The 122,683-nt window shown below is 39.4% G+C and overlaps 9 protein-coding genes across 12 annotated transcripts; 4 read left to right on the plus strand and 5 right to left on the minus strand.

Moving 5' to 3' along the window:
- Positions 1-3,543: 3,543 nt before the first annotated feature.
- phf1 (PHD finger protein 1) lies at positions 3,544-21,660 on the minus strand. Its single transcript, XM_053327405.1, has 16 exons — positions 21,540-21,660; positions 20,804-20,882; positions 20,529-20,610; positions 19,727-19,813; positions 18,566-18,660; positions 17,883-18,031; positions 16,723-16,818; positions 13,744-13,812; positions 13,244-13,367; positions 12,559-12,626; positions 11,849-11,980; positions 10,023-10,101; positions 8,426-8,541; positions 5,981-6,067; positions 3,947-4,239; positions 3,544-3,835 (listed from the first exon to the last, which is right to left on the minus strand). Exons 2-16 carry the CDS (start codon positions 20,879-20,881, stop codon positions 3,705-3,707), a joined length of 1,686 nt encoding a protein of 561 aa, XP_053183380.1. The 5' UTR covers position 20,882; positions 21,540-21,660; the 3' UTR covers positions 3,544-3,704.
- Positions 21,661-26,650: 4,990 nt separating this feature from the next.
- rgl2 (ral guanine nucleotide dissociation stimulator-like 2) lies at positions 26,651-60,800 on the plus strand. 2 transcript variants are annotated; one of them, XM_053327389.1, is made up of 20 exons: positions 26,651-26,824; positions 29,199-29,365; positions 38,065-38,112; positions 38,507-38,590; positions 38,705-38,871; positions 40,403-40,459; positions 41,944-42,140; positions 42,656-42,777; positions 43,641-43,856; positions 44,920-45,023; positions 46,007-46,091; positions 53,077-53,136; positions 54,164-54,250; positions 54,366-54,398; positions 55,431-55,552; positions 55,675-55,761; positions 56,072-56,165; positions 56,347-56,574; positions 56,801-56,915; positions 57,710-60,800. In XM_053327389.1, the coding sequence occupies exons 2-20, from the start codon at positions 29,207-29,209 to the stop codon at positions 57,889-57,891; spliced, it is 2,247 nt and encodes a 748-aa protein (XP_053183364.1). In that variant the 5' UTR covers positions 26,651-26,824; positions 29,199-29,206; the 3' UTR covers positions 57,892-60,800. The 2 variants fall into 2 exon arrangements, with proteins under 2 accessions (XP_053183364.1, XP_053183365.1); XM_053327390.1 differs by lacking the exons at positions 26,651-26,824; positions 29,199-29,365 and adding an exon at positions 35,534-35,778.
- pbx2 (pre-B-cell leukemia homeobox 2) lies at positions 56,045-92,010 on the plus strand. Of its 3 annotated transcripts, XM_053327410.1 has the most exons (9): positions 56,045-56,049; positions 81,136-81,362; positions 82,022-82,095; positions 83,000-83,244; positions 85,383-85,573; positions 85,878-86,013; positions 87,550-87,691; positions 90,527-90,621; positions 91,416-92,010. In XM_053327410.1, the coding sequence occupies exons 2-9, from the start codon at positions 81,187-81,189 to the stop codon at positions 91,494-91,496; spliced, it is 1,140 nt and encodes a 379-aa protein (XP_053183385.1). In that variant the 5' UTR covers positions 56,045-56,049; positions 81,136-81,186; the 3' UTR covers positions 91,497-92,010. The 3 variants fall into 3 exon arrangements, with proteins under 3 accessions (XP_053183385.1, XP_053183386.1, XP_053183384.1); XM_053327411.1 differs by lacking the exon at positions 56,045-56,049 and having other exon boundaries at positions 80,992-81,362; positions 87,550-87,598; XM_053327409.1 differs by lacking the exon at positions 56,045-56,049 and having other exon boundaries at positions 80,996-81,362.
- dnase2 (deoxyribonuclease II, lysosomal) lies at positions 60,829-70,801 on the minus strand. Its single transcript, XM_053327414.1, has 7 exons — positions 70,688-70,801; positions 69,458-69,555; positions 67,982-68,153; positions 65,941-66,043; positions 65,564-65,728; positions 62,109-62,327; positions 60,829-61,460 (listed from the first exon to the last, which is right to left on the minus strand). The coding sequence occupies exons 2-7, from the start codon at positions 69,553-69,555 to the stop codon at positions 61,078-61,080; spliced, it is 1,140 nt and encodes a 379-aa protein (XP_053183389.1). The 5' UTR covers positions 70,688-70,801; the 3' UTR covers positions 60,829-61,077.
- LOC128366664 (G-protein-signaling modulator 1) lies at positions 75,999-79,013 on the minus strand. The gene is made up of 5 exons (XM_053327415.1): positions 78,771-79,013; positions 77,853-78,308; positions 77,379-77,544; positions 76,904-77,142; positions 75,999-76,696 (listed from the first exon to the last, which is right to left on the minus strand). Exons 2-5 carry the CDS (start codon positions 78,261-78,263, stop codon positions 76,556-76,558), a joined length of 957 nt encoding a protein of 318 aa, XP_053183390.1. The 5' UTR covers positions 78,264-78,308; positions 78,771-79,013; the 3' UTR covers positions 75,999-76,555.
- A 3,674-nt stretch (positions 92,011-95,684) lies between the features above and the next one.
- LOC128366163 (transcription factor HES-7.1-A-like) lies at positions 95,685-97,685 on the plus strand. Its single transcript, XM_053326843.1, has 5 exons — positions 95,685-95,800; positions 96,146-96,241; positions 96,549-97,064; positions 97,353-97,484; positions 97,602-97,685. Exons 1-5 carry the CDS (start codon positions 95,756-95,758, stop codon positions 97,683-97,685), a joined length of 873 nt encoding a protein of 290 aa, XP_053182818.1. The 5' UTR covers positions 95,685-95,755.
- Positions 97,686-101,433: 3,748 nt separating this feature from the next.
- On the minus strand, positions 101,434-109,486 carry LOC128366647 (DNA helicase B-like). The gene is made up of 12 exons (XM_053327383.1): positions 109,232-109,486; positions 107,842-108,195; positions 107,073-107,329; positions 106,051-106,923; positions 105,723-105,900; positions 104,971-105,112; positions 104,722-104,861; positions 104,022-104,106; positions 103,695-103,754; positions 103,291-103,522; positions 102,521-102,670; positions 101,434-101,940 (listed from the first exon to the last, which is right to left on the minus strand). Exons 1-12 carry the CDS (start codon positions 109,473-109,475, stop codon positions 101,440-101,442), a joined length of 3,216 nt encoding a protein of 1,071 aa, XP_053183358.1. The 5' UTR covers positions 109,476-109,486; the 3' UTR covers positions 101,434-101,439.
- Positions 109,487-114,228: 4,742 nt separating this feature from the next.
- On the plus strand, positions 114,229-115,099 carry LOC128366164 (enhancer of split mgamma protein-like). The gene is made up of 3 exons (XM_053326844.1): positions 114,229-114,273; positions 114,402-114,488; positions 114,590-115,099. The coding sequence occupies exons 1-3, from the start codon at positions 114,229-114,231 to the stop codon at positions 115,097-115,099; spliced, it is 642 nt and encodes a 213-aa protein (XP_053182819.1).
- Positions 115,100-117,590: 2,491 nt separating this feature from the next.
- Positions 117,591-118,463, minus strand: LOC128366165 (enhancer of split mgamma protein-like). The gene is made up of 3 exons (XM_053326845.1): positions 118,419-118,463; positions 118,202-118,288; positions 117,591-118,100 (listed from the first exon to the last, which is right to left on the minus strand). Exons 1-3 carry the CDS (start codon positions 118,461-118,463, stop codon positions 117,591-117,593), a joined length of 642 nt encoding a protein of 213 aa, XP_053182820.1.
- Positions 118,464-122,683: the final 4,220 nt, after the last annotated feature.

Below are 122,683 nucleotides of genomic sequence, written 5' to 3' on the forward strand. Positions count from 1 at the left end.
AAGGATGAATTGTTTTCTTCTTTTTTTTTTAATGACCCACAAGGCAAGCTAAACCTACAAATATTTCCTCTATTCCTGATTGAGTTAGTAGTCACAATGTTGGTTGCACTTCCCAAAATGTGCAGCACTTAACAAAGCATCACTTACATTTGACAGGCTGCCTATTTCTATGAGTCATTTCAGAAAGTTTAGTTGGTTTTGGAGAGGCCAATAGTTTTTTTTATAGGACACTAGATACATATTTGACATGTTAACTGAGCAGTGTCCAGTCTAATTAAAGGGCATATCAGATAAATCACTTAATGTGTTTCAAGAAATAAATTCACTATCATATTTTACATTAGAAAAAAACAGACAAACAGATGGAATCGAAATCTAAATTACCAGTACCAATTTATATAAAAATACACATTATATGAGGTGAAACTTTTTTATTATTCATGTTACATATTAGGTGTGTCAACGCAGAGTATACATGTACAAACGTAATTTCTCCAAAAATACATCAAACTGAACTTGGACTTGACTACTAATCAAAAAAAGAGAAAAAAAAGAAAGACTACCTATCCCAAAATAAATGTGCTCTTTAATGTTAATGTCTTTTATTTCCTCCTAATTTGTTTTTGAACTAATCTGGTTGAGTTCCACCTAAAGTACAACCTATAACAAGCACTTGACGGGTATAGACATACCATAGAAAACACACGAATACATTCATCACCATTGCCTAGAAAGGTTCAACACACCCCTTCCTAATAAACTACAGTCAAAGTCACTGAGGAGGATGAACATTGCAATGCAACATCATTTCACTGGCCTGAAGTGTACGCATAGGTGCAGGAGATAATTCAACAGAGAGGTCGGTACTTAAATAAAATCTGAGAGTTTTGCATTGGTTTGACTATAACAGTATAAACGCTGCATGTCTTCTGCTATTCAACTAAACCTGTAAATGCAGTCTTTCTTCAAAAGATAAATGTATACGTTGTGTATGTTCTATTGAACAGATTGCTGAAATAAACCTCTGTATAAAATATAAACTCTGAAACTTGCACCACAGTTTTCTAGATTTATGTAACCTGTTTGCACAAAGATGTCTCTAAAAGATAAAATCCAACTTGCCGCTATAAACACACGTGAGAATAAGAAGGGAGACAATCAGTCAGGCCTTGAACTTAGAAATTTATACTTAACACAATGTTGTACCTTTTTTAAAATTATAGACTGTTAAACCCTGGAAGATACCGTGAGTCTCAGTCAGGAGTCGGGTGTATCAGTGTCTTCTTTACCTGTACTGTAACTTTGAACGCAGGGGGTTGAACTCCACTGCGACTTGAAAACTTAACGACAGCAGTGCAGTGGCTGTGGCCATGTCTGAGCCTGTCTTTGTGACATTAAAACACAAAAAAATATATATCAAAGAAAGTCCTCGCAAAATAATGTCCATTCTCATGACTTCAAACATACATTTCAGTAGCATATATGTGTATTTTTTGTTGTTTGATTGGAATGTACAGTTACATCGCAAATCCTGTTCTGGTTTAAAAACTCCATTCAACATTATAACTGGTCCGTGTTTATTACCCATGTAGTTGTATCCGTCAATATGGTCTCGTTCAGCTGTCGTCTGATTGATCGGCTCAGGTCAGCAGACCAATCGGCAGGTACATAACCCAAATAGGCACTATGCAACCACGTCAAAAAAATAAAGTAATTCGTCCATAGTAATATATTGTGAATATATAATTCTATCGATAAAACAAAAGCCCTCTCGTGGCTCCTATTTCTAATACATACAGTAGTCTAAATGTAAATTATGTATGACAAAATCTAACATAACGATTAAGTAACCCCCGTAATAACATGTTACAATCTCTTATTTAACATACTGTGATGAGAAGAAAACATGTAAACCTCCAGAGGATTTGTTGTTTACGGAGCCCAAGTCAGACAAACTGGCGTCTGAGCAGATGAAAGGAGAAGAAACTGTGTGTAATCCCTCAACTAGTGCTGTCAAAAATCCCTTCAGCAAGGCATTAAACTACCCTCCGCTCCAACGCGCCCCATAATACTAGACTGGCTGTACTGCTCCGTCTCTTCCCGGCCAATTAAAAGGTTACCGCTTTTTCATTTGCAGCCAGTAGCCGCCATCCTGTTGCTATCATACCACTCGCTGATGACAGATCATTCATCACTGCTCATTTCCCCCCTGAACTCCGTGTGAACATTAACCATCAGTTGATGAATGAGCAATTTAAAAAGTGAAGGGGGTGTTTAGCTTGCTAATCCCTTCAATATCAATGCAAAAATAATGGGTCATACCCTAACCCCTTACCATTATAAAAAGAGGACTTCAGTTTTTCTTTATCTCTCTCTTTTTTTTTTTTTTTTTAGAGCTGCAATGATTAGTCGATTCATCAATTAGTCGATCAACAGAAATATAACTAAGAAGTTTGATAACGGAATAATCATTATAGTCATTTTTAAAGCAAAGTAGTAAACTGAATATCTGTATTTTTGTAATGTTGATCAGGCAAAATAAGACAACTGAGGACAAATCTATAGCAGACATTTTTCACTTTCACTTAGACCAAATGATTAATTGAGAAAATAATCAGCAGATGAGTCAGTAATGAAAATAATTATACTCTTTTTTCCTCTGAAGACATTTTGACATGTCATGGCTATTTTGATGTCTAGGTTACATATAATAATAGTTTCAAAAGCTTTAAAATGACTATATTTATGACGCAGGTTCTAACACATCAATGTATAGTCATTGAATTGCTGGAAAAGCATCTGAGAGACCAAATGAATGCTTACTGTTTAGGTTGTTAGAGTACTTCTATGTTACTAATTGTATAATGTGTTATTAAAATGTGGCTTCTCCTAGCACTTGTGCAGAAATTTAAATTTTAAAAGGTTGTGCAAGATTTTTTTCTACATTTTTAACCAGTATGCCAATCTAATAAAAAATAGCAGCATCAACTGGTGGAAGTTTCCTGGTTTATTTGTGGCAAAATAAAACTAAAATAACATACTAAGTTAAAAAAAAAAAATAAGTAGCTGCATATTTAAGAGTTAACTTAAAACACTGTTAATTAAAAGCTTTAAGTGAGTTGCATCTCTGTGTGAGATCGAAGATGTCACTTCTTCATCACTGCAGCAACGCAAGAAGCTGAGCCAGCAGAGGCCAGCAAAGACAAGATTGTTCAACTGCTTTTAAAGAAATTTAAAATGAATACCTCTTACCTTTATTGGCACTATTTTAACACTGGAAAAAGCAGTTATCCTTCTTTCTTTTCTTATTTTGTTTTGTAACTTACTGTTCCTTCACAATATTTAGGTTCAATTAAAGACATATTCTACTAAATGTGGCTCAAACATTGGCAAATTAGCAGGAGGTTTAAATATTTTCCCTCATCACTGTAAAACATGATAAATGCAAAGGCATATTCCAAAGTTAACAGTACAAATATCAGAGAAACACTAGCAAAGAGGGACATTTAGTAACGAGTAGTGAGGTTATAATCATGTAGAATAGAGGTGATACTATGAGAGCAACCTGGATTTGCAACATGTAGGGATTTTTTTTTTCCTCTTTTTGTTTTGTTTGTACTTTAAACACTGCCACATATTACATACACAGTATTCTTGTGGCAACTGCAAAAACAGTCATTGCGTCTCGTTAACTTTCTCTTGTCTCAGTACAAACTCACGTTCTCCCACTCCACAAGGTACTGCACCTTCCCGTCTGGCGTGACGCGTCTCGCCAAGATTCTCACCGCTTCCCCTCCTCCCCAGCTCCTGGCCACTGTCCCGTCTCCCCCTCCGACTCCCATACTCCCTCCTCCTCCTCCTCCTCCACCACCACCACCACCACCTCCTCCTCCTCCTCCCCCTCCTCCTCCACCTCCTCCTCCTCCTCCTCCTCCTCCTCCCCCACCTCCACCTCCACCTCCTCCTCCTCCTCCTCCTCCACCTATGCCACCCCCTCCGCCCATGCCGACCTGGTAAGGTAGGAGGGGCTCCAGCTGCTTCTGCCCCGGCTGGTGTTGGTTTTGATGGTTGTGGTGGTTTTGATGGTTGTGGTGGTTTTGGTGGTTATGGTGGTTTTGGTGGTTGTGGTTGTGTTGGTGGCTGTGGTGATGCTGGTGGAGGTGGTGGTGGTGATGGCTGCCGTTGGCGTTTAGAGGGTACTGGAAGCAGGGTGGTGGTACCCTGCAGGTGTCCTCCACACTAGAAAAACAAAAGGAGTCAAGAAGAAGAACTGATTCATTTAGGGGTATTTCACAGTCCCATTAAAATAGGTTTTCTTTATGAAGAAGGATACTGCAATGCATCATTTATACTAGATTGTTTTAATAGGTTTGCTCCAAATGTGCATTATTTATAAGTAAGAGCTAGCTTTGAATATCCTCAAAGAAAATACAGCACACTTATTTGCTTTCTTGCCAAGAGTTTGATGAGAAAATGGATAATACTTTCATGAAGCTAGAGCTAGCAGTCCACTTAGCTTGACATGAACACTTTTTACTCTTAAACTAATGAGATATAATATGTTTATTAGCAAAATTCTGAGGTGCTGATAGGTGGATATATCTAACTTTGGTCAGAGCTAGGCTACCTGTTTCCTCCTGCTCCCAATCTTTATGCTAAGCTAGGTTAACAGCCTGTTAGCTCTGGCTTCATATTTAGCGTACAGACATGATGAGGTATTTATCTTCTCATCTGAGTCTCATCAAGAAAGCAAATAGGTATATGTCGTCTTTACACTTTTGTCATTACCATCAACATTAGTAAAAGTGTTGCTTGGTAACTCAAAATTAAACTGCTTAAATAGATTCACAAGACAATTCAAACACAAACTTCATCGACAAAGAGGAAAAGTGATGTAAAGTTGAAATTAATCAACGGGGGTATGTCTGAAATAAATTAAACTTTATGTGGCTTCACAAATGCTGCTAGTTGGCATACGACCCAATACGTTAGTGGTAGTGACTGAAACGGTTTTAAAAGATTTAGTAATCACAAATCTTCGGCTTAATGCTAAACTCCGTTTGATGCAACGCCAAAAAGAACCATTTTTACAATCAAGGTTACTTCAGCTAATGAGGAAGAAAACATAAAAACTGTAGTAACATGCAGATTTGCAGTCTAACTGTCTGCCTTATGCTGCGGAAATGTCCTTGTTCTCTGAATGATGAAAAGTGTCCTCAAGAACATAGACTGGAAGGCAGACTGGGAGCAACTGAAGGGTCACTCAGTGCTGTTTAGATGCGGTGATAAGCATTTGCAGAGAATCTGATACTTTAGGACATAAATCTGTCGGTAACTTGTTCCTTTGATTGCAAGATGGTGAAAAAAACAGAAGGAGCAGTGAAATATTGCGGCTGAACAGAGCAGCCTACACATGTGACTAAAGATGGGCAAAATGGACAAAATGTACTATCACTATACATGCACTCTGTTAAATCATGATATAAAGATCTTATCACAATTGATGTGATTTTGTGGAAATTTAAGAGAGAAATCACAACTCAAATAACCAGATATGAAAGAGTTTGGTTACCTTTAAGTCCAAATTTCTATCACTTCATCATTTCTATCATTTTGGGGCAGTGGTGGCCTAAAGGTTAGAGAAGCGAGCTTGTAACTGGCAGGATAAATCTGGGTGGGATGAGTGAAGTAGCAGTAATTGCCCCTCCCTCTTTACCACAACTGAGCTGCCCTTGAGCAATGCCCTTAACGCCACATACTCCAGTGGAGCTGCTCAGTAGTCAGCTGTGGTTGTACTGGGAAGCTTTCAGGTGTGAATGTGTAACTTTGTGAGTGTGATCAGGGCGTTCCTGAAAAACATACCGCATTGCTCTCAGTGAAAATACCCCTGAATACATTTTACGATCTTTATCTTCATACTGTGAAGAGACTATATGCATGTCCAGCAGGAGTTACCACAAGGATGACAGATGAGCAAAACCTGTTGTAGTGATGGAGACTCCTGGAGAGCGCAGTGTTTCCGTTGTAAGTGGTGTGATAGAGGGCATACATCCGCTTAGGGGGAGAGCTGTGGACAGGACACACAGAGGTTAAAGACGTTAAAGGCAGAGTTGCTTACTTTGCAGCTTAAATGTAAAATACAGTAATATTTTTATCCAGCTGAGTTTAAAAATAGTAGAAAAGACTAAGATCTGAATTTAAAACATACTTGCCCACTTTTCCCTTGTGGTATGCATCCATGAAGATAGTTTAGTTTGAGTTTAGTTTATAGAGGACATTTGTGATTTTGAAACTATTATAATGTTGGATGGTAAACATGATAAAAATTAGAAAACCTGAGGTCAACATTGTCAAAAGGTGCTCTGAAAAAGACATTAACAATGTTACATCTAGCACAGAGGTGTCAAACTCATTTTCATTCAAGGGCCACATACAGACCAATTTGATCTCATGTGGGCCGGATCATTAAAAAGATGGAGGGAAAGAAGGAAGGAAGGAAGGAAATAAGAAGGGATGGAAGGAAAGACAAATGGAAGGAAAGAAGGAAGGAAGAAAGGGAGGAAGGACAGATGGAAGGAAGGACAGAAGGAAGAAAGGGAGGAAGGACAGATGGATGGAAGGACAGAAGGAAGAAAGGGAGGAAGGACAGATGGAAGGAAGAAAGGGAGGAAGGACAGATGGATGGAAGAAAGGGAGGAAGGACAGATGGATGGAAGGACAGAAGGAAGAAAGGGAGGAAGGACAGATGGAAGGAAGAAAGGGAGGAAGGACAGATGGAAAGAAAGAAGGAAGGAAGGAAGGAAGGAAGGGAGGAACAAAGAAAGGATAAAAGGAAGGTAGGAAGGACAGTTGGAAGGAAGAAAGGGAGGAAGTACAGATGGAAAGAAAGAAGGAAGGAAGGAAGGAAGGGAGGAACAAAGAAAGGATAAAAGGAAGGTAGAAACGACAGATGGAAGGAAGGAAAAGAACACAGGAAAGTGGGCCGGATTGCACCCCTTGGCGGGCCGGTTCTGGCCCACGGGCCGCATGTTTCACACCCCTGATCTAGCACCATCTCGTGATAACATCAGATCGCGCATGCCTACAAACAGCCGTCCATCCCATTGTCTTTGTTGCTAATGTTGTTGCTAAGGTTGTTCACATTTCATATTTGCATATTTCAGCTCTGATTCAGACCCCTTGTTAGATCCACTTTGAGCTTTGAGATATGTTTCGCTCTGACGTTGGCTGTCATCCTCCTCATACAACAGAGCCAAAAATAATTTTGTTTGTTTTGGTCACAAGACCGAAAAATGACATTTGAAAAAATCCCTGCTGTCAGTGGGTTTTTCATGGCAAATATTTTCAACCAAAGAAATAATCCCACCTGCATTGTACTGGAGTGGCGGAGTCTCAGAGGCAGATAGCTCAAAAACCTTTAAACAAATCTATCTGAATCATGTTACTTCATAACGTGGGAAGTATGGGATGCTGAAGGTTGCTGAGAGATTTTTGTCTGTCACATCACACCCTATCTCTTCAGTTCCCCATCAATTATATATATATATATATATATATATATTTTCCACTATTATTATCACAAGCATATCAAGCCCTTTAAATGGCTTCTATAATATTTAGTTTTGTACCATCAGATGTTGTTTGTGATTCTCAGAAAGGCATTTGAGTCAGTGACAAATAAAGGGTTGGCCAGATGAGCAACTCAAAAATATCTATATATATATATACATTTTATATTTGTGTCGGTTGTATTCGGTCAATTGAAATGGCATTTGCGCCAAAAGACTGAATGCTCCTGAAAATGTCAAATGGTGTAACCACAAAAGAATGATCAATATTAAATATTTTATCCACCTACAGTGTATTTAAGTGGACTATTTCATTTTAAAAATAAAATGGTTCCTGATTGACATGATTTCCCAGATGAAATTTAATATTTAGAACAATTTTATGCCATTACCTTTATTTAATATAAAGAAGCTATAATGTAGGATCATGCCAAACTAGTTAGTATGGTGTTTTATTGAGAATTTAGCATTTTTAAGCAAGTTTAATTATTTGGTACAAAGTTTTTATGGGTACACCATTCACCAATCCTCTAATATATTCTCTTAAATGGATTAAAAGCAGAAATTTTATGCTGAGTCCACCAAAAAAAAAAGAACGTTACTAGTTCATACATTTATTTTCTCATTTTAACCCCTTTAAATTTGACTAAAATCATATGGACACAAAAAATCCATTAAACATTTCGTTAAACAGCTAACACACACAGTATTCTTACAGTTAGTTGTTCATGATCAACACGTGTACACCTGTACCACATGTTACTGTATGTGTAAAATGTAATACAGGTGAGCTGATGCTTCATCTCTTCTTATACCCATCAGTCACAACAGACACAAAATGGTACCATACCACTTACCTCAAGTTAAGCTCCTCCTCTGACTTCCTGGAGGTGTAAAGGCTGGCCCCTCCCATGTAGCCATGGCAACATGGCAGTAACTCAATGGGGTTGGCAGACACTGGGGGTGGACAAGCCTGGGCACAGGAGACTCACACAGATCAGCTTGTGTCTGGATGCCAACATCATCACAGGAGTCAATCAAGCACTGATAGCTCCGTGCTCAGTCATGCATAAAGTTAATTTTGCATATGGAACGTTCAGTTTTGAGATAAATATGTCTAGACAGAGGTTTGCATACTGAAATTCAGAGTGAAGACATTTTAAAGCACAGTTGATGCATATTTTGTAATATATATCTTGCATTCTTAGGGTTTTGATTTAATGTGCCTGCATTACTGGAGGGCAGATATGTCAATAAATCCACACTAATAGCGTAAATGGATGTGAGTCACATCTTTCTAAGGCTCATCTGACACAGTAGTTGTATGTCCTGCTTGAACATATTACCTCACCAGCACATCTCATGGAGTTGGCTGGTTAGTGAGGCAGTTCTCCGGACACATCGACTCATGACCCATAACACGTAAAAACATCAGAGCATCATCAGAGTCATTTATCACCAGAAATGTCATCCGGGGAGACGCATTTGAAGGTTTTTGCATTTCTCACTGCTGGACTGTGACATATGGAGCAACTCGCTTGGCCCATTATCATTCTCTTCTCTAGCATTACTATTAGGATGGGAGATTATTATTCAGTGGCCTCAGTCAACGTCTGTGCCTTTAAATGGATGTGCTCTGTCAATGCTGCACTGACAAGATGCCAGCGCCACCTGGCCAAACTGTAATCGACTGCAAAGTGCACTTGGAAACCATCCCAGGCTACACATATCAGCATTCCTTCCCATCTCACTTTCCCCACTACAACAAACCTGCGCCTCCAAGACGGACGGAGATTAGCATCAATCAGAGGGGCACAATGGGCCTGGATTTGCCAGAGTGAAACAAGTGCTCCGTGGATCGCATTGTTCCAGGATTACTGTATGTGCACATACACGAATCAGAGTGTTGTGTAGGAGGACACAGTACAATGAGCATCCACGGTTAAGAATGCCGTGTATAAATAGTAACTGCCACATGTGATGTTGGCTGTTTCAGTGTGATCCGCTGGGAATTGGGTTTGATGATCATGATAAATGCGGCGCTGAACTGCAGATGTTGATGAAATACTTGAGCGGGTTTTTGTGCAGCCAAGTTTGTATTTTGAATTATACATTTTTAACCGAGCCAAACACACGACAGCTCATCTCTCACACGCTACCTTTACGCTAACCGTGCACTTTAAAGCATCAGCAGGCATTTAACACACACAGGAAAAAAAAGAATACCGAGGCACTGAGCTGCACTGGGTGTTAAAAGACACACAGACTGATCTAGACTGCGAAATGAACCTTCATCACAGTGTTTGATTGACAGGTTATTTGGATCACATAGAGCTGTTTACCTGCCTGCCTAAGAAAAAAAAAAAGAAGAAGAAAAAAAATAATCAGAGAGGTTTTGTGGCCCAGACCCCCCCCCCCTCCCCCTCCTCATGAGCTGAAGACAGAGGTACTGACCTGTGTCTCAATGATACGACGCTTTGATTTACGTGGCTCTGGCCCCCCCACTCTCCTCTGGCAGGGTAGTGACAGCGGGCTGAAGAGTGCAAAAACACACATAAATTAATATACAAAAACCAAACATGCACATACAGTCTTATAGTGCAATGCTTAGTTCATTCATGTGTCTGCATGAAAGCCCACTGAGAGGTGTAAAATACAAGAAAATAAGAGCAGAGAGATGATATATCCTGAATGATGATGAGGATTTATATCCTTATACCTTCTTCATACTTTCTTCTCCCCTACATTTCTCTTATTCTCTATCTTCTTCTTCTGCTTGCTTGTCTCCTGATTTGTTTATAAAAACAATACTTGAGGTCTAAAACTTCAAAAGTGGCCCCTGGAGGCTCAAATGTCCATTACAATCCACAATTTGAAAATGCTGAATGGACTGTCCATTATGCTATAATTAGAGCAGCGCGAGTAGTAGGAATTTAAATGTATATTTTTTCCTGAGGGCAACACTAAAGAAAGGACCACGGACTCATTAAAATCAGAGGGATTCATCCTCTTAGTAGCATGAATGTGTTCAGCAAATTGCACGGAAATCTTCTTACTTAATTACAAGATCTTCTTTGTGTAAAGTTTTGGACTGAGGGCGGTTAAGAGAAGTTAGCTCCGTAATAGCAGCACTAAAGTAAATCTTATGTAAGAATTCAGCCACTCGTTTTGGAAAATCGAATTGTGCCTCCTCAAGGTTGACATTACTGTAATTTTCACCTGACATGGCCTCTGTATAATAGTTTGGGGGTGTCCATAATCAGCAGGAATCATCATTTGAGGGGTCATAAAATCTATCCCAAATTCCATGGCAAAACAGCCTGAAGTTGTAAAGACCAAAATGTTAGATCAACAAACTGACCAGTGGACAATTAATCTCCATATTTATATGACAGAGGAATATTGCTGTTGTCTAAGCAGTGTGATTTTATTTTTATGTATTTTCCTTTTCTTTATTGTACTGAGGTTTCTTTATTGTGTCGTAAACCTCTTTTTCTGTCTCTGTTTAGAAAAGTGCTGTAAAAAATAGCATTTTATCATCATTTCTCTCAAATATAGCTATTTTATCCAAAAAATGCCCACTGCTACAGTACATGAAATTAGACATTTGTTGTTTAAAAAAAAGAAAAATCAACCACTAATCTAATAAAAGAGATTTTCTTTAGAAGGATAAATCAATGCTGTACTTCGTCTGAACATTGGTTCATTTGATAAGTAGAAAAATTACTTCACTCTGGTTTAACCAATCATCTCACATTTTTGTCAGGGAGATGGACGGAGCCTAAAGTGATGCCAGCCAATAAGATCAGTGCCTCTTGATGGATGCTGGAAACCTGCAGCGTGCAGTTATTTAGGTGAGCAGACAGGACTGGAGGATTAATTACTGTAAGTATGAATGAACTGTCACCACATAAGCAAAATGATTTTCCTATTTGAAAAAAAAAAGAATTCCTCTTTCCATTTCTCTGCACTTCTGAAGATTATTCCATACTTCCATACAGCTGAGGTAAAAGAAGCACCAGCTATGAAATGCATGCATGCTAGAGGACGCATTAATACACATGTGCTCAGACACACTTACAGATGTACAAGTGTAAGCACACAGAGGGTTTTATAGCCTCCTCTTTCAGGAGATTATTAAGACACTGATACAATTGCTGGCATATGAAAATTGTGGGCTTAAGTTAATTGTTCATGCGTAATGACTATATGCCCTGTGGGAGCCCCAACCCTCTTATTGAGATAAGAACTGAAAAGAGACACGCTGTCCTTACTCTGACCTTCTCCGGTGCGTGATGTTGGTAGGTGGGTCCGTGATGAGGGGCGAAGAATCGGACGTCAGCGGTGGAGGGGCTCGGACCTGAAGCCCAAAAAGACACTTCTTCTTCTTGATCTCTTTTCCAGAGACAAACCTGAGAGACATCAAAGACACAGTTTGTACAGCAGACGTAGTGAGCCTGGTCTAGTGTTGGTTCTTAAAAATTATCATTCATTACTCCTCTTTGATGCTAATAAAGAATTTAAAGTTATGTAACAAAATGTATGTATTCTCCTGATGACAAAGTAGACTCAGGGAGGTTTCAAAAGGTAGTGACTGTGTAATTAGGTACACATAATTAGAGGAGACTTTGTCTGGCGAAATTTGCAGTTTTGTGACTGCAAGGTTTTTTGTTGTTTTTTTGTGTGAAATCCACTAAAAGCAATTATACTGCTAGGCTGGTTATTGTGATTAAATACCAACAACTTGCATCCTTTGCTAACAAGACAAAAGCTGCACCAGAAAGAGTAAATTCCAAATACTTTAATTGGTTGTTACATTTTGCTGCCATTTTATTCAAAGTCACACATTTCACCTCGCTCATTTCAGTCTGTGTGTCCAACCTTACAAACTACAGAGCACTAAGAGGACCCCTCTATTCATGGAGTGCTACTCATCAATCCAGACATGAGTGCTTGGTGTTTATTCTTCTCATCATATGCGATGACTTACCTGTCCTTGTGGGAGTTCAGAGCGTTGAGGAGATTGTGACAGCGGTCTTGCCTTGGCGTGTCAGAGAGCTGGAGGACAGACAAGAATGAAAAATCAAATCTATGTTTACACAGCGGACAGCCATCAGACAGAAAACCCTTAATGCTTACAATAATTTTCTTTTATAGTCTCTGACAGCAATAATCTGGATATCAGAAAAAAATTACTTCTTGTAGCTACATGGCTGAAAAATCCGCTGTCATGTTGTGACAGGACAAACAATACATTTAAAATGATCTTTTCAAAACAGCTTAAAGGAGAACCCAAAACCTCAGATACATGTACAGGAAGCACATAAAATGCCCTGTGGTGTCTCTCCCAGTCACCTCTACTTTTATCTTGTGTTTATTCTCTGTGGAGACGCTTCACACTTGAAACCAGATGGTGTAACAACTTTGAACCTCAGCGCTTTAGTTTGAAGGTTTGTCAAGAACTTCATTCATATTAAGAAATGTATCATAAGCTATTCTTTAACTCAGTGGCGTTCCCCTTTAAGCATACACAGAGGTTATACTTTTTTTTTTTTAAATATACTTTAAATTTTTTACTTTAATGATGGTTAATAGGCTTTAAGTCTCAAATGCAAAAAGGCTGGCAGCATTTCACATCATTTCATCATGGTGCTTAAACAGGGAAATATCAATACCGCGCCTAGGAGCAACGAGTCCCAATTCTCATTGGTGAAAGACAGGATTTCATGGTCAAAATCAAAGTATTTCCTCTTGCAGCACAGGGAGAGATGGTAGAGCACTAAATGAGCCAAATCCACCCTGCATTTCAAATCGAAAAAATAGTCAAAATTAGATAATTAGAAACTAGTAAATATACATTAAAGACAAAAACAACAAAACAACAAAAACTAAATGGAAGAAATCTAAAAAATATGTTTCATAATATTTTCAATATCTTTGAGCATAGTTTAATACACCACTTTTTTATCACATGCAGGAGGAGTTATTGTGTTGTTGTGTGAAGTAAAAGTGTATAAAACTAGATGTGACATGTATTGAAAATGATTTATCTTTTTACCATTTGACTGAAGAAGAAAAATATCAATTGTGTTGTTTTCTTTCTTTGGCTAAAGTGTCAAAAGTGTCATATTTGTCTCTATAAACATGTCAGTAAAGGCGTCACTGTTAACATTACCAGGTCATGGGTAGTCTTTGGATGGTCTCTGGTCCTTTTGAACATACAGAGCACTGGAATTGATAAAACCTGAAACAGACACGTGGAAAACACAGAGAATCAGACAGGTATCATGTGTCTCTGAGAAATATCATTTATTTTATCCCAAACAGGCATCATGTTTAATTTTGTCCCCTATTGTCCCCTCACTTTTCAACTGTGTGAAAACTGCTGTAGTCCAAAACAAGTATATTCACCACTTTGCAGACTTATACTGCAATTTCTATTTTAAGGTAAGAAACTTCTTTCCTTGCAGTCTATATAAATATCTCTTTTCTGGATATTTTATCATTTAATACATTACAATAAATCAACGCACAGGTGTGTCTGTCCCACTTTAATAACATTCGGTTGTGGGTGACCCTGAAACTCGGCTCGCACCACACCAACGTAGTGTGCATCTGCGCTTCTATATGCAGGTGTTCGCTGAAGGTCATCGGGAAAAGATGAAGTACAGACACCGTATGACGGCAGCACATGCTTACTATTCCAACTGTGAACTCGGTCTTCACTCTTCCTCCATCACCTGCTCAGCAGATGTTGTACCAATCCGGCCTCCCTCTCCTCCAACTGTCAATCTAAATCTAATCCCTCCTCTTCCTCCCCCCACCCCCGCCCCCCCGCCTCCTCACTCCTCAGACAGGTTCGGCAATAACACGGTGTCAGGGCGAGTGTAAAACCCAGCCAGCTAACGCAGATGGTTAATGACAATAATAACTTAATGGATGGATACATTTTATTACATGCATGAGATGCAGCCTATCAAACTGCACTGTGATCAACAGCTTGCATATCCACCCTGCATCATACCTGAACTACCACTAGTAAGATTAAATGTCTGCTCTGCTGTCTGTCACTGTCCCTTTTGCTGTGAACATGTGAGGAGTTCAGGTCCCTGTAACATGAGTTAATGACTACATTAACTGGCTAATAATTTAGTCTGGAGTTAATTAATGCAGCTCTCTTGACAAGTGAAGCTGTCATGTAGACGTCTTCATCTGATTATCTTAATCAGACTGAGGTCTGCTGCTCAACTGATTAGTTGATTCATCCATTAGTCAATCAGCAGAAAATTAATGAACAATAACTTTGAAAATTGATCGATCATTTGTGATTTATCGAGTAGAAATGGTAATTCGCTGGTTCCAATTCGCTTCTCAAAAGAGAGGTTCTCAAATTTGTATCATTGGAAATTGAAGATCTTTGGGAATTGGGACTGCTTGGAGATTTGAAAATGTTATCTCAGGCTTTGAAAAACGAACTATTTCAAAACATTTTTATAGACTCAGCGATTAAATTCAAATGAATTATAAATAATAATAATGCTGTAGTTCTACTAAGGTTGTAATCATAGTAAATATAGCTGTACATATACAGGTACAGGTAGGTTTCTGATCAGTCTGACCTCTACAAACTAAATAAACAACATGTGGTGAGCAGTAGACCAATACGTAAAAAGATCAGTGTAAACAAGATTAAAAGAAAAAATTCAATTTCTTACATGAAAAAAACAATCCAAATATTAGATCCTGACTACCAAGATATCACCAAGATATTATAAGCTGTTTTTGGCTTATCACAAATATATTTGTATCTGCTGAAATGTTTGTAGACCTACAGACTAGAGCTGCTCTGGATGGTGATGTCTGACTGCTGTGAAATGTTATAGAGACCTTCAAGTTACCCAGAGGATGAACCTTCATGACTTCTGTGTTCATCCGAGACATCATGAGGTTGAACTTTGTGGGGGGGTTTTAACATTAGGGGAATGTTGACTCTCTTAAAGATGATGGTCTAGACATGTTCAATGTGAAAAGTGTCTTGAGATAACTTTTGTTGGGATTTGGCTCTATATATAAATTAAACTGAATGGAATATAAATGAATTTAAGGTGAAACGTCTCTACTATCAACTATTAGATAACTTGCCATGAAATTTGCTCCAGGCATCTGTATTCTCCTCATGATCCATTAAGTCTTCCTTTTAGTCTTAAGTATTTGACAAATCATTTGGAAGATGAAATATGATATTAGTAATAGTATAAATATAATAAATGTAAGCACTAATAAGCAAATGTGGGCTCACTAGAATAAGTTGGTGAACATTGTAAATATTATATCTGCTTAACATCAGCATGTTAGCATTGTCCCTTTGTCCTTTAGATTATTTTATGATGTTAGCATTTAGCTAATACAGCCTTTAATAGACACTATCAGGGCTGTAGACTCTTGTTCTAAGTTCAAAATATTTTCAATGCATTAAAGCTGCAGTTGGTAAGTCTTATAAAAGTAACTTTTTGTCATATTTGCTAAGACTGTCACTATGTACAGACAGCATTACATGAAACTAGTAATCTGTAAAAAAAACAGGCTCATTTAGCCCCGCCTACTGCTCCTACTGAACCAATCAGAGCCAGGATTGTGTCTGCTGGAGTGTCTGACAGCTGTCAATCACTGCTCACGCACACAGGCCCCTCCCCCTTCCTCCTCAGCTCGGTCAAGCTCATATCTCCGAGAGCGGCTTCAGGAGCGTAGAGAAAGTAATGGCGCATCAACAACCACTGCGTGCACATCAGCCTCCTCTGGGGGAGGGACTTTGGAGGCAGAGCAGGAGTGCAGTGGAGAGGGAGGGGGAGGGGAGGGATCTGAAAGTTGTACTTCTTCAAATTTGATGTTAAGTCCTCTCTCTCCTCAAAGTTACCAACTGCAGCTTTAAAGTTTCACTCCAATCAGTTTCAACCAATCCATTATTAGCAGGATTTACTCTCAAATATCTATATATCATAAAAAATCCCATATCAGTCTGTAGAGACCTATAAACATACTCAAAATGCATGCTTGCTGTGTCAAATTCCAACCAATTAAATTCCTTTATAATAATGACTGTAATAATAAAATGATGATAAAGACTCTATGGTTGTCATAGTGCCGTGTAACATACCTGTCCCCGTACAGTAATGGCTTGGTTAGACACTGCGTGCAGGCCTCGTGGAACCACTGGCCACAACTTCCACACTGTAACATCTTCAGGTTCCATCTGCAGTCCGACAACAAGAGAACACCCAGACACTTTTAACACATGAATGCATGAAGACAAGTTTGTATTTATGCATAATTGAGAGAAAGGCTGAAGGGCTGAAGAGCGCAGCTGACTGTTCACATCTCATGAAATGTGTCTTCAGGTGTAAACTCCTACCAGGTGTTACTTCTCATAAAGATACAGCAGTTGGGAGTTTGTTTTATACTGTTTATGGTTCTCAAGTTTGTCACATCAACAAAAGAAAAAAAATAAATTAAAAGAAAAAAAAGACAGAAAATGCATTAAAAAGATAGCTTGTACTTCTTTTCTGACTGACAACTTACCTGAACTGGAGCACTGAACACTTTTAAAAGCAGGCGAAAAAACATTTTTACATCTAAATTCTTTGTGTGTGTGTGTGTGTGTGTGTGTGTGTGTGTGTGTGTGTGTGTGTGTGTGTGTGTGTGTGTGTGTGTGTGTGTGTGTGTGTGTGTGTGCGTGTGTGTGTGTGTGTTTATATATATTAGACTTTTTGGATTCCTGCGTGACAGCACTAAAACCTGTTGATGCATTTTTATCTTCAGCACTTTCACTTTTATGGTTTTGTTGTGACTATATTGTCTTTCTATGTAAAGCACATTGTAACCTTCGTATGAAATCTGCTATTTAAATAAAGTTTGGTTTGATTTGACAATATCTGACTTGATATAGAAAACATCACTCGTAAATCATTCAGAAAACGTGTGTGTGTGTGTGGGGCGGGGTTAATTGTATGTTTTAATGTTTCCATGTTTTTAGTATAATTGGGTTTTATTTTTATTTCTCAAATTGCATGATTCATTGTTTCCAATTCTTACTGTTAAATGTTTGTTTTATGTAAATCACATTGAGTTGCCATGGTGTATGAAATGTGCTATATAAATAAAACTGCCTTGCCTTGACATCCGTCTGATATGCTGCATGCAATTTACAAATAATCCACAAGGTGATGTGACTGAGATGAGATCTAGCTTTGAGAGACGATCAGAGCATTCATGTACAGTACATTCAAACTTTAAACTGGCCTCTGCAGTGTCACTCACTCTCCAGGTCCGGCACAGTAGCAGTAACACTGTTGCTGATTGGTCAGGTGCTGCGGGTCCCAGTCTAAAGAAGACAGCTGATAGGGGAGCCGGAGTTTCATAAACTGCATGAGCCGGGCAAAACGTCCTCGTTTGAGTGCCCCGCCTCTCTGAAAACACAATTTTTAGGACAGAACTGATTGGTCTGTGACCCTTCCAATCACTGTCATGTCAGAGCAGCAGGGGAGACGGATCACATTTGGTGGGGGGAGAAAGCAATTCGTCTCATTTTATTGTAGGTCAGCTGTGAGAGATAGTGTCCAAGGCAGCGGAAGTCTGGACAATGAGATACGGACATTGACTGATTGACAATTAACCGGGTGCTTTCTCATCTCATATCTACAGAACTGGAGCACATGTGATTGATTGACTTTAAATGTACTTCTTTCAACTTCAGTGTAGTTTCTCAGCTTCATAACTATTGATTGTTCATGATTTCTTGGACACAATGTAGAACATCTAATACTGAAGTCAATACTGAGCAAATTAGTGTGCTTTTGCCTCAAATAAACCTATTACCCGCCATACACAACAGTGTAGTGGCAGCGAAGCCTGATAAATTTGACTGGATTTCTCCCATATTACACCCTGAATGTTTTTTTTTTTTCCCCCAGAGTATGAGACGGAGAGATTAGCAGTCTGACCTTGGTTGCGACTGCAAAGACACATTGCCGACATATCCACGAATCGCTGTCAGCTTCCGGTTCGATGGTTGGCGTGTGGCACTCTGGATGATAACCTGTAATGGGAGGAGGAGGCAGAGCGTTTAATTCGTGTGTGCAAGACAGACAGTCAGAGTGACAATAATGGCAGTGCAGCTCCATATTTAGTGCTCTGCTGGTTTGTTTCAGCAGCATGCAAAACATTTTACTATACTATTTTCATCGAGGGAGCAGGGAGTATATTTGTCTGCTTTTTCCCCCCAAAAAACAAGCTGTCAGAAACCTGTTCGCCTGACAGAGCTGTGAAGACATGACGGCAAAATTTGTTGCCATTTCCTGCTTGTGTGCATCCTGCCACTCCGTGTGTTTCTAAGACTTTTTCCCCCCACTTCCACATCATAACTCAAGCTTACTTATAAAGTCCCCCTCTACCCAAAAAAACATATTTTACTTATTGTTACTTCACTTAGCTGTCACTTTGCAGAATGAATGAATGTGTAGAAAACATGAACCTTCACGCATGATTTTGTAACACTGTAATTAATTTGGCAGCAAACAAAAGGTCCAAAATTCAAATTACATAAGTGTGATGTGGACACTTAAAGCTATGCACATACACTGAGAATGAACTTTTCAGTGAAGTAGGAGGCATTGTGCGTCTAACAGTTCAACTTTTTAAAACTAAGCATATCTACATATTCATAGATTATGGATTTTTCAATAAGGGAGAAGGAGAAATTGACTTTACAAATTTTTTAAAAGGATAACTTAACTTTTTCGTGGAGAAGAAAAACTTATCAGACACAAATTATTATTCCAAGCAGAGTATTTTTTTATGTCTTGAAACATGTCTGGAGGGGGTCGTAAAATTAGAAACAAGCCAGTAAAGACACCCACTAGCATTTAAATCAGTGAATAATGTTCCAAGTGTATGGATAGCTCATTTATTTCCATTGTGGTCAGGATGGAAGTGCAACAACTCATATCTATCATTTATGACGTGGTTCTGTGTTGGGTTTTTTTTTTTTTTTTCTTGAAAGAGCAACACTGTTATTTAGCATACTGTGTCAAATCTTCAAGGTCAGTGCAAGTACTGGTGGAGAACTACTGCTTGACAGCGGATGATGAGGCATGCTTCCTTACCGTGGCGACATTTAAGACAATTTATGAGGGGTTCTTTAAGAGGCGGAGCGTCACAAATACAGCAAAGTTCTTCCACTCCAGCAGCGACTGAGGCAAACAGAAAAAGACACAGAGAGAAAAGGCAAGGCGAGGGGAGGGGAGGAAGAGAGCGAAAGTAAATGTCAGCGAGGAAGAAAGAGAGAGAGAGAGAGCAGTCAACGGCATTAATTTATGTATATTGATTCACATCCTTGCCACCTCATTGATTTCAGTGTCTCCTGCACCCTTTCAGATTTCACTTCATTTGACTGGCGGATACTCAGCCTGGTCCTAACATGCTACCAACTTCCCCTTCGGTTGATGTTAGGTGGAGTGGGGGCGCCATTTCCCTGAGGAGTCATTAGTCTAATAAATTCATAAATAGGCTCTAATATACCAATTACATCTCAACGTGCCCCCATCAGAATACTCAGACCACTCAGCATCATAACCTTGAACGTGACTGTAATTTCTTTTTGGTAATTTTCTCGGATGACAAACGAGCGATGTCGGCGAGAGAAAAGACACAAAATTAAAAAAAAAAAAAGTTTAAAGCTCACAATGTGAAAGAATCAGAGAAGTATTCTTTTAGGTCCTCGAGTAAAAGTTTAAGAGTGGAATCAAAATACCTACAGAGTGAGTTAAGCTGAGCATCAGTGCATTCACAAAATCAAACTAAGAGAATTTTTCCAACCCAAGAAATACAAAGTACTACCAATAGGAAGCTATTTACTCTTCTAGCTAAGCACAGAGAGAGAGAGAGCGAGAGAGGAGTTCTTCTTACATGAGTGAATGTCCTTTCTTAGGACCCAGAACTCTGAGTTGTCCTCAAATCTCACCAGACAACACTGCTTGACTCCATCTACCTGAGAGGGAGATAGCAGGTGAGTGGAGAGTGATTGACAAAACTAAATGGAAGTCTTTTCAAATCCAGGTGAGCACACTTACTGTCTGATACACACACACACACAGACACACACAAAACTATCTTTCTGACACACACACACACACACAAGCACACACTCTTTCCCTCCTGCACAAACACCCACACGCACTTACTCTTTTCACATTGCCGAGGTACAGTAGTCCATCACTCCATCGAGCCAACACATCATCTCCCTCACTTACTCCCCCCATCCTGAGGAGAGAGACAGAGAGGGAGAGGAGGAGAGAGAGGGAGCAGGGGCTCATGTGAAATGGAAATCCGATTTATTCGCTGAATACTTTGCTGCCATTGCTGACAGAGGGGGTTTACGACCCCGGCGTTTCGGCTGGCTCTCAGACAGGCGGGCTTCGGTGCAAAGGGGTTAAATTCAAACCCACCCCCCCCACCCCTTTTTTTTTTTTTAGAGGGGAGAGCATAGACACAGCCTGTATCCACCACCAGTGAAAGATGAGAGTGAGTACATAACCAGAGAGAGCAAGACAAATGATTACTGCACGCATGAAACACACACACATACATACACACACACACACACACAAAACACTGCATGATGACTGCTGCAATACAGTTTGATTGAATGAGCAAAGATCACTGTGCAGCTACTTGAAGCGTCTGCCATGCACTTTGCCGTGGTCTCTCCCCCCCTCTTCCAACATCTTAAAAACTTGAATAGATGTATGAAATGACTATGCAGACATTATCTCTTGCACGTTGAGCATTTGTTCCAGTGCATGCACTCAAGTCAAGACAGACGCAGAGGATACATGTCACTGTATGTAGCCTTTGTGAGTCAAAAAAAGCAAATCAGGCAAATTGTACAGTAAGCAAGCTGACCGGTGAAGGGTATACCTGTGAAGTCGAACTCCTTTCCGTCGGGGTCACAGTGATTCCTGGGCAGGCTGGACATGAAATGCCCTCATCTGCTGTGGAGCTCCGCTGTCCAATTACTGCCCGCTCGGATGCGCAGCCTGCGTGTTTGCAAAAAGTGGATGATGTGCATGTATGTCCCCCTGTCTGTGCCAAGCGCCTTGTGTGTGTGTGTGTGTATGTATGTGTGTGTGTATGTGTGTGTGTCAGTCAAGCCGTCAGCGAGGAGGCGACTGTCCGTCCGTCTCTCAGCCTAGTTTGTCCGTCCTCCTCCGCGATTCCGTTTCGTCATGTTACTGTCGCTTTTGCTCTCTTCTCCTCCTCCCCCCCTCCTCTCCACCACCACCTATTGATGCTATTGAGGCGGGTTTGTCAGAGCAGCAACGGAATCAAGCCGCCAGAGACGCCATCATCCCTGCCTCTCTCCACCGACCGACTTGTTGTGACGCAGACATAAAACACCGAGATAGAGTGGGAGGGAGATACTGATAGAGGGGGGATCCAGAGGTGCCAGAGGTGGGGTTGGAGGGGGGGAGTCCACGGCGAAAGCACCTTCCTCCCTTTGAGGGACTGACCCTAAATCGTTGTGACAAGGGGGGGATTTTGATGTCTGGGAGCAGAAAGGGAGGGATGGCGGGGCGTTAAAAGCCAGCAGAAGCAACACGCGCAGCTACAGGGGCCAATTAAGTAGCCAATTAGCGAGTTTAGTAGCCTCATTAATTGGTTTAACACACGAGACACCAGTCAAGTTTATGAAAAAAAGTTTTCAAACTGAGATGGTCCAGCAAGCAGCTCCAAACTTGTATGTTATCAATACTGATTGAACCAAACTGAACTGAATTTAGGGGAATCCTTATTGAAAGAGATATTTTTAAGGTTAATTTGTCTTAAATTTCTTGTAAAGAATAAAATAAGAATGTAACAGTATGTATTTAATGTAATAAGAATAAAACATAGCTTTAAAATGACACCATGCAAAGATTAAAGCAGACTTTCAGATCACTATTGTGCCTCATTTGACTTTTTTTTCTTTTAACATATTCTTAAATTTCAACATCTCCACCACGATTTTTTTTTTTTTTTTAAACAAGCCTACTAGAAGCCAACATCAAAGTGGACAAACTCTTGTCACACCTGCAGGACAGATGTGAAATCCACCGTCATCTCCTCTCACTAGACATCCAGTCTTTAATGTGAAATAGAAAATATTGTTCACAAAAAACAATTATGACTAAACACAAGTTTATGAAAGCCTCTACAGCCTTAACAAATAAGCATCGAATCATAATCCAAAAATGTACACAGCTGAAGTTATATGAAGTTAAAGAAATATGTTAATTAGCTGCTTTAGAACCAAGACAACCATCAAGCACAGCTGCTTTAACAAGCTCAAGTTGCAGAGTTATAAATGACTGTATAACAGAGTCTAATTAAACATAATTAAACTACTCACAGTTTGGAAGAATATTGCTTCTTGCTCTTTCACCACAGTCTCGTGTCCCCAAACGAGGTCAAGTTTCGTTTGTTTGTTTGTTTTTTCCTGTTTGTGCCTCTTCTTGTTTATTTATGTCTTACACATGATTCACACCAGCCAAGCATGTGTTAACACCGCCGTGCGGTTCAAAATGGCCCCTGGCACATTGAGAAGTGGTGGAGTGCCAAATGTCTGTTGTGACCACTAGGTGGCGAGCAAATACAAGGACTCCAATCAGCCTGAAGGACGCTCAGGCTCATGAGAAGACTGAAGTTGAACAGATATGATATGACCTGATATGACATGATATGCTGATAGTAGTTCAAATGAGGTCAGGACTCATCATCAGAGGTCACAAGATGATTAACAAGATAAGAGAGAAGAAGAAAAGACTTTTTTTTACTACACAACATTTCTTTCCTTTCTTGTTTTGAAATGAGGTTGAATGATTCCTCCTCAGGCCTCCAAAAACTACTCAAATGAAGCAGGGAGCATCACACTTTATTACTCACTGCTGTGATGAGGGCTCACATGCAGGCATTGTTTTTAAAGGATGATATAATGTGAGAAAAAGTCTGATATGATACAATTTGATATGAATCTTGAAATCTCGATGTAACATGTAATTTGAGTTTGTACATTTACAAAATTTTTACATAGTGTGTTAGTAAGAATCTGCTGTTTTAATTGTATAATAATTATATTTGAATTGGAGTAATTTGCAGATAGTTCAAGTTTAATTTTATGGGACATTTTACAGAAAGGGTGGTGCAATTTAGTGTGTGTGTGTGTGGGGGGGGTATTGTTGGTTTAGTTGGTGAGTGAGTAACTGCTAAGTAACTTAATTTTTTAGGATATTTATTTAAAAGACTAGTAGTTTGTAGTACAGGGAATACACTCATGGAAAAGGAAAAGGTCAATTAAAGACGTAAGACGCTAATTTATTAAGACTTCTTAAATATCATGAATCCAAATATAACCACAGTTCACTTTCCAACTAAACCAATGTTACACTTGTTTCCCCATTCTTATTATAATTTTCACCACTCTCTCTTTTCTGCAAAAATATAAATATCATAGAAGATGTTTTGTGGAAAATTAAATGACTCATATAACAAAGCCCTACCAAAAAAATCTATTTTCAGCGTCACAATTTCAAAGTCTGGTACACATAATGCACCTAGTTATTATAATGACATGACAGCTTTATTAATAAGACTGGTTACAGACTCTCTCATTCATCCCTGCAGCAGCAGCTGAGGCAGGCAACATCAACATGTATAATGTCAATCAGTCTTTAGTGTGGCAGCTCCTCATTAATAAGAACATCAGCCAATCAATCAAAGACTGGAGTCAAGCACAGCACAGTTAAGATCTGTGTCATGTGGTGTCATGAGACTGAGCTCCCAAACAGCTTTCTCAAAGTATTTTGAGACAAGATTTAAATACAGATAGGTGACAATTAAAGGAAAAAAAACCTCAAGAACAGCTGAAGCGCTCCTTAGCATAAATTCTCAGAGACTGTGAAACTTCACAGGATAAATTAAACATTATTCCAACAGATATTCCTTCATTTAGTGTTTTGATGATGGTTTTGGAAGAGGGTTTAGTCATATAGCAAATCACAAACTTGCTCAAAAAATGGATGAAACTGCCCTCAAGACAGACAGACATGAAATAGATGTTGTTTGCACAGAATAACGCAGAGAGTAAAAATTACAGTATGAAAAAATGACATTATAGTTGATAACATATGATTGGTAGAGCATCAAGGAATGTCCAGGTGCCACCATACAGAGATAGAACCAGAGCCACATTACCTCCTCTCAACATGCTGATCTGAGAGAGAGAGAGAGAGAGAGAGAGAGAGAGAGAGAGAGAGAAGAGAGAAAGAGAGAGAAAGAGAGAGAAAGAGAGAAAGAGAGAAAGAGAGAAAGAGAGAGAGAGAGAGAGAGAGAGAGAGAGAGAGAGAGAGAGAGAGAGAGAGAGAGAGAGAGACGAGAAATTCAGGCTGTATCTCTTGGAAGATGAAGATCCAGATCCGACAGCCAAGGGAAGGAGAGAAAACAAACAAACAGAGGGTGAGAGAGATCCAATGGTTATCATAACATTTTCAAGGGAGTCAGTTTAACACATCACTCATCCAAATCATCCATGGGTGCTCAACTGGGTTTGAAATCTGATGACTGTGAAAACCAGAACATGTGATTCACATCAATTTTATCCCCATAAAACCACTCTGTGACTCCTTGTGCCTTGTACTGATCATCAATACATACGCCTGTGGTTGTGCCTGGGTGTGGTGATGCACTGTTAGACTTGTCTAGAGAGTTTTCTACAGAGTGGCGAACATTTTGCAAACTGATTGTGAAAGTGACATTTATGAGGCAGGTGATTACACTGAAATACAGAAAGATTAGATGAGATTAGATAGGATAAGATATACTTTATTTCCCTGATGGGATATTTGTCTTGGGCTCAAGTGTTGCAGATGCATACAACGGTATAAACACCTAATCTCCACATGTACATGACAACAACAGAGTAGTTAGATCCTTTACTTAAGTAAAAGTACTGAGTCCACAATGTAAAAATACTGCAAAAGTAAAAGTATTATCATATAAATGTACTAAAAGTATTAACAAAGTCCCACTTAATTGAAATACTGTATTATCATAGTATTTAATCATTGAAGCTAAACGTGCAGCTAGTTTAAACAATACCTTTTTTACAGCTCAGTAGTTTAGTGCAGTGGTTCCAAATCTACAGATAAACATGGGGAGTTGTGAAGTATCAATGTTGTAGAAAAGGAAAAATCATTCAAGGCAGACTTTCTTGTAAAGGTTAACAACCAAAAAATAATAATAGTGGACTGGAGTAAAATGTTAAGAGGCCTATCTCAAGATTATACTCAAGTACAGTTAACACTGAAATACCCCTTTAATATCAGAACTGGTTCCATAAGAGTAAAAATTAGGATTAGGCCTTGAGTTTAGGACTGAATTAATACCGTTATGATTATGTTATGGGTTATGTTAGATGTGTGATGTTTTTTAGGTTAAATATAAAGTTTAGGATCAGTATTGTAGTTTTGGAGCGCTAAATAAGAAACTGTAGCTATGGAGATTATACATTATGTTGTTTAAAGAGCTTTTGGGCTGAGAACTATGGTTACAGTTAGGATTAGGCTAATTGAGGTGAACATGTTATAGGTTTAGGTTTAGGGTCCGTCACTGGCATGAGAAAAGCGCGTGTGTTTGCATGCGTGCGCGCGAGCCGACTGTGCGTAAATGCGTGCGTGCGCAGTGTGTAGCCTCCTTTCAGTCCATAAAGTCACATTTCCCCAGAGGAGCGGTGTATTGTAACCGGTCTGCTGTACAGTATCCTCACACTGTGCACCTCCCAGAGAGACGGAGCCGTTGCCAATGCGCTGAGTGCACAACATACAGGAACTGCGACGTCAGTGTGTGAGAGAGAGCGAGAGAGAGAGAGAGGGAGGAGGAGGTGGAGGAGAGGGAGCGAGTTTGCAGCCAAAGTGCGCTATCAGCTGCTGAAGGCTGGACAGACTAGCAGTGTGGGGACCCAGATAGCGGAGAGACAGAGGGTGGGGAGGGGGACGAGGCGGAGGACGGAGACTCCCTCGTCGTTGTCATCGGTGACGGTACAGATGGGTGCGACTCCCCTCAGCTGAGCCGGCCACCGATCCAGCAGCACCAGCGGTCATCCAATGCTGCCTGAATCCAGCTGACCACAGTTGGATAGCTCACATCCTGCTAATGACACTTGGCTATCAGTAAGTTGAATTGCAGCTTCCTTCGTTTCTGTTCCTCTATTTGCTTCATATTATCGTCTTTTTGGTAAATAATCGAGGGCCTTCGTGTCATTGAGTGACTCACAGTAGGAAGCAAATGTCATCATCTGTCACTCGTGTGTGTTTTAATAGGAGTGTCAACGCACAAACTTTTTTTTTTACAGCCTTCAGACTGTCAGGGTTTATTCTCACCATCCTGCCTACGTTGTGACAGAAGCTATCATTAGGGCAGCACATACTGTAGCACCACCCTATGGCTGCATGTATTGAGCAGAAAAGGAGCATTGTGTGCTGTGACTTAACTGTAACCTAGTTACAGCTGTGTGTGTGTGTGTGTGTGTGTGTGTGTGTGTGTGTGTACACCTCAGTTATGAGCTGTTTGCTTTGGTCAGAGCCAGTGAATAGCAGCCATTCACAGCTCAGCATGACCGTTACTGTTTCTGCCTTGTTTCCTCTGCCTGTTTAAACCTCCTGCAGGTTGCAAACTAGCTTTCTTAAGCAGGAATGAAATGAGCAAAATTACAAACATGCAAGGATGATACATGTTTATGTGACTTAAGTGTTGCAGATGCTACAGAGCTGCAGGAGTCCAAGACAAAAGCACAATGGAAAGTTGGGAGTGCCTGCACATTCTTACATATCACACTTGAGGCTTTTTAACTCGTGCTCTTATCCAGAGCCGTGAGAGCAGAAAGGGGCACTGGTGCCTTGTTTAAAAGGTCATTTTCACCTGAATGGAGCGGTTATTGGGCCATGTTGGAGATTCAAGATGTGGATTTTCAGTTACAGCAGCCTCCTGACTGTCATCCTGCACATTTTTATAGAGACTACAATTCACAAACATAATATTTATCAACATGGCATGCACTACCTACACAGCTGAGTGCTCAAACTGTGGTTTTATTATAGTGCTTCCAGCTAGCATCACTGTGTGGTGTGAGTTAAGTATCAACCGCTCCATCTCTCTCCCTCCTACACCTCTCTTCCTGAAGCAGTGTTTACTAGATTTCTATCTTCACGGCAATCCAAATAGCAGAGACAGGAAAGGGAAATGAAAGCCATGCAAATCCTGACCTGCTGTGGGGAAAAATTCACGTGTTAAACAAATTCAATGCAAAATGGCCTCGATGCCGACACTAACTTATTCCAATATGTGCCTTGTGTTTAAAATGTCTCCAATTTGACTTTAAAGTGTGCTGCAATGTTTTCACAGTGATTACAAAAGCCAGACTTTGCCTGATATCCTGTCCAATAACGATCTTTAGCCATTTTAGAGCATTCAGTTACCTAGTTACAATTTGACAATACATTGATTTGCATGTGTTTTTGTGCTAATTCAACTGTTGTGTCATCACCAAAAAAGTTGAATCTATCCTTCTTTTGCTCTCCAATGTGAATTTTGTTTAGTTGTATAGCAGCTATCGACAAAAAGGAAATGCTTTGAAACACACAGAAAAAACATTAAGATATAAAGTAGACACAAGAAGAGCAGCAACAATTAATCAATTAATCAATTAGTCGTTCAACTGGAATTTAATTGCCAACAATTTTGATATTCGATGAATCATTTTGAGTTATTAAAAGAATCCTAAAATTCTCCTCTCTGGTTTAAATGTGAAAATGTTTGCTTTCTTAAGTCCTTCATGATAGATAACTGAATATTTTTGGGTTGTGGACTGTTGGACAGGACTAAACAAGACATTTCAGGTTGCATCTATTGGACTTTGGGACACAGTGATTGACATTTTCCTCGCCGACTATTTGATTAATGAAGGAAATAGTCGATGGATGAATTGATAATGAAAGCAATTGGTAGTTGCAGGTCTATACACATTTAGGACACATAAAAAGACAAACTGAAACACTAAAGTATGCAAAAATAATAATAATAAATAGAATAGAAATTACAGAGCAAGGCAAAAAAAAAGAAAAGTAGACTTGCAAAATTAAGCCACAATTTAAAGGAACTGAGAAGACTGAGTAGTCTTGGCACATGAAGACTAAATACAACTTCACCATGTTTAGTTTTGACTTCACGGACTGTAAGCAGTAACAGTAGATCAGAAGTTACAGGAAGCCAGTTTAAAGATCTGAGAACAGGAGAGTGGTCAACTCTGTCTGTCTTTAATGAGGACTCCAGCAGCAAACTTTTACTAACAAGCTTTCCTACAGTGACTTATTAAAAGGAGAATAATAGAATAAACTACAAACATGTTAGGTTGTTTTATCACAAGCACTACTGAACATGTTCCTGCTTACTTAATCTCCTCAAACGCTCAAGATGCATGAACAGCTGACCAAGAGACCATGAAACAGAAACATCTCTTTTTTTTGTGTTCCCTCCTGTCCATGGCAGCTGGCATCATGCTCCCCCGTAACATGCGAACAGGTGGATATGACCTGCCGGGGGTGGAGTCAAGCAACGTGCCTCTTATTGGCTATCGGCCCTTGTCACCTGACGGTGGCACCCCGAGTCACCAATCAGGGAGGAGGAGCAGCAGCGGGGATGTGGAAACTTCACAGGTGAGTGTTTCACTTCTTCCTCAATGAAACACATCCATCATTTTGTCACTTAAGAGTGTTTGTGTGTGTGTGTGGGTCACAACTTTGGTGTGTTTGAGAGCGAGACTCTTTCCCACAGCGTTGTACTGTGAGGTTCTAGCTGGTGTTGTTTGAGTATTGACGGTCTCCCACTACCTACTCTATTAGTTTTTCCTTCTGTTCACATAATAAAGTGATCTGACGGAGCAGAGAGAGGATTACAAACTTTTCATTTGTCATGGTTCCCCTTGGCCAACACAGCTAACAGCATTTACAGCAGTCCTCCGTTCAACTACCCGTTTCTTGAATAAACAGCAGATGCGGTTGGTCGGTTTCAAGACAACCTTCAGGGAATAAAGTCAGTGTGATTCAGACGGAAAGAGAGAGAGATGTAGCATATGCACAGTTTGTGTTTGATGCTTTTCCGCCACGGCAAACTAAATGCTTTTTTCTCTCCCTGTAAACTGGGCAATAACGTAGTTTCATAAAAACTGTTAATCTAGAGAAGTATTTTAAACCTTTTACATCATCTAATGCAATAGACCTTTACATAATTTACTTTTAAAGCCAATGCACCTGCTCTATTCTGCATAAGAGGTTGTTTTTTTTTCATTGGGTAACAGCTTTAACGCATGCAGTTTGTCCTTGTTGTGACTCAGTGTCTGTACTTACATGAACTAAATAGGAGGAAGTTTAAAAGGTTCATGACATAGGTGAATTTCCCACGATCTCTCACCTCTGTTAATGTTTAATGGCTTGATAGTGAGGTACATTGAGCCTTATCAGACCTTTCACACACTGAGTTTTTGTTTTGAGGCCTTTTTTACTGCACAGTATCATCCTAACTCACAGCTACAGTGAGATCTTTATTTTGGTCGCTTGCATGTGTGCCCTGAAAAACATCTGACTTCAATAACAGCCACAAATGGTAACAGTATTTTCTCTGAGTCATGATGATCTACTGACCTAACTATCTTGACCCAACCACACATGACCTGCACGTGGCTCGTTAGTTTAGACTTCGCAACAGACCTCGAGAAAATCCTCACGGCTAAAAAAAGAAGTTGCATAGAGTCTCTTTCCGAACGAGCAGACTTCCTCTCCTCTCATATCACACAGAGGCTGTAGGACCTCGCAGTAAATAATGTATGTGGCGGTCTGGCCGGTCGATACAGCGTACACCTGCTCTCTCCGTAAACAGTATCCAGTGTCTCAGTATCTCCAAGGACAGTCTGTCAAGTGGAATCCGATATGGCCACTTGCTCATTCTTTAATGAGGGAAAACTTAGATGTGTGAGTCAGGATCGGTGAAGTGACAACCCTCAAATGAGGAATGAGGCTCCGGTGAAGGAAACAAAGTGTGTTTTCATGTTTGGTTTCATTGATTGACATTTAAACATGGTTAATAAATAGATAGTGATTGTGTATCCTGCATTTCTAAATCTATTTTCTTCTTCGGCTCATTTTTTTTTTCTATTCAAAGAGGATGATAGGTTAAATGTAATTGACTGTTTCAAATGCAGCTATAAAAGATTTGATGTCACCCATTCAGAATAGAAGATTTTCTCACCATAAGTACTTTCATCATGTTAAAAAGTATAACGAGGCTATTAACTATTTTCATTATTAATCTCCGTGTTGGTGTTCGCCTTCCTATGATGATAATATAACTTTATCTCCTCATTATCATTATTTTGTTTACATTCTTAGTTTTGTGGACAAAATGTGAAAAATGCTGGTCATCATTTTGTAGAGCTCATGGTGACGTCTTTAAATGTCCTGTTTCATCTGATCAACAGATTCAAACTCAGAGATATTCAGGTTACTGTTAATCATGTGTAACACAGGAAAGCTGCAAATGCTGACATGCTGAAGCTTCAACCAGCTACAGTTTGCTATTTTTGCTTAAAAAATGACCAGCCATATTTATTGGATTAACATAATAGTTGCATGTTAATCATCTATTGATCTATTAATATTAATTGATTCATTCATCAACAGAAAATGAATCATTGCACATCTAAATATAACCTGATGTGTTCCATTTGAAGTACAGTGTGTTGTATGTTAGGAAAGGCACTTTACTTTACTTACTTTATCACAATGCCCCTATACACATTATAAAAAGGCCCATAAAGAAATGATTTTTGCAGTTTCGTGTGTAATATGTAAGATTGTGCTGCACAGAGCTCTGAACTTAACCCAATTTAATTCCAATCAGACGAATGGGAAAACCGACTGCGAGTCAGATCTTATCGCCCGACGTCGGTGGGCAACACCACCGAAGCTCTTGTGTCTGAATTGGAGCAAATCCCTGCAGTCAGGCTCCAAAATGTCATTGAATGCTTTCCCAGAAGAGCGGAGGCTATTACAGCAGCAGATTCATGCCCGAGTCTTGCAATAAAATGTTCAACAATCACACTTTTTACATACTGCTCACCATTGTATATACCCACAAATATACTTTTAACTGACAGGAACAGGTTGAAGATTTTCATTAGTATCAATGAAGGTAAAAGTGGAAAATCAATTACATCAATAAAATGTGAGGAGGAAGATTAAAAGCTATTTTTGCATACCGGAAAAATCAACTATTCCTCATAACTTGCAGGATATCTCACAGACTGATGGTATCTTACTAGCTGAGTAATCGTGTCCAACAGAGAATTTCTTCCTTTAAGGGGAATAGAACAGTTTTGACCTGAATGCCACAGAGTTTTACTTGAAAGAGAGCAGATAACGGGCACCAAGGGATACACAGATGAAAGCGTGAGAAGAGGAGCAGAGAGAAAGATAGGAAGGAAAGGGTCTGGATTGTGGACCACTAAAAAAAACAAAAAAAAACCAACAATGGTTATCTTTAAATAAAGCTTTAGAAGATGTATTTATGACCCCCTGTTTGGTGGAAAGACTGGTGTATTTGTTCAAAGGCATTGGCTTTTGGCACAGCGGAAGCACAACTACATGAAGGTATTTAAGGAAAAAGGTTGGAACTGGTTGTTGTTTGAGACCAGGGGGTAAAAATGGAGAGTCGGCTTCCTGCCCTGCTTCTCCGGTGCCGTCCAATAGCTGACGTAGTTGTGCACAAGGAGAGGTTGACGCAGCCTCGACTTGTGATGGAAGGAGAAGGGAAGAAAAATAGCTTCACAACACGACAGCACGTCCTGCTTCCTGTGTTTGTCTCCACTTATTATGTACTTCCTGCATGCAGCTGGGGGTGGGGGAACGTTTGGCCTTTAAGAGAAGATCCCATCTCACAAGAAACATAAACACAGTGTCAAATCTAGCAGCAACAACGGATCATATGGGGAAAAACAGTCAATACTAGTTTTGATAATCCTTTCTTTTTTTTTAAAAAAAATCACATGAGATTCAAGAATAACAGCTGCAGTGATTTTTTATTAGCCAGAAGCAACTCACACCACCCACCGCTGTGGCCTATAATCATGATCCTTATCCGCTGGCCTTTGAGGCAGCTGAACTCCAAATTATAGACATCTATTACACTTTGAAAAGTTACTCCACAGTAAAGGCTGAAGGTTTCAGAAAAGGCTTCAGATGGCAAACTCAATTGATGCTCCACTGAATATACTTTTATATCAAGTATTTCAATATAGTAGCTCTGTCAGGACTAAGGAAAAAGAGTAAAGGGCAAGTTTCCTTTGTGCCTGTGATGAAGGCTCGCAGCATCACCACGCAAAAGTGCTAAAAAAGAGCTTTACAACACCCTTTAATAAGTAAGCAGTAAGATTGCCTCAGGGGGTGAATTATATTATCTCTTATATAGATAAGCTATATTTAAATTCTCATTTAAAATTATTTTATCTTAGTGAAGGCCTGTTTGCTCCATACTGTTGTTAATCATTCTGTAACCCATGTTCACTCTGTTAGTCTGAGTCAAAATTAATCTTAATTTTTATTCTGCTATTATCTGTTTTCTTATTGCATATGACCCATGTTATCTAATTCCAACTACAGAGTAAAGTTAAACCTTTCAATTGCTTCAAATGTGATGCAAAGAAGCTTATTTGGGACATATATAAAAAACATATTTGAGAATAACTGACCTACTTTGGTCATTTTTACTCCCATCAATGTCAACCATGTCTGAGTAAATTCTGTTGTCTCAATATCTAGTCTTTTACATTGTAAACTACAATTTAAAGGTTAAGGTATAAGACTCAAAATAAACAAAGCTTTAACAAATTGTTTCTTTCAGGGTCTAGTGATGTCAGACTTGCAGATATTTTAAGTCTAAGTAAATACAATTAACTGTGTGTATAATCTGGCTTTGTGAGGTGAGTAATGCTCATAAACAGACATAACTGCTCCAGTCTCTAAAGTAGTGTTTAGTAGAATTTTTTTTTTTATTCCATATACATTCTGCACAGTTGTTTTATTTCCTCTTTCTCAGATTGTCCCTGCATGTCCACAATTGGCTGTCCATTTCGTGGCTTTTGTTGCTAAAGTTATTCCACGGATTGTTTATGTCACATATTCCAGTACCATATTTGGGCGTGAACATGCACAGATGTATTGTTTCCATTTCAAGTAAAGAACAAGTAAAAAAAAAGTAAAACTACTACCGCTACTTGTTTGTGTAGCCTCGGAAGTCGGCTCAGGGGCAACTTCTGGGAGCTAGCTTATCAGAATAGAGTGGGTTCAAAATCCTCCTTTTGTCCTCCTGGGTCAAAATTGACCTAGTCTGGTTTGACTTTTTATAAAAGGTATAAATTGTCACTACATTCCAACTTATTACCAAAGGTTTTACACATATGTTTGGAAATTATGATCAATAGGTCTCATTTAAATGAAACTATACATCATTTTTGAGTTAACACTTGTTGTCCTCCAGGGTCAAAATTGACCTAAGGAGGCTGGAGATTAAACGGCCTGTTTCAGACAGAGGCTGAACTGAGGGGGCTGCACAAATGGCTGGTATAAGAGAATAAAATAAAGAGCAGAAGTGCATGAAGCATAAGATAAATAACTAAAATGATACAAAAGATATTCCAGTGGAGCCCCAAAATATAAATAAAGACCTGGAAATGTGCAAGAAAAATACCTACAATGTAAAATCTTTATAAATTCTGTAACTTAACATATTGTTTAATTGTATCTACATGCACTGTACATACTGTATTGGTACACTGATGCTACAGAAAATGATGTTATAAATAGGGAGCAATTACTCTGTACATAACCTAAAGTGTTAAACTCCTACTGGACATGGATATATAAATAGGCAGCCGTTTGCTAATATGTTAGTCTTAACTATTTAGGATGATATGATAAATGTTACATCATTCAGCTGCCTCCAAGTGGACAAAAAAATAATTAATTTAGCTTTAATCACTGACCTTACAGTCTAGGCTGCATGTTACCTGACATGCTAATGAGGTAACTGCCATCCGTGCACACACACACACACACACACACACATACACATACACATACACATACACATACACATACACACTTGCACAGCTGTGTAAGTCTCCACCTAGTTAGCATGGCTTCACTCTGCGATGTCATTAGCCCCTTAAATAAACACAGCTTGCTTCCTGGTTTAGTGGCTGCTGAACATTTATTACCTCTCATTACAAGACTACAGGCCTCTTACCACTCACACAGCAGGTCGGGCATCTCAATAAAAATATGAAGGTTGTCCTCTACCTCTACAGATAATTGAATGTTGGCCTTCTTAGTTAATTGTTGTTTTGCCTGGTGTTGTATTAAACAGGATACTCAGTTGAACTGGTTTATCTGCATGGGAAGGTCATCTACAAAGGGAAAAAGAGCAGGAGAGCAGAGAGGAGAAACTGAAAGAGAGGGGGTATTGTTCTGGAAATAGCTTCAGGGCTTTGTCTCCCAATGTGTGTGTGTGTGTACGTGCATGTGTGTGTTTTAGCGTTCAGGCAAGTGTGTTTTTATGTGACTTATCCATGTGGTTATATGTGTGTGTGTGTGTGTGTGTGTGTGTAAAACGTGACTCAATGAAACAAGTGTTTTCCTAACAACATAACCCTATCTGTGTTTGAGGTGTGTGTTTGAGGTGTGTGTGTGTGTGTGTATGTGTGTATGTGTGTGTGTGCATAATGGGTGTTCCCGGGTGATGCAGGCTCACAGGGGCCGGACTAAGCTGTTGCTTCAGGTGTGTCTTTGTGAGATACAAGCACAAGACTCTGAGAGGCAAACGGTAAAGACATAAAACATACAGATCTAGGGCAAACCGACAGCGATAACAGACGCCGACAATTACGGAGAGAGAAAGACGACAAAGGGAACGACAGATGAGAGCAAATGGAGGAAATGATAATGATATTTGTACCTTCATCCTGAAAATTTCCAGGAAGCTAAAGGATTGCTACCTGCCCGGACTTGCTGAGGGAAAGGTAACCCGTGTGACCATTTTTTTCTCTCTTTTTTTGTGTGTGTGTACATTGGTTGAATTCATGGGAAAGATAGAATCGCAGGCAGATTTGCGTAAAAGCAAGCAGAGATAGCAGGTAGAATAACTGGTTTGTTACAGAGACACTACCTTTAAGTGCAGAAGGATCTTTTTTGGAAGAAGCAACTGCCCAGAGGCCTGCTTGACCTTTGATCAAGTCAAGGTAATCTGAAATAGGCTAACAGAGGCTAAAACTTTTCTTACAACTACTAATACTGTAGGTTGGTGCTGGGAGAATAGCAGACCACAGGAAGCTGCTTTATTTCAACTCTGCCGTCCGTATGAATGCATTTCTTAGCTCATACTGTGACTTTGAATTTGCATTACAGAAAGCTCAAAAGTCAACACATGCAAAATGAAAGGAAGATTGTTAGTCTTTCTCTCTGAGAAGCTGATGAACAGTTAAAATGCTTTGGTAGAATTTTTCAGTGTGTTTGTTTTGAGTGCGTTTCCAAGGTGTTGCTCAAATCTGTCTTGCCTGACTCACGCCGAGTATGCAATCTCTAAGATGGTCTGGAGATTTCCGTAGACATGCAGGATGACTTCACTCTGTTTTGCTCATACATTTTTGATGGTGGAAAGTCACCATGTCAGGAGAAGTGTAAAGTGATATCGACCGGTGTATTAGTTAAATGCATGATCTGTGATATAGCTGTAAACAACAAAAGGACGGTCCTTCCCACCCTCAGAAACTCACAACACAAGGTTGGTCTCGCTGTCAATCTCAAATTGATTAACTTGTACTTTTTGTATTAAAAAGTAACACTAGACAGCAGCTTAATCTAAATGATTAATGCCATTTCATGCTGTTAAAAAGGTCAGTAGAACTTTCCTTTGTTTTGCTAAAGTTAAGTTTAGTTGAGAAAGAAAAAACTGCTGATTTTCTATCTATAGCTGTAACTCTTACAGGTATGAACATGAATATACCTCAAATTTAGACTGTAAAAGGGCCCAGTCATGGACACACCCTGCCTTAAGGATGTTATGATACAGAAGTTTTGTCATCTGGCTCCAAAATTTCTGGCCGCTTCAGCAGTATGTGAACACTGTGGAGTGCTACTGTATGTCTCACACTTGAGTCATCTGCTGTCTGTAACATAACGTCGGTTTGTGGCATCCTCCTGTCCATGAACCGTGTGTGCCAATATGTGGTTGGTAATAAAAGTGCTGCCAAGACATTGATTGGACAGGACTGGACTACCGGATAGGCTGTAGCATTTATGAGTGTGTATGAGTGTAACTGGCAGGTGCTTAGTTGTGCATAAAATTAAATTTAAGGATAATCTAAAATCAATCAATCTAAGATGATTTTCTTATTGCTGCTTCATTTAAACCTTTTAAAACTCTTTAAAATTAATATTATGCTTGAGACTGTTTCACATTAATAATATCAGTGAATTAACTGACAATTAATCAGCAACTGTTTTGATTATTGAATAATAATTTCAGTTATTATTTAATTAAAAGAAAGAGGGACAAATATTTGCTGGTTTCAGTGGATTTCTGTCATACATAACTAATCATTATCTATGGGTCTGAGACTGTTGGTTGAGCTGGGAAAAAAAGATATGAACATGTCATATGGGACAGAGAAACCATTGAGTCAAGTTTCTGTTTTATTCCCATTAATGCTGCAAGCAATGGTTATTTTGATTATCGATTAATCTGCCAATTATTTTTCTTGATTATTTGTCTATGAAATGTCAGAAAGTAGTGAAAAATACCCATTATCATTTCTTATAGCTCGTGTTGACACCTTCAAATGTCTTCTTTTATTTGATCTACAGCCTAAAATCAAAAAATATTCAAGTTTACTATCGTTTATGACAGAAAAGCTTCAAATCTTCACATTTGAGAGGCTGCAACTGGCACACTTTTAACGTTTTGGCTTAAATAAAACAGTTATTCAATTATCTAAATAGTTGCTGATGACTCTTCTGTTGGTCGACTAATAGTTGCAGCTCTAATCCTTGTGAAATACTTGACCTATGTTGTTACACTCTGCTTAATGTTACCAAACGATTCATTTGAGGAAACAAGGTGAAAAAAAGGAAATCATTCTTCAGCTGAATCATATATTCAGCCTGGTGACTAGTGTGTCTTCATTTAAAGGCATCACAGACCAAGAACAGTGATGACCTCTGTCTCAGCCACTTTACTCTTGACTCACTTGGTATCATACTTTTTTCTAACAGCTGTGTGTCTCTCTCTCTCTCTCTCTCTCCGTCAGGTTGAGCCCTCACCGATGAAGACCACCTGGTACTGTCCTCTGGATCTGGTAAGGCCGACTGTGTTGCTGTGGTCCTGTGAGCTGTAAAATAGGGAAACTGTGTCAGGGACTTTCCCCGAGGCTAAAAATGGATTGTTAGAGCTCCATGTAGCATGTGAAAAATTAGTTCAAAGCAGCCTGATTTTATGCTTTTTTTACACATGCACGGATATTATGTGTGGAACAGATGATATCTCAATCACTACATTACTGAGACTGTCTATTAAAAGTTTTTTTAGTTCAGTAAAAGAAGGTTAGATTCAGCAATCAGTAAAAAAAAAAAAAGACCCTTACAAAGGAAGTCTGTATCAATCATGCTTCACTCAGTTATCTTTTAAAAAAGCCAAAGTTTATGTGGATTTTTAGTCATACATTGAAGTGTCTTAATCTGTCTGCTCTCTAGTCCACTGTGGTGGAGGAAGAGGAGGATGGAGTGATCTACACGGTGGTGGTCAAGCAACATAATGTCGCCCCCAACAGTCCACTGGTAAGACGTACATGTGTGATCTTACAGACTGCCCAAGACATGACTGGAAGGATAACATGAGTAACCTGAACTTCCTGTCTCTTTTTCCCCTTTGCCCTCTTTTCCTTCCTCCAGTCATCGGTTTCTCGTTCACAGTGTGTGAAAGCAGGAACAGAAGAGAAGCTGGTGCTCCACCTCCTCCACTCTTTCTCTATGGGAGACTCTTCTTTCATCACTATATTCCTCTCCACCTATCGATCCTTCACCTCCACAGGAAGAGTGCTGGACATCCTCACTGACAGGTAGGAAAGAGTTTCGCCTCAGATCAGAACTATTACGTTTGGAGTGTGTTGTCTGGTGAGAGAATCCAGTTTCCACTGAGGTTTTTTAAAAAGACAAAAAAAAAAAAAAAAACCCAGTAAATAAAAAAGAAAGTAGCTGCTATGATAACAGATCCAGGTGCATTGATGCGCAGCAGCAGCTGTCTGTATTCTGTCTGGTCGGGTTTGAGCAGTTTGAAGCTGTGAAATTGCAGACTGATTCAGGCTAGTGGGAATTTGAGAGGAAGAAATTAAGTTAACTGAGTATTTTAGACTGTTACTCAGCTCAGGCTAAATTGGAGCCATGCTAGTGGCTCTATGAGGCTGAACTTACTGGAGGCACAGCGGTGCTTTGAGCTAAATGCTATCATGCTCACAATATTTAGAAGCGTCTTTGCATGCTAATATGTGCTGGTTAGCACTAAACATGCACAGACTACGCTTCGTTTTGACTGAACATATTAAAATGTTGATCTGTTGATGGTACTAGACGATGATTCAGCCCAGTCCTTACAACCCATCTTGAGGGGAACATAAATGTCTGTTCTAAATTTTGTGCCAATCCATCTAATTGGTGTGTTTTTCACAGGATGAGTTTAAATTGTTCAGCTGTCAAAACATTTCAATCAAAACCATAACTGTTAAACCGTAGAGTGTGAGATAAAAAGTCACCAAAGTCATTAGGAATCATCCACTGGAGACCCAAATATATGTACAAGATGTCATGCCAGTCCATCCAACAGCTGTTGTGATAGTTCAGTCTGGACTTCAGTGGTGGACTAACTGACTGACCAGTATTACCAACCCAAGAGCCACATTGGCAGCATGGCTGATAAAAAGAACTTGTGACAGGGCAGTAGGACCCATGTTTTTACGGCTGCATCATTTCATCAAAAGTTCTGTGAGTTTTAACAACATCTGGTTGGCTCTGATGTAATAATTTGCACAAATCTCTTTATGGTCATAGGCAGGCGCATATAAGCTTGAAAATGTGATAAAAGGATGCCAAAGGATGTCACATACCTCTCTGACCTGGAAGTGTCTGCAAAATACTTCCAGAAACCAAATTACAAAACTGGGTCATCAATTTACTGTCGACCTCATTTCCATTTTCATAAAGATAAACAGACGAGGCACTTAAACTGCAACTTTGACAACATGATTAAGCAAATAACTCTTGGTTCTGTCCTTATTAAGTAATTAAAGTGTTTATGTGAATTTACATGAAACATCTGTTAGGAAAGTTTTCAAAAGATACAACACAATGTAGAGTCAGTTTACTGAGCTTAACTTCCCACACTATGCTCAGTGAACCTGTGAGCATTACGACAACTCCTTCACTGAAAAGCAAGCAATGAAAAAACAAGTCATAAATATATGCATCACAGAGCATGAGCATTATTTATGACACAGCAAATGCACATATTTGATGCTGACTGACTCTTTGGAGCTGCTGTTTCTGGGTTTTGTTTTGTTTTTTCTGCTCTACTAACTTCATCTTTCTTGTTCACAGATTGGAAAACCCGCCAGGAGACAGCGAGAGGAGCCAGACGAGACAATCTTTCAACAAGTGAGTTTTTTGAAAATGCTTCCCAGCATCTTTGTTTTCCTTTGTGAAACTTTTAGTGCGACATGAGGTCTGTGTGCACTTTAAATACAAGCGAGCAGCTGTGTGCCGATGCAAAACCACCTCAACAAGCTTTTGTTTTTTTTGACTATGTGCTGAGATACAGATGATAACTAATGGAAATATATTAAATTGTCCTTCTACTGTGCAGATTTTTAACAAAGATTATGAGAAAGAGCAGTCCTTTGACAAACTGTAAGCACAATTTTGGCATGTTATCACCTTTTTACGCTTCCAGCGGACACAGAGCAACATTAACTTGGAGTCTTGTTTCTGGTGAATGTTAGTCCAATATTTACTTTCCTTTTAAATTCTTGTTTTGGTCTCCAACAACCCCTGAAGGAAATTCTGTATGTGACTCTTTAGCAGCCAAATGCTCCACTTTGTCTATCTGCTGCTGGCACTGGGCAGTTTGCATACAGTTGGTTTATCAGAGCTTTCTCGTGGCTGCAGCTGCTTGTTGCTGCTGGAAACGAGGTTGATGAGTGCACTGAGACTGCAGCAAAGCATTAAAGCTGCTAAAACCAAAACAATGAAGGGAACTGTAGAGTCACGTAACACAGTAATTATCTCTGGGTTTGTCACTGCAACTGACTCCTGTCACATTACACAATATGTTGATGAATGCAGCTTTATAGATGTAAAGGTCAGCATCTTGATTTGGTTATTCGTAAATGTAGTTTACTGGCCATTTCAGATAAAGCTGCTTCAAGATGGCCAAAAGATGAAATTGTACTGAACTTACTGTAGAGATTGCTTACTCAGACACTCAGGAGATTAGCATCTTTAAATCAATCAGGCCGTACAGAAAGTAAGGCATTTAAGCCCTCAGTTTTGTCTTACAGATAAATTGCAGTGTTGTGAGGAGAAGGAACAGCCAATCAAATGGTTCCACCGATACCAATATTTCATGCTATGCCATCTTTAAAGGGGGGGCCTTGGTGCTATTTGCCCAGGCTTTACGTGCTGGTGTGAAAACCTTCTTCAGTACTTTTTGTAAACAGGCGATAATTCAACCTCTGTTTAAGTAATACAAACTTGATCCTTTGCTTCCACTAAATTATAGAGCCATCTCTAAGCTGCTCTTCTTGTCTAAACCCCATGAGAAGGTGATTTCTTGGCAACTTTTTAAATGTGCTGGGTAAAAAAAAAAAAAAAATCAATGTATTCAATCAATTCCAATCTGTGACTGCTTGTTTATCTGCTTCCGACATGCGGCACCAGCGCAGCTCTAACCAGGGTTTAAACCAGAAACACAAGTGGGTGCCATCACTCGTCCACTCATTGGCTCCCAGTAATATTTGAAAATGTTTCTTTTGACTTTCAAGACATAAAACAATGACCTGATTTACTCCAACAACAATGTAACTCTTTACATCTGGAGGTCAAAGCTGAAAAAAAAAACTATCTTCCCTCTGTCCCTGCAGAGCAGTGTGTACGGTGTTCAGCACATGGCTTTCGGAGTACCCCGAAGACTTCAAAAGTTTAGGGGAGCCCTCACGCCTGCTGCGACTGGCTCCCCTCCTCCCCCAGGATTCCTCCTCTGCAGCAGACCTCCGCGCTCGCCTCCTCAGGATAGCCGAGGAGCTGAGCGAGAAAGCCTTGCTCCCCGACAACCACAAAGGTCTGTATTTTAACAGGGATTTAAATGACACAGTTAAGACCTCCCTAGATTAGATTTTCATGTTGAAATATACCCGACTTATCGGTGTAAATCGCAAACTGGGACTGCAAGAGAGAAAAATACAACCTTTTTTGGGTGTGTTACCAAACTCAGGAACCGAATTATTCTTGACACTTGAGATACTGTGATCACATGTTTTTCCCATAATCTCGAGGTTACAAGTGAAATATGTTATTTTCTTGTGAGATGTATCCTGTTTGCTTGGGTTTTCCTGAGATAACTAAACCGTTATCGTGAGAAAATGACTGTTATCTCGGCATAAGAAGACAGTAAACTTGTGATTATAAAATAACAAGATTAAAAGACATAATTGCAGCCACAGAAGCGTTTGACTTCTTTACTCCACAACAAAACAACTTCATTACCTCACAGGATCAGAGTCACAGCACTGAGAGATACTGATTCCAAAAATTTCATAGAAATTACATTCACTGATCCACAGTTTTATTCAACAGCTTCAACCGTTAGAGATCAGACGGGTATCAGCAGCCCTCCTGACGCCTCCAAGTTTGAAGCCACCAGCATCCTGGGATTCCCCGCAGCGATCATCGCTGAGCAGCTCACCAGGATAGAGACAGTGAGTTCACTTTCTAAAGCTATGACACGACTTTTAAAGGTGACAAGACGCAAAATGATGTTGTGTCTGCATGTTACAAGTCTGCTTTCTTTAGACTTAATCTGCTCTTTTGCTCTGTCTAGTTTTATGTTTTAATGATTTTAGTTGTGATTGATTTGGTAACAGCGAGTGTGGTTTAATGCTATAAACACACACAGCAGGTACTTTGTTGGAAATGTAACATAAGATGATGTATCTGCTTACAGAGCAGCAGCCAGACAAATCTGCATTGTTTTAATAATAATGAAGCCAAAAGTGTTGCACAAGAGGATTTCCACACAGCCGTGTTTAGTAATGTTAGTTTCATTGCAGGTTGTTGGTCTAACTTTAGTAAATGCTCTACATTGTTCCATCACGCTCTTGCAAACATGTGAAAGTGATCCACTAACAAAAATGTCTACCTCTCCCAAGAAAACCTACTGTACAGACTGATAATGACTGAATGACTGCTGCAGGTAAAAGAAATACAGCACTTGATTTCAGGGTTATAACTTAACTAACCTGCATCTATGTTACTTCATTATGACACAGTGTGACAGAGCACATGATCCACCTATGTTTACATCTAACCAGTTTTATGCTGTTCAAACAAGCAACAGCTGCTTTGTTTAGAGTACACTGGAGTAAATTGGTACTTACAGTAACATGAGCCACCATGGCTGCAAAAACAAACAGAGAGGTACCACCCACAGAAAGCTCAAACACTGTCAGCAGGAAATTCAAGCAGGAAGACCTCACAGAACAAGGTCACATCGTTTGATTAGTCATTTCTTTTAAAAAGGAAATTGGCTCTTTTTCATTATTTTATATCCCGCCTCTCTCAGGAGCTGTTTGTCCGTCTGGTCCCGTACCACTGCCTCGGCTCGTTGTGGTCTCAGAGAGATAAGAAAGGGAGGGAGGGCGTTTGTTGGTCGGTCCGGGCCACCGTACGGCAGTTCAACAAGTTGGCCAACGCGGTCCTAGCGTCTTGCCTTTGGCCTACAAAGCTGCGCAGCCAGCAGAGAGCTCGACTGCTGGAGAAATGGATCAGTGTGGCAGAGGTCAGTATGCAAAAAAAAAAAAAATAATCTAATATCACTGTTACAAAAACTGCAAAATCCGACACCATGAACACATGACTTACAGGCTAGAAATGAGAAATAGAGTTCAGTCTGAAATAAGTACGCCAGTCGGGTGTTGCAGGTCCCAAAAGCCTCAACTATGCATTTTCCTACAATAAAACCCCCAGTAATCCTCCAACCATAATCCTATTCTCTGCTGTGACTGTGCACATAACATCACAGCCTGCTCCATGTCTGATATGGCCGTTCAAGTCATTTTGGCTTTAATCAATAGCTGAAACCAACAACAACAAAAAAAGACATTGTCTTGATTTGTGGTTCTTTTCTGACTTGAGCAGCAGTAGCAAATACCAAATGAGCGCTTGGTGATCGACCATGTTAGGCAGAAGAGGAGAGATTGTTCAGAAATTAGCATATTTTTATACAAGAACTTCCATTTCCTGTGCACCTTTAGGAAAAATGAATTGGAGATTGACTTTGTATGAACAGTACATGCCAGTAATGTGCTGAGTCAACAAAAAAATGGGATGTAAGAGCTCGAGGCAAACAGTGAAGGTTTGGATCTGCTTAAAAGTATTATGCAGTATTATTCAAGAGCAAAGATTAACTGAGGTTTGTAACAGTGTTGTGGTTATTGTGCACAAAAATCAGCTTTTTTTTTAAATATTGAAGAACTTGCAGCAAGTACACACACACGAACACTCATAAACATATCTTGTAGTAGTTTTAGTCCTATCCCTTCTCTCCAGTAGGAAGTAACACGCTCACACACACTCACACACACACTAACATCCTCTTTGGCACAGTGAGGTACAGTATTACTGGTGTGCTGCCAAAGTGCCGTCCCAAGCTCACCCCCTGGGTTCTTCTGGGACAAACCTCTTAGCACTATACATTATTCAGCACCTCAAACTGACACTGTTACTTAATACCAGCCAGACCCACAAACCCACAGGTGTTCTCAGTTACAGTGGGAGTGTGTGTGTGTGTGTGTTTTGTGCATGAGAATGAGCGTATTCATCTGTGTGTGTGCTTTCAACAGGAGTGCAGAGCCAGGAAGAACTTCTCCTCGCTGTACGCCGTTGTGTCTGCGCTGCAGAGTAACCCTATCCATCGACTGAGGAGGACCTGGCAGGAGACTGACAGGTCTGTGGCCTGACATCTCTCAGCTTTTAGAGGCACAGTAGAGGTTTTTTGGCACAAGTTCGCCTACTTCCAAGATGAACAGTCAGCTTTTAAACAGAGAATTAAGAATATTTAGCATCATAAACAAAGAAAATTATTTGCACTGTTGAGTGAAATTATAAGTTTGCTGTCCTCTCTGATGCCTTAAAAACTTCAAAAGTAAAAAAAAAAAAAAAAAGAAATGGTAGAACATAAGTATCAGATGAGCAGCAGTAGTGCAAACTAGAGCCAGACCAATATATCGGTTGCTGATATTACCAGTCGATAATGGCCTATGAGAGACATATGGGTATTAATTTTCTTTTTATAGTTATTTGTAATTATTAAATTCCATATAATACGGTAATAATACAATAAATATAGTTATACTGTAAAATATCATGACTCCATTAACCACATTGCAAACAATGATGATTTTTTTAATTCCCCAATATCGGTCCCAAAAATCCAGTATCGGTCAGGTCCTAGTGCAAACTGTAATGGCTCATGTTCTATTAACCTTTACCATGACTTAGTTGTTCATTATTCATTATTCATTATTCATGTGTTTTTATTTGTTTATTTAACAGGGACAATTAATTATATGTTTAATTGTGTATTCAAGAAATCTATCTGAAAGAGAGCTAACCCTATGTTAAGTGTTTTATTACCTGTAAATGTGATATGTTTAAGAGGGGGGGGGGGGGGGGGGGGGGACAGTTTCTTCACAGCCTTAAAGTACTTTACAGGAAACTGCTGTTAGCCTGATGACATTTTATCTATTTACAACTGCAGCAGATGCAGAAGTAACAAAATGTTTCCTTAAAATAACCAACACTGTTAACTTAACTCAGTGCACCACCTCACTCTTTTAGTCATATTCATTATTCTTTACTCAACTGTCCAAATGATATTGAAATATGAATAAGCATTTAAGACAATTAACTCATTTGGTTACTTGACAGGGACGCGATTAAGAGATACGAGGAGCTGTCAGAGATATTCTCAGAGAAGGACAACTACTCACAGAGCAGAGAACTACTGAAAGAGGTGAGTTTAATGTCCAGATGAAGGACAGAAGTGAGTGGAAGTGTAATACATGGATTACTGCACGTTTCCAAAACTGACTGAGTTAAAAAGATTACATCATTTACATTAAACCATGACAACAGAGCAGGTTCAGTGAGACAGTTGGCATGCAGGGGCTGGTTTCTGCTTGTGTCATGACACAGCATGTTGCACTTCTGTTTTTGAAAGCTAAGAGTGAAAGCCTCAAGCCTCAGTGACTTTTTTTTTTTAACCCCAACCCCCAACACCTCATCCTCTCACCACTTGTGTGTTGCTTAATTAAGAAAAATGAAAAGTGCTTGGCCAGAGGGTGGAGGTGCAGTTTCTTCGGCTGGAAAGCTGCTACTGTGAGATCTCATTTGCAGGGTTGTTGTGTTAGAGTGTGGATTTGGTCTGGAGTAGATTTCGACAACTCCTATCTAACGTCTAGGACTTGTTTCGGGTCTATTTTTAGATCTGTGTTACTCTTGGTTGCTGTTGGATACTTACACAGCTTATTGCCTTGCTAAAAAAAAAAATCTTTGAAGAGACTCTCTTTTCTTCCCCATCACTACTAACTGTTTGAGTTCATATCTGAATGTAGAGTATGCAACTGTATGCAGTGGATGGAAACAGACACTGTTAATTGTCTGTATCCTATGCAGGTCTTAGCTTTGGGCTCAACAAATTCTGTTCAGTCTTGACTCTGTATCAGATCAGTTTTGGACCAGACTCTGAAAATTAAAGTTTACTGTATGTACTCTATGTAACATCAAATACACCCCCTGCCTCTAATATCCTATGGTGTGTTCACGTCATGAGGCTGAAGCAGGATATTACTGAACAGGACTACAGCCATGCTAACACGCTTTTGAGGCTGAACACCAACATGCTCATAATTACAATGCTGAAGTGCTGATGCTTAAAGGGTATAATGTACACTATGTTCACCATTCAAGTTTAGCATGGTAAACATTAGCATTTTAGCATTGTAATTATGAGCACGTTGGTGTTAGCATTCAGCTCAAAGCACCTTGCATGCTGACATTTGCTACCTAGTGCTAAACACAAAAGTAGGATACTACAGAGGTTGACTGGAATGTGATTGGGGGGTCAAAGTTCCTAAAATTGAAGTGGAAATGTCTAAAAATGGTAACTGAAATTCAAAACCAAGGGCTTCAAGTCTGCTCTGAATCTCTACTTCCTCTTTGTGATGACATCAAAAAGTTTCCATTTTGAGTAAATAATGGAAAAAAAAATACTAGTGTTTGTTTAGGTAGCCTCCAGAACTGGCAGCTTACAGAAGATAACCAACAACAACAGAGCAGGCTCATGAGGAGGGGGGCCTTAAAGAGAGACAGAGGTTAAACTAAGGGGCTGCATTAAAAGGACCAGTATTAGATAAGTAAGGAAAAAAAAAAAAGATATTGCAGAAGACTGTGCAAGATATATCCAATTTAAAGAGACCGAAAAAGTGATTACAGTTCATCCTAAAGGGAACATTTTATGCAAATTAAAGCGTCTATTCACATGTTGGATATCAAATGAAGTAGTCAATTGGTATCAGTATCACTTCAAGGGTACGTGGTATCATATTTTTTTTAAACAATACGCAGCCCTAACTTCAAACTACAACTGTCAACCTGCTGGTGGCATCATAGAAAATATGAATGGATCACTACAGTCAGTAGGATTCATCCTCTGGGGATCATGAATGTCTGAACAAAATCTCACTTGAATCCATTTAACCTTCCTGTCGTCCTCCCGGGTCAAATTGACCTGTCTGTTTTGACTGTTCCTTTCTTCCTTCCTTCCATATGTTCTTCCTCTCTCCTTATCCCTTTCTTCCTTCCTTCTGTCCTTCCTCCCTCCTACCTTCCTCTTTCTTCTTCTCTCCTTCTTTCCTTCCTTCCTTACTTCTTTCCTCCGTCGTTCCTTCCTTCCTTCCTTCCTCCCTCTCTCTCTCCCTCCCTCCCTCCTACCTTCCTTCCTTCCTTCCTCCATCCTTCCTTCCTTCCTTATTTCCTTTCCTCCCTTCCGTCCGTCCTCCATCCCCCTTTCTTCCTTCTGTCCTTCCTTCCTTTCTCCCTCCCTGCCTTCTTTCCTTTACTCCCTTCCTCCCTTCCTTCCTTCCTTGACTCGAACATAACAGGAGGGTTAATAGTTGTCAAAATGTATCAATCTTGAATAAAAGTGGTGGACTGAAGAATTTACAAACCCACATAACCATTCCTTGGTGGCATGGCAAACAACAAACATGAAGCCTCAACATAAGCACAGGAAGTGTATTTTCAGCCTGAAACTGTAGCTATGGAAAAAACATCATCAACAACAAAAAAAACATGTTATATTTCTGCATGTTGACTGACATCTCACATCCTAGTGACTTAACAGCCCAGAATTTGAACAGCAGCATGAGACATTCATTAATGTGTCTATCAAATTAAATTCCTATCTGCGCGGGCCTTATCTTCAGCTGCAAACAGCATTCTGGACTGAGCACGCTTTAAAAAAGACCAGAAACCAGTCTAATCTAGTTGAGGAGAACTGCCCTTATTCTGTCAACACTTTCACTTCAGTGTTCGACACCCATCTGAAGACATTATATTTAGTTTGCACTGTCAGAGTTGGGGGGTGGGGGGGGGGTGGGGGGTGGCAGGATTAGCTGTGTTTTGATTCACTATAATGGTGCAGTGCAGGCATCAATACCTTTGCATTAGCTGCGATTTTACCCATGATACCCCCCAGAGGAATTCAACCAAACATTCGCTTTCATTTTGAGTAGCTTCACTCTGAGCTTTGATGCCAGAAAAACACCATCGCCTTCTGTTGGCCTTTGATTTTTTTTTTTTCCAGCAGTTACTTGCTTCCCTTCATCTCTCAGGTTGTCTAAAAATGACTACGACTAGCTGACAGGTTGTAAGATGAGTGATTCAGACAAATAAAATACTTAATAAAAGTTAGAGAAAATAAATGATTCACACTATTGTCATTAGAGCATTTGACAATGTCATAACACTTAATTATATGTCTGTCATTACTGACAGACAACTGACTGGCTAATTGTCTGGAAGTCAAATTATTAACAACAGGCGTAAAAAATAATGTTCATATCAATAATTCAATGTAGGCATGGGCTGGTATGAGATTCTGGCGGTATGATAACCTTAAGAAAAAGTATCACGGTTTCACGGTATGGTGGTATTGTGATTACAGCTCTAAAATGTTCCTAAAAAGGAAGAAAAATAAAGACAGACATGTTAATTTAACCTGAATCTGTAATGACAGTGTGAGGGGTCGTGATACTCTACGCTGCAGCTGCACCACCTGAGGGATTTCTGACCAGCACTTCCTGTCTTTGACCAGCACTTCCTGTCTTTGACCAGACTAAAAACAGCTCATACCTCAGGAACGGTATGACAGAAAATTTGGTGGTTTCGGTTATCGTGGCTTTTTCAAATCACGGTATACCTTGAACACGGTTATCGTCCCATGCCTAATTCAATGATACATTTATTGTGCAAATGCGTAAATGTGTTTCTCTTTTGACTTTAAACTTCTCTCAAAAAGTTATGACCTTATTCCATTTAAATGACCAATTCTGATTCAATGATCTTCAAGCCAAAAATAAAAACATCTATCAGACAACGATCATCATCAAAAAGAATTTTAAAACTTCTATTTTAAAATTCCCTGGCACGGTGGTCTCTGCCCCAGCGTGCACACCTTCAAACAAAATGCAAGCAATGCCATGGTGAGCAGCCAAAAAATAAAGTCCATTAAGATCCTGACCAGCTTTTTTCCACAAAAATTAAACCACAACTCTAAAAGAGCGATGAGCACCACTACTGTGATTTCACATTTCAGCAGCAACATGTCTGCAGCCTGAGTAGAGGCAAGTCTATCATCAAATGCTTGGGACAGACTGTAAACTGTATGAAAGGTGCTGCTGCTGCTGCTGCTGGTCTTTTGGACAAAGTGAAGCAGGTTGTCTCGTTTTTTTTCCACAGAAGTTTTTAAAGAGAAGCAAAAATCCTGCTTTAATGTATAAAACTAGTCACTTAATGTGCTTTCTTTATTTTTTTTCCCCATAGGACGTGAACATTTTAAAGCTCAATCTATCAAAATGTGGATCTTAATAGGGAACAGGAGGTCTAATTTTAGTTTTTTTAAATAATAGATTGTCTTTCATTTAAATGTCTGATTGAGCTCAGAAATAAAAATGTCAAAAGATATTTTAGTTGCTTTTTGTGATTTGATATGAATGGAAGTGATTGTCTTTTATCAGCACATGGCATGGCCTGAATTGAATCAACATAGTATCATGACAGACTTTGTGATATCGTCAAACATCGAATCGATAAAATACCTTATCGTGAAGAAACTTGTGATTTACAGCCTACTAACTAAAGCCTATACAAAAACATAGTCACTGCAAATCATCCCACACCTCCATTACTTGTCATGCTAAGTTCAATTAGAGCTTCAAACTAGATAGCAATTTAAACGGGAGCGTAGGCCTACCTATGTTCCCCGGGTCATATGTTCTCCAATCGCGGCTAACTCGGCGGCTAACTCATCTGCTAACTCGGCTGCTACTCAGCGACTAACTCGGCGGCTAACTGGGCTAACTGGCTAACTGTAGACGGGATCATCCCTAGGTCCCCCTGTCACATACAAAGCGGGGAACATAGGACCCGGGGAACATAGGGATGATCCCATTTCAGTGTTTCCCACAGGACAGGCATCTATTTGTGGTGGTGTGGTCCTCATCTCATTTTTGATTCTCCCCAAATGAGAAAATGATCGCTCCCCCCCACAGTTTGTCACCGGCAACGTAAGGAACATCCTCAAAGCCACATAAACATTAGGGAAGACTAACTGCAGGCCAAACTTCAACATGGTTTTCAGCATATTTGAGGGTGACTTGTCTGTTTCAGCCAACATGAAGGATCGGAACTGCAGACACTTAAAACACGCTGTTCCGCCTACGGGACGGACCGGAAGTTGGGAGGTAGTGACAAGTTCTTCTGAATGTTTTAAACACCAACCCTTAAACATATATATTCATACCGTACATTGTTAGAAAGCTTAGATTCTCCTGATTCATTCAAGACCACTCATGAATTATATGGTTGCTCACAGCTGTAATAGTATTAGCGGTTAGCTCGGCTAACCACTCGGCTAAAGTAAGCTAACAGCTATAATGCTACATACCTTCAAAGTCTTCTCTTTATCCACGACGATCATCTTATGACTCAGGACTTTCTGTACAGCTCGCCAAGTATCCATTCTTGTGAAATATGAAATCCGTTTCCATAAAACCGAAATATTTTCCTCAATATGTCCATGTATTTAGTCCAACACGTAAGGAAACAGACACGGAACAAACCATATACGGTCCCTTTCACGTCACTTCCTGACCTACACGTGCATCTGTGGGACACGTGACTGTTTTGTTTACGTCCGTGAACTCCTCCTGTTTCATACCATAGACTCATACACACCACACACCAGCAGATAGCCTCCAGCAAAGACATATGTCTATCTTCTTCTTCTTCTTCTGGCCGACCAGGTGAATTAAGTGCGTCTTCTTTGGTTTTATTGCCGCCACCTACTGCCCCGGAATTGTTACGACAAGCTACATTCACAGACAGAGTCCCATTATTATGCTTTTATGAGCGAGGTCGAGCGAGCCAAAAGCCGAAAAATCTATTCGTGGCGGGACGCCACGAAAGAATGAATGTGTGGGAAACACTGCATTTAAACATACTCATAACATTAGCTGCTACTGCTAGTGACGTATGCAAATATAACTAGCGCGTTACTGGAGATTTTACACACTATATCGTGATTATGCGATATAATAAACACACACACACAGATATTTACCTTCTGCAGGTTGCAATATGTCCATTTCCAGTTGGTAAAACTCTGTATCAATCAAAGTAATGAGCATATATCACCAGATACGACTTTCATTCAGCTCCACCGTTTGTAGCCTGGCTCACCTGTGGCTCCACTTTACCGGTGGGTTCTATGTCCCGCCCCTCGACGTCTCCTATTGGCTGAAACGTTAGTAACAACCAATCAAATGAAAGGAACGTCAAGATTGACAGCTTCATATCCTGTGGGCTAGACACAATGACAAAGATGTGTTTATCTGCTGTTGTTGCTGTTTTTAACTCACTATGAATTATATTAAATATTGTTTCAATTGCCTACTTTTTAATCATTTAAGGTTATTTATTAATCTAATTATTTACATGTTTATTTGTCTAAACTGAAGTATTTTAGACTGGGCTATACAATGAAAAATACAAAGTATAACAATAATAGATATAATTATTAATATGAATATAAATTGTGGCTCAAGAGGTAGAGCACTCGTCCTCCACTTGGAAAATTTGATGGTTTGATTCCTGCCTCCTCCAGTCCACGTGTTGGTGTGTCCTTGGGTACTTAATCCCAAATTGCTCGACGGTTGCTGTGCCAACGGTGTATGAATGTGTATGAATGGTTAGTGTCCTCCTGATGAGCAGGTTGGCACCCTGTGTGGTAGTCCTTGTCATCAGCGTATGAATGTTTGCAAATGGGTGAATGAGACATGTAGTGTAAAAGCGCTTTAAATGGTCACAACGACTATAGAAGTGTAGTCTATTTACCATTTAATAATAATAATTATGCATTTTATTTATAGGCACCTTTCAAAGCACTCAAGGACACCTTACGAGACACACATAAAACAACAACAGTACATCAAACATAAAATAGTTAATATTAGAATGAGGTCCATTGTTTAGCTGATTTTCATCATCAGAGAGAGTTTGCATCTTAAAAGCTGAGGTTTGAAATCTAAATTTGGCGGTCACAAACTCCATTTACTGATGAGGATCATGTGATCTGACTGAAGAAGTAGCAGTAGGGAGAATGTTTTCTCAAATGATGTTTCCAAGGTCAAGAATGAACGTTTGCTTTTGTCTTGCAGGAGGGGACGTCAAAGTTTGCCAACCTTGATAACAGGCTCAACCACAGACACCTTAATAGGGTAAGTCACTGGGTCACTGGGTTGAACTTTCAGTAAACATTTGGGTTTGAAAAGTGAACAACAAACAGCCTGTTGTTGTACAGGTCAGCACTTGGGTATAAGATGTGGAAATTGTGAGACTATATCTGTTGAAAGGCTCTGACATGCTGAGTCTGAGTTCACATCTTTAATCTTTGTAAATGATTGCGATTGGAGCACCAAATCATTTGGGATTATGTCACCGGGACATCTCGGATGGCGTTAGACTACTTGTCAGTCACAGAAGAGTAATTCAAAATGACCTCGGTATTCGTCTCTGGGGCAAAACCAGAGTCATCAAGCAGATCAAAAAGACTAACTTTCACCAATTTAACAGCCCACGTCTGGTGTGTGAATACCAATTATTTTAGCCTGAGGGGTTGTACACCCCCACAGGCCTTTATGGGAGACCTTGGGAAATTTAGGAATGATGTAAGATCCTGCAAAAGTGTCATTAGTATTGTAAAAGTTAGGGGACAAAGAAGACAATTATTGCATCCAGGTGTATTTTTAGGGCTTATAGAGAAGCTGACATGACATTAATCTTGTTTTACTGTGTTTGTTTGTTCAATATAAGTTTAGTATGTCACAAACATGTGAGTAGAATCAAGGTTTTAGGTTAAAAGCAGCCAGTTACAGTTGATAAAAAGTTGTATGGCTTTTCTGAGAGCTTAATAATGGCTTTCACTAAAAAAAAGCACTTGAAAATCATGTTTTCATACAAGAAACTACATCCAAACATTGATACTGATGTCACTCCTGCTAAGCGGGTGGTGTTCAGTGGTTTGATGGAGGGTTGTACGCGGGATCGACCAGCATGCGGCAGCGAAGTGGAACAGAGAGCTGTCGTCTCTGTGTGTGTGTGATGTGCTGAATCCTGAGCCATCGTTTGAAAAGTAGCTGCAGGCGGCTTCTCTGAAATCCCTCGCTGTGTGGGCTCTTTTACAATGTGAATAGAAATCTCTCGGGGACTGATGAAACACGCTTTCTTTTGTTTTTTTTTACACAGTCCAACGCCCAGGGCACCGTGCCCTACCTCGGCATCTTCCTCACAGACCTCACTATGCTGGACACGGCGGTCAAAGACAAGCTGGATGTGAGTGTGTCTCATCTCTATCAAGGGGGAAAATCCAGTCACAAACCCCTGGAAGTTGCTCAGTATTTAACAATTATCAAACTGACATTTCACTTCCTGTCACTCCCTTTTGCAGAACGGCTACATCAACTTTGACAAAAGGAGAAGGGTGAGTGTTGCAATACATACATACAGTTTGAGAGATCAAAGGTTGAAAATAGAGCACGTTTTCATCTATTTAACACTTAAAGAATGGGTTCACAATTTTCAAAGTCTGTCTTAAAAACAATAGTCAAGTGCCCTAGTTGTAATCATTCTTCTTGTTTTTACTGTCTATTAAGAGAAACTTTCCAAATGTGCTCTCAATGCAGTGATGGGGGAAACAATCCATATTCCTTATTTTGTGCAAAAATGTGTTCAAAGGTTTATCTGATGCTGATATGAGGCTTCAGCCGTCTGAGCTAGTGAAATAAAGTGGATATCTTCCACATCTACAGTCTTTTTCGTTAAAAAATATATAACTTTTTGTGTCGACGGGCAGTGTTTTCCTGTTCATCTGCAGTGGAGGGATTGTCACAAAGAGAGAATTTGGCACTCAAAAGACAAAAGACTTTTTGCACAAAAGGAGGACTGTGGATTCACATCACTTACATTGTAAATGCATTGTGAAGGAATCTCTTAATCTCTTAATGATTACGGCAAGAAAAACCTGTCTTAATGCTTAATAGGACACGTGACTATTGTTTTATGACTGATTCGAAAAACTCGTGAACTTATCCTTTAATAGAAGAAGCTCCAGAAGAAGACGCTTCTCCATTTAGCTGATGCTCTGATATTCAGTGAACTGAGTTTGACTTCTGCAGCTCAAAAATAACACACGAGTACTAAGGTGTGTGCATGAGTACAATAAGAACTATAGCACCCTGACAAAATTCCTGTGACCTTGGGAAGATCTTGTTAGAGAGAAGCAGAACTGAACAAAGTAAGAAGGGAGATAGGATGGATGGTTTAAGATAAGAGCATATTAGAGTGAGCAGAGGTAACATAATATCTGAGGGAGGAAATGATTAAGTGGAGTGGCACTGTGAGGTGCTTCTAACAGAGATGAGGGGAAAAAAACTGCCATAGTAATACTTGATCAGCCAACACGGGTGCCTTCTCTGTTATGAAACAGTGTGGTGATACAGCTCTTTGTTAACAGGAATTTGAGGTTTTAGCTCAAATCCGGCTCCTGCAGTCTTCCTGCAAAAACTGTGTTTTCACCTCTGACGAGGCCTTCGAACAGTGGTATCACAGTGTACCTTCGCTAACAGAGGAGGAAAGGTAAATATTTAAAAGTTTTGGTTCAGTTATTGACTTAAAAAGCAATGTGTTGAATGGATTCATTCTTGATTTTCTGCTCTTGAAAGATTAAAGATGTTAAATTCCTATGATGTCTATTTCAGTTACAGACTGTCCAATGAAATAGAAGCACCTAATGAACCGAGCCCCCGTGTCCTAACCCCGACAGTCATCGTTACACAGTGCCCAGAGTAAGTATTACTGAGCTCTCAAACATGCACTTACTGTATGAGCTTTCCGAAGTCTAGAAAAGTACTTAAGAAAGTCTGCATTGAAAGAAACGGGAGTGAGACTAATGACAATCTAATGAATATATTTGGATTTTGGACTGACGGTTGCATAAATCAAGCAATTGGAAGACACTACTTGGGGCATTTTGTCACTATTTTGAACTACATTGGTACACTAAACAATTAATCCAACAACATCCCCTTAAATGTGATGAATCCACAACTTTCAGCCCTAAAGTGAAGATGTTTGTATATTTTCGTGTGTTAACAGCCTGAATACCTCTCGGACCAGCCTGGCTGGTGACAGTGACAGCCTCTTTGACTTCCCTTCTCCTGTCAATAACCTGCTCTCAAAACTCACAAAGGTAACTTTTACAAATTCATTTGGACCAGCTTTGTAGTATTAGCTTGTTCCACACGTACTGTATGCAGAAGTGACTCTTCTTTGCTGTAGTCTAAATCCATTAAATATTTTAGGAAAATATCCACATCCTTTGTTCTTGGTTCTTGGATCACTGTCATAATTACTGTTATTTTTAATTGCAGCATATGAGATCTCCGTCTGTGTCCTGTTTGGATGTTGACACATCTCCTCCACCCAATGACTCTCCTACCCCTGCCACTTTGACTCCATCCACTCCCACAAAATCACACCGCCGATCGGCCTCCTGTGGCAACAACCCAGCCGGTAATACCAAGGGTTCGGGGCCCGACATGCGAATCATCAGGATAAGGATGGACATTCAAGATGGAAACCTGTACCGAAGCATACTGGTACTAGCCTCAGCTATATTATTCTAATTTATAGCTGCGAGATTGTAGAGAATGTTATGTTCCAAATGATCCTCGGCATGCTGCACTTATAGTCTTTCTTCTTATCTGCACGGATCCTATAATGATAGTCATCAGGATGAGATCCTCGGGATGCAATGGGCCCAGGATATCATTAGTGCAAATCAAGCTGTCCTTGTGTCATTGTTATTCTTCTCTCTCCTCTCAGGTTACGAGCAATGATAAGACCCCCACTGTGATCAGCTCTGCCTTAGAAAAGCACAATCAGGACCCCAAACAGGCGTCCAGATATGAGCTGATCCAACTTCTGCCTGAAGGAAAAGGTAAAGATGTTCTCACAATTGGAGAAAAAGAGCATTTTTTAGAGAATAACCCGCTAACTAAAAGAACTGTACTGGAAATGTATTTTTGGACCAGTTTATTGTTTAGTGGTGTATTTATCTCAACTAAATGAGATCTCGAGATTTTAATTTGCAGCTATTTAAATCTAAGATTGTGCTGTTGTTGTTTTTTACACTCATCATTTTTGCACTTTTTGACTTAAAGCAGACATATAGTGAAAGAATCATCACCTTTGCCAAGAGAGTAATTTTAGTCAAGCTTGTTTGTTTTATTCACCTCTATTGGTAATTATATTGTCGATATCTGTAGCATGGAGGGGGGGCTACAACTGAATTTAATTGTACAATCCTTCATTGTATTATGGCAATTAAAATGAACCTTGTTAGCAGAATATCTGGAATGCTTCTTTACAGATTTCATTGAAATGTGGTCCAAAGTAAAGTCAGCATTAAAGGAGTATGTGCTTATTTTGTGTTGCAGATGCAGGGATTTTTATTATGTCTTAATAATGTTAGGTGAGGCTTTTCTGTCACTAGAGACAGTAGAGAAATGACAGGAAACAGAGGGAGAAAGAGCAGGAACGACACACAAAAAGGTCTGAACACAAATCAGGAATTGTTTGAAGGAATTCATTGTTGGTGCTTTAACTTCTAGGCCACCAGAGTGCTCCATGTATTGTCAGCTTTAGAGTACTGATGGTATCAATGCAGCAGCTTTTGTGAAGCACTATTCAATTCTCGTGTGTTTATTTGTCTGTCTTCTCCTCTTAACACAGAACTGGTCATCCCTGCTACAGGAAATGTCTTCTACGCCATGACATCATCCAGTGTTGACTTCCTGTTGAGAAGGAAAGGTGGGAACACTCCTCTTGGCTCACAGCCAATCAACACAGAGACAAGTGCCACTTTCCCTCGCATCAAGGCCAAGGGGAGGAGACTGGTCAGGACTCTATTTTGACAATGAGATTTTCCTCAGCGCAGCTTTGTCCAGAGTGATGGATTTCTCTCGTAGTCTTGACATTATGGCAGGGCGAGCTCTCACAAACAGTAAATGTGGCCTTCTCTGTGCACAACAAAAATCTACATATGCCTTTCTCCCATTCTCCTACCAAGCCTGTTTTACCAAAACACCAAGACCAAGTCTCTCTTTAATGCACAACTGCACACAACAGAGTTTGTGAAACAATCCAGACCTCCTGCTGCCCTGCAGTGTGCACCAGAGCCGCCTGCTGCTTAACAACAGTATAAGTTTTCCTGTTTTTCCAAACAATATGCATTACTACTTCCACCTGGAGGAAGAGCAGAGGAAGCCTTTAAGTGAGTGCTTTTGGTGCTGGCTCTTGGGTCCCAGTCAGGTAGCACTTGATGCATTTTTTTTTCATTCCAACTCAATGAATAAGATCTGTTATAATCACTAACAGCCACAAGGAAATCCAATGTTGTTCTATGTCTCAGTCGTGAGTAATGTTTCCAAACGTAAAAAGATGATAATTGGACAGAATGTGCTTCTGTGATCAGCAGAGATCTCATATACGGATTTAGGGCTGTGTTTTTGGGGGAGAAGCTAAATTACATCTAAATATATAAAGCCTGTAAGATCTGGGTCTTTTAAAAGGCACACATCTAGAGGACACAAAGATACAAGTGCATAATTGTAGCAAAACACTGGAACCTTTTTGTATATATTTATATATTTTGTACATCTGTATGATGTCAAGATTGTGTTTACACTGGCAAGGAGTTCTAGGTCCATGTGTCCGAATTGTCAAGTAACTAATTCATTAAGGAAAAATGCATCAAACACCTGAAAGATTTTCACAACAGGCTAGCACCTGTCTACAGTGGGAATGATTATTTCAGCTATGACTCAAGCAGATTCTCATTTCAGCATAAACTTAAAGTTGCATAAACCCAAGTTTTTATATTGCATTTGATTTAGTGACTCTTCATAATGTGAAAGGGGTAACTTGGCGAAACCTTTGAGAATGATCAACTCTGCAGCTCTACTGAGCTCATTGTTATGATTTTACCGTCCAAAAAACTACTTTTGTTTCTTCTCACAGTTGTTAACCCCCCAACAGCAGTTATTTCTTTTCTGCAAAAAAGCTCTGATAAACCTGCTGTATACTTTCCCCAACAGTAACCAGCAGACACAGGTATTGAGCAGCTGGTGAGAAAGCCAGATGTTTCCCTTACAAGTTGCTAGAGACCAAACTTGAACTTAAAGGAGAGTGATATGTACTTATTTTATCAGATGGACAGAATTTGAACTCTAGATAAATACTTCCCCTTCCTGTCCACCTACAAGCCAAAACAAAGGCGTTAAAATGTGATCTAACTCTTTGGGGATTTCTTCTGCCCCCTAGTGGCTGAAAACGGATTGTTGCAGCTTTAAAAGCAACTAAGAGCACTCTTAAGGCTTGTGGCTTTGCATGGTTTTATCATTAGTACTAAAACAGGAAGGAAAATCCCCTGAAAGATACCACCATATTGGTTTTTAAGGTTTTCCAAGTCTTAATTTTCCAACAGAGCATAAGCTAAACTTAATGTATGCAGATTTTCCAGCAGCTCAGCAGGATACATCTTCACTGCTGTTCACATACAGTGCAATGCCTCAGTTCCAACTTCATGTTTTGAATTAACATGTAACTTTAAAACACACAACCTCTTTGAAATAAGTCACAACTTTGACAAAGTCTCGTGACCTCTGGTTGTACTGTAGCTGCTCGTCGCTGGTGAGGCCTCTTTTATTGGCTGAGGCATGAGCAGGACAGCACCAGGGAGAGGATTCTGGGTAATAATGGATGACGTGTGCTAGCGTTATGCTATGCTACTGATTGTTTTAGTGCCTTTCTCTACAGGGTGCTCACCTTTTTTCCATGTTTGCATTAGAATGTATACATTATACAAGCACAGATGGGTGTCTGCTTGGAGGAAATGCAGTCGCCCACAGTGCTGTGTAGTCTCACATCAAAGCTATTTATGCACTACATACAGGATGTCCTATTTTTGTGGTAATAAATTTACTTTTATATGAATTCCAATGCTTTTGACTGATGTGCTGTAACACATTCCACGTTCAATACAGACAGATATTGTCCATGCTGCTGAGTATCCTCTGAAAATAATTCTGCCTCTACAGTACATGTCAAATACTGACGACAAACCAACACACAAAACAAGAGGAACATACGTCAATACAGTTTATTAAGATTCAAGACAGCCAGCATCTTTATCTTTTCAAGCAAAATCATGGTATGAAATTTAAGAATACGAATGAATGTATGTATGTTTGTGGAAATGTGATACCCTAACATCTGAAGCACATAACAAATCATTCTGGACTTATCAGAAAAGCACATTTGAGACGCAAACACCAAGTATTAAAAGCATTCCTCATACCTGAATGTTGTCAGCGTCTGTAATTTAATATTTTCAGTGAAGTGTGTTTGTGTGTGTGTGTGTGTGTGTGTGTGCTGATCGTTACATAGTGCAATTATTCCCATTTTGTTTGTACATTTTAAATCACACAAAACCCATTTTCATACATTTTTCCCCTCATGCGCTCCCTCAGACCAGCTTAAACATAAAAGTTACTAAAGCAGCACTCGCCAGTTTGCACCAGTATCTCTTCAGTTTCCATTAAAACAGTACCCAGTCCCTTTGAAGACACTTGAAATAGGCTTTTTTTCATAAAGTAGGCTCTTGTGTCTCTAAAATTATCACCATATTTCCAGTAAACTCTACTACTTCCTGTCAGATTTGACTACTTGTCTTCATTTAACTTTGTTCAGCATGCAATAAATTTAGAGGAGGATGTAACACCTCTTGATAACAGCTTATAATCATTCTGTTTCTCACTCTAAAATGGTATGAGGGTGGGGGTATTTAGCCCGGTTCGAATCCCGCACCGAGCGGGCCTATCCTGCGAGTCATTGCCCCCCTCTCTGCCTCCCATTCCCTGTCTCTCTCTAAAGGCAAAAAGCCCCAAAAAATATACTATAAAAAAATAAAAAATAAAATGGGTTAGGTTTCAGCAGACATTCACAGAAATATATACAGTGTACCAAATATGTTAAAACATTAACCATAAGTATGACATCATCATCAACACATTATGGCTTTTCCTCAATCCCAGCTGACCTTATAGCACGTCGTCACATGTGCCGGTTTCTCCTCCGCACGCCTCACACTCCAGGGCCGCCGTCCGGTAAGCCTTCCACACCACTGGATCCCGCAGACACACCGTGCCACCGCCTCGCTTCTCCTCCGCCTTGTTCCGGTTAATGTCTCCCACACACACCCAGCCCCCTCCTACCCCCGACCCAGCCGCCTTGGTGCTGACCGCCCACTTGGAGTGGTCCTGGGAGGTCTTGAAGGTGAACGTCTGCCCCGGGGAAACAGTCTTGATATCCAGGACCTTCCAGCCCAGCGAGCAGTCAGAGGGGAGGATGCCGGATGAGCGAACCCAGAACTGGACCAGGAGGTTTGACTGGAGGGTGGGTGCTACCCAAGAGTGGTACAGGTCTGATGAAGCAAGAGAGCGAGGAGGGATGAGATCATGTTTATGTTCTTTTCTTGTCTGTAAAACTCTCAATGTGCTTTTAACCTTCCTGTCGTCCTCCCGGGTCAAATTGACCCAGTCTGTTTTGACTTCCTTCCTTCCTTCCTTCCCTCCTTCCTCCCTCCCTTCCATCTGTCCTTCCTCCCTCCTTCTCTCTTTCTTTCTTTCCTTCCTCTCTCTTTCCTCCCTCCCTTCCTTCCTTCCTTCCTTCCTTCCATCTGTCCTTCCTCCCTCCTTCTCTCTTTCTTTCTTTCTTTCCTCTCTCTTTCCTCCCTTCCTTCTTTCCTTCCTTCTTCCTTTGTTCCACCCTTCCTTCCTCCCTCCCTTCCATCTGTCCTTCCTCCCTCCTTCTCTCTTTCTTTCCTTCCCCTCTCTGTCCTCCCTTCCTTCTTTCCTTCCTTCTCCCTTCCTTCCTTGACTCGAGGACAACAGGAGGGTTAAATAACTTCACATAAAAAAGATACTAAAAGTGATATTTGTATGGCACCTTTCAACAACTCAAAGGCAATTTAAACTGCTTTATATAAAACATAACAAGCAGTAAAAGAGAAACACACGGTGAACTGCTGCCTTAAAAAAAAAAAATACATGAAATTGCTCCAAAGCTGTACCATTATCAAACGAGGCTCCTTTGGCAAAGCTGATGAAGTTGGTGCCATCCTTTGAGGTCAGGGTCACGCTCCGATTGGACACAGGTTTGATATGTGGAAAAACGTTAGCGGACAGGTATTTCTTCTTACAAACGGCAGCCAGCTCCGGCACAACGGAGGCCAAGGACTCAGGAACGTCGCAATCGTACACATCAGGCTGATTGATCTGCAGCTGTTCTCCTGTGGAGCAAAACAGATTAGATTTAAGGCAAACGCTGCTAACGGCAATCCAGAATCAGTATCACTTCATTCATTAACCCTCCTGTTGTCCTCAGGTCAAGGAAGAACTTAAGGAGGAAGGAAGGAAGGATGGAAGGATGGAAGGAAAGGAGTAAGGATGAAAAGAGGAAGGAATTTAGGAGAGAAGGAAGGGAGGAAGTAGAGGAGGATGGAAGAAAGGAAGGAAAGAAGGAAGGAAGGAAGGAAGGAAAGGAGGAAGGAAGGAAGGAAGGGAGCAAGGAAAGGAGGAAGGAAGGAAGGAAGGAAGGAAGGGAGCAAGGAAAGGAGGAAGGAAGGAAGGAAGGAAGGAAGGAAGGAGGGAGAGAAGGAGGAAGGATGGAAAAGGAGGAAGGAAGGAAGGAAGGAAGGAAAGATGGAAAAGGAGGAAGGAAGGAAGGATGGAAGGAGGAGGGAGCAAAGAAAGAGGGGAGGAAGGGAATAAGGAAGGAACAATTAAAGAAAGAGGGAGGAAGGAAGGAAAGGAAGGAAGGAAGGAAGGAAGGAAGGAACAGTCAAAAGAGACGGGGTCAGTTTGAGAAAATGGACAAGAATCAACTAAATGTACGTCTGGATGTCGGTTAAATAATGTTCAGTGTGATTTGAGGGATTTTGTTATGGGTAGTTTTCCTTTTTTTTTTCTTTCAACCTCTCCTTACATATTTCTACTTCAGTCAGTCATTTTCCTGCATTTCTCAAAAGTCTCTCCTCTTGAGTAGATAAGTGAGGGGGAAACCTGCTCTCTGCCCTCTTGGTACAAAATTGCAGCTGCAGAAAAAAAGTCCTGGCTCTTTGATTCTGAGGCTGACACCAAAGCCAATGTTTGTGTTTGTGTTTTAGATGATCTCCTGCAAACTAAAACCTGTGGTGGATATTAATGTTTTCTACATTCAGTCAATTAAAAAGGAAAAAAAGACAAGCTGCAAAATGTTATTAGAAATATTGATAAATAGTATAAATCATTCCTTTAATGGCCAGTATCATTCAAAAAAGAAACCAATGGAAAATTTGTTGCTGGTTAAAAAAAACTAGATTATTTTTATTATATATTAATATGTCAATTAGTCAATTGTTGAATCTATAAAATGCCACTAAATAGTGGAAAATTTAACCAACATTTAAAACTTAAACATTTCCATTTTAAATGATATAAAACAGAAAGAAGCATTTTTAACATTCATGAAGCTGAAACTAGTTAATAATTGTCATTTAGCCAGAAAGCAATTATTCAATGAGCCTCCACGACTTTATGTGCAGACACTAATAGTTCCTAGAGCAGGGGCGTCAAACTCATTTTCAATCAAGGGCCACATACGACCCAATATGATCTCATGTGGGCCAGATCATTAAAAAGATGGAAGGAAGGAACAAAAAGAAGACAGGAAGGAAAGATGGAAGGAAGGAAGGACAGAATGAAGGAAGAAAGGGAGGAAGGAAAGATGGAAGGAAGGAAGGAAGGAAGGGACGAAGCAAGGAGGGAGGGAAGAAAAGAGGGAAGGAGGAAGGACAGATGGAGGAAGAAAGGGAGGAAGGACAGATGGAAGGAAGGATAGATGGAAGAAAAAGAGGAAGGACAGATGGAAGTAAGGACAGAAGGAATAAAGGGAGGAAGGAACAAAGAAAGGATAAAAGGAAGGTAGGAAGGACAGATGGAAGGAAGGAAGGAATGAATGAAGAAAGGATAAAAGGAAGGTAGGAAGGACAGATGGAAGGAAGGAAAAGAACACAGGAAGGAAAGTGGGCCAGATTGCACCCCTCGGCGGGCCGGTTCTGGCCCACGGGCCGCATGTTTGACACCCCTGTCCTAGAGGGTGATTTTAGTGATCTACCAGCAGGTTGACATGTTTTGGGTTTAAATTCATGTTCCCTGCAGGATTCATTGGAATCACTCTGGTGACTTTTTATCTAGCAGCATCATTAAGTTAACATTTTTATTTGTCCAATACTTGGGTTCATGAGTAAACACAACCAAAACTTTTAATCAATTATCAAAATAGTGATGTGTAAGTTTATGTAGATGAATCCACTTTCTCTTTCAGCACTAAATTACACTTGTGTTTCATACCAATCAGTAATCAGGCTACTTACAACATTATATTAGTCTGAACATAATGGATAGAAAGTATTTATGAAATAATGAAATAAAATTATTAGTGAATCTCAGTTTCTCCTCATTAATATGCAGATTTATGCTGCGGGGAGCTCCACAATGAAACGTGATCAGAAGTAATAAGATCACCTTCGGCTGTTTATGCACGGTGTATTCACGTCACCCCGAACACTGTCACACTCTCAACATCCCACAGAAACTGACGGAGCAAAATGCTTGCCGCAGTGTGAGGGCCAATATCTCTATGGTTACACACCTCAGTCTAATTACATTACCCCAGGCACTACCATAGCAACAGTGCCAACTGCTGGGTCTGCCAGGGAACCGCAGACGCAGCTCGAAGACATGGTGATGACACCTGTTTACTCTGATTATCTTAAATCAGGATTGTTGTTGTTGCGGAGTCAATACCTGACCGGATTATTAAGTACTGAGTGATGACAAGATGATAATGACTGAAGAGTTCCCTTTTTAAAAAAATGAGACTGCCCTTATATCAGATCATTTAACCACTACACAAACCACACAACCTCTTCAAAGTAAAATGATGAATATGTAGCATATCAGAAGAATTGTAGTATTCATATCAGGATGGAAAAGCCTCAGAAAGAGCATCTACAACCTCAAGAGACTAAAATTCACTCACTCAGCTTCCCTTTTTAAACTCTGCAGCTCTTTCAGTAAGGGTGAGCCACCAATCAAATGACAGGGAAACTCTTAAATTACAACCTTCATTATACCGGCTGCAGATTACACAATTTGTCTGATATGGCATATTAAACCTTAATAAAGACGCCTAATATATCATCAAACCCATATATGTTATTTGTAATATTATAATAGCAGCATTTAAGATAACTATAATGAATTACCTTTTCCTACTACTAATATAGATAACATAGAGTTTGCTAATTTAGTCATAATGATATAACAGCAGACAGACAGGAGGGTAAGACAATCATCAATAGTCTTGTATTAAGTGTAATCTAATACCATAATCCATTTAAACATGCTCATAAAGCATGAACTGCAGTTTGATAACAACTCTGCTTGAGCTATACGGCCATATGGCATATGACTCCAGTCTCACCAATAGTCCTGAAGCGGTCGAGCGGGTACGTGACGCAGATGAAGTTTTGCCCGTTGGTCAAACCGGTGCTGGGGTAATAATACCCTCCTGCTTGCTGCACAGGGGGGAAGTTAGGAGTGCTGTGGACCAACCAGAAGCCTTGATTTTTATCCACTATCACGACACCTGAGGAGAAGAAGTGGAAATACGAAATGAAACTTTTTTATTTTGACATATAACATGAGGTTGATGAGGTGATGTATAAGCACTCTTCAGTCTGTTCATATACTATTTTTAGACGTATGAAGCATTTGCACTTAATTTGAATAATAAATCAAATCTCTGGCAGCCTTGCAGGAGCTTTGGGAGCATCAGAGCTCCACTGCCCTGACGTTCACCTTTTGTGTGCCCCCCTCTGCTCCCACTGTTGTCCTCCCATCTGTCACCAACGTCCTTGGGTGGCGGCTGGTCATTGTAAAGGATATAGGCTATCTCTGTGTTCTGTAAAAAAAAAAAAAAAAAAGGGTTGGAGATCATGTAGATGTAGGAAAAAAACACCTTTTAGACCAGGGGTGTCAAACAAATTTTCATTCAAGGGCCACATACAGCCCAATTTGATCTCACGTGGGCCAGATCATTAAAAAGATGGAGGGAAAGAAGGGAGGAAGGAAGGGAAGTTAGGAAATAAGAAGGGAAGGAAGGAAAGACAGGCAAAAGGAAGGAGGAAGAAAGGTAGGAAGGACAGACAGACAGACAGTCGGAAGGAAGGAAGAAAAGAAGGAAGGACAGACAGAAGGAAGGGAGGGAGGGAGGAAGGAAGAAAGGGAGGAAGGACAGATGTAAGGAAGGACTGAAGCAAGGAAGGAAGGAACGAAGAAAGGAAAAAAGGAAGGAAGGAAGGACAGAAGGAAGGAAGGAACAAAGAAAGGAAAAAAGGAAGGTAGGGAGGAAGGACAGATGGAAGGAAGGACAGAAGGAAGAAAGGAAGGAATGAATGAATGAAGAAAGGAAAAAAGGAAGGTAGGAAGGACAGATGAAAGGAAGGAAAAGAATACAGGATGGCAAGTGGGCCGGATCGCACCCCTCGGCGGGCCGTATCTGGCCCACGGGCCGCATGTTTGACACCCCTGACTTAGACACTACTACTCAAAAGAAAAACATAGAGTTATATAATCATACATGTTGAAACTACACGCAGCTGCTGGGAGAGTAACTAACTGGATTTAAACATTTCAGTTCTCATTCTCACTTTCCTATTCTGATCTATTAATGTCAAGTTGTTATAACAGAAATGCTTCTTCTTCCTTTTTTTTTTGTTTTTTTTTTTAGCACATATTAATAAGTGGATCTATAAAATGAGAAATGTTATGAGTGCAACAAAAAGATGAAAGGACATTTAAAAAAATGTCTGCTTTAGAGATATTATTTATTTATTTCTACTTTGAGGAAATATGTAATAAAGTTGCATTTTCATGCTTATATTGGATATTGGAGGAAAAATGTATGGAAAGAAATCTGATATTAATACAACACAATACCTTCCTGGAAGATGTGCAACCACTAAAGCTAATAAGGATCCAAATAATTATTAAAATGAGTGAAGAGAAATGTATATTATTACCAAAAATACATCCTTTCATTAAATCAGTAAAGGGATATTTACATTTTAGTGACACTCTGGCAGTGTTGTAGAGGAACTAGTTACATGTAACGGGGTTGATGATGATTGCAAAGGAGGTTTAAGATTTAGCTCAGGGAGGGTTTTTTCCTAATTTTTAAATATTTAACATGTTACTGAATACATATGTTGATGTTTTTAATTCTTTGAAATCAATATTTTTTTTTATATTTTGTGAATAAATCATAATATGGGCTTATTTGGAGCACACATGGGCTTTAATTGTGTCACAGTACTAATTAAACTTTTGACTTTTTCCATAAAATGTACTCAAACTAATGAATATATTTTCAAATGAGAGATAATTCTTGCTTTATAAGAAATGATTTCCCTTATAAATCATGTCAGTATCCATGACAACCACCTGAACACTTCCCCTAACAGCTGGAAACATTCATTAGAAAATTAGAAAAGTAATCATAAAGTAATAAGTTACATTACTTTGATTAAGTCATTGAAACAGTTACATTACTTATTACATTTTAAATAGGATAACTAGTAATCTATAACCTAACATGTTACTTTGGTATAACCATTTTACATTATCTTGCACATATTTAATACATGAATAAAAAGGGAACTGAATACTATGTGATATTTTTAGAAAGTGACTCTCAATTATATTTAGAAAAACACTCCCTGGGAGAGTCCATCTGATCTCCAATTCTCAGAAAAACTAAATCGAACATCAGATTTTTTTTTTCTCAGTATTTGTTCCTCTTTCGCTACATGCAAAAAGACACCTGACTGAAGCAGCTGACCTTTCGTTGTGAGTACAGTTGTCCGACCGTCCTGCCCAGGGCTCCCGTGGTGTCATTCACCGTCACCTTCCCATCAGTCCATCCTTCACTCCCTTTCTCCAGCAGTAAATACAGCTCACCCTTCTGAGGAGATTTACTGTGATGTTCTTTGGGCAGCTTGTAGATATAAAACCTGACTCAGAGAAAGATAAGAGTGAAACTGTGAGTTCAACCGGCAGGGAGACAACTTGATAAAACAACTCAAGAAGCAGAGATATTAGAGGAGAAGATATTATAGCTGACGGTAGGCGATGCTTCACTGTCAGCTTCAACAGAAGATGACACCAGACAGAGAGAGTTTCAGCTTTTGACCAATGAAGTATAATGACCTATGACCTAGTTGCTAAAAGAGATTCTGTGTGCTTATCTGTAATTTTCTCTCAAAGCTCCCTCTTAAAATTTCCCATTTGGACCAATATTTGTTACAAAAGATGCTTGGATGGGAGCTGTTAACCTTGAAGAGATAACTGCTAGTGACGTATGTTTAACCAGCCTGGAGAATAAAAGTATTGTTTCTCCTCCAGTCTAGGAAGCTTCCCTTACACTGACTGTTGATGTGCTGTCTGTGTAAGACAGGGGTGTCAAACTCATTTTCATTCAAGGGACACATACAGCCCAATTTGATCTCATGTGGGCCGGATTATTAAAAAGATGGCAGGAAGGAAAGAAGGAAAAAAGAAAGAAAGAATGGGAGGAAGGACAGATGGAAGGAAGGAAGAAAGTGAGGAAGGAAGGAAAACAAGACAGGAAGGAAAGATGGAAGGAACGAAGGAAGGAAAAAAGAAAGAAAGAACGGGAGAAAGGACAGAAGGAAGGAAGGAAGGAAAGAAGGACAGACGGAAGGGAGGAGGGAAGGCAGGAAGGAAGGAAAACAAGACAGAAAGGAAAGATGGAAGGAAGGACAGATGGAAGGAAGGAAGGCAGGAAGGAAGGAAAACAAGACAGGAAAGAAAGATGGAAGGAACGAAGGAAGGAAAAAAGAAAGAAAGAACGGGAAGAAGGACAGGTGGAAGGAAGGAAGGGAGGGAGGAAGGAAGGAAGGAAGGAAAACAAGACAGGAAGGAAAGATGGAAGGAACGAAGGAAGGAAAAAAGAAAGAAAGAACGGGAGGAAGGACAGAAGGAAGGAAGGAAGGAAGGGAGGAAGGAAGGAAGGAAAACAGACAGGAAGGAAAGTGGGCCAGATTGGATACCTCAGCGGGCCGGTTCTGGCCCACGGGCCGCATGTTTGACACCCCTGCTGTAAGATTTGTGTACTGCTGAATGAAAGAGCCGCTGACTTCTAAAGACCTCATTGAATGGTGGTGACTATTATTCCAATATAGTTCACATTTTTATTTCCTACAGCTTTCTAGGACTTATAAACAGATTAATAATGATTCATAAAGTGTATTTTCATATGCTTGTTTTTCCCCCAGGACTGTCTTTAGTGAATTACCAATCAACAGCATCTCCTCTGTCGTTGTAGCAACTGATTGGTGAGGTGTCGCCCCCTAGTGGCGCACAGAAGATCAGCAGGGAAAGAAACAGAAGCATCTAAAAACACAAAAAACACACATTTATATTATTCTCACAGGTAATATATACTGTAAATATATGTGGAAAACATTGACGAGGCTTTTCAGGACGTTGGTAATTTATTGTAAAACCTGCATGTGGAAACTGAGGTAAATACAAATATAAAAGTAACACACTAACTAAGTTCAATTTAGGACATTTTTAATTCCACAGAGAATGCAATTTATTTATCTATTTCACTGCCAAAGTAGACCTATGAAAGATAGGCTAGACAAAACACGTCAGCTGCTTACGGAGTGCAATGTGAAATGAAAATATCAATTTATTTTAAATTCATTTCACATTTTTGTCATTAGATTTTCATTTTAAGGTCAAATCTCTGGAATAACAGAACTGGGAATAAACTCATATTTAAAACAATCATTTTCTAACCAATATAAATACACAACAAAAATAAGAACAATACCTTTTGTGAATAAAAAAAGACTTTTAAATAAAACTTCGACCACTGGTTGATAATACTCACCTCTAGGCTACAGCACTTTAACACTTGAGTATTTTAACATTGCAGATAAAGGAATTTTACAAATGATATTTCTCTACACAAAATAATTCAGTCAGTTGTCTCTAATGTTATATAAAATGTGTAAAAAGACTGATAAGAAACGACATTATAGTTGCAAAGGTTATTTTTTACTTTAAATCTGAGACTGAGGAGCAAACATGGCACGTGACATGCGTCTTTTTAACCTGACTTGACTCTCTGGACAAACAACCGCACAAGAGTTCCTATGTGTGTGTGTGTGTGTGTGTGTGTGTGTGTGTGTGTGTGTGTGTGTGTGTGTGTGTGTGTAAGGCACAAAAGACAAATAAAGTTCTTGAATCTTGAATCTTGAAAAATGAATGAACGTAAACATACATACAGTAGATAAAAGCTCCGGTCAAAACTTAAAGGCTTAACTTTTGTAGGTTCAAAACAGCAAATCCCATCTGATTAAATTAACACTAATCTGTAGCCTACTCCAAGTGTCAATAGTAAGCAATTATGGTAAATCGTAACTAAGACTTAGCTTTCTGCTTCACATCAATAGGAAAGTAAAAAAAAACACTCAAAGAACGACTTAAGTTTCCTTTAAGCTTTCATACCCACCTTAGTCTGGGCGTGTTTCTCCTCATTGAAGCGCTCAGAATACTTTCATCTGGTTCTTAAACATGAGAAAGATCACAATCATATAAGTTTCACATCCTCCTGCATCCTTGTTTTCAGTTTTGAGCTCACACACAGCTGTGGGATGAGACAGTGACGTCACCACGCTTTACAAGGGGGGAAAATAGGATGATTGTAATAATAAAAAATAAAATAAAAAGAAGAAAAGGCAAGATACATATATGTTGAGTTGTTGTATAAAAAGTAGGAAACAAATACCTAAGAGAAATATGGTTAATCACTGTTTATAAAAGCAGTGTAACTTCTTGTCGTCCTCTCCTTGTGTTTACAGTCCTTGCTTTAAGTCACGTGTCTGTTGACGTCACCCAATGGGCGTGGCTGCATTATTAAAAAAAAGTCATGACTGAATAAAGTTTAGACCAGGGGTGTCAAACATGTGGCCCGTGGGCCAGAACCGGCCCACCGAGGGGTGCGATCCGGCCTACTTTCCTTCCTGTGTTCTTTTCCTTCCTTCCGTCTGTCCTTCCTACCTTCCTTTTATCTTTTCTTTGTCCCTTCCTTCCTTCCTTCATTCCTTCCATCTGTCCTTCCTACCTTCCTTTTATCCTTTCTTTGTTCCTTCCTCCCTTTGTTCCTTCTGTCCTTCCTTCTATCTGTCCTTCCTTCCATCTGTCCTTCCTCCCTTCCTCCCTTCCTCCCTTCCTTCTTTCCTTCCATCTGTCCTTCCTACCTTCCTTTTATCCTTTCTTTGTTCCTTCCTCCCTTTATTCCTTCTGTCCTTCCTTCCATCTGTCCTTCCTCCCTTCCTTCTTTCCTTCCATCTGTCCTTCCTACTTTTCTTCCTTCTGCCCTTCCTCCCTTCCTCCCTTCCTTGCTTCTTTCTTTCTTCTTCCTTCTTCATTGCTTCCATCTGTCTTTCCTTCCTTCCCTTCTTATTTCCTTCCCTTCTTATTTCCTTCCTTCCTTCTTTCCCTCCATCTTTTCAATGATCCGGCCCACATGAGATCATATTTGGTCTGTATGTGGCCCTTAAATGAAAATGAGTTTGACACCTCTGGTTGAGAATATCCTAAATAGAGATATAATAATTGAGTGAAATAATAAATATATGAATAATAAATAAATAAAACTATAAACACTGGCTGCGGATTGATTGATGTATAGGCCTATTATGTTTTTTTATTAAACATTTAGATGCCTTCATATAAATGCATTTTTCATTTTAAGGATCTTTGAACAGCTATAGGTCAGTGACAAATAAGGGTTGGCATGATGAGTAATTCATAAATATCTTTAAAAAAATGTTTTAAGAGTAGCATCAGGTTTGTTTAAATTAAATGTTGTGTTTTTGTTGGTTTTATGTCAATTGAAATGACATTTGCACCTTGTTTTAAACCAAAAGTAAGATTGAATGCTCCTGAAAATAATTGATATGGTCCCTGATTGACATGATTCCCCAGATTAAGTTTAATATTTAGAACAATTGCATTCCATAACTTTTATTTAATATAAAAAAGTTATAATCTAAGATCATGTCAAACTAGTTGATATGGTGATTTTTGAGAATTTATTGTTTTTGAGCAAGTTTAATTATTTGGTTCAAAGTTGTTAGGTTTACACCACTTAGACATGTTTGCCATACTCTTCTAGTATATTCTCTCATGATGGATTAAAAGTAGAAAAACAGGAACATCATTGACCCATATATTATTAATGCCACAGTCTCCACACTGATAACATTTGACCCCCTGTCAGTATAGTGTTGGCAGGGTGGAAACATGTCTTTACAGCCTGACATTCCTGGAGTAATTGGAGTTGTGAAAGAGATGTCATCTTTTTAAATTATGACATAGGGTATAGGGTAACTTTAGAGGGTAAAGGGTAACTTTATTGACTTTAGAAATTAAAAACTGACATAACAACAGTATTTCCAAGTCAAAATTAAATAAAAATTAAACAAAAATTGAATTAAATAAACAATAAAACCATCTCAAAATGCTATATACAATAAATAAACTAAACATTAGTGTGGGTTGGAGGTACTGGGAGCTGTGGTGATGTACAGTCTGATGGCTGATGGTATGAAAGAGCCCCCCCCCCCCAAGCGCTTTGAAGCACATGACTGGATGAGTCTGTGGCTGAACGTGCTCCTGAACTTCCTCAGCCCTACATAGAGAGGATAAGAGGGATTGTCCATGATAGCTTCCAGCTTTCCTCTCATCCTCCTCTCAGTCTCTGCCTCCACACTGTCCACCTCCATCCATCCACTACAGAGCCGGCTTTCATCACCAGCTTATTCAGTTTATTTGCACCACAGCTCTTGATGCCCCCTCCCCAGCACACTGATACATGAGTTTTAGAGAGCTCCACACCATCAGCGTGGTCATTTTCTTTACTGAGAAACCTTGTTTATAATTTAAAAAAAAACATGTTATGAAAAATAAACTGCAAAAAAAACCAGATGTATAAAATATGATACCAAATAAAACTCATATATGCAAAGTGTTATTTAATTAACCCTCCTGTTGTCCTCGAGTCAAGGATGGAAGGGAGGGAGGATGGAAGGGAGGAAGGGAGGAAGGAAAGGAGGAAGGAAAAAGGGAGAGAGGGAGGGAGGAAAGAAGGAAGGAGGGAGGGAGGAAGGGAGGGAGTGAGGGAGGGAGAAAGGAAGGAAGGAAAGAAGGAAGGAAAAAGGGAGAGAGGGAGGGAGGAAAGAAGGAAGGAGGGGGGAGAAAGGAAAAGAGGAAGGAAGGAAAGAAGGAAGGGGGAAGGAAAGAAGGAGGGAGGGAGGAAGGAAGGAAGGAAGGAAGGAAAGAAGGACAGAAGGAAGGAAGGAAGGAAGGGGGGAAGGAAAGGAAGAAAGAAGGAACAGTCAAAACAGACGGGGTCAATTTGACCTGGGAGGACGACAGGAAGGTTCATTCTTTGATTACTTGTCAGATGGTCCAATAAACTCTCCGTTTTCTGGCACGTACTTAAAGATTCAGGCTTTACAGAATTAACGTTGGCAAATCCAAAGTCCTATATATAGATATATATATATAGATATATATATATAGATATATATATATAGATATATATATATATATATATATATATATATATATATATATAGATATATCAGTGTGGTTGAAATCTCTGCGGTGGGATGCCGTGTCTGCAGGTCTCCTACTGTAGGGGTGAATGATGTCACAGTCGCGTGCTGTCAGTATGGCGCTCTCTTGCATGATATTGATCTGTTGATTATATGGATTTATATATATCTGGTTCTAAAACATCTAAATGAGAGATATCTTTTTTAGAAGTCCATATTGATATTATGATGGTTATATGGCCCGATGCTTTGTTATTGTGCTCTGGGGGTCCCATCCATATCTTTTTTTACATATAGCCTATGTATATACATTATTTATAAATATTTGTCTATTTTTTCCAACAAATGAGTAGGCCTAAACGAAATATTTTTGTTTGTTACGTATAGGTTATTTGATTTCATAGTATTTATTAAACCTTTATTTAACCAGGCAAATCATATAATCATAATTTTGTATTATTTACTTATTTATTTATTTAGATCTATATGTACACCTGTAAAATATTAAGTGGGAGTGGAACACCATGTGACTGTCAGGTGACTTGGGCCTTTGTGGATTTAAGATGACGACTACTTAGTTGACGTTTAGTCTAAAGAAAAGTGTCGAGCTCAAAATGTCACTTGTGGTATCCTATTTAATTCACTAGCTGCAGTGTGCGGACTTTTGTGACACCACACCAGAATAATTTCACAAGACACCATGTGAAATAAATTTAAAAAAAACATAAAAAAGTGAAGTTGATCTTCCCAATATTTGGTTTTTGACAGAATCAACCTGTAATCTGACTGATATACCAGCAAACTGGTTCAGTGTAGCTTATACACCCCCAACCCTGAATACTAATGTGTGCATCTTAAAAGTGGCATCTTAGCTAGATAGCAGGCTCGCTGCTGTTTCTTCCTGTTTGAGAGTAGTTCTCACTTCTTGTCTTTTTCTGGGTGAGGTGTCTTTTTTTGTTATGTTCTTGTCAGTTCCTCTTCTGACGATTTAAGCAGAAAGAAAGACATTGGTCGTCATGTCATGTGGCAAAATATTTGTAGACCATGTTAACTTTTTGATAGGCTCCTTTAAACAAAATTAATCATTCAGCTAAAGTTGATAACCTTTACCCGCAGTGTTTTCTGGGGGGGTTGAGGATTAGTTGTTCTGCTACTTGACTTGACAATACGAGTTCTCCTTTTAAAGTGTGGCTCAACAAGCAGTGTTGGTCAAAGTGTTGCTATCATATATCACAAAATTCTGCCTTGTTTGAGGAAGTGACACTGTGTCCTCACGTCACCTCTAACCTTTTCTTTCATAGACAGACCAGCACTTCCTCACACAGCTGTCCTCTGAGCTGAGTGGACTAAACACATACCAAAGAAGGTCACATGTTTCCTGAAGGGCCCCCTGTGGCTCGAGACACTACGTGGCCCCGCATTTTACATGTGTACAGTATGAGAGAGTAGTTGGATTATGGGTTTTAATGACCAATGTCCAGGCTCTTTTTTTTTTTTACTGTAAAATGTGTTATTGACATTAAACAGCTGCTGCCATGTAAGTCCTCTTATTCATGTTTATTTTCATATAACTACAGACATTAAATACTTTTACAATAGACCGTTAAAGACCGTTTTCATATGGAGAAGTGAGTAGTTATATAACTTAAACTCTTATCCTAACAGGTTATATGTTACCAATACTATCAATTTTAAGTATGTTGCTGAATACTTATTTCCTGTTTGCTTTGTGACCTTCAATAAATAAATGACTAAGTTATGTAAACTCAAATTCAGGAACTGTAAGATAACGCTCACACAGTGCAGTAATTCTATCAAACATTAACACCTTTATCTTTGCCTCTTTTGTTCCCTAAATGGGACATCATAAGCTTGTCTCTTTCCGTGTGAATGTTTTGATTTATTTGCAACCAAACGCTTTTAAAAGATCGACTTCTATCAGAGCTTCGTGGGAATGTGACTTTCAGTAGCATAGGAGTGATGATTAATGATAAAAAATAACAGAGCAGGTTTCACATACCCTTGTTAACGTCACCGCCAAAATGCTTACGCACTGCTGTGTGTTTGATATGTAAATATAGAATAAAAAGGAAAAAATAGACACTCTGATGATACCCTCATTAGAGTGTGTGTTAAATCCCCCTTTTTCACCTGACAAAGTGAAGCGTGAAAAGTTAAATAAATAGATGAATTAAAAAAAAGGCTCAGATGCACACTGTGTTTATTTTCTGGAGGAGAGTTATCCATATACAGTAAAGCACTGTGTGGCTTTGGAGCTATTACTTCCTCACCACCACCCCCAGTCTGTTTAATGTCTACTGTACAAATAAGGGAAAACAACAGAGATAAGAACACTGCCTCCTTCACATCAAGAACAGGAACACATACAAAAACCATTCAACCACTCATCGCAGACATTCAGAGAAATGCAAAACTTGGTAAGATAAGAAAGCGTATCTACCGATCCTATTAGGACAGAAAAGTGGCTAACTAGCAGTAAACTTCACAATCTTATAAAGAAGACCCATTAAGTCACATTTAAGCTCTGTTGCCCAAACATTAGCGTTTTTTGCTACGATATCAACAGCTTTATCAATTCAAAACACTATCAAGAGGGATATCAGCTCCCTGTATTTTAAAAAAACCAAGCATCATAAGGGTTGACAAAACAATCAACTCTCTTTTAAAAGGAAATCAGATGAAAGCTACAATACTAGAATGGCTCCCACAGCAGTTCCAATGTTTTTCTATCCATCTCAGGTTTGCAGCAAGCACGGTAGTTCAGTTCTCTGCTCGTCCATGCGCCCCCCCTGGACCCTCAGCAGCAAGGAGAAGAAGTCCTCATCGTCCATGGGCCCAGGAGCCCTGCTACGCTGGTCCTCCAATCTGCCTTGGGCCTGCGGGTGAGAAGAAGATGGGAAAGTGAAAGCCTGAAATGATGTGCATAATGAAGTACACAGCATTGAGGTTTCACAACATGTTTTCTGGCATGACTGTGCGCTTGTAAGAAACATTTTTCTAGGAAACAAACTGTCACTATGGTGTGAACCCACCACATCATTGCCTTATGTCTTAATAAAACATTTTAAGTTCAGGTGGCTTACTTGTGTCGTGAGAATCATATTGTAAAGATCTTCTTTGGGTGCGGGAACTGGTGCAGATTTTTCAGGCTTTTTGACGAAAGAGAGTTGCTTTATGCTTCCTCTGAAACTCTTGGCTTTTGGCTTTGGTGGTGGAGACCTTTCGAGCTGCGCCCTCTGGTCATCCAGCCGACGGGCTTGAGCAGTGGCCACAAACTCAAAAAACTCCTCTTTCTGAAGTGAAGTCATGGAGGAAAAGATGACTGTGGAGAAATAAAAGAAGAGCTTTGATGGTCATATGGCCAGAACTTCAAGTGGTCTGTGGTCGAGGAAAGCGGTGAAAACTTACTTTAGTCACAAAGAACAATACTTTAATTTTGTGTTGTTCCAGCTTGAGTTTCACCATGAGTCAGCATCACAACGTGGAAACAAATGCAACATTTGCATCACTTTTTATAACACTTGTGACGTGAAGTATAGCCTCTCAAAGTGCTCTCACCTCTGTTGGCTGGCTTGGTGGCGTTGGGCTCAGAGTGGCACCTTCTTCTACCCATCCCATTCTCCAGCCTGAAGGAGCAGCGCTGGTCATTGAGCCGTCTCCCCTCCTGGAGGGTGCAAAGCAGCTCGAACAATGCATCTGGGAAGTCAGGGGTTAACCGATGAGCCTGAGAAAACGTGAGTAGGTGGCAGAAAAAGAATGAGGGAGAGACAAGAGGTTTCTCTGTAAGTGGCACAAACTCTTTGTTGGCATAGCAAAAGAATTCATTCAACTCCTCCATACTCCCACATGCTCCGTGACAAAATGTTAACCTGTGAATTTTTCCACCACGAAATTGTTTTTTCATGTATAGTGACATGGCGGCTGCTTCATAAAGTCAAAAACACTTCAAATAAACACTTTGTTCAATGCATGAGCTGCTAACTGAGTTACTAGAGCTGATCTAGGGAACAAGTGAAATAACATTCCACAAACCTTTTTTGTATCTTCTGGTTTGAGCTCAGAGGAATTTAATGTTTTTACATCCACATGTGCGACCGTTTTATCCTTTGTGCCACTGCATGTCGCAGGTATTTCATCAGTCTTCATCACCTTGTGTGTCTGATCTTCACGCTTGCTCCCATCTCTGTTGTGTCCATCTTTCACATTCTCACTTTCCTCTGGTTTGCTCTCTACATTCAAAAAAACGTCTTCCTCCGTTGTGTTGGTCTGTTGCTCTTCTGAACACATTTCACTCTCTACTTTTGTTTCATTCTTTTCCCCTCCAGAGTGTTCCTCTCTCTCTTTGAGAGCCGACTCCCCGCTGCTGCTCTGTACAGTGACAGCCTCAGAAATGTCTCCGTCTTCAGTGATGACGAGAGGTTCCAGCAGCCCTCCTTCAGCCATTTCAACTTTGATCTCTGTGCGGTCCACTAATCTTCCTTTCAACTCCTAACAACAAGATATACAGAAATGGTCAAAGTTAGGTCAAAGATCTTAGGTCAAGACTTCAAGGTCCCCATTGTTCCTTCTCCTTCTGAAAATGACCAATCAATGCTGTGGTAACTTAAAATAAACATATAGATGATTACAGAGCAGCTGTGTTTTCTTGCTCTTACAGACAAATGTATGCGAAACCAGTTTGGCAGGTTCTAGCATGCGGGCTACAGATGTTAAAGATGAAAATCAGACTGTAAGTCATATATTCCTGTCAACTTCATGACAACAAAGTGGTGAGTAAACATGATTGGAGAAACCGTCACCTTTTTGTTGCTGACAGAGGATTTATTTCTCATATTTTGCCAGAAGTTTCACTGTAATCTTTGCTGACAGGCATATAAGCTTGTTATTTTTCCCCCGAAAGTTTCCTTGTGTACCATACAGTTAATGTAAATGTAGTCATTTCAATCTTACCTTGATGTTTGGAACTTTCCCTCTTTAAACCATCATCTCTTCAAGTCGAAGTAACCGGACTGAGCTCAGCATTTTCAGCTTAACACTTGTCTTGTCAATATCTTTATGAAGAAACAAAAAAAAAAGCTGTTAAGAAGAGTTTCACATGCTGACGTGACAAGCTCTCGCCCTCTCTGCTCTGCCTTGATACCTTTTCTCTCTCGTCTTCCCTCTTCCTGTTCCTCTTACCACACAGCCCACCCCTATTTACTTGGCCCACATCTGACAAGTCATACCATGATGAAATATTAGTGTCTAAAGCAGGACACCCAGCATGTATTTGGTTAGCCTCAGTATGGTCCCAAACAAAAGTATTATGATTTGGAGATAAACTTTAAATCTGTCACAGCAGCGGTATGCAGCTGCTGCTTTAACTGCTGCACATTTGATTATGTCAGACTCAACTGCAACATGTTGAAACAGGCGCGCAGTTCTTCTGACACTGCTGTGGTTTTGGCACACATCCTGTTGACTTGCTGCTAAAAAGAGAAGTAGACTCAGACGAGTCAGAGAGAAGCTGTCTGTGCAAGATGATCAATATTTGCATATGAGAAATTAAAAAATACCTTTTTCATAAAATTTCAATGTCTGTGCTTTAAATCGAGAGACTACGACTGTGACAGAGTGAGATAGTCCATGTGGATATCTGTGTATGTGCTTTGGGAACATACTTAACACAAACATACTTTACTCACCCCTAAACAAACTCAAGCACTCTCTTCCTCTCCTACACAATGTCATCCCACACAACCCTAACTGGTATTTATCACACATCATTTATGTATAATACACTATTAAATTGTATATATAATTAATTAATCTCCCTCTTATCTAGTTCTTCTGTCTGTTTTCCTTTTAAATAATTGTAAATATTCTATTATAATGCTCTAATTGTAACTAGAGGTAGAGAAGAAGAACAATTTCACAAGCAATAAAAAGGTCTTGAATCTGGAGGATGACAACAGAGCTCCATTTTATTACTTAGTTAGATCACATTCAGTCTTATTGTCTCTTTCTCTCTTCCTCTCTCTCTCTCTCTCTCTCTCTCTGTCTTTCTTTCATAGCTATCTCTTCTCTCTCTTTTGTAAATATTCTACTATATACTCTTGTGTAATGGTACTTCAGAAGGTCAAAGAAGGGAAAATGTTCACAAGCAATAAAAAGTGCGTGTGTGAGTGGGTTTGTGGGGGGTGGGGGGTGAGGGGTGGTGTGGGGGTTGGGTAATTTTATAGCTATAGAGTGTCTCTGTTTATTAAAGGATGCCAAAGTCTCTCTCTCTCTCTCTCTCTCTCTCTCTCTCTCTCTCATCTTTCTCTTCTTTATGTTTTTCGTTTAAATAATGGTAAATATTCTATTATATATACTCTATCTGCTGCGTATGTGACAATAAAAGGTCTTGAAACTTGAGGATGCCACCATAGCTCCATTTTATCAATTAGTTAGATCACATTCAGTCTTAATCTCTCTTTCTCTCTCTCTCTCTTTTCTTTCTCTCGCTTCCATCTAGCCTATCTCTTCTCTCTGTTTTTCTTTTAATTGTAAATATTATATTATATACTCCTGTATGGTGTCATTTCAGGATGTGCGGGAAGCCAATATTTCACAACCACAAAAGGTGCGTAGGTGTGCGTGTGTGGAGGAGGGGTTGGGTAATTTTATAGTTTTTCTGAATATGTAGTAGCCTAATTCTACGTGTCTCTGTTTTATTAAAGAATATCAAAAGTCTCTCTCTCCTTCTCTCTTATCTCTTCCCTCTGTTTTTCTTTTATATAATTGTAAATATTTTATTTTACTCATATACTGTGTGGTGTCTCTTCAGGAAGACAGAGTTAAGCCAACATTTCACAAGCAATAAAAGGTCTTAAATCTTGAGGATGGCAACAGAGCTCCATTTTATTACTTGGTTAGATCACAGTCAGCCTCTCTCTCTCTCTCTCTCTCTCTCTCTCTCTCTCTCTCTCTCACACACACACACACACACACACACACACACACACACACACACACACACACACACTACTTCTGCTTTCTGAAATGCTGGCAGTGCAGATGTTTTGCTTGTTATGGTAACATTTAACCTAGCGGTGCCACTCCTCTTGTTGCCATAGAAAAAGAAGAAAATAAGCAGACTTGGGGCTATCCATCACACGCAATGCAATGTGTTAACACATCAACATGGCCTGTACCTTTTCCTGTCAATCGCTAGGGGACTCATGCTTTGTGCAATGCCTCAGCTCTTACCCTAGCTGTGTTGTGTTGTGTGTGTCTGTGAGCACAGTCGGGCAGCAGTCGTCGCCACTGTGCGTCGCTGAAGATGTTGCAGCAGCAGCAGCAGCCTCTGACGGGCAATGGGCCCTCCAATGGCCGGGGACTCGGCATGAGTGGCCACCCCGGGATGCATGCACTCACCTCGGCTCACCAACCCTCCCAGCACCGGTCCGACGGAGGAGACTCGGGCCCGGAAAACGGACACGAAACGCGCAGAGACATCGGTGACATACTGCAGCAAATCATGACCATCACCGACCAAAGTTTGGACGAGGCACAAGCAAAGTTAGTGAGATTTTTTTTCTCTTTTTCATTTTTAAAGTGTTTGACGCTTTTGTTATGTGTGGTTGTTTTGCAGCTTTTTGTCGACTCCTGACCCTCGGTGGCAAAGTTTCCTTCAACTTCATCCTATTGTTTAGATTGTTTAGCTATGAGATAACTAATTAGCTTATGATAGCTACAGGAAACAAAGTTGCATTTGCACAAACTTGCACACATATTCCCAAGTTTACATTTTTGTTTGGTTAATGCTTTTTTTTCTTTCCTTGCTTCCCATCTTACAAACATGTGTATCTTATGCAGCGGTCGCCTAAAGCCATTGTTAGCTGGCTAAGGCTAACTAGCTCATGCTACAATAGGCAGCTAACAGCTAATGTTTAGATTAAACACTTTATTTAAGGCTGGACATGTTTATACAAATGCTAAACAAACTAAAATACAACCACACTTTTATGTTTATGGCAGTAAAGACAGTTCATCAGTCAACACTTAACTTGGCTACCTCCTTAGCTCAGAGCTAGCTTCATGCTAAAGTCACTTCATTTGTGTTGTTGTTGTTGTTTTGGTTCATTTGCATGTAGCTGTTGTTAGCTGTCTCTCTGCTCACAGTCTTACAGCTTTTTGTTATTCTAGCTACAAATAACAAATCTCTTTTTCATTCACAGGAAACATGCACTGAACTGTCACCGGATGAAACCTGCATTGTTCAGCGTTTTGTGCGAAATCAAGGAAAAGACTGGTAACGTTATTTAATTTATATCATCATGCATTTAGTTTGAAACTCCTGCTGCAGATGTCTGATGCGCAGTGAGCTCGTAATTTATTACAGAGTTATTAGATTGTTAATCTAATAATTATACACCACATGAACTGTTTATACTGTTGAACGTGTCCATTTTTATTCATATATATATTTATGATACTAGATTTTTGGGACCAATGCCCATATATATACAGAATATTTTTCAAATGTGGTTACCAAACCTCTGTGACAAAAATATGTAATGGAAGCTCTGATATATTTACAGATTATGAATAAACTTGTGAACTGAAATACTTAACTTCATTAGGAATTTAATGTGTATGTGTTAAACTTGAATTAGGAAAAAGCATACAAGGATACATACCTGCCTATAATATCAGCACATATCAGACGGCATAAATGTAGATACTGATATATTTGTGAGAGGCGGTTGGGCTCTAACTTATGTGTGCATATATATATATATATAACTGCTTGGTGCAGCCCATTTCTACCTGCATAAATCAAATAAGTGGTTCTTGTATTGTTAAAAGGAACATTTACATTAGTTTTCACTCCAATTTTTTAATATGGATAATAAGTATCGAGCAGAGCAGTCATGAACGGGACGACATGCCATTCAGTTGACTTCTCCTCGTCCAAAAACAGTTCATCGCTGCTTCTATTGACTGACTAATAAGTGTTTGAACAACGTGAACAAAAGAACTCCATGAGTCACATCAAAACAGGAAACACGCTTTAATTCATCAGTTAAACAGGCTTTAATATAAGTGAATAAATAGATGTAATAGTCACAGGATGTGCCGTGACACATTTACATTTTTTTGGTTGATATTTCACCCACAAAACTAATCGACACTGACATTAATCTTGTTGACAGGCCTGTCAATGAGGAACGCCCAAGAAGAAGAGCCTCAGGATCCTCAGCTGGTGCGACTGGACAACATGTTGCTGGCGGAGGGTGTGGCAGGGCCTGAGAAAGGCGGCGGAGCTGCTGCTGCCGTTTCTGCAGCCACCAGTTCAGGAGGGATGTCACCTGACAGCTCGCTCGAGCACTCCGACTACAAAAGCAAGTTGAGCCAGATTCGCAGTATCTACCACACTGAGCTGGAGAAGTATGAGCAGGTACCGTGTCGCAACAGGAGACGAGCGCTGACATTGCCTGTACACGCTTGTCTGTACTAATGCTGCTCGCCAGAAGCGTAATCCATTGGCATGTTAGGTCTAGAGTTCAGTCACATAACTTAACACTTCTCTTCTTATGCTGCTGATCCAAACACACACCTGGCTTAGGCTTCACATTTCTGTATGAGAGGAGATTATCAAAGCAACACATAATGTAGGGATTCAAGTTAATATTATTTTTATTATCGATTAATCCGCCTGTGATTGAAGATTTTGTTTAAAAAAAAAGTGAATAATAATTCCTCAAAGGCCACTGTAATAAGTTCAGTTTCTTTCTTTTGTCTATTTACCTTATTTATCCCAGAGGGCAATTAAGTTCCACTACCTACCAGACCGTTTATACAAAGCAAAAAACAACATACAATAAAAACATATTGGGTAGTGCCAGAGAAACACATAAGGACGGTGTACATACTGAGTCACATTAGGGTCAGGCAAGTAAAACTGACATTCGTAGCATAAATGAATAAATAAAAACATTATAAGGCACATTGCACAACTCCAACTTGAATGAATGACCACACCACCGCCTTGTTAAATAAAAAAAGACAATAACACAAAAAAAAACACAATACATAATACACACATATGACAAAGAAAAACAGCAAATCCTCACAATGTATGGCCTTAAAAGTCAGCTAATTGTTGTTCTAACATATTCCAGCTTAACTAATGCTCTAATGTAGGGTTGTCAAACTCATTTTCATTCAAGGGCCACATACAGCCAAATTTGATCTCATGTGGGCCGGATCATTAAAAAGATGGAAGGGAGGAAGGAAACAAGGATGGAAAGAAGGGAAAAGTGATAGGAAGGAAAGACAAAAGGAAGGAAGGAAAATGGATTAAGAAGGAAAGGAAGGAGGGAAGGAAAGACAAAAGGAAGGAAGGCAAGGAAGGAAAGAAAAGGGATTAGGAAGGAAAGGAAGAAAGGAAAAGAAGCCAAGGAAGGAAGGAAAGGAAGATGAAGGAAAGATGGAAGGAAAGGAAGATGAAGGAAAGATGGAAGGACGGAGGGAAGGAAACAAAGAAGGGAGGAAGGAAAGAAGGACAGATGACAGGATGGTAGGAAGGAAAAGAAGACAGAAAGGAAAGTGGGCCGGATTGGAAGCCTTGGCGGGCCGGTTCTGGCCCACGGGCCGCATGTTTGACACCCCTGCTCTAATGTGTGCTGTTATTTAAAACGCCATTCAGAGCTGCTTTAAAACGCAGTGTTGTTGTGATACTCATCTTATTAACAAGTACAATGTATTTTTTTTTCTGCAACACAAACTAAAACCATTTCCAAATTGGTAGTGTAGCCTGTCAACTCAAAAAAAGATATGTTGGATTTACTTAAAAATGTTGTTTCAAGTGGTTCCACATAACTTTGTTAAGTATTAATAAACCAGTTTTTTTTTACAATTGACTCAATAGATTGACTTAAGTGACTTCAACTTATGTGATATAGTTAAGTTCAGCCAATAAACTAGATATAAATGAAAGCAATACAGGGTTATTGAGTAAGAGTAACTTGATGTGGTTAAGTTAGTCTTAATTAAGTTTAGTTTGTCCAATTAAAATGATGTTAAATAGAACATTTCTGATACTAGTACACTAATTGCTTTATGAAGTAATAGCAGTAAAATATGTTTACTTACCTCTATTTCAACGATAGTATCTGAAATGTTAACATCTACTTAACAAAGTTATGTGGAACCACTTGAAACAACATTTTTAAGTAAATCCAACATATCTTTTTTTGAGTTTACACATAAATGACATTAAGCAGCCCTGCTCCGGTAAAGTTGTAAAGAGGTCAGTTGCTTTATAGATCATTTAAATGAAGAGTTTATCAGTAGATTATTACTTACAACTGCAGTGATTTTAACAGCCAGTTTTCACCATATGTCTTAATGTGATTCTATGTAACTATTAACTAGAACTATTTCTTCTCAATATGAATAAAAAAATATATATGTTTAATGAAATTCACAACAGGTCTTAATAAATCCCACCAGTCCAACACGAAATAATGAATGAAATAACCTTTAATGTCCATCCTCTTATCCCCCTCCCCCCCTCCCCGCCCTCCTAACCAGGCGTGCACTGAGTTCACCACCCATGTGATGAATCTACTGAGGGAGCAGTCTCGCACACGGCCCGTGACCCCGCGGGAGATCGAGCGCATGGTGACCATCATCCACCGCAAGTTCAGCTCGATCCAGACTCAGCTGAAGCAGAGCACTTGTGAAGCAGTCATGATCCTGAGGTCCCGCTTCCTTGATGCCAGGTGGGCGCGTGATGTTGGATTTTTTAAAAATATTTTGGGGTGTTTTAAAGGTGTGGTTAGCTTTGATTCTCCAAAGTTATAATGGGTTTTTAAAGGTCACAGCTAAAAAAAATGGAGCCATGATACCTTTCCTTATTTAACAGAATCTGTTTATGTTTCAACCATAAGTCAGCAGTGAAAGTAAGGGGGCATATTCTCCTAAAACAGTAGCCATTAAAAACTCTATATGTGTGTGTATAGAAAGGACATGGGACCCCTGTCCACATATAGAGTATAGACTCATCACCTGTTTGTGTCTCGTCAGGCGCAAGAGACGTAACTTCAGCAAGCAGGCCACTGAGGTCCTGAATGAGTATTTCTACTCCCACCTGTCCAACCCTTACCCCAGCGAAGAAGCCAAAGAGGAACTCGCCAAAAATTGTGGAATCACTGTCTCTCAGGTAAATCACTGGTTTATATGTACAGATAAGCACCGATGGAGTAGTTATGGGTGTTAAAGTAGCTTATTTTTATTTTAGGGCTGTCAAACGATTAATTTTTTTCATCGCGATTAATCGCAGAATTTCCATAGTTAATCACAATTAATCACGTTTTGAATTGCATGTTTAAAATCCTGTTATTTTACATTTCAAGGCAGTTTTAAGCCCATAATGTAAAGCATTTCTTACCAGAGTGTCTTAACTGGGAATCAATCACGGCTCTGCTGCGACTCCCACACTCCAAAATGGTCCTTTGGTGGAGCTGAGGCTCGCTTGGCTGCACCTGGGTGTTTAGCGTGGAGGTGCTAACTCAAACTCCACGTACTCCGGTGGTAGTTAAACTCCGTTTGACCCAGGTTGCATTTTACTTTTGACTTGTCAACTGAACCGTCTGGAAGTGTTTTAAAGTTAAACAAGCCGTTCAAAAGTCCAGTAGCTCTCTTACTTTCCATCAGCGCGGTAGGTTTACTGCAGGAGGCCACTTCAAAGCATAGCGCTACAGCTAGAGGAGCCGTCTACGGGGGAGTAGAAGGGACAAAAAGGCTTGCAACATTAAAATGCAATTTAAAAAAAAAAAAAAAAAAAAAAAGCGTTATGGATTGCATTAATCTGATCGCGATTAACGCGTTAACACTGACAGCCCTAGTTTATTTGTTTTCTTTTTGTGTTCTTCCAAGAATGATATTCAAGTGTTTTTCATGTTGCCTGAATCAGTTTTTGTGTCAAGGACAAATAAACTGGCACATTGTTGTACTTAGACAAACTTTAAAGGGGGGATATCAGGTTTTCTATCATTTATATACTGTTAAGATCTTAGTTGTCCATGTTAAATATGCTCCAAACTCCCAAACTTGAGGTGAATATGTGTTTAAAACACACAAAAAAAGAAGCTCCCTGCAAGTCAAAAGCCAGGGCTTCACAACGTTCGCACTTCAACAACACATCTGCAAATTTACCTCAACTTCCCGTTCAAACTGACACCTGAATGTTTATGCTCACCCACAAATAGCTGTTACTTGGCAGGCGTTGTTGCTAAGCTTGTTGCCAAGGATGTTCGACAGACTTTTAATGTTGTCCACTTACATATTTCAGATCGAATTTCCACTCAAACGTATGCTAATGTGTTTGAGAAGAGCACATTTACAGTAAAGATGACACACAGAAAACAGATGCTTTCTAATACTTTATGTTTGTGTTGTCTCTTGAGGTGGGGCAGCTCATGAGGAGAAGAGCGTTAATAAGACAGGAACTAAAACAGTCTGTTTCAGAACTGTAAATCATGCAAAGATATTCCAGTAGAGCCCGAGAATATACATTTAAACCCTGAAATGTGCATACTATGTCTTCTTTTAGACATACTATGTGTAATTTTTCAATCGTGTGGTGCATAAACATTGATGTGCATTCAGATTTCCAGGTCAGGTTTAAACAATTACTCTCTAAAATCTCCCTTTATTTCTTCTTTTTTTCTTCTTCTTCTTCTTTTTTTTGTGGCAGGTGTCCAACTGGTTTGGCAACAAGAGAATCCGCTACAAGAAAAACATTGGCAAGTTCCAAGAGGAGGCCAATCTTTATGCCATGAAGACAGCCTTGGGGGGCAGACAGGGCAACGATTCCCCGCACACTCCCAACTCGACAGGTACCAGATGGGAGTAAAAGTTACAATTTGTAACTACTCCCCTGTCGCCTCCTAATAATAATAATAATTACTTTGACCATTTATTTTGCCACACTTTCTGATCATCTTAATTTCCCCCGTCTAATTTATGCCAACCTTCATCACTTTGCAGCCGCCAGCGTGCTCTGACTGGTTTTCTTACTGCACTCTCTGTTGTAGCTTCTAGGGTGTTTTCAGTTTGAACATTGTGTCCTCGTATGAGACACTCAGGCAGCTGTTACTGTTAACAAGGAGCAACCAACAAAGCACCACACACCTGTGCTACGCAGATCTTTAAAACAAACAAAACTCATCCTTGCTGAAGCTAGCAGACTGCTGAATCACACTTCAGAGGAAAACTCTTCAGTGGAGCAGACATGTTCTTTAAAAAAGTGATAGTGTTGTTTTAACCATCCAGTTTATTAGCAGCTGCTTTACAATAATGTTTGTGCAGCTTGATAGTTTGGATAGTTTGATGCATTTCCACTTTGTGTTTTTTGGTCCACAATTAAAGGAAGGCTTTTGACAATTTGTGAGGATATTCGGAGAGAGGGGACAGAAGTGTAGGAAAGAATTGCAGGATGTAGTGTTGCCAAAAAATAAGGAGAAAGTAAAGAAGATGCAAGATTGAAAGAAAATGTCTAGGGAATAAAAGACAAGAACAGAAGCAGCCCAGCTGTCAAATGATGGATAGACACGAGCAAATTCAAAGCAGGAAAACCGGTAAAGAACATACACCTGTGTCAGTTCACAAATTATCCAAATGTGTATATAAATGTACACTAAAGGGCAATTATTGGTTTAATGGCACATTTATAAAATAAAAGTCAGAGAAAAATAGGAAATAAAAAATAAAACACATGTGCAGGTGTGTTAGAAACCCACTATGGGATTATCTTAAAACCTCACCTATAAGAGATAAAACACAATAATTTGCAAAGTAAAATATCAAAAAATTAAGATTACATACAAACATTGCTATAAAAGGACATTACATAACAACTCTTAACTATTTTCTAAGTTGTTGACCTCAGTAACTGTACCTTAACTAAACAAGTGAGACGCAAGCCCCCCCACTCCAAAAAAATTTAATATACAATATAAATATTTAAATCCTCAGCAGACTATTTTCCCTTTCCTGACAAAATGAAAGTGTGCAGTGTGGAGTTAAGTATTGTTCATGGTGAGGAAAATGATGTTAACGCATACCTAGGAAGCCACAAAGAAACACATCAACTCATCAAGGAGAGTTTTTCCTTGTAAGTGTCACCAGGTGCTTTTTCATGAGGGGGGATTTTTGGTATCAAGTAAATTAAAGAGTACAGTCTAGACATGCTTGGTATGAAAAGCACCCAGACATAACTTCAGCTGTGATATGGAGCTTTATAAAGATTAAACTGACTTAACCGGCTCAACCATCCGTTTTGATTACAGCAGGGCAGTCAGTGTGGTACCTGTGGTACAGAGGTAACTGTCTTTGATATAGTCACTACTGGCATTGAGAAAGAAGGCAATTAGCAGTTAAAATAGTCAAGTTCGAGTTTGTTAACTGCACAATTTTTGCTTTTTTTGCATCTCATTTCACTACATTTTAATTCAATTCAATTCAAAACACTTTATTTGTCCCCGAGGGGCAATTTAAAAGGCATGAGGAGCAGCATCATTAAAAAAAAAAGATTAGGTTTAGGTTATTCTCCACTCTTAACACACCTGATGCTAATAATTAACTTGTTATCAAGCCCTTGACAAGCTTCAGCTGCTTGATAAAGATCTAATAATTAGAATCAGAGTGGTGGAGATACATAAAACATACAGGGCAGTTACAGTAGCTCTCCAGGAGCAGGGTTGGTGACCACTGCTCTAGAGAATAAGATAAATTGTAATGCGATTGCTTGAAGTGTATTAGGGCTATGACTAATGTTCATTTTCATTATCTGTCAGATAATAGAGCGAAGTGCCTATTATAATGGTCCAGACCCCCCAAATGACGTCTCCACATATCTTGTTTGGTACAACTAATTCAGATATCAGCCTACAAGAGTTTTGGGCCAATTCACTCCCAATAATAAAAGGAGAAATCTGATCTGGGACTGATGTTTGACTCAGAATATCTGGTAATATTAAGGGTTTACAGTTTCAATCTTAAACCTCCAGAATTGTCCTCAGACTCCTTGTGGGCCACCCCGATGATTTCAAAAATGTTTGATATTAAGGAATAAAGGAATCTGGATGATTACGTCACTTCTTTCAGAGTAGGACCACAAATAGCCAATGAGAGAGACAAGGGTTAGGGTTAGATGGAAGTGAATCAGAGGTTGATTGGGTTGGACAGCTGAGATGGAGGAAGGGCTCGTCAATATGTAGCAAGAACACAATAACGTGTCTTCCAAGATATCACAACCATGAAGCCACGTCGCATGTTGTATCACCAATAGATGTATTACCCAAAGCCTTATTTAAGACAGCGTATATTAGTGACACCTACTGGTACAAAATTCAGCCAAATTAAAAATGATCATGTTACTCCACGGATTCTTACATCTCAGTTTGTCTGCTGTTGGCTTCATATTTCTCGTAGATAGATAAATAGATAGATAGGTGGGTAGATAGATAGATAGATAGATAGATAGATAGATAGATAGATAGATAGATAGATGGGTAGATAGATAGATAGATAGATAGATAGATAGATAGATAGATAGATGGGTAGATAGATGGGTAGATAGATAGATTATGGTTCAGGTTTCTTGGTCCAAAAGCACTTAAAAAACACTGTTAATGTCATTGAGATTGCTCTTCTGGTTTGTTTGTCTTTAGGGTCTGGGTCCTTCTCTCTGTCCGGGTCAGCTGATCTGTTCCTTGGGGTTCCACCCGTGAATGGCGAGCAGTCCGCTTACCAAATGGGAGTGCAGGTAATTAATACCACTCATGAAGTAGTTAGACACACATTTAAAGGATAAGAATAATAATATTACATTTTTAAGTGCTTTTGGGAAAGTCCAACATCCAACATGTTAATCTAAAACCAACCACACTTTTCTTCTCTGTAACTAGCTCTGAGATATAACCAAATCAGACATGTTGCTTATTGTGATGATTTAAAAGCAGATTAAAGTCAGTTACCACACATGAACTGAGATGCACATCCTGCTGTTGCATATATGCTGCAACTAATGATTATTTTCATGATTTTAGGGTCTACGAAATGGTGAAAAATGACAATTTACAAAGCCCCAGATGCAACCTGAAATATTATGTTTTGTCAGTCAACAGTCCACAACCCAAAGATATTCATTTCACTGCCACAGAAGACTTTAAGAAACCAGAAAATATTCACATTTAAGAATCTGGAGCCAGACTTTAAGCATTTCTTCTTTTTTTAAAGTATATTTTGGGGCTTTTTGCCTTTTAATGTACAGGTAAATACAGAGAGAGACAGGAAACTGGAGGTAGAGAGGGGGGAATGACATGCAGGATAGGGCAAAGTAGTCGGCAAGTAATGTATTGTTGATCAGTGACACATTACAGCTCCAGTTGCCTTCAGATTTGGTTAAGCTGCTAAAACCACAGGCAATGTGTTAAAATGTGACTCAGTTAAAAAGCAGGACCGCATTAACATTCAGTCTGACGTTTTCTTCCGACACATCTCCTCTCTCTCTATCTGTCTTTCTGTCTTTCTCTTTCTTTCTTTCTTTCGATTCCTCAGGCTAACGGGAACTGGCAGGGTCGAAACTCGCCCCCGTCTGGCACTTCGCCTCACAGCGACCACTCGGAAAACTCTGACTGATTAGCCCGGGCTCCATTGGCACAGAACGACAGCGTCGGAAAGTTTTGACACCCGAAAAGACAGAAAGAATGATATCACACTTCCCACTTGGCTGCAGTTGTTTGTTTTTTTGTATGTTGTTTGTTTGGTTTGATGATTTTAAATGTTTTTTCTTACCACTCAGCATTGGTCATTATTATGTTTGTATGAGTAGCTGAGTGCACGGATGGTGGAGTGAAAGTGCGTGTGCGTGTGCGTGTGTGTGTGTGTGTGTGTGTGTGCATGCAGGTGTGGTTTTATTATCGGGGGTCGTAGGGTTTGTTTTCCACTACTTTTGACATGTTACTGAGGTGTGTGTGTGTTTGGGAAGAGGGTTGGGAGGAGGAAGGGGGGGTGACTGCATTATCATTGTTTTTAGCACACTATATCATTATTATAATTATTATTATTAATATTATTGCTGTTTTATTATTAGTACTACAACTACTTTCATTTTAACAGCTCAGAAAGAGAGAATTCATTTAGTGAATGAGAGGGCAATAGAGAAAAATCCAAAGATTTTGTGTGTTTGTTTTCTCTGTTTTTGTTTGTTGGTTTTTTGTTGTTGTGTTTTTTTTCTAACGGGCTTTTGTGTCTGTAAAATGAATGAGGCGTGCCTGAGTCCATATTAATGGTTTGAATGAGTATATCAACAGTGCTGTCTTTTTTCTGTACAGTGAAACACCTGTATTCTCTCTACCTCTTTTACAATAAAGACTCTCTGTATTCACAACCAGCTGCTGATCTTTCAACATTTATGGAGTCAATAGGTCATCATTAAAGAGCTCGAGGTTTAGTCACACACACAAAAAAACAGCACATTTACTTTCTAGGAAGGGGGTGTCAAACTCATTTTAGTTCATAAGCCCACATACAACCCAATTTGAGTAGGCCAGAAAAGTAAAACCATTGCATAATTACCTATTAATAAAATAACTTTACTGTAGTAAACCATGTATTTACAAGACTCACACTCGTACTTTGCAAAGTTGACATCACTCTCAACACACCTGATTGTAATTATTAGCTCGTTATCAAGCAGCTGAAGCTCAACAAGGGCTTGATAATGAGTTAATTATAAGAATCAGGTGTGTTAAGAGTGGGGAGATACCTAAGACATGCAGGGTTGGTGACCCCTTGCACTTTTATCCCCTTACAGATCATCAATGTTTTATTTATGTCTTAAGTTGTTTTTAATTGTTTTAAATGTTCTCATGGTTCAGGGAGTGCTATCTAAATCTTGTTATATTGTTGTCTGATCTTCAATATAATGACAATAAAGCTCCTCCCCCTTCTTCTCCTATACTACTACTACTACTACTACTATTGCAATACTAGAACAATATTGTGGTTTATTTAGATAATTTGTGTTTTCTGTGAAACTATGCAGAGGAAATCCCACTGAAAAAATGAACTGAAATTATCCAGAGCAATAAGGCTGAGCTATCAACTGGGCCCAAAGACTCCAATTCACTGAGGAACAGCAGTTTAATTTGCCTTCCTGCAACAATTATAATAGATCCTGCACTAATCTTCTGGCCAGATCTGATCATAATCTAGATTTAATCATTGTAATATATATTGTGCTCATGTGTTGCATGTTCCTTTATTCATTGATGTGTATTAGTTTATTTGATAGGAAAGGTGATCTGCAAGGGAGGAAAAAAAACTGTTAATAGAAATATATTTTGCTATTTCTTATCTGCTATTCTAGGCCAGATGTTGAAAAAGCACATTAAAGATGTACTAAAATGATATATCTTATACAAATCATATAAACAACATAATAAATGTGCACAAATAAATAGGAGAGGACACATCACCCGGTAAATAACGTGCAGTATGACACAAGCTACAAACACAAAGTAAGATACCAAGTTGTGTTTAATAAAAAAAAATGACCTGCAGCTGCTCAAAAGTAATTATTAAAATCTTTGCTGCAGGGACTGACAGGTTAAACCAACCATGTCATAGCTGCGAGTGCAACAAATGAAACTTTATTCAACAACATTATATTAGGATGAAGTTATAAATCTTAGACGGATGTGTACATTACAAGATGAACTGATCCCTTAGCAAACAACATCAAACCCTGCTGAATCAACCTCTGTATGAACTGAATGTTTACTGATGTGTTTCATCACAGTACAAACATTTAATTAAGTTAACAGCTAAAAAAAAGCACGTGTTTTAGTGAGCAGTATCTTTTAATGGATAGTTTTATACAGGTTGATCTGAGTTCTCCCCCTGATATTTAGACCACAGACCTCATCAATGATAAATCACCTCACTTTGATACTGTGAATAAAGTTGACTATGGTCCAGACTAGTCCTGGACAAGACTCTGTGAAAATGTCCATTGAGAAAGAAGTCTATGAAATCGGCCCAATAAATAGATCTAATAATGGGTAGAATAGTTCAGTAGATGATAATTTGCTCGGCTTCACAGGTCCTGAGTCAGTAGTAGTGAATGTTATGCAGTGCCAACATAAAAGCAAACATTTATTAGTCACATGATCAAGAAATGTGGATGTCAGGATGCACAGAATACAAATAGTACCAACATACATGTGAAATGTTTTCATTATGTATTCATGCATGTTTTCTTTGTTTATTCAGGTTAAGATATATTAACAAAAAAAAATACTTACAAGAGTCATTAACACATCAGATAATTAAGTTTTTCATCTTCAAGGATTACCAGAGAATCTAGTTTTGGGGCAATTTGTAATTAATTTAAATAAAGAGGTGCATAATAGCAGCTTTTCATAATACCAAATAGTAATATGATTATTACAAACTGAGAAAAGAAAACTATTCAACTTTTCAAGAAAAATAATTCATGTATATGTTTTTTTTTTTTTTATGTAATTTTCTTATAACTGGAGACTCTAAATGGAACCCAGTTTTCTCTTAATTAACCAAATGTTTCAGATAGTGTGTTAAATAATGTTGGACTGTGACCATGCGCCCCATAATACATTTAAAGGCTGTTAATTGATCTGCATCTGCAAATGACCCCTGAGGGCCCCCGGCCTCCAGTTTAGGAACCTGTGGATGAAATGTTAAATCGGGAAGTTGTCACGCGCGGGTCGTTACTGTCCCTTGGCTTTCCCACGGTAGCCTGGCAGCATCAAAGACATTTCACAGGCAAATGTGGAACAACTGCAGTGCTAAAACAAAAAAAAGGCGCGCCAGCACGAGACAGAGGCACAAATGGCACGCGTGGTCTATTGTGACACTGAGCCGTGAATGCAAAGTGTTAACCATTGTTACCTTCACCCTGCAGACTGACTAACAAATGCAAAGGCGTCAAGTGTGAACGGTAAGGTGTTGGCACTTGCCCACAGCTGATGTTAATGGAGGGCGAAAAACAGCAGGAAAAAAAAGAAATAAAGACGCATTGAGCTGGAAAATAACTTCTCCAACAGCGAAGTCTGAGCCACGTTCACTGAGTGAGCTTGATAAATAATGAGTGGGCTAATTTCTCATTTAGCACGTTGACAGGAAGATGTCACAGGTTTTGGTGCATTAGGTCTAATAAAACAGCTGATTTTTTTTTTTTTTTTTACCACAATCAAGGATCTTCGTCATCGCTGCAATGTCACAAAAAAACTACGAAACAATGATGTATAACGTTGTATAAAATTATTAAAAAGTGCAACAACACCACTATAAAAGCACATTTGTGTTACTGATAACATCAGTAGTTTTAAATCGCTCTAATATCTTGTAAAAGCAAAGAGATGATAGTCACCAACTTTTCTACATGAGGCATCGCTGATTTAATCAAAAATAAATAAGGTCTGAACTTATATGTTTAATATTTTTGGGGCAAAATCTCAAATTCCAGTCATTTTACGCACGGCTTTTACGCACTGGTGTGCGCGTAATATTTCTCTTATCGCGCGTCTTTTATCCTTGGATCTTATCCCAGAAACTGGTTTATTGCATGATGATGATGAGATCGAGGCTTGAGCTCAATAAACTGTTAGATAAATTGTAGCAAAATACATTTAATTGAATTGCCAAAAAGTGTGTGAACCAAGAGCCAGAGACAGGGGGTGGAGGGTGGCTTGGTTTGGTGACGTGGTGTCATTAGTGGTGGGCTAGTGGGAGGAGTCTGGGGGTCTGGCATAGAGGAGATAAAAGAAGCAGCCTGAGACAAGAGCTTCATTATCTGATCTGTTGTAGCCTGTGAAGGAACCTGCTATTTTACCACTGGATAAGGACATTGGAGAATGAAACTCATACATGAAACTGAGGATGGAGCAAACGACAGAAAGGTAAAAATAATTATGATAAATAATATTAAATGTGGTATAGCTTGTTTTTTTAAGATATAGACTACAGATAACAACTGTTAATATGTTAGTTACACTCATGTATTATTTTGTCTGGCTTTATTTTAGTTTGATTAGCCAAATTAAAGTTTTTAGAGTCACAAATAAATGAGTTAAATGAGTTAAATATCATACATGACACAAATATCTCAGAACAACATTGATCTTAACATTGGAAATAAAACTTTTCCATAGATGTAAATTACATTAAATTGAATAGTCGATTACTGTGGCCTACATTTGCTTTACAATTTACACTTTCTTGTTTTCTCTGTATCTTTCTAATAGTTCATAAAATCTCAAGTGGAGAAACGTCGAAGGGAGAGGATGAACCGCAGTCTGGAGCGTCTGAGGACCATGTTGCTTCAGCAGCCACAACAACTGGTAAACAATGAACCCCTTTGAGTGCACTTATAGATACTTTGAAAAGAGATCATGTGGGATTCATCTGATTGTAAAACTGTGTTTATTTATTCCATGTAGCTCAGTTTCAAGTACCAAATATTGAATAATGCTGCTTTACGTGATTGGCCTACTGTGAACAAACTATATCAATATAAGAAATCCAGCGACTTTGAACATCTGCAAACAGTTTAATATAGAAATATGAAGACATGTTTAGTTAAAGAAAAACTTTAAAAGTATGTTTAGGCTGAATTTGAAGGAAATGTAATCATTATGTACCATTCAGACTCCATTAACTCATACTGGTTTTTCCATGCAGGGTGCGACTCAGCGCAGAATGGAGAAAACTGAGATACTGGAGCACACAGTCCTCTTCCTACAGAACACCGTCAAAACAGACGACACGAGAGCTGGAGGTGGAGGTCAGAAACACTCCTTCCAAGACGGCTTCTCCACCTGCCTGCAGAAAGCCGCTCAGTTCCTGGGACCTGAGGGGAAAGGCCTGTGGCTTGGAGCAGCTCTGGATGCATCTTTCGCTGCTCGCTTTACCCACTCAGACTCTGATTCTGCAGGCGCCAGAAGCACGACTGAAGCCCAATCCTCCAGCTCTCTGCCACACACAAAGTCCATTCTTCGGATGCTGAGGCAAAAGTCCACGCACAGATTGCATACACGAGCCTCTGGTGTGAACAGTTTTGCTCATCCATACCAACTTCCAGTCCAGCAGGGGTTTCCCAGAGTTCCCCAACAGCCTCAGAGACACAGCGACACGAGCAAGCAGAGCTCGTCTCAGAGTCTCCCGGTCAGCCAGACTATGTGGAGGCCCTGGCCTTGATCACCATAAAGTGACTTCTCAAACTGAACTTTTAATGACTGTTATAAATCTTTAACATTCACTGGTGCCATATGTGTTGTTCCTGACAGAAAAAATGCATTGCAAGGTTTAAACAATGGCCTCTGGTTCTGTCATAGCAATGTTGGCATTCAACCACAAAGCCTGTAAATAATGTAAAAATGTCATTTGTACATGTGATGTATGTGTGATAGGGTTAACTCACTACTCTAGTTTAATACTTTTGAATGAGCTCAGTCAGTGGGACAGCCGTCTACTCTGCTGACAGGCACAGGGACTCTCCCAGACTGGGACAGACGTGAGGTGAGCTGGATCATCCAGCTGTCATCCAGCTGGGACTACTGCTGTGCTTTAAGAGCGAGTTTAGAGGTGAGTATCATGGAGCTGAAGAGTATTGTCTCCTCCTTCATATACTGATGCATCTGCTTGCCTGATTCAACATACTGAAGTGGATAATGATTGAGTGTCCATCCGTCACATTTCCAGGTGTGGGACTTCAGGGTTCGAGGATGGGAGAGCCCCATGCAGCCCCACACATCCACCCGTGTGCCATCATGTCCGGCGGCATGAATGACATCTGCGGCCCTGTGTACGATATAACTTGTATTGGGTTTAAATATATATCTTGTATATTTTGCACACTAATTTATTCTTGATGTCTCCCTATGGTGAGCAGTACTCTTTTTTTATTAAAAAAACATTTCTTCAAATAAAAAAAATGGTGTCGAGTGATTTCTTAAAAGACAAATGTGATACAAGCTGCAGACCTTTTTGTGAAAGCTCTTTTTAGTTTGAGTCAGAGGTGTGAAGCACGGCCTCCTGCAGAGCAACATCCTTCAGGTGTGAAATCTGGCCAGGAGGTGAAAGAGTTCAATAGCAGTTCCCACTTCAAAAAGACAGCCAGGCCTCTGCTGACACTGTCTGAACATCTTTTTGGAATGAACCAGGAAAAACTATATTATAGCCTTAAGGCAGTGTTCAAAGAAATCATCAAAAAATGATACAAAATAAAACATTTCACAAGTCAGATTTCATTTCAGCATGTAGCTCTGGCACAGCATGTTTCCATCCACCTATTCTGTTCTTTAAAAAGGCCTCAAAACTGTAATATTGCTGCAAATATTGTGCAGTTCTTTTAAAAAATAATGTTTTACATCACTAGCATAAATTCTGTAATTATATGTAACATCAGAGCCCATGTTAAACTTATTTAGAGTAGTATAACTCATTTGATCTGTCAGTATCAGTATTAGTACTTCTAATACTACTTCATCTAATTCTTTACTGTCTAGAAACAACTACTCCTCAAAATATCATTTCTTCATCAGGCTCTGGACCTGACAGGATGAATTATCTGAAAACCATGCCAGCTTATGTCCACGTTTGTTTTCATTATAATTAGCATTCATTCTCTCACCAACATGCGCCCCCAGCTGCATATAAAGGCCATTTGTTTTCCACGCGTGTCCGGTGTCAGCTCACAGGAAACAAAACGTGTCTTAACACCTCCTACAGCCCTTTGAAGTCCAGCCAGACGCATCACATTGTCTGCAGCGTCTGACATTTGTCCATCAGCTGTCAAACCTGAATTCACTGTTGATGTTTGTGTCTGAAAAGCGAAATATGGACTGTGTGATATCAGCGTAAGGGCAATAAGTGATATGATCAATACGAATGAATGGAGTTTATCTTCTTTGTTGAGCTGATATTAAACTTCGACATATATCCAAACTATAGAGGAGACAACATTATTAAATTTGAATATATCTCAGAAAAACCTCATCTTGAAATTAAAAGCTCTACTTTTATTAAAATGACTTTTACTTGTCGTTTTCAGATTATTTGTTCCCCAACTGCAGCACAGTCTCTTGATCAAAGTGATGTCATCACGGGAGACAGTTTTCTGTCGCCATCTCGTGGTAAAAGAAGAGACATGCTTCATTGGCAAATTTAATATCTGTCTGAATTAGTAGGCTACATCGTTAAAAGAAAAATGTGGAGGCCCATGCGCTCTCAGGTTCCCAGTCACAGAGCTGGTGTTTCAGTTTCACTGGTGACCGTGTTAATTGGTGACTTTCACTTATTAGGTGTTCTCTTAAAAGCCTTTAGTAGTTTCATCCTTTTTAAAGACATGCTCATCTGTGTTTACTATCTAAGTTATGCTTAAGTTAAATTGTGTTCAGAAGACTCATTCACTTCTCGTAACGTATCTTGTAGGCTAATGTGAGAGTCACCACTTAACACGGTCACCAGTTAAACCGAAACACCGGATCGACTGATGCTGCGGTCGAGCGAGGTAGAGAGTGAATGAAGAGAGAGAGAGAGAGCGCTGACAGTAAGAGAGTCGGTCAATCAGATCAATAACACGATGATTGGTTACATTGAACAACAGTAATAAACTTCCTCACACACCTCCACTCCACCCCTTCAGATTCAAAAAGCAAAGGCTTAATGAGAGATGGTCTTTATTTGCCCCCGGAGATCTCCCTAAAGGATCAGATTAAAGTCCACCCACCATAGTCTCTAAAAAATCTGTGGGAAACACTGAACCACCATTATTATTATTATTATTATTGTTATTTTTAACACTTGCAGGCCATTGAATGTCAAATTCTGATTAGGAGCTGAACTCCCCTAAAGTTCTGAACCTACGATTGCCCCTGCTAAGAAGAGCCATCATGTTCTTCTTGACTAGCAGTAGTGTTTGCTTTGCTTTCTTATAGCTAGTAGAATCATGAACACTGACCTTGATTGAGGTGAGAGGCCAACTTCCTGGATGAGTTGTCACTGTGCGCTTGGAAGAATTTTGGATGGTTTGCCAGTCCTAGGAAGGTTGACTAGTTTTTGGAGATTATGGATCTCTATGTGGTCCTTTGGAGTCCCACACATGGCTTTGTCACTCATCCCAGACTGATGTATTTCAATCAACCTTCTTCTTCTTCACCTCTTTTGGAATTTTCTTTTATGCGGCCATGGCATGCTGGCATTTAGGTGACATAGATGTAGCATGGCTGGTAGTAATCAGGTTGTGTTTAGTCCAGCTGAATTGAATTAACGATGACATTTGTTGGGTTAGGGGTTTTAGTAGCTATAGGGGCAAAATCTATACTCATATACCAGCCAAGTAGGTGTTGAATGGGGTTTTTTTGTTTCAATAAATACAATTATCATTTAAAAACTGTATTTTGTTCACTCAGGTTCTTTAATGTTAAACTTTGTTTGAAGATCTGAAACCATTTAGACACCATATACACCAAAACAGATGAAATCAGGAGGGGGCAAATACTCTTTTACTGCAATACATCAGATGAAAGAGTAACTTAAGAAGATTATAAATCCAACCATGACATTCCCTATTTTCAGTCCTTGACAGTTTTTGATACTTGGAGCTGCAAAGACATTGCTGCAGTCAGTACCAGTAGAAAAGTGATACTCTCTATTATGTACATCACACTGAACTAGTAACCAGCTGCTGTTTGTACTATACAGAAGAATGTGTCAATTTTATAACAATAATAAACTTTATTTTTAGAGCACTTCAAAATCCAGCAAAATACACCAAGTCATATGGATGAATGGAAATGGATTGTTACACTTTTACTTATTTCATTCCTCGCACCCTGTGTTGAAGTCTGAGCAGTTTAAATCATCCATTTCTCAAATTCATCCTATAATACATTTCTTCATTTCTAATGTAACAATTACAGCATGTCCAGATAAAAAAGAAAGCAGTGCAAATCATTGATCTATGACTTCAATCTGAAAGAGCACGGATAATAATAATTGTTTCAATGTTGCTAGCAATAGCTACTTTGCTATTCTGACCTATTCAATGCTATAACTTGTGTCCCACAGTAGACACAGTGACACAGAAACATTCAAAGCTCAGACACTGACAGTGACGCATTTTACAAAAAAGAAAAAAAAGTTAATTTAGGAGCAGGTAAGGATAGAAAACGGCTCTGAAAAAGCAACAAATAAAAACATGAAATAGAAGAAAGGCGGGAAATAGCTGCAAATATTGATTGATTGATTTGATTGATTTTTTATTTTAAAAATTTGGTAAAACTTAATTAACTGAATTATCAGTTCAAATCAGTGTGTGGAGGCCCTCATTAAAACAAGGTACGACTAATGTGTCTAACGTTTAGCTTTCTGTGATCATTAAAACCTAATTTAAAAACATGATGTGATTTAATTTTTTACATTGAGACAATTGATGTAAGATTATACATTATGGCTCAGTTATGTTGACCAATAAAAGAGAACTATACTGTATATCATTTTATCTAACTATGAAACACATTTCACATTAGACTTCAGCCTACTCCGTTACCCGAGGCTGTTTGCATGGCACTTCCTGATGTTCTGCAAAGAGCACCCTTTTGTTGCCTTGTGATGTTACTGTACTGTTCAGTTGTTCGACCCCTGAGAGATTACTGAATCTACTCCTAGGTGATGAGCCCGATGGTGTCGTGTCCCCCTTAACTCTGTCATCCGTCCCTTTAGGCCGCAGTGGTGTGACCTGGCCAACGGAGCTTGAAGGTCTGTTGGGGGTTTGTGTGTGAAGAGGGGTGAACTTTTGGGGGGTACAGCCTGAGGGAGTCCTCTGTGGTGTGTTCGGCTGCACCAGGTGATCCTTGATCAGACTTGCAAGTCTGGTGTTTCGAGGGGTTTCACGCTTCTGAATGGCTGCTTTCATATCATCTTCTCTGGCGACCACATATACACGTTTCTGCCCCCGTGTTATGGCGGTATAGATGTGCTTCCATGTCTGGGCCTTGCTATCTCCTACCACATAGACGATGGTCTCATTCTCTGAGCCCTGAGGGATTAGACAAACTTTGATTTAAACAGGACTACGACTCTACAACCAGCCGCTTAAAAATAAATGGTAACATTAGCATGTTAACATGGCCATATTGACAACGCCAACATGCTTATTTTTAAGCAGATATCATATTCACCAGCTAAAATTTCCTAATTAGCATTGATAGTGAGACCAGTGAGCATATCAGAACAGACTTCTTTTGGAGCAGTGCTATGAATTTCTTTGGTATTTGTCTTAAAATCTTAATTCAAGAGGACTTTGTTGAGTTTACAGCATAATTACACTGATTCCACGTGAATAAATAACCAAAGTGAAACCAGGATTTCAGCATTATTTTCCAGAAATCATGACCTAAAATCACACTGGCATTTGTGTCAATACAAATTTCTAAAAAAAATCCACAATACCATTAAACATTCAAGATTATGTCACGAATAAAGCCTTTTGAACTGAGAACACATTACAATCCTGGAAGTTATTTGTGATTGGACTTTCAACCTTTTAACAGCAGTATGGCTGCCATTGAACTAAGTCAAATTAAAGCTAAAAAGGCACTCATGTGTGATAAGTATACCTGGAAGGTGTGGATAGTCCTGGCCCAGGCATGCTGCAGCTTGCACTCCCTCTGCAGCTCTCTGTATTCTACTGTTAGCTGGCGTCCATCATTATCATCCAGGGTCAAATAGCGTTTGCTGCGTTTATGGTTATCCACTTCTGTTTTGTCCTGCCAGAAATAGCATTAAAGAAAACCATTACACCATAATATTGTTGAGATATTGTATAAAGCATTATGTGGCTCAAATTCTAGGAAAGTTACTTTGTTGAAATGTGGCATTGGACCACTTTGAAATTAGTTTTAATTTTTCCACATATAGATACAGAAAATCTAAAAATGATTTAATACCTTAGTCAATACAAGTTCATAGTTTGTGATTACATGGACCACACGGCACATCCACCAAATGTCAATTTAAAAGACCATTTAGCATTTCACTATGTTTGGGACTAGAGACTACACTTTTCTTACAGAAACACCCTGTTAAACAGCTTTATAAAACCAACATTATTTTCAACTGAACTGAATACTTGCACTGAATGAGGATTGTGGATTTTGTTCCTCATCACTTACATTGAAATTACATTGAAATCTTTGTGGACTATATGGACAGGAAGAACAACTACAGGAACCAAAAACATAATCTTAATGTACAGATGAACATGTTATTTGAAAAACATGAACATATCCTTTAACTATTGATCACACTAAGGGATTTATTTGGATTCTTTCATATTGCAATTAAAGTTATTAGAAGAGAAAGCAGAGCAGTACTCCATGTTACTAACGTCTCTGATGAAGAAAATCTCTCCGTTACAGAGGCGATCTTTTGATATCTTTCCCATCCTTCCTTCTTTTCCTTCTACTTCTTCTTCTCCATCTTTTCCTTCTTCCATTTGTGTATGGAGTACCATATCTGACTGATTCAACCTCTTCGTGTCGTCTGTATCAGTGATGTAACCGTTCTTGGTGCAACAGACTTTGTCACCAGGCTGAAACTTCAGTTTGTTTTTGTGGTTTCTATCATGAAGGGGAAGATACATCCAGACATTAGCAGACTGTTTGCCCAATGGCTGTATCACTGCATCAAATGAAAAATAACACTGATAGCAGTAAAAAAAAAAAGTCAATGTCAGTGGCTAACATTTTGGTAGCTTTAGGAGAAACAGATGTTGTTCACTGTATCACTTACTTAGTTGTGTGATTGTTGTAATGCGTGCAGCAAAGCTTGTTGATCAGTGCCACATCACACCTGTAAAAGAAAAGAGAGAATACCAACATTATATTCCCAAAAGACACTGAACAACAAAAAACAATATTATATCACCATAACAGTAAAATATCATCACTTGTTCTTCAATGATATTCAACTAATGATTTAAAAGTTTGCACTTGGCATTGCATGAACACATACACACAATACTCAACAGATAAATCATCTGCAGAAATATGATGCCTCAATGTTTGTGTCCAGTTTAATTTACAAGAGAGCCCATAATGTTATAAAAATGACTCTTACCTTTTAAAAGCAATGAATTGTGAAGTGTAATGGTCATCCAGTCCTGGAGCAGTGTTGATCAGGAACTTGATAGTCTTCTGTAACTCTGAAATTGAATGTGCATGTGCAAAGTACATAAGTAATGCTTCATATCACACTTGACAGAGGGCATATCCTAGATGCACACTACCTGTATTTTTGATTATCATACGTGCACTCTGACGATGCTCATCTTAGATATGGTTTTACATTTAAGGGATTAAGAAATAAAAGACCCTAGAACACACACAGTGTCCTTTGCTATGCTAACGCTTAACTCGCTTATACTCAAAAATGGAACTATGCTTGGGGATTGACAGCCACAGAGCTATTCAGTAGAGACTGCAATAATTGTGATTGGTCAGCTTGTGTGTGGTCCTGTATGCCTTTGATGCTGGTAAAGATTGTTGATAGTGAAAACAACATAAGGCAAATTAAAGAAAGACTGAGTAATGTTTTTCAGTAATATATTTTAGCCACTCGCCACAACTATCAATCTCTATTCCTAAGTAAATCAGACAATGTAAATAGAATTACTATTAGGTATATAAAGAAACAAGGTGTGCAACACATGCCATTATCAGGTGAATCTATGTATTGATAATGGGATCAGTGCACAGCTTGAGGCCCAGGAATCCATTCAGCTTTACATTCCTAGGTCACGCCCAGGAAATATACTCACCATCATCAGACCCTTCCTCAGGCAGACGAATGAGGATAAACTTCTTGTCAGCAGACAACGTGTTATGATCCCCATCTAGATCCACTATGGCATCAAAGTTCAAATCACCGTACTTGTGCCTCTTCCCCATGTCAGCAACGCTACAACACATGAGCAACATTATTGAATGTAGCATTAACTAGATTAGGCATATATTGTAAATGAGTCTGCTAACATTTTGTAATTGAAGCTTAACAAAAAAATATTTACAGTCCAGCGTTTTTAATGATGAGTTGAGACTCTGAGCGGTGGTTGGTCTTCATTTCAATGACCCACTGGAGGGGTTTTAGACTGTCATACAGGTCATGTAGGATGTTCCCAGGCTGGATACTAGGAAGTTGTCTGACATCACCTACACAGACAAAAGATGTACCCTTAGTGCAGTTAACAGTACATTACAGTTACATTCAATAGCTGATAACTAGCACAGTGAACCCAACCCATCCTAACATCCGGTAAGTGCATCTAATGTGAAGCTGAATCATATTAAAATTGAGTTCTGGTTCATCTCTGATACGACAGGCATGATTTCATATGGAGTGTATGCACACCACACTGGTTTATTACAGGAAGCACTCAAAACCTCACTGTTCCTACCTACTTTATTCCATCAGATCCCTCATAAACATACGTATCTCTCATGTGATTAATACTGTTATGGTTTCTAGTGGCAGTGTGTCAGTATCAGAAATACATTTGACCACAGGAGCTAGTAGAACTTCACTACAGGATCAGTAGTAGTAGAGGTAGTATGTTTGTTATCATAGTAGTCGTGTAGTAGAGCGTAGTAGAGTAGAAGCAGCAGGTATCATTAGAGTGGTAGCATTGGTAATAATAATAATAAACATTATTAATATAATAATATTAAAATGTCTCTAGATATTTTCATTAACAAAGACAAGTGAAGTCCACCAGTCTGCTCCAACTACAAACAGAGTAAAATGTTAATGCTCAGTGCTCACCAAGTATAATGACTTTTTGGAGATTGGCGTGTGTGACAAGCGATTTCAGGACTGTGTGGAGGAGCTGGACGGAGACCATGCTGCCCTCATCTGCCACGAAAATACGGACATCCTTGAAACTCCATTGTTTATCATCCCCATGTTCATCTGTTTGTTTCTTCATGAAACTAAACAGCACCTGGGATAAAAGAAAAAACAGGAAACACTGAGTTGGGTCTAATCACAATATCTAGTAAGTATTGTAGTAAGTCATCCATCATTTATTATTTAGTCATGTTTACTGTGGGTATTTCCAATTGGGGTTCATGCCCAGATCTCAATTCATTACCTGATGCAGAGTGTATGCAGGGAAGCCGGTCTTCTTTTTCAGTAGTGAGGCAGCTCTCCCTGTAGGTGCTGTCAAAAGGATCTCTTTTTTACTTTTTATATCTTCTGTCTCCTCCTCTGACTCAAAGGACATTTCAGTATCATTTCCGTTGTCTTCATAGGCTTCATGTGTCTTCTGCTGTCCACAGCTTATCTGTGATACAGCAGCTTTGAACAGACTGCTGACCACTGTGGTTTTCCCACAGCCAGCCTTTCCACTGATGATTGTTACTGGGTTGGCACAAATCATCTCTACAGCCCGAACATGGTCTGGGTCCAGTTTAATAGGGGAAAAGTCTGGATTTGCTTCGGCCTGCTGTTCTGAGGATTCAGATAATGTCTTGGATATATTTGTAGGCTCATTAACTGAAGGCCTGTCTTCAACACAGGAAGTTGTAGCATTGTCTGAGGTTTGCATTTTCTTTAGTTGCCTATCCTCTGCAGCTGTACGCAGCACCTCTGTGGCATTTACAGGGATGTTCCATTGTCTACGGTCCATCAAGGAGCTCAGGCATTCAGCTATGCCTGTCTCATACGAGTCAAAGTTCTTCAGCACTATCTTTCTTCTGACAACTACTACAATATTCTGTTCTCTGAGGAAGTGAATGGCACTCCAGGCCTGCTCATCAGACATTTTTACATTCTTTCTAAGGAGTTCACACAGAGCATCCTTCTCAGTGTAGGTGCTACCTGTTTGTTGGCAAGATGTTTTTAGCTGGTGATACACCAAGAGGGCATGATGCTGTAGTAGTGGGATTTTCTGAAGCAGCTCGCATTCCTCGAACGCTTTGAGCGAAGCTTCACAGCGCACGAGCTTCAGTTCCGTGAGCATAAGCTGGTGAGAAAAGACAAACATTTTCTTAATGTAGTGTCAAATAGGTTAGGGGCATCACAAGAGGCAATCATTTCTCAACTGTTGATAAATAGTTGAAATCAGTAATGGTTAATATAGCCAGTTAACAAGAACATGTTACTTGTTCTTACTTGGTTAAATCCCAGTTTCCACACATCATCTGCAATTATAAGTTCCAGTTTGGCCAGCAAGCTTGTGTCCACCTCTTCTTCCCTGTTGTTGTCATCTTGCTGTGCAGTCGGTGCAGTCGGTGCAGTCTGTGTTGCTGGCAGAGTCTTTTTTTCCTTTCCATATCCAAGCAGCTTTACGAACTGGCGAGGAAGCAGGGTTGGGATGTATTTCATTACTCCTGGATACAGACTGGCTGCACGCACTTGCATTCCTGCAACTAAGACAGAACAGATCAGGTATTAAAAAATGAAGCACAATATGAAGTCATGTAACACTCTTGCCCCTAGTTGTATGTAGCCATGCAGAGAGTTTTGGTTTTATTTGCCCAGGCTCTGAGACAACTTACTTGTGCTTCTGACAGTATTGAATAATTACATTATGAAAACAGAAACATCTCTTAAAAAGAGAAAAAAAGAGAGAAAAAATACTTTCTAGTGAATAAACAGTCCCACAGAAACTGTTCTCAGTGTGCTCTGTGGATTATTTGCAATTATATTTTTGAATGTCATTTTTAAATTATTTGAGCAACAAAAACTATTTAATTTGAATCACCTCCATTATATTTAGGTGAAGGCAGAAACCTCAGAGACAGATATCTGAAAATCTAAACAAATAAAACCTAAACTAGACTGGGCGTATGTGAGTAAATGATGTTTTTATAAAGTGAGCATCATCTTATTCACAACATTTAGATTTCTACAAAAGCTAGGGAGGTAAGAAATTACAAACCTGAACTTGAGAGTTTGGATGAAATGTGCTGTGCCACAGCTTCATTACCCTCTGAAAATTCCTCAACGACTTCGTCCAGATTGGAAAAGGTGACATTTCTATTTTTTGGCAGCCAATCGAAAAAGTTGTGGATAAAGTCTGGTTCTACTCCACATGCGTTTAGAAACAGGGACAGAATAGAAATCCATCCTTTTCTGTCTAAGTCAGATCGCAGTTTGTAGGAAGGATATCCTTTCATGACCCGCTTGTCCCTCGACCATCTTACGTGACAGTTCACCTCCCACCACGGACTCCTGAGAGCAAAACGTCCCTCCACACAGTAGACTTTTTTGGTCTTGAAGTCATAGAAGTCAGCTGTTAAAATTGAGAACACAGAATTACAACAATGCAGCTGCTTTTTCTTTTGTTTTTCTTCCTGCTGCCATTTTTATGATAAGACATGGTGATCAGCATGGGCAGAGGGAGTCCTGATGATGATCCAGACCATCAGGGCAATGAACTCCCTCTACATGCTGCCCCTCATTCCTCCAGTCAGGGATTCAAATGAATGAGAACTGTATGCTAAATGTATGCACTTCACACTTTAGGTAAATCAAGCACTATATTCTGCTGCTGTTGTGTCACCTATGCTGCTCTTAACCCTTAAACAGGCAGGAATAGAAAATGAGATGTAAAAAACATAATGTGATGTCACTAGTTATGTCATTTGCACCTAAAGTAAAACATTTCCACTCATATTTTTAATATATTTTGGATTTTATGAGTTGTATCTCCACCAGGATGCTTTACCCTTATTAAGGTATAAAATGGTCATAATGGTAAAAACACTTAAATGTGTTATTTAACATAGTAAAGTGATACATTCTGCTCATTAATATCACACATACTAGTTTCTGAACTGATTTTTATCATGTTATAACTACCACAAGCTTCAATTCTACCAATCTAAGGCACATATACATTTAAACAACCACCTTAACCATCCTAACAGGTCTGTATCTCCTGGTGCACGCTGCCTGTTTAAGGCAGGCAAATATACAAATATGTGTTCAAATGTCTCTTTCATTTGGACTTTTCTTTTCTTTTATGAGTGACTGTTTACATGATGAATCTGGATAACGGTATCTCGCTCCTGTATGCTGAACGTTTATTATGGAAGTGACAATAAACGGAAGTAGACTGAGCTGCATGGGAGTCTTGAATGGAGACTTTCGCCGGAATCGAAACTTAAAATGCAAGTTTCAATTACTGCGTTTGCGTTGCAATCGATAGAAACTCTACTTTACTGCTGAAGTTAATGATTTGATGATTGATGATCAGACATTATCAAATATGCTTATTAGAAATGGTATAAGCAGTAAAATAACAGTGAAACAAGAAACATCCCTACCTTTGCTCAGAGGTACTACTGACGGCTGGAAAGAGTGTCCTCCTGAAGAAACATTGTTGATTTCGTTCAGATCTAGAAATTCAGGTTGTTGCTCTGCTTCGTTTTCCTCGTCAGAATCATCCGTTTCATTTACGGCTTCTTCTTTCTTTTCAGGTAAAATGTATCCTTTCACTTTCACCAGACCGCTCTTTCTTTGTTTGTTTGTCACAAACATGTTTCTTATATGGTTGGAAGCCATGGACATATGTAGCTTCCCCCCCCCCCCCTCCAGCACTCACTGCCTCATTAACTAATGATCGTTTGAACCAGAACTTAAGGGAGTATTGTTACATTACTATAAAGGCTGCTTTTGTGTTTCCGCTCATTGACCCTCAGGTGAGTGACCGGAGAGATGCAGTATCTCTTCAAAAGGTGGGATGTGTCTGGACAAGTTGCGTCTACGGAAGTTGAAACTGCTCACGTGACAGAGGAAGTCAGGAAGTTCTCGGCGGGAAATTTGAAGAGGTAAACAAGGATTACCCGCGTAAAAAGATAAGATAAGACATCCCTTTATTATTAGTCCCACAATGGGGACATTTGCATTGTTTGTCCCACAATGGGGACATTTGCATTGTTTGTCCCACAATGGGGACATTTGCATTGTTATAGCAGCAAAAAAGAATATAAGAAAAAGAGCAATAAGAAAAAGAATAAAGAACAATAAATCATGAGTACAGAAATAATGGGAACAATAATGGAGATGAGAGATGATATTATTGCACAGATGCTCCAGTCTCTAAACGACTAGTACAAATGAGTATTATTTATTTAGCAGGAGGACTCTTGTGCTCGTAACAACAAGAACATATGTGAGGTAATCATATTAAAACAGCTCTGTTTGCATTTTTCAGGAACAAAGACCACACCATCATGACTCTTAATTTTTGATTTATTAAAAATAAGGAACAGGGAAAGGTTTGCATACCTAGGGAGCTGAGACAGGGTGCTGCTGTCTCACTGCAGGGAGTCTTTTGGATTTATTGTATCCCCCTGTGGTTGTACTGGAAGAGAGAGAGAGAGAGAGAGACAAAGGGAGACAACGGTAGGAGAAAGTGTCGCCTTGGGAGAAGAGATGTGGTAAGTTTTACTACTGATGTTTTAACAAAGTAGTCTACAGTATGACAAGTAGCATTAGTTACTGTTTTGATATGAATGTGTTTCTTCTCTATGTACAAAGTGTATATTATATATGTACAATAAGTATAAAGTGTTCCCTTATACTGTGCACTTAACAGCTGTGGGATATGTGGGGTAGACATTTGAGAGTTGTCTTGACTTTGACTGCAATGGCCTTACTGCACTGTTATAATTATGTCCAATAAATGCAATGCATGCCTTTAATAAGATGCCATTGAAGATGCATTCATGAATCAAGAGCTAGTGAAACTGAAAAAACCCCCAACAAAATACATAAATAATGCAATAGTGTTAGAGTTAGTGCTATGACAAAGTAACTATGACTTACTGCATCATCATATGAATTTTAAATGAACCATAATGTGTGAATTTATACTATAAATATATTTATTTATCTATTAAATTATAATAATATACATGCACTTTACTTTTGGCATAGTTCTTATAACCTGCACTCCATTTTAGTCAACATCAATTACCATTACAAACCAGGCAAGCACATTAAATCTCAATAATTTCAACATATATCTGACAAAGTTCGTGAAAGTGTCCTCATCACAAATATCATATATAATGCAAACACAATGGTACATAACATAGAAACTCACTGATGATGCTGTCACAAGCTCTAACCACAGGATGGCAGTAGAGGAGAGTGTCTGCTCCTTGATCTGCTTGATGTCTGCTTTCAGAGCACATGCAAAACCACTTTCTGTTAAAAACAAAATAACCACTAGGAGGTGCTAAAATGCCAAAAAAAGAACTAAAAGGCCTGAAGCAGGACACTTCTGTCAGCCTGCTTTGTAACTGATGATCACTTTGTAAAATAGCAAGTGAATAGATGTTAACAATTGTTTTACAGTCTTCATCCTATTTACTCTTTTTGTCCTGCACTGACACCTCACCAAATCTTCAATTTCGAGACAAGTCATTACTCCTCCCAAATTACAAGAACACCAAAACTATATTTGATTACAGTCACAGATCAGTTTCTCTGCTTGTTCCACAGTCTGGTTTGATCACAATGAAGTCATCTAAAACACACAAAACACAACATGCAATTACTAACACACACACACACACACACACACACACACACACACACACACACACACACACACACACACACACACACACACACACACACACACACAGTATATTCCACATGTAATAATTAAATGATTTGCAGTGATTTATTTTGTATTGGAGGGTGTTTCAGATGTATGCAATGATTGTTGAATTTATCTACAGAAAGTGGTAACAAGTGAGCAAATGTTCTCTCTAATGTGAAGACATATGGAGGCAAAGGATGGAGGCAAAGGCAGGGGTAATTAACAATGGTTATGGTGTCCACCTATCCAAGACACACCCCACCCAAACCTACCTCTTAAGAGTAGTAGGACAGTGTTATATTTCCCATAGTGTGAAATTTGAAATTGATAATTGAGCAAGGCCTGAACTACTGTTTTCTTTGTTTAAAGTTGAAAATACAGCATTACTGTAGTGTAACCTATTGTCTTTACAACTGAGATATGGCAAACATCGTCAACCTCACAAACTGCATCACAGACTATAACTTAACCTTTGAGCTAATTTTGACTGAAAATGTCTCAAATCTACGTGAAGAACTTAGATCCTGATAACTATACATATATCGAAATGGCCTATTTAGCACTTTATCTAATGTTTGTTCTAAATTCATGAACACAGATTGCTACTGTTCTCATTCCTAAAGTGAATTTTAATGTGATTTGACTCCCAGGTGTTAAATAGACGCTGATTAAATTATTACAATGAACTGAGAAACACTGTTACTTTTCATTGTGACTTTGTGGTTATTTTATAACTGCTTCACACATCTTCTGATATTAGAAATGTTGGGATGTTTGTGACGTGTCTAAAAATAAATAAAGGCCTAGGCACGTGTCAAAAAAAATGATTATGGTTATATAAATCAATAAATCACCGAGATCCAAACGCTAATCTTAACTCAGCAGCCTCTGGTGGATATTTAGCTGAGTTAAATAATTATTTTTTCAGACCTAATGAGTAAGAGTTCTTAAAAGTGTCTGTAGAGATCGTATGTGCTTGGAGGTAAACTGTTAGGGTGACACGAGGCAAACTGTCACACCCTTTTCAATCTGAATGACAATAAATAAATGGAATTAAATGGATGCACATTTGCCGTGTGACACCGCAGCATGCAGACAAATGCTGAGTGATAGTGGGAGAATGTCCTCCAGTCTTTTCTCATCATTGGGACGAGGAGCAGGTTTTAGTGTCATTTTATTACCTGTTAAAACCGATACGTCATTTACAAAGCGTGTGTGGAGGTGAGGTGGCGCTCAGATTCCCACACGCACGTATAAGACACCCAGAATAATCATTACTGGGTGTGACAACAGTCAAAAATACTAAATCGTTTTGTTTCTATACTGTAAATACACATGCATTTGAAGAGCCATGCGTAAAGGGAAAGGTTTTACGCGTGCCAAGGTTGAGAAACACAGTGAGACTTAATATCAGTGGATTGTGCTGCATGCATTTTAAAAGAGTTATTGGGGAATCCTTTGACAACAGAACGAGTTTATTCAGTTTTATTTACTGGGTGGTGGATGCGTACGTGCTGTCCACACCAACAAACTTCAAGTGCCAATTTTGGGAAACGTGGGAGAAGCTTCCTCAACTCTCTCTCATGGGAAAACTGGCCAGGGAGCCATCACACTTTATTACCTGTTAGAATCGATACTTCATGACAAAGACTGTTTGGAGGAGATGTGGCGTCTGGGTTCCCACGCGTTTGGTTTTAATCTCATTATTTCACAGATATTCGCAAAGACGAGCGTAAAAGGAACATTTACGCTTGACACTTAGTTGCCATTTTCTGCAGACTTTGCAGATTGCTTTTAAATTCAGAAGCATATTTTGAAGAACATAACATATATCAATCAGTTTAGCCGTTTTTAAACTTGGTTTTGTTTTACATCCACATCTAAGAGGACAACCATTTGCAGAGCTGCATACAATAAAGGATTTTACGCACGCCTTAACCGTTTCCTTGTTGCAGACTTTGTAGTATCTATATGAGCCTCTATCATCAGTAAATCACTAAAAAAACGTTTATTTATTAAGTGGTTTTCATTTCATCTGATTTTCTCTGCTCCACGCTCCTTTTCCTCTGTCAGTATCAGCCTGAGGACATGTCTCCTCTCACCAGCCATAATAATGGCGTCAGAAGTCACCCACAGTCATTTCCCTGAGCCTCACGCTGTGTTGGCGGGTGTTAGTCGCTTCCTCTCACATATGTAAATAAGCACCACACGACCTGATAACACCTTGGACAGGCGCGTGCCGATCACACCCCACTGGGCAGCTGCTCGTGCCTGTGGATAAGTGAAGGTCCTAATAGCTCGCCAATTCATTAATCTGTACTTGTGAAAAACGTGTAATATAGAAATCATTAAGAAAAACATTTTAAAAGAAAATCACTTTCTAAGTTTAGTTTTTAATTTTATTTGAGTGATTTAGCAAATTTGGGTCCTGACATGATCAACTCTTTAATTTGAAAAAAAGTCTCACATCAGAGTTGGGGCTCACTTTTAATGTTGAATATTTTATTGCCACAAACAATTTGGTCAGCCAGTCAGTTCACAGACTGGCTGAGGTAAAGTTCAGTCGGTGCTCAGGGGTGTTGGAGGCGCCTGTGGTTACGCCCACAAACGACTTAAAAGCCCCTCTGAAGCTTTGGTGGTCACATTCAGCTTTCACTGACAGACCTGAGAGAGCTGCAATTTCAGATGGATAGTTCTTGGGCTACAAACATGAAACTTTTTCAGGACTCAGAGGACGCAAAGGCTAAGAGAAAGGTACTTATATCATTTATGCTTTCCTTGAATAATACATTTTTTTTGTATGTAGGACAAAGGAAATGATTTTAACAAGAATGAAAGATTTTTAACTCTTGTTCTAATTTCATTATCTCTTTCTCTCGCAGATTCTCAAACCTCAAGTGGAAAGACGTCGAAGAGAGAGAATGAACCGCAGCCTGGAGAGCCTTAAGACTCTTTTACTACAGCAACAGGTAAAGATCACATAGCTCATGCGATCAGTTTGTTCATCCTGAAAGATTAAAGCCCTTTTTGTGGGTGCTGTGAGTGTATTAAGTCCTTGTTTCTGTCCCAGGAGGAGACTCAGCGCAGAGTGGAGAAAGCTGAGATACTGGAGCACACAGTCCTCTTCCTACAGAACACCGCCAAAGGAGACAACACGAGAGCTGGAGGTGGAGGTCAGACACACTCCTTCCAAGACGGCTTCTCCACCTGCATGCAGAGAGCCGCTCAGTTCCTGGGACCTGAGGGGAAAGGTCTGTGGCTTGGAGCAGCTCTGGATGCATCTTTAGCTGCTCGCTTTGCCCACTCAGACTCTGATTCTGCAGGCTCCCTCAGGACAACTGAATCCCAATCCTCCAGCTCTCTGGTTCTCAGCAAGTCCTCCAGATCGACCCTTCGCATGTTGATACGCAGGTCCAAGCACAGCTTGTACTGTCCTCCCCTCAGTGGGGCCAGTTGTGTTCAGATTCACAGAGATTCACGTTGCTCCTCCACAATTCACCAACAGACCCACAAAGGGGCGAGTCGAGTGAGTAACCAGAACCGACCTGTCAGTCAGTCTCTGTGGAGACCCTGGCCCTAATCGGCTGGCAGTGACTTCAGAAACTGAACTTTTAATAACTGTAACATGCTCATCAATATTCATACATCATGTATTGATCATTTGACTGAGGACATTTCCAGTGCTGCTCTCCTCCTCTTTCTGTCATTTCTGATGTATCTGTAGATATTGTAAATGTATTGTGACCACACCACGTGCTGCTACGGCCTATTCGGGCCAACTCGTGTTAAATGTGTCATCTATGAAGTATTTTTGCACCTTAATTTATTTTATTTGTCATTTGTAAATAAACAAATGGAAACACATTAAAACAATGGAGAAGTGTTCATTGACTGTTTATTGGCACGTGTCCCGAGGAGCGTGCTGCCACACCTGAAAGGCACCACGCAGTGACGTTTCACTCACATTCACACACAGGCTTAATCCTTCCCGTTTTACTTCTAAAAACTATAACATACATGCAGGTGGACAACACTTTACAGAAAACTAAACACATGTTAGTAATACAGATTAGTTTTATATTATAACTGCGTGTTTGAATGTCAGTTCAAACTGACTCAACTAAAAAATAATAGTCAGGGAATTGAAGCCGTGCGTAAAAGGGACCATTTAGTGCGTAATTGTGTTCAACGTCACTATTCACAGCCTTCACAATGTTTTATTGGCATGCGCAAAACTTAAAGAGTCGGTCAGCTCCTTCAGTCTGTGAGTACTTTGCATCCCAATAGTCGACAAATGCGCGTGTGAACGTGGGAAGGGTCTCTTTCCAATGATGTATGAGATTTAGCAGGTAGTAAAGTTGTAAATGCAGCGTCGTTTCCCCTTTTCCCACGAGAAAGAGTTCACACTCCTTCACTCCTCTTTATCTGCTGTTCATATCTTCATATGTGTGCTTATAGAAAAATGGCACAGTTTATATTCAACGTTATTCCAAACTGTGTTGTTTTTTAATCAACTCAAATTGTTTTCGAAGTAAAAGAGTAAAAAAACGTGACGATAAGATGGTGATGAGACTACTGTTGAGGACAAGATACAAATCAGTTTTCACCCAACTTCATTGTGATTCAGTGTTGAGCGCGTGCGTAGACATGCTGGGTTGTTACAGGAGAGGAACATTCATTTTAAAGGCGCTAAATCCAGCATGCCCTTTGATCTGCACTGGCGCCTGCATGTGTCAGGCACGCTCCATCTCTTTGTAGTCCACAGATTGCATATGAATTACATCTTGAAGCAAAGCACGACTGAAAAATATCTTTTGATGCTGTTTGCCTAAAGAAAGTGTAGAGATGATAGAAACACAGTCTTATATGATACATGGTCATGTGTTATTTTCACCTGATGTCGAACAACTTTCTATGAAACTGTTTATACAAGAGCTTTAATTTAAGATCTTGTGAAGATCCATCAAACATACTAGATTTACCTGTCTGACTTTAAAGTAAATGTGTATAAAATGAGTAAAACATAAGGACATGACCATGTATACAAAACCATGTTTAACTATTTGCATTGAAATTGTCTGTGATAGGTGGTTGCACGTGCCAGTGTAGATCAAAGGGCATGTTGGATTTAATGCCTTTAAATTTAGTTCCTCTCCTGTAACAACACAACATGGAGGGGGAAGGGGAGGGGGGTCCAACTCTTTCTCGTGGGAAAAGGGGAAACGACGCTGCATTTACAACTTTACTACCTGCTAAATCTCATACATCAGTGGAGAGAGTGGCACAGAGAGGAGACACTTCCCACGTTCACACACGCATTTGTAGACTATTGGGATGCAAAGTACTCACAGACTGAAGGAGCTGACCAACTCTTTAAACTGATGCAATGAAATGATCGGTCAGTGAAGCGTAAGAAGAGTTTTGCGCATGCCAATAAAACATTGTGAAGGCTGTGAATAGTGACGTTGAACACAATTACGCACTAAATGGTCCCTTTTACGCACGGCTTCAATTCCCTGACTATGTTTTGGTTGAGTCAGTTTGAACTGACATTCAAACACGCAGTTATAATATAAAACTAATCTGTATTACTAACATGTGTTTAGTTTTCTGTAAAGTGTTGTCCACCTGCATGTATGTTATAGTTTTTAGAAGTAAAACAGGGAGGATTAAGCCTGTGTGTGAATGTGAGTGAAACGTCACTGCGTGGTGCCTTTCAGGTGTGGCAGCACGCTCCTCGGGACACGTGCCAATAAACAGTCAATGAACACTTCTCCATTGTTTTAATGTGTTTCCATTTGTTTATTTACAAATGACAAATAAAATAAATTAAGGTGCAAAAATACTTCATAGATGACACATTTAACACGAGTTGGCCCGAATAGGCCGTAGCAGCACGTGGTGTGGTCACAATACATTTACAATATCTACAGATACATCAGAAATGACAGAAAGAGGAGGAGAGCAGCACTGGAAATGTCCTCAGTCAAATGATCAATACATGATGTATGAATATTGATGAGCATGTTACAGTTATTAAAAGTTCAGTTTCTGAAGTCACTGCCAGCCGATTAGGGCCAGGGTCTCCACAGAGACTGACTGACAGGTCGGTTCTGGTTACTCACTCGACTCGCCCCTTTGTGGGTCTGTTGGTGAATTGTGGAGGAGCAACGTGAATCTCTGTGAATCTGAACACAACTGGCCCCACTGAGGGGAGGACAGTACAAGCTGTGCTTGGACCTGCGTATCAACATGCGAAGGGTCGATCTGGAGGACTTGCTGAGAACCAGAGAGCTGGAGGATTGGGATTCAGTTGTCCTGAGGGAGCCTGCAGAATCAGAGTCTGAGTGGGCAAAGCGAGCAGCTAAAGATGCATCCAGAGCTGCTCCAAGCCACAGACCTTTCCCCTCAGGTCCCAGGAACTGAGCGGCTCTCTGCATGCAGGTGGAGAAGCCGTCTTGGAAGGAGTGTGTCTGACCTCCACCTCCAGCTCTCGTGTTGTCTCCTTTGGCGGTGTTCTGTAGGAAGAGGACTGTGTGCTCCAGTATCTCAGCTTTCTCCACTCTGCGCTGAGTCTCCTCCTGGGACAGAAACAAGGACTTAATACACTCACAGCACCCACAAAAAGGGCTTTAATCTTTCAGGATGGACAAACTGATCGCATGAGCTATGTGATCTTTACCTGTTGCTGTAGTAAAAGAGTCTTAAGGCTCTCCAGGCTGCGGTTCATTCTCTCTCTTCGACGTCTTTCCACTTGAGGTTTGAGGATCTGCGAGAGAAAGAGATAATGAAATTAGAACGAGAGTTAAAAATCTTTCATTCTTGTTAAAATCATTTCATTTGTCCTACATACAAAAACAATCTGTATTATTCAAGGAAAGCATAAATGATATAAGTACCTTTCTCTTAGCCTTTGCGTCCTCTGAGTCCTGAAAAAGTTTCATGTTTGTAGCCCAAGAACTATCCATCTGAAATTGCAGCTCTCTCAGGTCTGTCAGTGAAAGCTGAATGTGACCACCAAAGCTTCAGAGGGGCTTTTAAGTCGTTTGTGGGCGTAACCACAGGCGCCTCCAACACCCCTGAGCACCGACTGAACTTTACCTCAGCCAGTCTGTGAACTGACTGGCTGACCAAATTGTTTGTGGCAATAAAATATTCAACATTAAAAGTGAGCCCCAACTCTGATGTGAGACTTTTTTTCAAATTAAAGAGTTGATCATGTCAGGACCCAAATTTGCTAAAATCACTCAAATAAAGTTAAAAACTAAACTTAAAAAGTGATTTTCTTTTAAAATGTTTTTCTTAATGATTTCTATATTACACGTTTTTCACAAGTACAGATTAATGAATTGGCGAGCTATTAGGACCTTCACTTATCCACAGGCACGAGCAGCTGCCCAGTGGGGTGTGATCGGCACGCGCCTGTCCAAGGTGTTACCAGGTCGTGTGGTGCTTATTTACATATGTGAGAGGAAGCGACTAACACCCGCCAACACAGCGTGAGGCTCAGGGAAATGACTGTGGGTGTCTTCTGACGCCATTATTATGGCTGGTGAGAGGAGACATGTCCTCAGGCTGATACTGACAGAGGAAAAGGAGCGTGGAGCAGAGAAAATCAGATGAAATGAAAACCACTTAATAAATAAACGTTCTTTTAGTGACTTACTGATGATAGAGGCTCATATAGATACTACAAAGTCTGCAACAAGGAAACGGTTAAGGCGTGCGTAAAATCCTTTATTGTATGCAGCTCTGCAAATGGTTGTCCTCTTAGATGTGGATGTAAAACAAAACCAAGTTTAAAAACGGCTAAACTGATTGATATATGTTATGTTCTTCAAAATATGCTTCTGAGTTTAGAAGCAATCTGCAAAGTCTGCAGAAAATGGCAACTAAGTGTCAAGCGTAAATGTTCCTTTTACGCTCGTCTTTGCGAATATCTGTGAAATAATGAGATTAAAACCAAACGCGTGGGAACCCAGACGCCACATCTCCTCCAAACAGTCTTTGTCATGAAGTATCGATTCTAACAGGTAATAAAGTGTGATGGCTCCCTGGCCAGTTTTCCCATGAGAGAGAGTTGAGGAAGCTTCTCCCACGTTTCCCAAAATTGGCACTTGAAGTTTGTTGGTGTGGACAGCACGTACGCATCCACCACCCAGTAAATAAAACTGAATAAACTCGTTCTGTTGTCAGAGGATTCCCCAATAACTCTTTTAAAATGCATGCAGCACAATCCACTGATATTAAGTCTCACTGTGTTTCTCAACCTTGGCACGCGTAAAACCTTTCCCTTTACGCATGGCTCTTGAAATGCATGTGTATTTACAGTATAGAAACAAAACGACAAAGCAGTTTTGACTGTTGTCACACCCAGTAATGATTATTCTGGGTGTCTTATACGTGCGCGTGGGAATCTGAGCGCCACCTCACCTCCACACACGCTTTGTAAATGACGTATCGGTTTTAACAGGTAATAAAATGACACTAAAACCTGCTCCTCGTCCCAATGATGAGAAAAGACTGGAGGACATTCTCCCACTATCACTCAGCATTTGTCTGCATGTTGCGGTGTCAGACGGCAAATGTGCATCCATTTAATTCCATTTATTTATTGTCATTCAGATTGAAAAGGGTGTGACAGTTTGCCTCGTGTCACCCTAACAGTTTACCTCCAAGCACATACGATCTCTACAGACACTTTTAAGAACTCTTACTCATTAGGTCTGAAAAAATAATTATTTAACTCAGCTAAATATCCACCAGAGGCTGCTGAGTTAAGATTAGCGTTTGGATCTCGGTGATTTATTGATGAAGAGCTCTATAACCATAATCATTTTTGACACGTGCCTAGGCCTTTATTTATTTTTAAACACGTCACAAACATCCCAAAATGTTAAATATCAGAAGATAGTGAAGCAGTTATAAAATAACCACAAATTCACAAACCAACAGACTCTGTTGTCTTCAATGAAAAGTAACAGTGTTTCTCAGTTCATTGTAATAATTCAATCAGCGTCTATTTAACACCTGGGAGTCAAATCACATTGAAATTCACTTGAGGAATGAGAACAGCAGCAATCTGTGTTCATGAATTTAGAACAAACATTAGATAAAGTGCTAAATAGGCCAGTTTGATATATGTATAGTTATCAGGATCTAAGTTCTTCACGTAGAATTGAGACATTTTCAGTCAAAATTAGCTCAAAGGTTAATATTATTTATTACATGTGGAATATACTCTGTGTGTGTGTGTGTGTGTGTGTGTGTGTGTGTGTGTGTGTGTGTGTGTGTGTGTGTGTTAGTAATTGCATGTTGTGTTTTGTGTGTTTTAGATGACTTCATTGTGATCAAAATCAGACTGCGGAACAAGCCAAGTTTTTCCTACAGAGAAACTGATCTGTGACTGTAATCAAATACAGTTTTGGTGTTCTTGTAATTTGGGAGGGGTAATGACGTGTCTCAAAATTGAAGATTTGGTCAGTGCAGGACAAAAAGAGTAAATAGGATGAAGACTGTAAAACAATTGTTAACATCTGTTCCCTTGCTATCTTACAAAGTGGTCATCAGTTACAAAGCAGGCTGACAGAAGTGTCCTGCCTCAGGCATTTAGTTCTTTTTTGGCATTTTAGCACCTCCTAGTGGTTATTTTGTTTTTAACAGAAAGTAGTTTTGCATGTGCTCTGAAAGCAGACATCAAGCAGATCAAGGAGCAGACACTCTCCTCTACTGCCATCCTGTGGTTAGAGCTTGTGACAGCATCATCTGTGAGTTTCTATGTTATGTACCATTTTATTTGCATTATATATGATATTTGTGATGAGGACACTTTCACGAACTTTGTCAGATATATGTTGAAATTATTGAGATTTAATGTGCTTGCCTGGTTTGTAATGGTAATTGATGTTGACTAAAATGGAGTGCAGGTTATAAGAACTATGTCAAAAGTAAAGTGCATGTATATTATTATAATTTAATAGATAAATAAATATATTTATAGTATAAATTCATACATTATGGTTAATTCAAAATTCATATGATGATGCAGTAAGCCATAGTTACTTTGTCATAGCACTAACTCTAACACTATTGCATTATTTATGTATTTTGTTGTGTTTTGTTGTTTTTTCAGTTTCACTCCTGATTCATGAATGCATCACATAATTATAACAGTACAGTAAGGCCATTGCAGTCATAGTCAATATGCATGAATTGCCCATACAGAAATAAGTTCAATAGAGAACACTGGAGGTGAAGGAGCAGTGTGCCTACAGAGTGGTGTAACTTCCCAAACACAACTCAGTTTTGTCTACCCACATATCCCACAGTGATTAAGTGCACAGTATAAGGGAACACTTTATACTTATTGTACATGTGTAATATACATTTTGTACATAGAGAAGAAACAAATTCATATCAAAACAGTAACTAATGCTACTTGTCATACTGTAGACTACTTTGTTAAAACATCAGTAGTAAAACTTACCACATCTCTTCTCCCAAGGCGACACTTTCTCCTACCTCTCTCTCTCTCTCTCTCTCTCTCTCTCTCTTCCAGTACAACAACCACAGGGGGATACAATAAATCCTAAAGACTCCCTGCAGTGAGACAGCAGCACCCTGTCTCAGCTCCCTAGGTATGCAAACATTTCCCTGTTCCTTATTTTTAATAAATCAAAAATTAAGAGTCATGATGGTCTGGTCTTTGTTCCTGAAAAATGCAAACACAGCTGTTTTAATATGATTACCTCACATATGTTCTTGTTGTTACGAGCACAAGAGTCCTCCTGCTAAATAAATAATACATTTGTACTAGTCGTTTAGAGACTGGAGCACCTGTGCAATAATATCACCTCTGGTATATTACCACTCAATACCAACATTACTCTTGTAAATAAAGTCACAATTATTTTTATTACATAATGTTACCATTATTGTTCTTATGATTTATTGTTCTTTATTCTTTTTCTTATTGCTGCTCGTATATTCTTTTTTGCTGCTGTAACAATGCAAATATCCCCATTGTGGGACTAATAAAGGAGTGTCTTATCTTTTTACGCGGGTAATCCTTGTTTACCTTTTCAAATTTCCCGCCCAGAACTTCCTGACTTCCTCTGTCACGTGAACATGTCATCTGTCCAGACATATCCCAAATTGTGAAGAG

This window comes from Scomber japonicus, chromosome 10 (assembly GCF_027409825.1).
Source record: "Scomber japonicus isolate fScoJap1 chromosome 10, fScoJap1.pri, whole genome shotgun sequence".
NCBI classification, from domain to species: domain Eukaryota; kingdom Metazoa; phylum Chordata; class Actinopteri; order Scombriformes; family Scombridae; genus Scomber; species Scomber japonicus.

Coding starts and splice junctions, on each gene's coding strand:
- phf1 (XM_053327405.1), bottom strand. CDS start 20,881: ATGGGGGGAGTAAGTGAGGGAGATGATGTGTTGGCTCGATGGAGTGAT. Junction 18,661..19,726: donor TTGTCTTAAATGTCGCCACG/GTAAGGAAGCAT, acceptor CTCCCATTACAG/GTTATCATCCAGAGTGCCAC. Junction 18,032..18,565: donor TCTTTGCAGTCGCAACCAAG/GTCAGACTGCTA, acceptor TTGTGTTTTCAG/AGAGGCGGGGCACTCAAACG.
- rgl2 (XM_053327389.1), top strand. CDS start 29,207: ATGCTCCCCCGTAACATGCGAACAGGTGGATATGACCTGCCGGGGGTG. Junction 46,092..53,076: donor GCAGAGAACTACTGAAAGAG/GTGAGTTTAATG, acceptor TTTGTCTTGCAG/GAGGGGACGTCAAAGTTTGC. Junction 54,399..55,430: donor ACTTTGACAAAAGGAGAAGG/GTGAGTGTTGCA, acceptor CTTTGTTAACAG/GAATTTGAGGTTTTAGCTCA.
- dnase2 (XM_053327414.1), bottom strand. CDS start 69,555: ATGCTTCTGTTTCTTTCCCTGCTGATCTTCTGTGCGCCACTAGGGGGC. Junction 62,328..65,563: donor CGACCGCTTCAGGACTATTG/GTGAGACTGGAG, acceptor TTTGCTCCACAG/GAGAACAGCTGCAGATCAAT. Junction 61,461..62,108: donor AGGAGCCTCGTTTGATAATG/GTACAGCTTTGG, acceptor TTGCTTCATCAG/ACCTGTACCACTCTTGGGTA.
- LOC128366164 (XM_053326844.1), top strand. CDS start 114,229: ATGAAACTTTTTCAGGACTCAGAGGACGCAAAGGCTAAGAGAAAG. Junction 114,274..114,401: donor ACGCAAAGGCTAAGAGAAAG/GTACTTATATCA, acceptor TTTCTCTCGCAG/ATTCTCAAACCTCAAGTGGA. Junction 114,489..114,589: donor CTCTTTTACTACAGCAACAG/GTAAAGATCACA, acceptor TTTCTGTCCCAG/GAGGAGACTCAGCGCAGAGT.
- LOC128366664 (XM_053327415.1), bottom strand. CDS start 78,263: ATGGCTGAAGGAGGGCTGCTGGAACCTCTCGTCATCACTGAAGACGGA. Junction 77,545..77,852: donor AACCAGAAGATACAAAAAAG/GTTTGTGGAATG, acceptor ACGTTTTCTCAG/GCTCATCGGTTAACCCCTGA. Junction 77,143..77,378: donor CACCAAGCCAGCCAACAGAG/GTGAGAGCACTT, acceptor ATTTCTCCACAG/TCATCTTTTCCTCCATGACT.
- pbx2 (XM_053327409.1), top strand. CDS start 81,124: ATGTTGCAGCAGCAGCAGCAGCCTCTGACGGGCAATGGGCCCTCCAAT. Junction 82,096..82,999: donor CGAAATCAAGGAAAAGACTG/GTAACGTTATTT, acceptor TCTTGTTGACAG/GCCTGTCAATGAGGAACGCC. Junction 85,574..85,877: donor TCCCGCTTCCTTGATGCCAG/GTGGGCGCGTGA, acceptor GTGTCTCGTCAG/GCGCAAGAGACGTAACTTCA.
- LOC128366165 (XM_053326845.1), bottom strand. CDS start 118,463: ATGAAACTTTTTCAGGACTCAGAGGACGCAAAGGCTAAGAGAAAG. Junction 118,289..118,418: donor ACGCAAAGGCTAAGAGAAAG/GTACTTATATCA, acceptor TTTCTCTCGCAG/ATCCTCAAACCTCAAGTGGA. Junction 118,101..118,201: donor CTCTTTTACTACAGCAACAG/GTAAAGATCACA, acceptor TTTCTGTCCCAG/GAGGAGACTCAGCGCAGAGT.
- LOC128366647 (XM_053327383.1), bottom strand. CDS start 109,475: ATGTCCATGGCTTCCAACCATATAAGAAACATGTTTGTGACAAACAAA. Junction 108,196..109,231: donor AGTAGTACCTCTGAGCAAAG/GTAGGGATGTTT, acceptor CAATTTTAACAG/CTGACTTCTATGACTTCAAG. Junction 104,107..104,721: donor TGAGGAAGGGTCTGATGATG/GTGAGTATATTT, acceptor ATTCAATTTCAG/AGTTACAGAAGACTATCAAG.
- LOC128366163 (XM_053326843.1), top strand. CDS start 95,756: ATGAAACTCATACATGAAACTGAGGATGGAGCAAACGACAGAAAG. Junction 96,242..96,548: donor TTCAGCAGCCACAACAACTG/GTAAACAATGAA, acceptor TGTACCATTCAG/ACTCCATTAACTCATACTGG. Junction 97,485..97,601: donor CTTTAAGAGCGAGTTTAGAG/GTGAGTATCATG, acceptor TCACATTTCCAG/GTGTGGGACTTCAGGGTTCG.